This window comes from Pseudochaenichthys georgianus, chromosome 6 (assembly GCF_902827115.2).
Source record: "Pseudochaenichthys georgianus chromosome 6, fPseGeo1.2, whole genome shotgun sequence".
Taxonomy (NCBI): Eukaryota; Metazoa; Chordata; class Actinopteri; order Perciformes; family Channichthyidae; genus Pseudochaenichthys; species Pseudochaenichthys georgianus.
This window is the reverse complement of record NC_047508.1, coordinates 39,147,534-39,291,712: the sequence shown is the minus strand read 5'-3', so window position 1 is coordinate 39,291,712 and position 144,179 is coordinate 39,147,534. Positions and strand designations below refer to the sequence as shown.

General features: G+C 41.6%; 5 protein-coding genes across 21 annotated transcripts in view; 3 read left to right on the top strand and 2 right to left on the bottom strand.

Moving 5' to 3' along the window:
- The window catches only part of mfge8b (milk fat globule EGF and factor V/VIII domain containing b), a 29,944-nt gene extending 25,365 nt beyond the window's left edge, over positions 1-4,579 (top strand). For 2 of the 4 annotated variants that reach the window (XM_034085693.2, XM_034085691.2), the window contains 3 exons: positions 143-327; positions 420-575; positions 4,410-4,579. In XM_034085693.2, coding sequence (XP_033941584.1) covers positions 143-327; positions 420-575; positions 4,410-4,553 — 485 coding nt within the window. In that variant the 3' untranslated portion in view covers positions 4,554-4,579. Of the gene's footprint in view, positions 1-124; positions 328-419; positions 576-4,409 lie in introns of all 4 variants that reach the window. The other 2 variants (XM_034085692.2, XM_034085690.2) reach the window with 1 other exon arrangement.
- Positions 4,580-14,425: 9,846 nt separating this feature from the next.
- On the top strand, positions 14,426-21,021 carry hapln3 (hyaluronan and proteoglycan link protein 3). Its single transcript, XM_034085322.1, has 5 exons — positions 14,426-14,541; positions 15,320-15,455; positions 18,141-18,539; positions 18,866-19,168; positions 19,915-21,021. The coding sequence occupies exons 2-5, from the start codon at positions 15,326-15,328 to the stop codon at positions 20,190-20,192; spliced, it is 1,110 nt and encodes a 369-aa protein (XP_033941213.1). The 5' UTR covers positions 14,426-14,541; positions 15,320-15,325; the 3' UTR covers positions 20,193-21,021.
- A 3,558-nt stretch (positions 21,022-24,579) lies between these two features.
- Positions 24,580-47,365, bottom strand: acanb (aggrecan b). The gene is made up of 19 exons (XM_034085828.2): positions 47,332-47,365; positions 40,210-40,294; positions 38,887-39,270; positions 37,675-37,849; positions 36,707-36,834; positions 35,669-35,962; positions 34,155-34,355; positions 33,464-33,638; positions 31,917-32,044; positions 31,330-31,623; positions 30,877-30,993; positions 30,610-30,717; positions 29,406-30,515; positions 28,938-29,042; positions 27,983-28,141; positions 27,358-27,440; positions 27,134-27,278; positions 24,958-25,140; positions 24,580-24,720 (listed from the first exon to the last, which is right to left on the bottom strand). The coding sequence occupies exons 2-19, from the start codon at positions 40,286-40,288 to the stop codon at positions 24,650-24,652; spliced, it is 3,939 nt and encodes a 1,312-aa protein (XP_033941719.1). The 5' UTR covers positions 40,289-40,294; positions 47,332-47,365; the 3' UTR covers positions 24,580-24,649.
- Positions 47,366-69,250: 21,885 nt separating this feature from the next.
- On the top strand, positions 69,251-137,384 carry ppip5k1b (diphosphoinositol pentakisphosphate kinase 1b). 14 transcript variants are annotated; one of them, XM_034084444.2, is made up of 32 exons: positions 69,251-69,430; positions 80,037-80,522; positions 83,528-83,723; positions 84,946-85,036; positions 85,462-85,547; positions 87,451-87,605; positions 89,174-89,275; positions 90,297-90,458; positions 93,679-93,800; positions 94,271-94,372; positions 94,546-94,632; positions 95,715-95,790; positions 96,124-96,233; positions 96,516-96,539; positions 98,558-98,643; positions 99,531-99,656; positions 102,180-102,221; positions 103,056-103,177; positions 103,921-104,103; positions 105,303-105,444; positions 106,150-106,373; positions 110,282-110,409; positions 110,561-110,675; positions 115,065-115,172; positions 115,263-115,379; positions 116,108-116,248; positions 117,409-117,520; positions 121,338-121,481; positions 123,776-123,838; positions 132,096-132,233; positions 133,743-133,856; positions 135,554-137,384. In XM_034084444.2, exons 2-32 carry the CDS (start codon positions 80,292-80,294, stop codon positions 135,643-135,645), a joined length of 3,741 nt encoding a protein of 1,246 aa, XP_033940335.1. In that variant the 5' UTR covers positions 69,251-69,430; positions 80,037-80,291; the 3' UTR covers positions 135,646-137,384. The 14 variants fall into 14 exon arrangements, with proteins under 14 accessions (XP_033940335.1, XP_033940334.1, XP_033940337.1 ...); XM_034084443.2 differs by having other exon boundaries at positions 115,059-115,172; XM_071203576.1 differs by lacking the exon at positions 69,251-69,430 and adding an exon at positions 69,471-69,528 and having other exon boundaries at positions 115,059-115,172.
- A 6,480-nt stretch (positions 137,385-143,864) lies between these two features.
- map1ab (microtubule-associated protein 1Ab) overlaps positions 143,865-144,179 on the bottom strand; it is a 91,498-nt gene continuing 91,183 nt past the window's right edge. The window contains 1 exon segment of the mRNA XM_034084699.1: positions 143,865-144,179. This exon segment is cut by the window's right edge and continues 3,286 nt beyond it. The gene's annotated coding sequence lies outside the window, so the exon portion shown is untranslated.

The following is a 144,179-nucleotide window of genomic DNA, read 5'->3' as shown; positions in this document are numbered from 1 at the left end:
TCTGCTTCACATCACTGGCTGGCCTGGGCTGCTTCCTGTCCGTCCCTTGTCTATCATACTCTCTTTTCTCTTTCCATTCCTCCCTTTGTCTCTGTCTCCTCTCTGCCTGGTCTCACCTCCACAGTCTATTCAAACTCTTTAGGTTGCTCAGAGCCCATGGGCATGAAGTCCCGGCTGGTGACCAACCGCCAGATCACGTCGTCCAGCACCTTCCGCACCTGGGGCATGGAGGCGTTCACCTGGCACCCCCACTACGCCCGTCTGGACAAACAGGGCAAGACTAACGCCTGGACCGCCGCCACCAACAACCAATCAGAGTGGCTCCAGGTAAGAGACAAGGACACAGCCAGCTACACATTGTTTTTGTTTATTTGCCCCATGGCTGTGTTTGTAAGGACAAGCTGTGTCTGTGTCCTCAGGTTGATCTCGGGTCTACCAAGAAGGTCGCAGGGGTCATCACTCAGGGGGCCAAAGACTTCGGCTCCATCCAGTTTGTCACAGCCTTCAAAGTGGCTTACAGTAATAACGGGCGGTCCTGGACCATTGTGAAGGACGAGACTACAAAGACAGACAGGGTGAGTCCAGCTGTTCTCAGAAAACATTCTAATACATGGCTAAATTGATCACTATGGGAAAAACATAAGAGTTTGATTAAGTCTGTCAATTTTTAAGTCTGTCAATTTCAAAAAAGAGAGAATGGCACCTGAAAAACCCATTGACTTACAAACATAGAGGAAATGCATGTTTGCCGTGCGTACAAAATAAGCAAATAGCATTATTTAATGTAAGGGAAACTTCTGTGTAGCAATGCAGTGGGAGTCACCGACTCAGGAAGGAGACACGGTAGAGCAGGAGCTTTGATGTCAAACGCTGGAGGTTTATTTGGAGTTACGGCCGGAGGATTCACATCACAAGTCACAGCGGTCACGGTCTGACTGCACGGGTGGTTGCCACGTCAATTACATTACATTGCATTTAGCTGACGCTTTTATCCAAAGCGACATACAATAAGTACATTCGACCAGGAAGACACAACCTTGAAGAAAACAGAATCATATAAGTACATCAGGTTTCATAGAGCCAAGTATTTCAAGTGCTACTCAACTGGCTGTAGATAAGCCAGTCCTTTATTAGTATATAAGTGCTCTGTTAGCAGTTCTTTGTTAGTAATTCTATCGCTCGAGGTGGAGTCGAAAGAGATGAGTTTTCAGTCTGCGCCGGAAGGTGTGTAAGCTCTCTGCCATCCTGATGTCAATGGGGAGCTCATTCCACCATTTTGGAGCCAGGATAGCAAACCCACGTGTTTTTGCTGATGGGAACTTGGGTCCCCCTCGCAGTGCGGGTGCAGCGAGTCGTTTGGCTGATGCGGAGCGGAGTGCACGTGCTGAGGTGTACAGTTTAACCATGTCCTGGATGTAGGAAGGGCCAGATCCATTCGCAGCATGGTACGCAAGTACCAGTGTCTTGAAGTGAATTCTAGCAGTTACCGGAAGCCAATGAAGGGAGCGGAGGAGCGGCGTGGTGTGGGAAAATTTAGGAAGGTTGAAGACCAGACGAGCCGCTGCATTCTGGATGAGCTGCAGAGGTCGGATGGCACATGCAGGTAGACCAGCCAGGAGGGAGTTGCAGTAGTCAAGGCGTGAGGTGACGAAAGCCTGGACCAGAAGCTGCGTCGCTTTCTGGGTCAGCTGGGGACGTATCTTCCTGATGTTGTAAAGCGTGTATCTGCAGCAGCGGGTTGTAGCAGCGATGTTTGCAGTGAAGGACAGGTTGTTATCTAGGATCACACCCAGATTCCTTGCAGTCTGGGTCGGGGAAACAACAGAGGTGCCGATGTTGATAGTCAGGTCAAGAGTGGGACAAGCTTTTCCCGGAAGGAAAAGCAGTTCAGTTTTGTCAAGGTTGAGCTTGAGGTGATGAGCGGACATCCACTGAGAGATGTCAGCTAGACAAGCAGAGATGCGTGCGACGACCTGGGTCTCTGAGCGGGGAAAGGACAGAATTAATTGGGTGTCGTCAGCGTAGCAGTGGTATGAAAAACCATGCGGGCTAATGACAGATCCGAGCGAGTTTGTGTACAGGGAGAAGAGGAGGGGACCAAGAACAGAGCCCTGAGGGACCCCTGTAGTTAATTGACAAGGGTCGGACTCAGACCCTCTCCAAGTTACCCTGTAGGTACGGTCTTTGAGGTATGAGGTGAGGAGGGAAAGTGCAGAGCCTGAAACTCCAGGTTCTTGGAGAGTGTGAAGGAGGATCTGATGGTTCACCGTGTCGAATGCAGCAGACAGGTCCAACAGGATGAGGACAGAGGAGAGGGAGGCTGCTTTGGCAGTGTGCAGTTCCTCAGTGACAGCAATGAGGGCAGTTTCTGTGGAGTGACCTGCCTTGAAACCAGACTGGTGCGGATCCAGAAGGTTGTTCTGATGGAGATAACAGGAGAGTTGTTTAAAGACAGCGCGTTCAAGTGTTTTAGACAGGAACGGGAGGAGAGAGACAGGCCTGTAGTTTATAACATCAGACGGGTTGAGAGTGGGTTTCTTTAGGAGAGGGTTTACTCTTGCCTCCTTGAGACTGTTTGGAAAGTGACCAGAAGTGTTGATGAAATGGGTGAGAAACGGTAGAATATCAGGAGCGATAGTCTGAAGGAGGTTTGAAGGGATAGGGTCCAGAGGACAGGTGTTAGGGCGGGCAGAGGTAATGAGGGTAAGAACCTCACTTGGCGAGAGAGGGGAAAAGGAGGTTAGTGTGAGTAAAGGTGAGTTAGAAAAAGAAGAGCGAATATCATCAACCTTTTTTTCAAAGTGGTTAACAAAGTCGCTTGACAGAAGTGAGGAGGGGGGAGGGGCTTTGGGAGGGTCCAAGAGGGTGGAGAAGAACTCTAAAGAACTCTATCCCAGACCCATGTATTCAACTAGTTCTAAGAGCATCATCAACATACTGCATAACAAGATAAAATCATAACACCTCTATCAGCTGACGCCAACAGGCAGGAACAGGGAGACAGAACACTGAGAGCACAGCAGCCAAGGTTACGAGGTGCGTGTGCTCAGTCAGGACAGTTTGAACTGATAAACTGGGTCAAAGTTATGGGCCTTGGAAAATATTTCCACAACATTTAATATATTAATATAAACCATAAAATATACAATAATAATCATTCATTTAGAACAAAAATCACTGATAATTCTTAGTAGAGTTTTAAAGGGCTTTGTAGTTGAGTTGAACTTGTTTTAGATGCTTTTTTTTACACACCTGGTACCAATTATTCCTGACTCTGTATGCAATCATTCATAATGCTATGAACCTGCCAAAGTACAGCAACAGGAAGTCCTTAAACTAAGGATCTGGAACATTGACAGGCTAGGACTTATCCAATGGAACATTTATAATTAAAGTTTATGATTTTAATCCATTTTTGTATTTGATAATGTTTGCCTTGTTTATGAGCCTGTGCTAACTCTAAGGCCTGCCCTTTATTCTTATTTCCTTGCGTGTTATCGAGAGGCGTCTTTCATGTATGTATATGTATGTATGTATGTATGTGTGTATATATACGTATGTGTATGTTATTTTCTATTTCTTATTGCCTTCGAAAAATATTTTCTGAAGATATATCGTTTTTTGTCATAAATATGAAAACAGTTTGTTTAAAGCTTTTATTTTTTAGTATCCTTTAATTAAAAAAACAAAACTGGTTTAAAATAGTCTGACCTACATTATGGGTTACAGAATATTGGGGAAACTAAACAACGGTCTCAGGGTGTCCGCGGGGTCTTAAAATAAATGAATTTAGCGAAAATTAATGCTATTAAAAAGTATTAAACAGCATTTTCCAAGGTATTACATTTTGTAGCTTGTTTTCAATAAGTATATAAATGGTCCAAAGAGGTTGTATTCTACAGTCTGCCTGAATGTAATCATGGCGTAGGTGTGTAGTGTGATTCTGTGGAGTTTATTGATGGCATCCCGTTGGGTTTGACGTCATCTGAACAGGACGTCGCACGCTCACTGCTTGATAGCGCGAAGGTCCGTTTACGCCGGTTGCTAAACAACATCGTTATGGGGAAATGCAAGTCTGCGTCCAAATGGTTGGAAGATAAGGAGGAAGGACAATCAATACTGTATATAGTCAATGTGAGGTAAAGTGTGTCGCCAAGGTAACCGGTTAAAACTCCAAGTGGCGATGAGGTCTTAAAATGTATGGGAAGGGTCTTAAAAAAGGTCTTAAAAGGTTTTACACCTGACTTCAGGATTCCTGCGTATACCCTGGGTCTCTAACTCCAGTTCTTTCTAGAACTTTTTAGTTGTAACAGAAACAAGCAGCAGCAAAACGTTTTGTTATCAGGTTAGTTAAGTCTACCAGCAGCTTTGATTTGTGTCATTTTCATTGGTTGCTTTCCTCTGTCCAGATCTTCCCAGGCAACAGCGACAACAACGTTCACAAAAAGAACATCTTCGAGCCCTCGTTCTACGCCCGATACGTCCGCATCCTGCCGTGGGACTGGCACGAGCGCATCACCCTGCGGATGGAGCTCCTGGGCTGTGAAGAGTAGCCCCGCACTGACCCCCCCCCCCCCCCTCTTCCTCTCTCTACCTCCTCCCCCCTTCCTCTCTCTACCTCCTCCCCCCTTCCTCTCTCTACCTCCTCCCCCCTTCCTCTCTCTACCTCCTCCCCCCTTCCTCTCTCTACCTCCTCCCCCCTTCCTCTCTCTACCTCCTCCCCCCTTCCTCTCTCTACCTCCTCCCCCCTTCCTCTCTCTACCTCCCCCCCCCTTCCTCTCTCTACCTCCTCCCCCTTCCTCTCTCTACCTCCTCCCCCCTTCCTCTCTCTACCTCTTCTTCCTCCTCCTCCTCCCCCCCTTCCCTCTTCCTCCTCCCCCCTCCTCCTCCTCTCTCTACCTCCTCCCCCTCTTCCTCCTCCTCCCCCTTCCTTCTCCCTCCTGAGCCACACCTGCACTGCCTTGCTCTCAGCCCTAGGGGGCAGCAGACACCAGAGTATCACAGCATCACCTGACCCTGGCTGGGTGGGAGGTGTTACCCCTAACCACTGTTACCAGGGCGATGACAGTTTACAGCCTCCCCTCTTTGTTTCCTGAAGTGATCACTCTTCTTTCCACCCGAACCAAATCTGTGATCATTCCAAGAATCAAACATTTCTCTTGTTTGTCTCTGAGCAGAGCTGAGGTCAGATTAAACAAACATGGCCCCTCCCTCGTCCCTGGGTCAGAGGTCAGAGGTCAGAGGTCAGGGGTCAGGGGCAACGGGACTGATGCTGCTGTATCCGCTGGTGCTGCCTACACTCTGATCCTAGATCAGCTCTACCTGGAACATTAAAACCTCTGAGACCCACGGCTGGTGATGTACATACGCTCCACCTGACGGCTTTCTCCAGTCCTATAACCCAACCCTTCACACAATATCAATTATCTTCTTTGGAAACGCTTATGGCTAATCAAACAATATGATCATAGCTTCACAAGAAACCTTTAATATCTGGTAAGAATTGTGTTGCTTTCGGTTGGAAAGCAAATCTGAAAATGTTTACAAGTACATTTGCTTTATTTTTGGTACTGTTGAGCAATAATAAGTGAATCTCAACGCGTTTCACTATTTCTATTTCATTGCAGAAGTTTAGAAAGTGAAATCGAAACAAAAGATTTACTCTAAAGCCAACAACAGAAAGTCCCACTATTTACTCAAATCACGTGTCCATAAGCATATTGCAACCTGACGGCATCAGGGCGAAGTCATCCCTTTATCCTTTTGCCAACTGAACCTCAGATTGTTTTATTTGTGTAGAAAATAATAGTTTATGGTGAGCTGACGCAGACACATACAGAACAAAGGACTTGAACCATCAGTCAGTTAAACTGATTTCAAGCCAGAGGAGACGCCCTCTCTGACAGACAGGATGTTATAAACAAAACAGTTTGAGATCATCATTAAACTGAAACACTTTATTGCTCTTGAGGAATGAACAATAGCCGCTGAGGGACATTTAACACGTGCTGCTGTCGTCGACATCTTACAAAGGATCTTTAGAAGTCTTATTCATTCAGATAATTGTTTTTATTACACTGTCTCCATTTGTCATCGGCTGAGACGGCACATGTGTATCGGATTCCATGAGGTGGATAATATTTAAACAGACAAAAAAAGCCACGTTTCTGGTCAGGTTACGGTTAACACGGCTCCTCTCCAACAGGCTGTTGGGATTCTTTGGATCAGATCTGCACTTAAAGTATTACATCAAAAATAACTTCAGTGTCGTGTTTGTTACTAATTGGTTGGCATCAAACGGGAAGAGATTGATGCTAGCTGCAGATTTAAAAATAATGGTGGGTGTTATCGTCTCAGGTCAAAACAGATCTGCTCCTATTGTACAGTTAATGCTACTGAAACCTATCAATACACACGTGCACACACACTCACACTCACACACACACACACACACACACACACACACACACACACACACACACACACACACTGCTTTGCTTCTTGTTGTGTTCACCGGTTTTTTATGGCACTTTGATGTTTGTGTTTTGACATTTGTAATATCCAAAAAAAAAAGTTATTGTTGAAGAACAAGCGGTAAACATTAATTATTACAAACATAAGAAGAAAAGATATACTTGCAGTTCAGTTTTTGTTTTACATTAAATTGCGCTTTGGTTGTGTTTTGTAAATACGTGAGCTGCATTTAAACAGTTATTTTGTACTACAGTCTGTCCATGTTAGTAGATGTTATTGTTCGACGCAGACCAGTTCTCCAGGGGCCGACATTTAGCCTCCAGTAGAAAGCTGAGGCCCCGCTGATAAGACGAGAGGAACCAAATTAAAACTGATTTTGTACGGTTCCGTCGGACATGTGACACAAACCTTCATATCATCTGCTTCTGCCGCCACAGTATTCTAAACCCTTCCACCCCATGAATTATGAATAATGGGCTTGTGCAATATTATACTGTTAGTTTTGATAACAATGAATATTAATTCAAACCCCTTTAAAAAATGCATGAGGGGATAGCGGTGCCACTGAGAGGGCGAGGAAGGATGCTGGTGTCAAACACTGTTCAATATTTGTTATTGTTGCAGACGCTTCCAAGTTCCCCATGTCTGCATGCATTTTATTGACTAGTGTTACAACCGATTTCTGAATTTATTGGTGACATAGCTTCATTTTCTTTCCGGTGTTCATCAACATTCAAAATATTGTAGATATATTGTTTCCCAGGTGTTCAGGATTTCTATTTTTGATCAAAAAATATTCATGTTTTTATGGTATTATGAGTTCATTTCAAGATTCCTTTATGTTTGGCCTTTGTATGTTGAAATGAAGAATAAATAAAGAATTTAAAACATATACCCTGTCCTTCTGTGTGTTTTTACTGCATGGCATATATAGTGTCACTCACACTGCTGAATTAATTGGAGCCGTTTTCCATTTAAAAAGGTGGAAGATCAAAAGAGGGAAAGCACTGAGGGTCCTTTCCCCTGTTTAGCATTTAAACGCCCCGGGGGCCTAATCTCTCTTTGTACCAGGTATCTCCACGTCTCCTCCTCAGCCTCATTACAGTCTGAAGGTCACAGTAAAGTGGGGGAAATCCTCAGCAGGGGTTTCAATCATGAGAGAAAAGATTCCTGCTGTGAAGGTTAAACGATGTTGGAGCCTCACTGGATCGATGTTGTGCTGCAGCGTTTCAGCACAGCATAAAATGTTGCCGTGCCACCAGATGTGTGACTTTTGGTTTCCCATTAGTAAACCCCAGACAACTGTTGTCTTACACGATGATCTCATCTCGAACCCCTCCCAAACACACCAGCTGTGTTCCCCTCGCAGTTGCTTGTGTTTAAAGTGTTGAGGACCTAATGACAGCTTTATATCCTCCGAGTCCCCTTTGTTATTTAATAAAACTCTCCCATTCCCCGTCCTTTCTTCCCTCCTTGTCCTTTTCTAGAAGTGCAGTTCTTACTAGTCCAGTATGTAAAGGACACATTGTTTTCTTTCTTTATACTGATGCGTTAACTGACTTGTTAATGGTGATTCACATTGTGTGGCTGTGCTTCACCAATAAGGAACTAATTGCCTTAAAAATGCATTTTGCTTCCTGTATGTAGTCACATTTTGTTCTATAGAATTTTGAAGCCACTCTTTTACAATAACTTGCAGGATTTTATTTTCATATCGTATATTGGGAATAGGCTTAATTATTTGAGCACATTTTGAAAAAAAAACATAAAACCAACAATACTAGGACTAACTTGCTTGTATGGAAGGGGATTAACGCCATATATGACTTTTATTTTGGTTTGACCAACGCTTTTTTGAGTCTATATATTCTCTGAATACTACGATTTTGTTGTTGTTTTGAGTTCATTCTCAGAATTCAGTTTTTCCCCCGCAGAATTCTGAGAATAAACATTTCAAGTTAATTTGTCATTTAAAAAATCCTTTTACCAAAAACATTCAGATGAAAGCAAGAGATTATGACCAACGTTCGTTAACCATCAGAATACCAAGGAAAGATTGAGTTTCGAGTTCATTCTGAGAAGAAAATATGTCGGATCAAATCATTATTTGTTTAAGTCAGTAAGTGTATTTTTCTACCGACAAAAGGTTGTGGATTATTCAACAAATACTGCCCTATACGTTCAATGTCACTCGGATATTATCTCGCAGAGTTGTGTTGGAAAATATGTGAAATTGAATCCGTCTCGCTGCACATCCATCAGCTCCGTGTCGGCCTCGGTTTGGTTTCCTGGCATGCCAGCTGGCCGGGGACGAGGCAGGAAACTGGAGGCGCCGCAGCAGCGGGCTCAAGCAGGAAGGATCCACTCCTGGAAAACAACTGGTATTTTAGATCCGGTATGCACCAAGTCAGACAAAACACCTCAAGGGACGTCACCTAAAAGAGGGGAAATCCTATGTTATTTCTGCTCAAATAAATGCTCTTAACTGTGGATCTGACAGGTGATGAGTGGCTTTTATCATAAATACACTTCTTAAATGGCATTTGGTTTGTTTAGTTGTTGCTAAACTTGCGTCAGAGAGTAACAACAAGATGGGGAATTGTAGTGTTTACTTGTTATTACAGCTCATTTTGCCCTCTATCTTTTAATCACGCTTGAAACCGTCACCCTGAGCCCTGCAGTTCACCCTCCTGTTGGTCTTTTATTGAAACCTTCCTCTCTAATCATTTCAGTCCCGCTGGAAACACACTCTTCCCCCCCCCCCCACACACACACACACCATGTATACATCACTTCAGGGGACATTACATTGACTTACATGCATTTCCTGGAGACTTATCCTAACCTTAACCATAACCAACACATGCCTAACCCTAACCCTTACCCTAACCAAGTCTTCACCCTAAAATTAATGATCCCCCTCATGGGGACCTCCAATTTGTCCCCATAAGGGAGGCGAGTCCCCACACGTGACTGTGTAAACAGATTTAGGTCCCCACAAGTATAGTAATGCTAGGACACACACACACACACACACACACACACACACACACACACACACACACACACACCCCTTCTTGGGGTCTGACCTCTGTATCACGAGTCTCTGCTAATGACAATGTGTGACTTCAGACACGATCACCTGCTCTGACACAAACACACAGTCATCTCTTCGGGCTTCTCTCGACCTGAATGTTGCTGTTCTTGCAGAAATTACACCCCCAGTTAGAGGGGCTGCTGGTATTTGGGGCCCCGGGCCAAAAGCTTTCATGTGGGGCTTTGGGAAGAGCAGCGGTCTGTCTCTTCAAACACACTGGGAGATAATGGCTTCGAGACACACAGGGAGGGTGGCTGAGAGCGGGGGGGCCGTCGTTAACAGACACTAAAGAGGGGGTTTAGTGGCTGTTAATGACTTATCTCTCTGCCTTTTACAATGTTATGATGTTCATTTTCTTTGGGGATGAAACTAATTTACTGCATCACTATCATCCATTAACAGGGCGACCCAGAAGTAGGCATTGCAACGGCTTCCTCGACAAAAGCAGTGTGATCTTTCCATTGGATTTCAGTATAGTGCAGAAAATAAGCTTTGGAGCAAACGGGTTTATGACTTATTTACTTTACACGTGTTAATCAGCAGAACCATCTCCATAAAGGTACAACCGTTTGTGATCTTTAAAGCATAAATGCAATTGGCAGAAGACAAAAGCCATCATGGTGTCATGACTGTGCATCACCAACACTCAGCTGAAGGTGGACTCGTGTCGGCGTGATGACGTTTACTATTTAGTAACTTGTTAGCAACCGCCATTTTTCTGACACATACTTATTGACTGACGTGTTTTTTGTCATGGAATAAAACGTGAACATCTCCTCCTCCTGTGTTAACCACAGACTTTATCTCAGGTGTCTAACTTCAGAGACTTTTGAAAACCATTGTCTTCAAGACGAGGGAACCAAAAGTGTTCAAATGCAAACTCACTTCCAGGTTTGAGGACTCATTCCTGCACCACTTTATACCTAGACTACATGCCACAGGAGCAATGGCCCAAGGTAGAGGATGGGGACCGTGCTATAAGTGCTTTTTTGGTTTGTAAAGATAGATACAGATACGAGACAACACATAAGGCTACCAACTGCAGTCTTTGTACATGATGCTCATTACAAAGTTAGCTATCGTGGCGTCCCCCATTTACCAAATGTCATTGCAATCCATTCATTAGATGTAGAGATATTTGACTCATAAAAACACATGCTTAAATAAAAGTCAGAGGATTGTGAGTCAGTAGCATTCATCCTCTTGGAACCGTGAATTTTCGCACTGTTTCGTGGTATCCATAGTAGTGGTGCACCACTCTTCCCTGGAGAGATGTGTTGTGGCTTAAAAGGAAATCCCAGGCAAGGAAGTGAGCCCTTCTGAACCCGGCGTAGATATTTTCTTTCAAAGCAAATATTTCAGATGGAAGTGGAGAGAAGAAGGACCGAGTGGTTTCAGTGCGTCAATGATGAGTGAAGATGCAAGCATTCAAAAAATGCACCGAAATCTTAACCATAGATTAATTAACTTATTTTAACCTTGTTTTAGTGACAAATGCGACAATAATGTCCTATTTGTATGACAGTTTCCACATGGTGTAAGTGTGTTGGGAAGAACATAATGAAATTGCTGTTTGTGGTAAGAGGAGGAGTGGCAGACTCACAGTTGTTGTGGGTTTGTGGACAGAAAAGAAAGTAAGAATGAAGGGAGGAAGAGAAGGAGAACAACATGAGGAGTTCAGTTTAGGGGAAACCACAACTGATGAGGTTTGTTGTGATCCAGATCTGGGATTGTCTGCTACAGATTTAATCCCTCACTTCAACATTAACGTAGATTGACTGTCTGCAAGGTCACATCAAGTCAAACTGAACGTCAAGGGCCCATAAGTGAAAATAAATATGCATAATATCAAATAATTGTCTACTTTTTGTTTAAAAGGGAGACATGTTGTTGTGGGGTCGTATGAGGTACTTCTCCAAAGTCAGTTTGCACTGCTAACACAGCTACATGTATTCTAAAGGAAAGGTCATGTGACTGCTTCCCCTCGCTGTGAGACTGCGATACGATCTATGTTTCCAGCAGGGAACTAAAGCTGTGATCTATTATCCCTTCAAAGTCACCAGACTCCATCGACGAAAACAGTCATTTTACCGCGGGCCGGCGATCACAGAAGATACTGCTGTCGCTATTGGTTGTCTTATTTTTTGTGTTCCTTTGAATTTTGTAAAGCAGAACTAAATACTGTTTAACTAAAGTCACACAAAAACACTAACAAACCATCTGATCAAGGCAGAATAAGTGCAGCATCTCCCAGGTGCTCCGGTATGAGGTAAAATTACTGTTTTTGTCAATGGAGTCTGGTGGCTTTGAAGAGACATTGAAAAGCTTCAGATCTCAGGAAAGTTCTGACAGTAAGGTAAAGCAGTGACATTATACCAAAACAAGGTACAGTTCAAACCATATGAACCTTTTTTAGTGGCTGAATTGCGTTGTGCTGCTAAAGAAGTTAACTGCTTTGCTCCTGTTTCAGTATTTCTGCTTTATTCTCCAAACTATGGTCAATATCATATACCAGCCAATGGTGGTAATACACTGACTATGGATAAGGACCTCATTCAACCCCATTTCAAAACATCTGAACTCTCCCTTTATTCTAATTTCATTTTAGAGGACGGAAGAGTATGATGGTAGGAATGTGGTAAATACACACATTGTAACCTTGATTAGTGACCACAAGTGATTTAAAGTGAAACCCTCAACATCCTCGTCGTCTTCCAGTGGCTCGAGATCTCTTGATCGTGGGTTTTTGTTATTCGGGCCGGGGTGTCAGTCAAGTCAGAAGAAAAACTGCAGTGGCTTCAGAGCGCTGACCGCAGAGGAAGGAGTTGCGTGCAGGACTTTCAGACTTTAAACATGGTGTAGTGTTGTGGCTCTTCTGGGGACAATAAATATCACGTTCAGGATTCACGCTGTGCTCGTGTCAGGAGGGCAGCTTCCATCTGCACCGTGAAAACCTGCCGTTACTCAGATATTCGGGCAGCAGCTCCTTCTCTCTCGGTCCCACTGGAGAACTGGAATTGCTCTTGTTTTCCAACACGGCTGCTATTATTTCCACCAACGATTGAAATATGTGGTCATGTGGCAATATCTGCTGTGTGACTTGAGGGCATGGCCGAACACGGGGCATTCAATAACAAGCTATATCAAGCCTATCAGGAAAGGAGAAGTTGGCAGCACGTCGATGCTGTTCAAAACAACTTTCACAATTGTTTCTCAAAAAACCTGCCATATATCTTGGTAATTTAAAAAACATGGACTTTGTTGTGGATCTTAACTCTTAGGACATTAGAATTTAACACAATACAAACACAGACAATGTTTATTACTGTAAAAGATGACACTCTTGTACACTTCAAGAGACAAAATACTTCCAACAAATCAGTCAGAAGATTATCTTAAATGTTAACTCTCTGTCACACAAAGTCACTCGCATGATAATGTGGAGCTGGATATTTGGACCATCAATGGTTTCCTGTCAATAGTCAACCTTTAAAGCAGGAAACACAGATAGTAGAATAGCCGTCATTAAAGGGTTCCCTATACGACAATGATTAAACCAACATGATAACAAAACAACAAGGCCTGCTTCGAGAAGTTTTTCTTGGTTTCTCCATCACCTGCCCAACATTTTTCATTTAAAGGATTAAGATAATGTTTCTATCAACAGCTCATGATGACACATTCAAGTGGAAAAACACTCATTTATATTTTAAAATCCAGGGTCAGTCTAGGTTGCGTCATTTTGAGAAAAGGCACACCTGCGTTGTTAAGTGTTAACGAGGACTTTCCTCTGCTGTTAAATGAACCTTAACCTGTCAAAATGACCAGGGTTTGCTTTCATGAAGCTACAACATGTTGAAGCCTTATATTCTTTATTTGGATAAACAAGATATTGCACATCCCAAATTGGTTGAAAAAGGTTGAGAAGGCGATCCTTTGAAGGGATGAGACGGAAATGGGTCAACTGTTTTGACCTGACCCCTGTTAATTTTTAAACAATGATGCTAACACAATTGAGGTGGCATCTAAGATGTGCTGACGTGGCGTATCTGTACGGGTATTTGTATTAGTTTCACAGTTTTCACAATAAGTCAATAAAGTATTACGAATATAACAATTACCCATGTGACTGATATTCTATTTAGTTAGTTATATCATAAGTGTTGCTTGATTTGTAGTAAGTTGAAGAGGAGCCTCACATTGTGTATTACACCATCTGTCTTAACTGTGGTATTTTTTATTACGTAAAGTACATGTTCCACTACTGATAACTGTTACAATGAAGTAAAACTATTAAAATAAGGGGAAAGCAGAATATTGTTGTATTTGTGAAGTTGGAAACATTAACAAATGCTTTTCTAAATCATTCATCCCTTCTGCACTCAAACTTTTAAATTCTTGAAAAGGCGTTTAACTTGATTATTTATTTATTATTGTGATGCTTTGAACTATTTATAGTGTAAATTGGAATTATCCACATCTGTGCTCCCGGGTGTATCTGTGTGTTTTCATATGTTCCTGCCTGTGTACATGACATAAGCTGCTGCTCATCATAACCAATTGCCCCTTGCGGGATTAATAAAGTTGTTGATTGATTGATGTGTGCATGTTAAATGACTCAAACAATGAAAAAAAGTTGTCAATTCATTATTTGTTTCCAGTAAAAGCATAACATGAAGAGAAAAGGCTTAAGAAAAGCACAAATACCTAATTACGAGTATAAGTACGCATTTTATTTATTTTTTGTTTTCTGGTCTCGTGCATGATGTGAGGTCACTGCTCACTTCAAAGGGGATGCCTCGTCGCGTGACGTAGCGCTCGTGCTGCTCTCAGTGTGTCTGCGCGAGGCAGAGGATGAGGAGGAGATGATCTGAAGACGCTGAGAGGACTGCTGCTTTCTGTGTGACTCACTTTACGACTTCTTGGTTCCCATAGACGGACGATAAAGCGGCGGAGGATTTAAACCGGAGGTACTTCACTGTTTGGCTTTTTCTTTAGTTTTTCATTCTTGATTTACGGGTGAATTTTCGAGAAATGGTAGCCTAATAATTCAGTTAGTCAACAGAGAGTAGTAACACTGTATAGGCTATACATTGTAAAGCAGAACGGAAGAAGTAATTAAAATGTAATGAATGTAGTGATTACATTAACATATCATTATTATAATCATAGCGTTATTGGTGATAGGGGGTTGCAATCTTTAAAGGCAGAGAAAGAGAATATGAAGGAGATAATTGAATATATTAAACGTATAATGACAGGGGTTTGAGAGAAGTTTATTTAGTTCCTAATAGATTGATAGTCTATAATGTCATAAAATAAAATGAGTGATACATGTTTTTTATATACTTTGACGTCATTTTTACAAATGTAGGATGAAAGTAGGCTGTGTTTAACAACCATTGTGAACACACCAAACATTCTTTCATCTAAAACGCTGAAGAAGCTCATGTTTTATTTATGTATTTATTTACATTTGTATTAATGTAATGCAATACTGATTCTGACATTGGATTATCAGCACTCCACCGTCTCCTTTGAGTCACATATTTTAGGGATTTTGAAAGAGAATTATGTATACCTCTTTAATACAGATATGCTTTAATACAATTGCGTGCATCGAATTAATTGCTTGCCAGTGTGTGATTCATCGGCGTCCTCCTCTTGGTATATATGTTGCTAATATTAGTAATTGACCGCAGAGCAGATAGGGGTTCACTCATGTTGTGACGGGTGCTCCCTCCGCAGATCACCATGCTGACCCCGCTGCGCCCCCTGCTGGCCGCCTGCCTGCTGCTGCTGCCCGGCTCTCAGGCCTGGAGCCCCCGCTACAACAACGGCTTTCACTACCAGGACATCAGCCATGGGAACGGAAACGGAGAGAGTAAGTGTGTGTGTGTGTGTGTGTGTGTGTGTGTGTGTGTGTGTGTGTGTGTGTGTGTGTGTGTGTGTGTGTGTGTGTGTGTGTGTGTGTGTGTGTGTGTGTGTGTGTGTGTGTGTGTGTGTGTGTGTGTGTGTGCGCGTGCGTGTGTGTGTGTGTGTGTGTGTGTGTGTGTGTGTGTGTGTGTGTGTGTGAGTGTGTGTGTGTCTAAAAGAGAGGGCTGTGCATGTCTATGTGTGTTTTAATGTGTGAGAATTGTTGTAGCACATTTGTTCCCTTGCACTATTTTATTTAATTTATTTGTTTTATGTCCAATATATATTCATGTTGCATTGTTGGAGGAGCATGTGACTTAAGTGTTTCATTGCCATATACTAACTATGGATATGGATATATTTCCATGTACTTCTACTCCACTACTAAAGGGAAATATTCTACCCTTTACACTACAGAATGTATTTTTAAGTTACTGGTTCATTTCCATATTCCGATTGATAATAGCGCTACAAAAATATTTAAACAAATGAATTATGATTTATTACATCATTCAGCTGCAGGCAAATAAAGTTGAAATGTGCTCCTTCACTCACTTAAACATTAGTTAGACTTGCGTATGAATGCAACACTGATTATAATCACGTGATGATTCTGAAATGGGGCTGCCTGCATGATCTTATTTTGATATGTGAAAGCTAATATGTTGGTATTTTTTAGTAAAACTTTAAATACTGTTGACTTGAAACAGAATATTTGACACAATCAGAGCAAGTCAGAACTTTGAATACTATTCCACCTCTGCTGTGTGTGAGAAGCAGATTCATATTTGTTTACATCACAGCAGCTGGATGTGCTGGGAGGAGCGGTTGAAATAACAAACTCTTATTGATGTTGTTTTTATAACTGTTGACCTGTGGGAGTGTGGTGAACATATCCGTTTGTGTTGCACTAAACAAAATATAGACCTATCCAAAGTAATTAGTAGCGTTTATTTGTCTCATATAAAGGAAATAATATAAGACATTTGGGACCACTGTTAACATGAAAATCATAGACTGTATACAAAGTTGGAAATGCAGACTCATTGACGTAAACAGTCCAGCAGGAGGCGCACATTCTGTGTTTGATGTCAGACCAGTGGAGGGTTAGAATATGACTGAACACTTCTTTCTCAGGGCAGTTTCTCTAAATGCATTTGTGTGAATAATAACATTTATGATTACGCTCTAATCCATGAAGTTTGGCCAGAGAGACTGTATTGATGTTTTTAGTAACACCTTAGTTTAACAGGTAAACATGTCCACTGTGAGGTCACAGCTGTGAAATGATGCTGATTCAAAACAGCTAAATTAATCTTATTGAAATATCAGTGCCCCAATTTAACTCCTGTAAAAAAGTGTCTTCCTATCTTTATGTGTTGCACCATAACATCAATGCAACTTCCTTAATATACTTATTAACCTGGCAATAAACTGGATTCTGATTCTGGTTACAAATCTGTGGGACCTTGGGATGGAGGATTTAAGACAAAGTGCTCCATTACATGACCAGCGAGGAGTAAAGGCACTTATCAGAAAGATTTAGCTTTAATAATCCTATAAATACATATTATTAAAGGTCTCCTATTATACACTGTTTTTCATCAATATGTTATAGGTCTCAGATACATGTCTCTGATTGGCTGAAACACCAAACAGATCATTGCAGCATTACCCATAATCCACTCTGTTTCAGCCCTGTTTCCAAAGTGCTGATTCTCTGTCTGTTACTGTAGATGAAAATAAGGAGCCCCTCCCCACGCCCCTCTGAGAGACATTTGGTTACAAAGAACACAATGGTGCTCTTGGAGGAGATTCAGGTGATAAGGGGGGGGGGGGGGTTACCTTGGTTGCTGATTGGCTAATGGTTACACAAGACAACACATCGTTATGACATCATAAAGTGGCCAAAATCTGATCAGCTCATTTTCAGACAGGTTTTTATAGAAATGGATCAAAAAGAGAAAGAAACTTTTTTCCTGAAACATTCAGAGTCTCTTTCCACAGAGGGGACACATGTTGATGTAGAAGAGACATGAAGAAGAGGGGACACATGTTGATGTAGAAGAGACATGAAGAAGAGGGGACACATGTTGATGTAGAAGAGACATGAAGAAGAGGGGACACATGTTGATGTAGAAGAGACATGAAGAAGAGGGGACACATGTTGATGTAGAAGAGACATGAAGAAGAGGGGACACATGTTGATGTAGAAGAGACATGAAAAAGAGGGGACACATGTTGATGTAGAAGAGACGTGAAGAAGAGGGGACACATGTTGATGTAGAATAGACATGAAGAAGAGGGGACACATGTTGATGTAGAGGAGACATGAAGAAGAGGGGACACATGTTGATGTAGAATAGACATGAAGAAGAGGGGACACATGTTGATGTAGAGGAGACATGAAGAAGAGGGGACACATGTTGATGTAGAAGAGACATGAAGAAGAGGGGACACATGTTGATGTAGAAGAGACATGGAGAAGAGGGGACACATGTTGATGTAGAAGAGACATGAAGAAGAGGGGACACATGTTGATGTAGAAGAGACATGAAGAAGAGGGGACACATGTTGATGTAGAAGAGACATGAACAAGTGGATTTTGCATAATAGGTGACCTTTAATGTTTCTGTTCTTGTGTCTTCTCTAGTCTACTTTAACGGGGTGCGCCTCCTGGTGGAGTCCCCGGAGATCTCGGTATCGGCCTCCAGGGGCAGCAGTGTCACGCTGCCCTGCCACTTCCACTACGAGCCCGAGCCCTCCGCGCCTCGCAGGACTCGGGTCAAATGGTCGTGGCTTCCCGCCAACACCGTCAGTGCACCCGTGTCCATGCAAGCCCTCGCCATGGAAACGGAGGTCATGGTGGCCATGGGCAACCGTCACCGCAGCTACGGCAGCTTTAAGGGAAGGGTCCGCCTGCGACGCTCGGCCCCGGGCGACATGTCGTTGGTGATCAACGAGCTGCAGCTCAACGACACGGGGAGATACCGCTGTGAGGTGATCGACGGCCTGGAGGACGAGAGTGTGACGGTGGACCTGGAGATGAGGGGTGAGGAGAGTGTGTGAGTGTGAACTGGAGATGAGGGGTGTGTGCATGTCATGTCCTCCAAAAAGCCAAATCTTAGTTTAGGGGAATATGTGGTTCTTCCATCAAAGTCCCCGCTGCAAGGACACTACTTCGCCAAGAGGAGAGGGGCTGGCCTTTTTGACAGAAGTGAAACAGAAAAAATTCAACTGGTGCACCTTTCCATCATACTTACCAAAATCCTTTTCATTCATAATCATTGCTCTTCCTTAATGGACAGCATCGTACCACCAGGTCTATGTCTATGTATCACCATAAAAGCTCATTTCTAACCTCTCCTCCCTCTGCAGGTGTGGTGTTCCCCTACTTCTCTCAGAAAGGACGCTACCTTTTTAACTTCTTTGAGGCCAAACAGGCGTGCCAGGACCAGGAGGCCACACTGGCTACATTTGAGCAGCTCTTCACGGCGTGGGATGAGGGGCTGGACTGGTGTAACGCCGGCTGGTTGGCTGACGGCACAGTGCAGTATCCAATCACAGCCCCTCGTGACGGATGCGGTGGAGATGACTTAGCTCCTGGTCTGCGCAACTATGGACAACGACATCGCCTCCTCCACCACTACGACGCCTTCTGCTTCTCCGCCTCTGTCAAGGGTCAGTATCTGATTGGGAACTTTTCAAAAGGTGCAAGATATGGCCATAGATATCTACTTATTCTGGGGCAACGATAATGAACTTAATGAACAGACTAGGCCCATTCTTTCTTGTAATACCACTTCCTCCTCGAGATGCAACAGTGAGTCACTCGTGTCCAGTTTCTACTTATTAAAGAATGAAACAACAATCAAAGAAAATATTCGAAAGACCAGAGAAGTAGAGCCGTCCGAGGCCATGTCGAATTTCACGTTGGAAGTACAGGGTCAGTTTATCGGTTTCAATCCAATGAGGCAGAAACAAAAACGACTCGTGTTTCACAACTCGTCCTCCTCGCCTTTGGCTGGTGGTTTTGGTTTTGCCTCGTATTCGGGTAACACAAAACCGGCGCTAGGGTTTGGCTGAGATTGAGCTTCTGTAGACGCTAACTGAAGTTCCATCTCCAATTCCCTTTGCGCCTTTTTCTTATGTCATGTGGTCTAATGGTGCAGACAGGATGAGGCGAAAGTATAGGTTGTTTTTCAGTTTCCGTAGAGTCAGATTTTGTTTGTTAAATACAGCTTACATGAACTGTTCAGCTCCCGGTTTCTGTCACAGTAAACACAAAGATGGCTAGCACGCGCTATTTTAACCTACTAGGCCTTTTTATATAACTGATGAATGTACATTTAGACTGTCTACTCCTCGTCTTCAAACCCAAATACACCAAGTTTAATCTCTTCACCTATGATTCTCTTCTGATTTAGGGACCGTGTACTTCCTAAAGCACCACACCAAGCTCAACTTCACAGAAGCGGTCCAGGCTTGTGCCAGTGATGGAGGTCAAATAGCCAAAGTGGGCCAGATGTACGCCGCCTGGAGGCTGATGGGGTTGGACCGCTGTGACGCCGGATGGTTGGCTGACGGGAGCGTCCGTTATCCCATCACAAAGGCCCGAGCTAACTGCGGCCCACCAAAACCAGGGGTGCGTAGTTTTGGGTTCCCCCCTCTGAGCCTGAAATTTGCCGTCTACTGTTATCGGTAGATGCTTCGGCTCAAAATAAGACAAATTGGTTCAAAACTGGGTTTGTGAGGTTAGCATTAGCTATAGCCTGGGAGCAAATGAGCTGTTTCTTCACTTCTGAGCTATTTCATTTGGTTTAGTCACACTCCACCTCCGTAAGACTATATTCGTATTGAACTTTACTTCCGACAACCTCTGTTTAAATGTACATGTATCTTGGGATGCCACTTGTACTTAATAAAATGTCTCTGTAGGCTATATGGCCAGAACAAGAACATTACACCCACGTCTCAATACAAAACCATGGACATTAGCATGCTGCGTATACAGCTACAATATTTTTAAACCCTATTTTTGAGGTTGATATTGGGCAATAAGGCTCACTGTCTGTGTTCCAGTTCACCTCAGAGGTGTCAGTGGGTTTCGGGCAACTTTTGGGTAAGTGCCGTGCTAAAAAGCACCTTGTTGGATGAGGTAGTGAAGAGTGTTTTCCTCTCAGATCTTTCCAGATGGTCCATGATTGTACTCTCATTTACTCTAGGTAACTCTTTTTGACTTTCTAACACTGTGAAATATACTAGAGTCTTTGTATGTCTTTGTATTCCATTAGAGAAGTGTAATGCATCTCTTTTTGCATTTTTCTGGGCGATTAAGATTAGTGCTCTGTGATGGAGAAACCAGAATTTAAGAGTAAGTATCTGTATTGTTGTTATGTTTAAACTACCTTACCTTGTTTACATCCTGTGTGGAAGAAGAAGCAGTGTTTCATCAAATACTTATGTATCTAATGGTTTTGTGTTTCATTGTATATGTATATGCATTTGTACTGTTTTCTACACATTAATAAAAAGACTACTGTAAAGATGTTTTCATACAAAGTGCATTGGTTATAATATTGGGTGATTTAGGAAAAATATAATTTATTTCATACATCAAAGTTATTGCAGACGGAACATGTGTAGTTTCGTGTCTCTTTGTGGTCCACCGTTTTTGTCTCATAATTGTTTTACGGCTTTTTGTAGTAATTATGCGTCCCAACACTTTGGTCCCTGGAGATGTGCCCTGTAGATATTTTAGTAATCCGTCCATGCAAGTACAACTATTATAAATCATAAGAAATAGTTTGGTAGATTAGCAGGAGTGTTGTTAGAGAATGGAGGACTGATTAGCCACTGATGCTAAACCCCTGGAGACACCATGATAACAGCTGAAGAGGATGGGTTTCACCATGAGCAGAGAATCTCTTTTCTTTTACTGCTGTTTTGGACCATGTGATGGTTTTGAAGGCTCGAAATCCACTTCAAAGCCTTGGTACGGTGCATGGGTGAAACAGAGTCCAGTCTGGCTGCTTTGGGTGAGTCAAACGTTTGTTAACTACAGTTATCAAGCTAAGTTTGAATGTATGCATGCTAAGGCTAGCAGGTTGGCATAACACCTTGTTAACATGCTAGCAGGCTTAGCCATTAGCTTATCAAAGTCACCAGCCAGGGCTAGCTAGCTTAGTAAGCAATGTCTATCCGTTAAGTTAAGCGTTTTTTTGGGGGGGGGGGAGGTTTGGATGGCAAGAAACACACTCAAAATTTAAATTAAGCTATTGAGAATAAAAGGAAGAGCCATGTATTTTATAACTAACAAATGCTGAACAACGCCACTTTTTTGTCTGTTTTCTTTTTAATGGGACCATCATTTACTGAATGAATATCAGGAGAACATTTTAAACTAGCAATTTAGACCATCAAGTCATTAGGAACATGTCTGAGAAAGTAAAGTGATAAATTCATTTCTCATAGACTTTTACAAGCTAACTTATCTTTCGCCCCCTGCTGGCCACTAATGATAATGCGTGTTTAAGACTTAATGACTTTACTTTATTAGAATTGAAAAGGTTGTCACTTGGTGGCTAAATACTGATTATCGGTTCTCAAATTTACAACATATTTAGATTTTTGTTATGCTTTGAATTTGCTGGATTTATGAAACACTGATGTTTTCAGTGATTTGTCTGAGCCACCCCTGGTTGGTGTGGCTCTCAAGGTGTGATACAGTTTCTCTCACAGTCCAAACAGGAATGCCAGGGTAGAGAGGTGAGATGGGTACCTGACTTGTACAAAACAGCCACTGTATGTAAACAGCGTCTCTCTGTCTGGGCGCGAAATGCACTTTTAGGTGAGTGGGGTCGAAGCGTCACTACGCCCTCCTGCATCCCGGTGTGAACAGTAGTCCCAGTGATTATATGGTCAGCTAGTTTTTCATCAACACGTCCTATTTACACCTGAACACACACACATAAACACACACAGGGATTACATGCCTACACGCACACATGAGATTAATGTACACACACACATATACAGTGTGACTGCAAACGTGCAACGTGCACAGAGAAGACCTGTTTGAGGCGACTGATGGGATGAAGGTAGGCGCTGTCGAAGAAGAAGGAGCTATTTACTGCGAGTGTTTCACGGTGGGGTTCCTCAGGAAGGTGGAAACTAACTAAATGCCAGGTTTGTTCCTTTGGCTCGGAGAGTCCACCTCAAATTCAAACAGCTCTGGGGAAAGATGGTGTTTCTACAAAATGACAGAAAACCTCTGTGTGATTTTCATGAATGAAATACAGTTCTTTAATATAAAGTGTCAATGACTCCTGGATAATAAGTGATGCTTTGCACACGAGGCCAATAACTTCACAGAGAGATGATTCCAAGTTTTATTTGGTACAGCACAGTTCAGTATGTTCACATCAGGAACACAACAGACGTGTCTGTGTGCCACGTTACACACATTTTGGTTTACTCGTCTAAAGATTTGATGAACAATCTAAAAACGGATAAAGACTCACTGATGTTATCCTCCATGAGCATACACTCTAATATCCAGATCGACTTTATTTACTTTGAGCCAGCTAGGTGTAACTTTGTGGCGTCGTCACGCAAAGTCCTCTACTGTCATATTTTGTAGTGTGTATACTCAATTGTGAGTGTGTGTGTGTGTGTGTGTGTGCGTCCATGTGTGTGTGGTTGCTGTTTAAGAGTTTGAATCCTGACCTTTTAAAGGTCATGGTCATCATTTTAAAACCTCCATCTCAACCTCTCTTTTTAATTTAATTTTTAATATAATTTCTACTGTTTTCACAGCTTATTTTCCCTACAAGGTGTAATTCCTCACGTTTTAAGAAATACATTTCTGCTGATAGATCTGCATGAAACACAGCAACTTCCACAAAGATGTCTTTATTAGAAAAATCATGTTGTGTCTTCAGACGCCGTTTGTCAAAATCAAAAGTCATTCCTGCTTGATAAATAACTCATAGCTGCAACTTAACAGCTGTTTAAACTAACAAAGCAACACACGGATTGATGATGAACTAAACAATTAAATTGTCAGCTCTGTGTGGGTTATTGACAGATCCTGCTGTTCAGAGTATTTACAGTGAGAAACTTCATTCAGCAAACACTGAGTCTCATAAAAGCATGATCTGACGGTGCTGACATCGAGCGCTCTGGAGAAATGGCAAATGTAAACCTGCACAATTGGGAGGAGATGCCAAAAGCAACCAATTCAGTGTCATACTGTAGCTCTCACTTTGATTCAGTTTCCTTGCCACGTGTCAGCTCCAGGTGAGGATATGTTTAAGGTGCACTGGATTCAAATGATTAGCACAGAAGGGACTGAAGACTCCTAAAAGTGCATGAGTGCTGATTATTTTAATCCAGGTTTGTTGCAGTGACTTTATTTACGTCTTGATTTCTATATTCATCATCAGTTGGAACAGCACAATCATGTCAGTATTGCTGATACTGCGGTTGTGTTGTTGCACAGGGGCATCATCTCTTGCCTATCTGGGATTTTATGCAATACTGTAAGCGTCAAGGCTCTGATAAATCAATTAAACGTTACCTTCACAGTTCTCTGTCGTTAACAAGAGCTTATGGCTGTATTTTAAGGGCTCACTGTATTCGCCTGTTATGTAAAAAAACAACATAAAACAGTATTCCACCAGTCTGAAGAACACGTAGTCCTTAAAGATCAAATAAAAGAAATAAAAATGACTACGAAACACAGATCTAGAAAAGTACCCTAAAAACATAGCAAAAGTCTATGTGTTTGACTTCAGAGAATCCAGCTGCAATCGAAAACACTTATTTTAATTGGTTGTTTTGGACTTTGCGTGTCACTCTAAAACCTCTCATGTCACTCTACCTTTGAGATAATGCTTCCAATTAAAATCAGACAGTATAAATACCTATAGAAACCGCCTTCAGAAGGTGCAGGGTGACACTCAAAGATCCAAAACAATTACTCTACCACTGTCAAAATGTGCTTTAGTGTGTGTCCGTACACGGTGGGGAATGTTATCTTTTTGGTCGGGCATTTGCATCGGTGTCCATGCTTCTTTACAAGAGGGGGGGGGGGGGGGTCCTTTGTGGCTCTCTGTTGTATGTCCTTTTTATTCCTGCTCAGAGCAGCTTCCTCTGTTCCTATTGGCTCCTGACGCCTTTACTTCTCCTCCTGAGGGATCTTTTGTGTAGCCGGTTGCTGTTGGCGCCGGCTGCGGGAGAAAAGGAAACATCAGGTAAACACGAGGGGCCAACAGATCTAATATATCAAATTCCAATCACTTATATATAGACTCTTATTGCACTATTTCACTTCTTTACTATTTTTGTTTGTATTTACGGTTTTATTGTGTTGCATTGTGGGAGGAGCCTGTGACCTAAGATTTTCATCGTCATAACTACACTGTAGCATGTTATTGTTTTGAGACACATATGACAGTATTTCTCACCTTCTGCACATTCCACTTGAGGCTGCTCCCACTGTCCGTCGGGCAGGCAGCGGATTACGGGCAGGTGGCGCTGTGTGTAGCCGGCGTCACACTGGTAGCGGACTATAGAGTCGACGGGGTATCGCTCTCTGCCGCTGCCCATCGGTCGGCCGTGCTCCACCTCAGGAGGGTATCCACACATGGCTGGACGACAAGACGGAGAAAATGTTATTAAAGGTCCCCTATTGTACTGTTCTTCATCAATATATGACATGTCTCTGAAGTGTTTGGCTCCAAACGCCAAACAGATCGTTGCAGCATTACCCATAATCCCCTCTGTTTCAGCCCTGTTTCCAAAGTGCTGATTCTCTGTCTGTTACTTTAGATGAAAATAAGGAGCCCCTCCCCACGCCCCTCAGAGAGACATTTGGTTACAAAGAAGTCAATGGTGCTCTAGGAGGAGATTCAGGTGATAAGGGGGGGGGGGGGGGGGTTACCTTGGTTGCTGATTGGCTAATGGTTACACAAGACAACACATCGTTATGACATCATAAAGTGGCCAAAATCTGATCAGCTCATTTTCAGACAGGTTTTTATAGAAATGGATCAAAAAGAGAGAGAATCTTTGTTCCTGAAACTTTCAGAGTCTCTTTCCACAGAGGGGACACATGTTGATGTAGAAGAGACATGAAGAAGAGGGGACACATGTTGATGTAGAAGAGACATGAAGAAGAGGGGACACATGTTGATGTAGAAGAGACATGAAGAAGAGGGGACACATGTTGATGTAGAAGAGACATGAAGAAGAGGGGACACATGTTGATGAAGAAGAGACACGAAGAAGAGGGGACACATGTTGATGTAGAAGAGACATGAAGAAGAGGGGACACATGTTGATGTAGAAGAGACATGAAGAAGAGGGGACACATGTTGATGTAGAAGAGACATGAAGAAGAGGGGACACATGTTGATGTAGAAGAGACATGGAGAAGAGGGGACACATGTTGATGTAGAAGAGACATGGAGAAGAGGGGACACATGGTGATGTAGAAGAGACACGAAGAAGAGGGGACACATGTTGATGTAGAAGAGACATGGAGAAGAGGGGACACATGTTGATGTAGAAGAGACATGAAGAAGAGGGGACACATGTTGATGTAGAAGAGACATGAAGAAGAGGGGACACATGTTGATGTAGAAGAGACATGGAGAAGAGGGGACACATGTTGATGTAGAAGAGACATGAAGAAGAGGGGACACATGTTGATGTAGAAGAGACGTGAAGAAGAGGGGACACATGTTGATGTAGAAGAGACATGAAGAAGAGGGGACACATGGTGATGTAGAAGAGACATGAAGAAGAGGGGACACATGTTGATGTAGAAGAGACATGAAGAAGAGGGGACACATGTTGACGTAGAAGAGACATGAAGAATGGGGACACATGTTGATGTAGAAGAGACATGAAGAAGAGGGGGCACATGTTGATGAAGAAGAGCCATGGAGAAGAGGGGACACATGTTGATGTGGAAGAGACATGAAGAAGAGGGGACACATGTTGATGTAGAAGAGACATGGAGAAGAGGGGACACATGTTGATGTAGAAGAGACATGAAGAAGAGGGGACACATGGTGATGTAGAAGAGACATGGAGAAGAGGGGACACATGTTGATGAAGAAGAGACATGAAGAAGAGGGGACACATGTTGATGTAGAAGAGACATGAAGAAGAGGGGACACATGTTGATGTAGAAGAGACATGAAGAAGAGGGGACACATGTTGATGTAGAAGAGACATGAAGAAGAGGGGACACATGTTGATGTAGAAGAGACATGGAGAAGAGGGGACACATGTTGATGTAGAAGAGACATGAAGAAGAGGGGACACATGTTGATGTAGAAGAGACATGAAGAAGAGGGGACACATGTTGATGTAGAAGAGACATGAAGAAGAGGGGACACATGTTGATGTAGAAGAGACATGAAGAAGAGGGGACACATGTTGATGTAGAAGAGACATGAAGAAGAGGATTTTGACAATAGGTGACCTTTAAGGCAACTAGTAGTAGTAGAAGCTTGTCTTGGTCCAGGCTGGTCGTTCATCATTTATCAATCAAACTGCTCCACATCCTGAACACATGTTCCTTCTAGAAAGTAACTTCCTGGCCTGATACATATTTAAACCCAGTCAGCCTACCAGGTCCAGTCTTGCAGGTGAAGGGGAGGTGGTAGTTGCACGGCACGTCGTTCCACTGTCCGCCCTCGTGCCAGATCATCACCACGCAGTCCTCCTCAGAGTTGAAGTAGTTATCTGGCTGGTTGGGCCTCCAGTTCTCAAACGACTATGAAAGGAACATAGACGATTAGTGGATACAGTAAACGAAGATGAATAACTTCTAGCTGTACAGAAACCAGACTCACCAGAGGACTGCCGTCTGTCCAGCGGAACTGATTCTGCACGTCTTTGTCGTTCAGTCCAATCCACTGGTAGTCCTGGCCATTGGCTGCATGGCAAAATAAAAAAACAGATTTAAGCTTTTCAAACCACTTTTACAATACCTGGGGTGTGGATTAGCATGTGTGGGAAAAGATGGATGCCTTGATGATTACATAGTTTCAAGTCCCTCTTAAAGCAGTGTGAAATATCACGAGCATCTCTCATCTTTTTTGCATCTTTTCTAACCCTTTAATCTCAGAAAGAATTATAATTTCTTTTTTTAGCGCTCATTCGCCAGTAAAGTAGTTCTTGTTACATTGAGTAAAAGAGGGACTTCCCACTTGTAAACCAACTTGTGTAGCATGTATAGCTTTCTTAATACAGCCAGCCTGTAACTAATCTATTGTATTCGATATTTAAGATATTTCCTTATTATATATATATTGTTTGCAGATCCAAAAAAAAACCAAACAGTTACAGTTAGTATGACTTGAGTTTGCACATGATCAAATGCCAAAGATTGCCCTGCAACCAGCTAGACACAGACACACACTCACAGATGCACGCACGCACAGAGACACACACAGACACACGCTCACAGATACTCACAGTTGACAAACTGCTGCTCGTCCTGGGAGCCGATGCTGACCAGGTGGGCGTTGACCTCCTGGCAGCGCTGCTCGGCCTCAGACCAGGTGTCTCTCTCAGCAAAGTGGAGGTAACAGCTGCCCTTGAACTCCAGCCAGCCCTCAGCACAGCCCTGCACAGCTACACACACACAACACACAACATATTTGGTCAGAAGCAGAAAATATGAAATGTCTTTATTGGTTTTCTTTTTAGCTAAATGGCATTTGAAACAATAGCTGCGTTCACACCAAGTACTTTGCCGTACTTAGTTCCCAGCACTTAGTTCCCAGCACTTAGTTTCCCCATGGAACCAAGAGCCGATCGCGTTCACACCGGAATAAGTTCCTGAGGGCAGATTACGCAAATGAGCCGCTGACGTCACTTCTTCTGCTTTGGGTTTACTGGCAGGCCGCAAACCACTTCACGGCGTATACTGCCGCCGGAAGTCCCCGCCGGAAGTCCCCGGAGTTGGGGACTGGCTTCAGTTGGGACTCCCAGCAGCTTCTACTAAAGCCTTCCGAGTAAATCGCCAGAACGCCGACACCTCCTCATCTCCACCGCTCCCATGTTTTCTTTTGTGTTGCCATAAGTTAGTCTCTCTGCGTTTGTGTGCTGGGCGAATGCTAATGCTAATGCTAATAATGCTAATGCGAGGATAATAAAATGGCGGCTCTACAAAACATTTCAGAGTTTTACGGGGGGTGGTTTGCAATCGCCCAGCCAATCAGAACTGTGGTACTTTTTTTCCCCAGGAAAGTACCTGCTCTCAGCAGGTGTTAAAAATGGGGTGAAAAGTTCCCGGCACTTAGTTATTTTTTTGGTGTGAACGCGACATCAGGGGTACTAACGGAACTAAACGCGAAAAGTACGGGTGAAAAGTACTCGGTGTGAACGCGGCTAATATGTTGTTTGTTATGGTAGTTTGGTGACTCACGTGTCGAGCAGTCTACCCCAGAGAAACCAGTCGGACACTGACACACAGCGAGCTCCTCCTGCACCGAGCAGGACCCTGAACCGCAGGGGTTTGGATCACAGGGGTCTGAGGAGGTTGAAAAAGTTCAAAGTTAAGTCATTTCGATTTTGTAGTTCTAACTCATCAGTGGTAAGAAAATATAGTCAGTTTATCAAAATGTCTTGCGATGTTGTGGGAGATGCAATGGGACGGCTGGCATTAGTGCCTGAAGCTGTGGCCTTATTTGCATATTTTAAATGGTAGATGCATTTGAGGCACAGACAAAAATGCTCAGAAGTAACCTTGTAGTTTCTTTCTAAAGTATTACCTGTTACGTTGAATGGAACACCTGGCTTTTGGGTGGACAAATATGTGTATTTCCCAAAATGTTGAACATGCATTTGGCAGATTTGTTGGCCTAGTAAAACAGTTTGATCTAAAGACACATACCTTCCACTACTTCAGGCTGCTCCATGACAGAAGGAGTTGCGTAGGACACTGACGGTGCTGTGGTAGGGCTGGTGTAGGCGGCGTCTGGAGTCACGGCATAAACTGTAGGTTCTGCATGTCTTTCCAGATCCTCTTCCTCGTGTCCTGATTGGTCGGTTCTGGTAGTTTCCTCATAAGTTGTAGTCTGAGAAGATAATTCATGAGGGACTCCACTTCCGGAGTGATGCATGTTAATGTCGAAGGTGCCACTGAACTCATGATGGCTCCCTGACCCACTGCCTTGCCCGCTGATCTCCACCACTCCTCGGCCATGCTCTGGGTGGCGTATCTGTGGCGCTTCGGTCACTTCCATCATGTTGTTGTCGTCCGTGAGGTAGATGACGTCCCCTCGATGCTGGATAGAGTCCTCGGAGCCGGAGCCACTGCTTGAGACACCGGATGGAAAGCCGCTGTGGAACCCGGATCCAGACGGACGATATCCAGACACCTCCTGCTCACCGGACGGCTGGACTGTCAGGTCGAAGCCACCCTGGTCGACGAATGAGATGCCAGAAATGCCACCGGAGCCTGACCCGGACATACTTCCAGATCCAGAGGCGCTCGACTCCAAGTTAACCCCACTGCTGTCAATGCCTCCCTGGCCCCACTCCTGCTCAGTGGGTCTTGGGGGAGTTGGCCACACCTCCTTCATAATTCCGTCCACCATGATGATCATCGAGTCTCCACTGCTACCACTAATGTCCCCACTTCCGCTGGTAAAACCTGATCCGGATGCTTTGAAGCCAGAGTGCTGTCCGTCAAACCCTTCCCCAGATCCAGATTGACTACCACCTTCTCCGGATGAGACCAAGACGGCGCTTCCTCCTTCTGCCTCCTGCGGCCCTCCAGAGGTGGACTCACCCCCGGAGAAGACGTCAGGGCGTCCGCTGAAGAGGACCTGTCCCGAACCGGAGGAATCACCACTGGACTCCGAGGTGCTGGACCCCGAGGTGCTGGACCCCGAAGTGCTGGACTCCTCTGGGATCTCCCCGCTGGATGAAGGTTCAGCTGATCCAGAGCCGGACACATCAACAGGTTTGGAGGTTGAGATTGGAGGTAAAATTGGACTCACTGGGGGAAACATGAAAACAAATCAAAAGGTCATTAGATACTACTAGTCAAATGCTGTGTTTTGCTTCATGGTAAAATGCACTTTTTGTCTTACCAGTGGGAGCAACATGTTGAGTTGTGACGGATGTCTTGTTGATAAACTCCTCTATTTCGGTAATGTTTACACTGGTTTCAGTTTCATTGTAGTGTACAGTGGTGTCAACTAAAATCCAACAAACAAGAGATTCAATTATTAACTACAGTATTACTAAACTTTGGAAAAATGTACTTTTGGACAATGTTTTAGAAATATTAAAACTTTACAACCAAGCCAAGGTAATTACAAGAACTTCATAGAAAGTATTTCAAGCATTTGTCTCACCTGCGGGAACCGAGTGATCAACCTTGACTATTGTCTTGTTTATCACATCCACCGTCATGAAATCAATCGTCAGATCAATACTGGTTTCATTGTCAACGTGATCAACTGGAATTTCAGCTGAAAAAGACAAAAGGAAAGAAGAAATGCTCAGTATGTGGGATATAGCATTCATATAGATAGATAGATAGATAGATAGATAGATAAGTACTTTATTGGTAACAATTTGGGAAATGTTTGCGTTGTACATAAGAGAAATTAAGACACTAGAAATAAACAGTCCAAATTGAAATAAAATAGCATTAAAAAGTAAAAATACATGTGGAAAATGTACATGTGGAAATAGAAATGTCCAGTAACAAATATAATGCAGGATATAATGTTGGTGATTTTGTCTGGAAGATGAAACGTAGTATTTCAGCTATTCTTTTCCTTCTAAAATCTACACGTTCCTACCTTTGAAACAAAAGGCGTCGTAGCGTGAGTGTTCATCGGGGAATCCTGTCTGGTTGGGGTAGGCGTAGATCATGTGGACGCCGACCTGCCCTCCTCCACAGTGGGACCTGGGGGTTGTGATGGGGAAGCGGACGCTGCGGTCCAACAACCAGCCCGGGCGGCACTTATCCAGCCCCTGGTTCCAGGCGGAAAACAGCTGTCCGGTGGTGGCCAGCGTCGTGTTGAGTTTCTGACAGTGCTGCACAGCCTCCTCGTACGAGAAGCTGTCGTAGTCGCTGGTGAAGAAGACCTCACCTGGAATAATAATAAAGCTTTATTTATATCGCACTTTTCATACAACACAATGCTTTACAAAATGACACATCACAAGTTAAAAACAAACAACAAGAAATTCCCCTCTGATTATTTGTTAAGAACTTTAAAAGGCACATGCAGCAAAATATAACATTTGATCAGGTTAACAGGTATGATAATACAAATCAAATAAATAATGGTTTCTCTCTGACAGATAAGACTCAAGACAACTGAGTCGATGCAACAATATAAAATATAAAAAACATATTAAAATATAATATAAAGCTCCTCACCTTTCAGACGTTCCATATAACAAAACACATCGAATTGTTCGCTTGCTGGTCTCAGGCCGTAGGATCGGACTCCGGGGATGTGAAGCAGATTACCAGCACAGTTATCTCTGGGCGACACGATGGGATACCTGAACAGGAAAGAGGATAGGGGGACACTTTAGTACGGCTTTTCGTTTCTGTAACATCCCTCGAGGAATCCGTGTTGTCAATCAGAATCAGAATACCTTTAATCGTCCATATACCATGTAAACCATATACAACCAGGGATTTTAAATCCTGGGGTTTTGATTGGTTTCAAATAGTTTATTAATAATAATAATAGATTACATTTGTATAGCGTCTTTCAAGGGACCCAAGGCCGCTTTACATGGTGAACAAACAAACAAAACAAAAGGGGCAAATAATAAAGTAACAAATTAGATAAATAGCAGTAGGAGTGGAAGCAGGGGGACTGTGATGGGTTAGGGGTCAAAGGCCATGGTGAACAGGTGAGTTTTTTTATTTATTGAGTCAGGCACAATGAGTTACATTTATACGGTCTATATTTTTCCCTTTTTTTTTGTAGGCGAGGACAAGACCAAAACATATGATTCATGTTTGCTGGTGACGTCCAGACATCATCATCTATTGCTTGGACTAGTTCAGTGCTTCTCAAAGTGTGGTCCGCGGACCACTGGTGGTCCGTTAGCGCCCCCTAGTGGTCCGTGAGTATATTGGTACAATTTCACATTTTAAATAAATTAATAAATTAAAGTTTTCCCCACTCTCGCGGGAATATATCCGCAATGGAGTGAGCTTAAGTTTCCCTTTCGATTGCGTGATATAGCCCAGCGCAACACCTTCATCACACATGTTGCCACTTGTTTGTACCATTTTCAGGCGATTTGTAATCTGTTCTAGAAAAACGATGTGATTTTGGATATTTGTGGAGTTAGGTGGTCCGCGAGTGTTTTTTTATTGGTTAAGTGGTCCTTGGTATGAAAAAGTTTGAGAAACACTGGACTAGTTCATCTTCCCAATCTTGTTTGATTTTACCAAGCGATGTTTCTGTGAGACGGGAGACGGAATTGTAAATTCTTTAAAGCAGACCTTTTTCGGTTGCTAGAGTGTCCAGAATTTAGTCAATTATTGAATCCGGAGGGATATTGGGGAAGGAAGGGTTGTTTAGTTTAACCCAGTTACGGACCTGGAAGTAGCGAAATAGATGAGACTCTGGGAGGCTACATGTGTCAGAGAGTTGGCTAAAGCTACCGAAAACATTGTTGATGTAAAGGTCCCTTACTCTGGTTAAACAGGTGAGTTTTTAATGATGACTTGAAGATGTCCAAACAAAACCCAATGTTGAAACAAGAGTAGTAATCTCATTGTCAGGTTTTAAATTGCAGTAAAAAGCCTCGTCCAGTAGCTATTATGTTGGGGGAACAGCAAGGATTTTGATGAACTATTCAACAAAACCTGTAATCATTAAATTCAATGAAAATCAGCCCACTATGGGAAACATGTTGTATATATTGGTTGCTCTCTGTTTTCCCTCGCCTCCTGCTCACCTGACAGTCTGGTCTCGCAGCCAGCCGGCGTCACATTGGTGAAGACCTTTCTCGAAGGCCGCCTGCAGCTGCTGGCCGCTGGCGATGACGGCGCCGACGCTCTGACACGCCTGCTGAGCCGCCGCGAAGCTCAGAGTGTACCGACCGGTGATGGGACGGTAGTGAAACACCACACCTGGAGGAGGAGGGGGAGGGAAGAAAGCCGTTGCAGACGTTGTTTTCTTTGAGAAAGAAACTAATTTAAAGATAAAAAAACATGAATAACAAAGGTACATGTATAAAAGTTACGGTGCAGTGTGAGATATGATAGGGTAACAAGCTTTTTGCTTCATCAGTACATCAAGTTCAACTTAGTGACACAGATTTGTTTCTTCACTTTATTACTCACCGTTTCCAAATTAGTGAATGGTTCATCACACATTCAAAAGGCCTTTTTGAGATACGTTCAAAATGTAAATCCAACTTCTTTCTTAACTTTCATTACTTAAAAGTAATTATAAAAAGGCAGGAACTTGCAAAGCCAATGCCAACGGAGACTATTCTCTTGTTTTGGGGAATAGGTGAAGGTGAACCCTCTCTAAAGGCTAACCCTTTGCAGAAATGTTCCCTAACAGTTTGAATAATTATTTCAAAGTGTTTTGTCAATCATCAAGGGTTAGGGTTCACATATCTAATCACAGAGCCATCTTACCTGTTGGAGCCATGGCCGTATCTACATCTGTCATACTCGGTGGGATGGGTAATCCGAACAAGGTGTCAACTCCTCCAGTCTTGCTCTCCTCTGTTCCCGGGGAGGGGATGAAGCCCGGGTGCGGCCCAGGGGGGGGTGTCATGCGGATAATGTCTGGGAAAGGGGTCGTTCTCACGGGAACAGCATTGGAGTCCTCTTCAGCTGAGAATACAAGATTGCATAATGGCTTGATGAAATGGAAAGTCAGAAACCCATCATAAAATAGCATTATCTTACAGGTCCCCTATTGTACTGTTTACATCAATACATTATAGCTCTCAGATAAATACAAACACGTCTCTTCTGAAGTGTTTGGCTCCAAACACCAAACAGATCATTGCAGCATTACCCATAATCCCCTCTGTTTCAGCCCTGTTTCCCAAGTGCTGATTCTCTGTCTGTTACTTTAGATGAAAATAAGGAGCCCCTCCCCACGCCCCTCTGAGAGACATTTGGTTAAGAAGAACTCAATGGTGCTCTAGAGGAGATTCAGGTGATAAGGGGGGGGGGGGGGGTTACCTTGGTTGCTGATTGGCTAATGGTTACACAAGACAACACATCGTTATGACATCATAAAGTGGCCAAAATCTGATCAGCTCATTTTCAGACAGGTTTTTATAGAAATGGATCAAAAAGAGAGGGAATCTTTGTTCCTGAAACTTTCAGAGTCTCTTTCCACAGAGGGGACACATGTTGATGTAGAAGAGACGTGAAGAAGAGGGGACACATGTTGATGTAGAAGAGACATGAAGAAGAGGGGACACATGTTGATGTGGAAGAGACATGAAGAAGAGGGGACACATGTTGATGTAGAAGAGACATGAAGAAGAGGGGACACATGTTGATGTAGAAGAGACATGAAGAAGAGGGGACACATGTTGATGTAGAAGAGACGTGAAGAAGAGGGGACACATGTTGATGTAGAAGAGACATGAAGAAGAGGGGACACATGTTGATGTAGAAGAGACGTGAAGAAGAGGGGACACATGTTGATGTAGAAGAGACATGAAGAAGAGGGGACACATGTTGATGTAGAAGAGACATGAAGAAGAGGGGACACATGTTGATGTAGAAGAGACATGGAGAAGAGGGGACACATGTTGATGTAGAAGAGACATGAAGAAGAGGGGACACATGTTGATGTAGAAGAGACATGGAGAAGAGGGGACACATGTTGATGTAGAAGAGACATGGAGAAGAGGGGACACATGTTGATGTAGAAGAGACATGGAGAAGAGGGGACACATGTTGATGTAGAAGAGACATGGAGAAGAGGGGACACATGTTGATGTAGAAGAGACATGGAGAAGAGGGGACACATGTTGATGTAGAAGAGACATGGAGAAGAGGGGACACATGTTGATGTAGAAGAGACATGAAGAAGTGGATTTTGCATAATAGGTGACCTTTAAAACAACCTCAAAAAAGAAGCTCCTAAACTGAACAGTAGATTTTCTTCTCAACGAAGGACTCACCTTGGAAGCAGACGGCATCGTAGCGAGAGTCTGGGTAGGGGTATCCTGTCTGGTTGGGGAACAGGTAGACGGTTCTCACTCCGATGAGCCCCCCTCCACACTGAGGCCTGGCGATGTTGATGGGGTAGCGAACGCTCCTGTCGCCCAGCCAGCCGGCGTTACACACGTCCATGCCGTCCTTCCAGGCCAGGTAGAGCTCTCCGGTGTTAGCGAGCCGAGCGCCCAGTTTGTTACACTGATCTCCTGCTTCGTAGAAACTGAACTTCTCCACAGACATGGAGTAGAAGACCCTGCCTGGAGGAGAAAGGCATTACAGACATTATTATATTTGTCCTGTTAGTCTGTACAACACTCTTACATGTTGGCTACATGGTATGTTTTGGTTATAATTGTGGTTTAAATATTGTACGCCTTCAATTGAAGATCAACTATGTTCAATTAATGTACACTAGTAGAGACTAAGCTGAACACTAAGCTTTGAACTGTTGAACATTTGTAACTGTGGTTCCTGTCAATGTACCAAATATATTTTCTGTGTCTTCAATAAAATATATTTTTAAAAACACTATAAGTTACAGAGCAGGAGTTCTAGCTCAAGAAACTTTTAAATACTAGAGCGCTTTTTGTTCCAGTGCGGCCGCCGCCTTCACTGTCTCACATTACTTTTCTTGATTGATTTAAACGTTTGGCTTGAACGTACAAATCATTAAAGAGGCTAGCAACAAACTTTCTCTCCAACATTTGACAACAATACGTCCCATTAGTAATGCCCGTTGCTACCTGTCGTCGCAGTATCAGGGCCTGAAGAGCAGCACATATTGCTACTCTGCAGTTGTTGCAGTTGCTACTTGTAGTTTGCAGTTTTAGGGGATTTGGTATTCGTTGGAAACGGGTGAAGAAGTGATTGGGAACGAGAGAGGCACGTGTTTTTCTCCCAGGGGAAAAAGGGGATGTAAAACCAATGTTTTTTTGTACGTTTAATTGTGGAAACCTGAGGAACATAAACTGGATAAACATCATTCGTGTTGATGACAGTACCTGAAAGCTTCTCAGCAAAACAGTACACGTCGTAGGTCTCGTTGACATCTCTCACGCCATAGGTTCTCACGCCTGGGAATTCCTCCTTGTCTCCAAAGCAATGCTCTCTGGGCTCACGGATCGGATACCTTCAGATGTAAAGAGAGATTTCAGTCAGCAGACAGACTTTGTTTTTAAGTTATTTGTTTTTATATTATCCTTGTTAGAGCTAGAAAAGACACTAAAGCCTGGAACATTGGGTTGATTGGACATAAAAAAAAATACATAAAAAAAAATATATTTATATAAATAAAATCGATTTTTAAAAATAATATTCGATTATGGAGACTGTAGCGAATATTCGAATAATCGAATAATCGCTGGCATCCCTAATACAAACTAAAGGGGTCAGCCAGTTGCATATGGAGTCGTTGTAAACCAGTTGTACATTCCCTAACTCTAACCCAATCAGTCAACCAGGCCCATGCAACTATTCACCACCGTCTAACTGGTTTGGTGAGTCAGTAACTTTAGATTTCCGGTAAGTATTTGTTTGAGGGTGAACTGATCCTTATAAGCGGTTTAGAATTGTGTTATGATATTAGGGTCATGCAGAGTCAGATCGCTATCCCTTTAAGAGAGAGAGAGAGAGAGAGAGGGGGGTGTAGCGTGTGCATGTGTGTGTGCATGGTAGAGCGAGCGAGAGGGAGCGAGCGGTGGTATGTGTTTTGAAGTGAACGAAACAGCATCAAAATAGGTCTATCAAGTGTCTTCAAAGTTAGATCTGTAACAAAGACCTCAATAAATGCAACGGCCTCCAAAGAAGAGCTCGCCCGTCTGCCTGATTGAAAAGTGGGTTATTGAATCCGAACTTTGTTGCTTCGGCCCTGGAAGACTGCAGAGAGTCATCCCCTGATTTCCTCGACTACGGTCTGGCAGCCGACGGGAACGTTGAACAATCTGATGTTGGATAGACGGATGGACAGTACCTGACAGTCTGGTCAGAGAGCCATCCAGCATCACACTGGTGGTATCCGTCGTCGTAGGCCGCCTGCAGCTGGGCGGGGGTGGCGATGGTGGCGCTGTTCTGGAGGCAGGCGGCCTTCGCCTTCTCGTATGTCAGGGTGTAGCGGGTGGTGATGGCACGGTAGTGGAACACGATACCTGTAGGACACGGAAAGTGAGGGAAGAGAGAACACTTTGAAGTAATTATTCCAAGTCGGTGGGCTTGTTAAGACCGTCATACAAATGGTTTGATTCTTTTGAAACTGGTGGCCAACCAAACCGAGGTTTCTCAAGAGGTGTAAGGCTGCATAATTTGATAAGGTCTTGATATTCTCGTCTTCTGACAGAGGTTTTTTTGTGTATTAAAATCATTGTTGTTGAGTAATGTATAATTTTATTTTAGCAATACTTGGGTTTTGCTGCAAAACAGGTTTTCTTATTAAAGGAATAGGAAGACAATCGTGTCACTTCAAAATATAAGAAACGTGACTTAACCTATCTTCCTAAAGGTACAAATCCATTTATGAGCTTCCCTATTATGTTTATTCAGAGAATTGTTTTCTGTTTTTCAATCATCATGTCAATATCCAGGTAATATTGTTCTTTGGGTTTTCTGTTGGTTTTGATAAAACAAATGTTGGCTTTTTAACGGTTTAGCCACGACAATAAGGGTTTCGTAATGGTTGCTTCCTTGTTGTAACATGTTCTAATATTGAGTGATTAGATGGCCTTCCTCCTGTCAGCCCGACACATTTGTGAACTACAGTTGAGTATACAATCCAACCAGTCTCCTCTATTTCAGTTTTTTACATAATATTTGAACTTTTTTTAGGTGTAAAATGACTTGTAGTTCGAAAATGACCTTTGAGAGAGGATTGAAGAAGAAGAAGATGAAGATTCAACTTATTATCATTACGTAGTACAGGTTCTATGTAACGAAACGGTTTCTCTGCATTTGACCCATCCTAGTGTGTGTGCTGCCATTATGTACGGCGCCCGGGGAGCAGGGTAGGGAACGGTGCCTTGCTCAGGGACACCTCGGTAGCACTTGGTCTTTCCAGGACTTGAACTGGTGACCTTCCAGTTGCCAAGCCAAGTCCCTATCGACTTCGCCACCACCGCCCCATTGGCTGGCGCTTAGTTGTTGTCTGTACTGTTAGCGGGTTGACTATATCGTAGTGAACAACAACACGTACCCTGAACCTGAATGTCCACAGAGTCGTAGTTGTCCTCGATGCCGTGCAGCACCTCGCAGCGGTACGTTCCCGAGTCTTTGGAGTGCAGCTCTGTGATCTCCATGGAGGCGTCGGTGGCCACCAGCGGGTAGTTGATCATCGTCACTCTGTCCAGATACTCCGTCTCCACCTGGACTTTCCCCTCAGACGCCACCAGGATCGTGGTGACCTTCTCCTTTGTGACATGGCTCCATTTGATGCGGTGTGAGAGCGGAGTGACGGTGGGGGCTCCGGGGTCATTCACTGTGTTGTCCTGGAAGTAACAGGGTACGACCACCTTGCTGCCCAGCAGAGGACGCAGAGGCATCTCCAAGGGGATGCTGACACGCATCGTGCCGTCCATGTCTACGGAGGAGATCATTTGTTGGTCTTTATTTAATTTAATTTTATACTCGTTTTATTGTCATTTTTGTAAACATTCACACATAACATACATACATGCATACAACATACAACAGACACCCACATACATACTCAAATGTGCGCAGAATAGTTGCTGCACATATGACCTACATCGCTCTCTGGGTGACAATAATCTCACCTTAATCATGCGGCAAGATATCTATGTATATATCGCTTATATACCAATTACTTAAATACAAGCACAGAGAGAAAATTAATAAGAATATACATTATAATCATAATGTCCTGAGGTGTGGCTTCATTACAATGAGAAGCATCAAATAGAAGGGAAATAAATCTAAATAAATATATAGTAATAATAATAATAGAGAAATGGGGGGGGGGGGATGCCATACATTGCCGTCTCTTTTTTGCATCTGTTAGTCTTTTAATTTGCTTATGAGGATACTAATATACGGTACAGAAAGTTGAGTTTTCCTCAAGAAAATGTGTTCAAGAAGGAGCTGGTTTATCGATGGTTTAACGTGATCTACCAAATAAGCAACTGCTGATCCATAACACATTTTAAAGCACTACTTATTACGACTTTGCTCTAACATTGCTCATGACTTTTGTTGGTATTGTCTCTGGTAAATTAGTGTGAAAATAACTTGGGGAAAAAAGGGGTTGAAATTAGGCAAACGCATTTTAAACTGTAGGTCGAACAGGAAATAAACAGATACAAAGTCTGACTTTCTGACATCAGCAGCATACTTAATCAAACGGTAGATTGCACAGATTTAAATAAATAACTGACATTTTATAATACAGTTTTATGTACATTTCTAATCTTCTTCAAATCAAGTTCCCAAAACTCTCGAGTTAGACGTTGATGATATAGATAAGGATAGTAATCTAGGGATCTAATAAAACATCACTTACCGTCATGGTTTTCGAGCTGTAATACTACAGTTGCCGAGATGAAGGGCAAGGACACACACAGCAGAAGAAGGGGGGTCATAGTTACCTGAAAAATACCAACATTTGACGACACATGAGTCACATTTGTACAGAGAACATAATTATTCAGACCTTCAGAGCTCAAATGTACTCAAGGCCAGTTTGTATGGTGACCTTTGACCTTTTTTGAGTGATTGGCTTGAGTTGCAGAAATGGAAGACTAAACAGAGTATATTAAGGGAATTAAAACTAATGCAACCTTTTCTAACTTCTCTTTACCAGAAAGGCTGCACTGAGTGAACAGTGAAGTTAGTGTTGTGTTGGGGTGGGTTCATCCTCATGTCCTCTGCCCCTGAATGCCACTGTGTGTTTTCCCCCTAACTCAGATTCCATTTTGTCTGACATACTCAATGCGTTTATTACGTCAGACCCATTGGCTAAAATGGAAAGCGGATGTCATGACTCTGTCGTATCGTTTGGAAATGCTATACATGCTCACTGAGGAATGAAAGCCCTTCTGTTACAGCCAGAGGAACTTCATTTAGTCATACAACTAAAAGCTGAGTCATTCATTTCAAATGCCTTTCCATTTGTTAAAAACCAATGAAGAAACACATTTTAAATCAGACTTCATTCTTTGTGTCTTTGTTTGTATGCCAGGGCAGGTTTGCCTTCGCTAACTGTACGGAGGCTCAGTCACTGGTACATTTTTAATACAAAGCCATGTTAGGGAAACTTCCATCCTACATCTGCTCCCTGGTCTCACGGCGAGTTGTAAGTGGCTGCTGCCTAGGGCTGCTCGATTATGGCAAAAATCATAATCTCGATTATTTGGATCAATAATTGTAATTGCGATTATTAAATGCGATTATTCATTGACTTTGAAAACATCCATTTATTGGAGAAAAAAAATGTGAACCGTATGTTTCCACCAGTTGATTACCCTGAACTTTAAGTATAATTCAACTGAAAACCCCAAAAAAAAAAAAGTAATAATAAAAAAATTATCGTTTTATTTCGATGACGTTGTTTTCGTAATCGTTGCAAACCATAAACGTAATCGCGATTAAAATAGGATTAATTGACCATGCCTGAGATCGCATGCTGTGGTTTTATTAAATGTGCCAACTGCTAGGACTGTCTTAGGGAAGACAGCTTTTAGATGCGCAGCTCCTCTGTCTTGGAATCGTCTGCAATTGAAATGGAAACTGAGCAATCTGGTGCCACTAAATGTTTTTAAAGCTCGGTTGGATGCTACTCAATCGGAAGCCGTTGATACCTGTTCATGTGGATAGTTATGTAAATTGTAACCCCTGTAATGATGCTGTATGATGTCCTTTTTGTTGTTCTGTTGTTTTATGTTTTTATGTTTCATGTGGAACCTACTTGAGCAGGTCTATCTTGAAAAAGAGATCAATGATATCAATGGATACACCTGGGTAAATAAAGGTTTGAAATGAAATGTGTCTGTTTGCATAAAGTGTCTTTTTGGTTGTAAACTAGAACAAGAATACATCGTCTTGCGAACATCAGTTTATCTTGCAATGCAATGAGCCACTTTCCCACAAGAAATCTAATATAAAGTCTAAATGTTTATGTCCTTTTATTCAATGTTTGTCAAGCTATGGGAGAAGCATGGTTGATGGACATGTGGGTTGGTCCACCACCGTACTGCAGACTCAAATCTTCTTAATTTGCCCTTTTTTGCTTTGTCTGTCTTTGTTGATCTTCTGAATGCTCCATCTAGCGCCAACAGGAAGTGGAAATATAGGATTTTTAGGGAAATGTCTCAACATATATTGATAGATTGACATGATAAGTTTGCACATTTATGTTCCAGTCAGGATGAAATCAAACAACTTGATGATCCTGTTTCATGACTAAATTCAAACTGACGACATCCCCACTTTATCCTTATGGTAATTATTGCAAGCGAAACTAAGATGCTGAACATCTTAAAGCATAACAGTTGCTAATCTTCAATTTGTTGGCATTGTCATTGCTGACATTAATATTTAGCTCCAAGCTCCACCGACTGCATAACATGTTTGTCTTGCTTCTTCGTTCGTTTAAAATTTGATCTATTTATACGGTCGCTAGGTCATGTTTGAGCATAAATATCATTCAATATCCTGAACTTCAGTCTAAAAACATGGCCTCCGCTATCACAAACCCTCATCTGTGAAACCCTGATTACCGCTTGCTTGTTTTGCCTCAGCTTTCTGCACGGTGCAGCGCAGTCCAACAGTACCAACCCGTTCAGAGTCCCAACTGAACCCTCATTGTGCTGCGTTCACGAGCCTCAAACTGCCACACAGAAACATTCACAACCAATAAAACCTGGAGCCAAGAATCACAAAGCGTTTGCAGTCGCTGACGGTTGAGATCATGGCAAAAGGCTATAAGAGAGATTCATTGACCTTTTGATTTCAATGACTCGGCATTAAAAACAAGATCTATGTATTCACTGTAACACATCTGCAGACATTACTGTATATGTGTGCATACTACAACCTGAAGAAGTGTGTGTGTGTGTGTGTGTGTGTGTGTGTGTGTGTGTGTGTGTGAGAAAGAGTGTGTGTGTGCTGCTAGCATTCTCAGAGTTCCACAGATCCCGTACAGTAAGACTAATATTTGCCCCGTTGTCTCAGATTGGTCTGAGAGTGAATGTTTGCTTAGCTTGAGAGGAAACATAAAATACCTCACAGCATACGTAGACATACAGACAAATCCACCCGGAAATAGTCACTCACTGTTATATATTTCATCATAGGATGTGCCGACCACCCCAGGAACATCTTTACAATGACTTAATATAACTGATGTTGTGTTGTTTTTGGGTATTACTATTTTACTTTTATAACTTATTTTGGTTTATTCCTTTGTATTGGACTATTCTATTTTTTCAACAGATCACTTTCCATCAAGAACCTCCCATGCAGTGAGGTAGAAGTGTACTTCAGGGTGTGTCAGTACAACATGGCGTCACTGGTGGGCGAGGTTCCAAATGTTCTGGCCACATCCAATCAAACCCGTCATGTTCGTAAAACCAACCGAACTCACTCCAGACTCAGTAAAGCTTTGTCAAACGCTACGACATTTTGGACGTACAGTTTCCCATAGTTACATGCGATGGGCTTCAGATTAAAACAAAACACAAAACTAGAGGTTTAACACATTTTTAAGTTTACTTACGCAACAAAACGACTTGGTAAAGCCTCGGAGAAGATTGTTGTTTCGGCTAAACAAAAATACTTGGTTCATAACTGCTGTTAGTTCATTGCAGAAGTCGCCTAACAAAAGCAAAGTATAATAAGACGCGACTTTTGGTGAATGTATATTTTCAGTTTGACCCATCCGTACTCTTCCTGCAAACCTGAGCGGATTCTCTTGCTGTGTATAAACGTCTATTCATCCAAAAAGGATGCGGATTGGACGACAGGACGACAGGCACTGATCAGGCGTCAGTATTGGAGTCAGAAGATAGACTTGGTTGGTTTTTAGTCGGGTATTACACTGCTAATTTGCTACTTGTTAAGAAAAGTATGCACCTAAAGTTCGTGATAATGAGTTTCAAGGACAGGTACATAATGAATCCTTTCTGTTCTGTATTCGTCACTCTGGTTGTCTGTAATTCTTACATGGAATTACACCGCCTTATATCAGAGTCAAGATGGGCCTCCGTTTAAAACAGGGGAGTTTATATAAAACAGTGAACGTCACTCTCACAATGTATATACAGAGAAACCCTCAGAGCGAGCGTACCACAATCCGATAATTGAGCAGACTCTTTAAATGCATCGTTTAAACTTTGGCCACTTATGTGCGCTAGCATCGTGAGCCAGCCACAGCAGGCCAGGCACACCTTAACTCAACTGAGGGGACGCGGTCAAACCAGTCTGGTGTTAAGTAAGACTTGCCAAAAGAAAGTCATGGTTGTCTATCGAATGCTTTCTGTTCTGTGTTAGTTCTTCTGGTTGTGTTTCCGCCTAAAAACGATGAGTCATATGTTCTTTTACATCCACTTATTATCTCTGGAATCGGCGGTAGTTTTGTTTTGGACGAGTCGTGCACAGCATGTCAATTCAGGCGTGTTGCGTTTATCTAGACTGTTCCTAGGTAACGTACAGTTTCCCCTACAGTTGTTTTAACTTGAAAGAAAACGTACGTAGGTTAACTTAGTGTTTAGTTTCACTTACAAACTGTCACTGCTTTCTGTTCTGTATTAGTCGGTGGTCGCCTAAAAATACTATGTTCTCTTACATGACATTGCAAAGCCTTATGTCAGAGTAAAGGAAACTGCACTCTCGTGATGTATTAACAAAGAGTACGCCAGGAAAACAACTCAAATACTTGGCAACAAATGTCTCCAAAAAGTTAAGAGTTTCATGTTTCTTTTTAGTTCAAGTGATAATGGTTATCCATTAGGATATCTAGTAGCACATTATTAATGCTTTCTGTCATCCTGGTTGTACTTCTGCCTAAAGACAACGAGTCATATGTTCTTTTACATAACATCATTATTTCTGCTAGGTACCGTTGGACGTGTCGTGCACTGGTTCTGGTTCTGAGTACTATGTTCTTTGAATTACAAAGCCTTATGTCAGAGTCGAGGAAACTGCACTCTCATGATGTATTAACACGAGAACGCCAGGAAACATCTCAGAGCGAGCCAACCAGAACCACGTCTCCTTGCTGTCACGATCCCATCACTGAGCACACACTCTTTGAATGCATCATTTAAACGAGGGGTGTCCAAACTGTGGCCCGCGGACCATTTTGAATCGGCCCTCAGCAAATAAAAAATATAAGTATAATATGGGCCACAAAGGAAACTTCTGCTTGTCTTATATTGTACTTCTTAAGACTATTCTTCAAATAAATTCAGTCAATTAAAGTTGGAAACATTTTCTAACATATCTTAGTTGATAAGAAAAAAGCCCAAGGACTTATTTACAAGATTGAAATACACCCTTCCTATTTCTCCTTATGATAATCAATGTGAGGCTTCTGTTTTAAGGATGAGCTGCCAACACTCACATACTTTACCTACATTTGATTGAGTTCGTTAACTTATAACTGAACTTATGAGGCGATATACCTCGAGTGAGCCCTTCGTACATTTCTCTGTATGTGGCCCTCGGTGAAAAAAGTTTGGACACCCCTGATTTAAACTGAGGCCACTTCATAACGAGGCATTCAGGAGCCAGGTACAGCCAAGCAGCCCTCTCACAGTGAGTCCATTCAGTCTGTGGGGTGGTTGCAAACTCCCCCGTTCGGCCGCTGTGGTATGTTCCGCTCCAGCTGAGGTGGGGGGTGGGGGGGGGCAATAAGGCCATGGTCTGTTCCTGCAGCGGACCGGGGGGGGGGGGGGGGGGGGTGCAGCCCTGCCAAGGTAAACACAAGGCGGGCATCCAGGGCAGCCTCGCCACCTCCTCCCCCCTCCCCCCAACCCTCCAGAGCCCCTCAGCAGGAGAACAGAGTTGACATTGATACACACACAGGAACACAGACCTACACTCATAGATTACCGTGGGGATGTGTGAGAGCGCACGTCCAAAGCCCCTGGTGGAGCAAACGCATCGGAGTGTGTGTACATATGTCGCTATTGACACATACTGTAAGGCCTGTGTTTAAGAACACACACCCACACACACTCTTGTACAGTTAGCTGGGGGAACATTTCATATTGGCAGGTGTTTATGAGTGCATTAATTCCTTACATTTATTATAGCGTTAGTACAAGACTGCAGACAAAGATGTGCTTCAGCAACATGTGCACATCAGACTAATGTGTCATATATGAGACGACACACGCTTCTATGACTGCATAACAGATACCTCTGCATGTAAAGTGTACAGATATTTGCTTTAACTCGGTGTTCGACAGTTCTCCGTTTCAACGTCTGAAAATTACTATTCTCCACATGCGCTCCAACAGCCCAATGTTACCATAGCAACAGTCACTCTTGACAGTAGTTTCCCATAATGCAAAAAGAAATCCCAACAATCAAACCCAGTGTTCTACCTGTCTCATGCTACATTTCATTTTGAAGAAACATTTCTTTTGCTTTCCCGTCTTTTCATTTCAAACTTCAAGTGTGCTTGTTTGAAACTAGTTGACATCACATTTCTATATTTTCCACAGTACCAAGCAGCAACACTGAGCCAGGCCGAAGTGTCTGGAATAACTAACGTTTTGTGTGGGCTTTTGCACATTTCAGTATTTCTTTCCACTAACTATTGTCAGTACCAATCACGGCTGATCCCACTAACGGTGGCGTTAGAAATATGAAATATGAATTTAAGACGAAGAAGTAGAAACATTTATCTCTGCTACACAACATAGTTTTCATTTCCTTTCCTCTAGTCTTTGCTGGTTTGGTTGTGAATTACTCGGCAATTTCATGTTTTCAACCCTCGATAAATAACTGAATGACTCTTTAAGTAAAGCTGTTAAAATTGTTATACACCACACAACCCAGACACTGAATGACTACTTCATGTGATTTCATACATGCCACTCTCATGGTCTCCCTAGTGCAAACTCACTAGCACATACGTCTAAATAATTCATCTCCTACATAGAATTATACGTATCATTATATATGTATGTGCAATAGGGAAAGTGCTGTACCTGTATGTTTCGTTGCCATGTGATCTCTGTTCTGTATCTATGACTGATTGACCTGAATGTTTTATGTGTATTATCTCGATGCCTAAGACACATTTCTCCTAAGGGAGACAATAAAGCTTTATCTTATCTTATACACATTTTCTGCCGTTAAGCTCTTATTTTTACCACAATACAAATAACCCATCAACAGTAACCCAGCAGCACCTCAAGTCAACTCGGCAAAACTCAGAAACCAAACCAAACCACAACAGCTGACTTTGCAATATCCATGCATCTTTATCGTTAACATCCCCGACTTCAGAACTGCTTAATATAAAATAAACGGACTTCAGCCAAAAGCATCTCTGCTCTGACACCGGAGTACGGCACCTCTAACAATACCTGTCCCCCAGTCAGAGGATGAAGAAGTGTCAAAACCTTCACAGTATTCCTTGTTAGGGACTCCGGAGGTGAGTTGGAAAACGTACCGTTGATGCTCCAAAGCTCCCAGCGACTCCAGGCCTCTTGCTCTTGCCTGAGTAAGAGAGCAGAAAGAAGCTTTATTCAAACGACCGCGCACATTTAGATGTTGGAAAGAGAGAGGGAGGGAGATAAAGAGAGAGAGGGAGAGAGAGAGAGAGAGAGAGACCCTGCCTGTTGGTGAGGTCACACACAGCCTTCACTATCAAACCTGAAGATACAACTTTGAAATAAAGGAAGGACTCTCGTTGCTCCTGGATAATGTCACATCATGTATCCTGTATTTATTTATGAAGCTATTTTACGTAATCTCCCCCTGTCTCTACGCCCTGCTTCCTTGGAGTATCGATATATACGCTTTATTAAGAAATGTTTTGTAATTCTTTTCCAACCGATTCTCTCCTACAACTTGATTGGATGACTGCAGTTAAGTGGATCTGGGGAAAGTGTTGACTCAATTAAGAGGGAATTAATATAGTTAAGGTGTTTGTGTAATTCAGGAAGTAACCTTAAAGTACAAAGGGAATTAATTGATTCATTGCCCACCTTGTTATATAGCATGCGTTGTGATTTTTAGGCGAGTGTTGAGGTTTTTCAAGACGAAAAAAATCTCAAGTCAAAGAGAGGTCGTGAGTCAAGTTTTACTTCATGTTTTCACATTGATTCTAACGCTTCAAATGTCTAACCCCACTAAGTGGAAGTCATGTGACTAAGTGGCACTAATTGCATCTGTGTGATGAAGAAGTTAAAATAGGGAAGTATACAGGTATATATCCTGATGTATGAGAGTTATATACAACACCTCATACACCATGTGCACCCACCCCATGGCTTCTTAATAAGGGCACTAAAAGCATCTTTCCGTTTCTTTTGTATAACGGTTCAAGCCAAAAAACTAAGTTTGTTAAAAATCATTTTCTCAAAAACAAAGTAAAGTAAAAAAATAACCTGCGTCAGTGTTAATGGCACTTAGCCTCTATAACAATGTCAGTTACAACCCCCCATAGACCCCTCAAGGAAAGGACAGGAACATGGCCTTCACTGCAAAGTATAGAGCATCCATCTTGTGTGTATTATTTAAGTTGAAATACTCAAGTATGTCACATTTGTACTTTTTTCTCAGAATTCTGACGTTAATCTTAGATCTCATGAGAAAAGTCACGTGTCCCTCTCCCTCTTCCGTATTAAAAACATACTGAGAGCTGTGTGCCATTTCTTAGTATTTTGTTGTTTGTTTAAAAGACAAAAAAAGCCCGTGTTTGCCTGCATGTGTGCGCTCACTCCGGTATGCGTACAGTATATACTGCCACATGTGTGTGCCGCTGGTGTCTGTGTGCTTTCGGCTGAAAGTTAAACATGTTGGCCTGAGGTTGAGGGAAGGCGTGTCTCCCCACCTTCTCCCACCAACTCTATTCAGAGGTGTAAATACTCGCTGTGTGCTCCTGCACTCGCTGACGCACACTTACCCTCCACATCCTCAAAGGGGAAAGTATTAGCAGCCGATTTGCTCTAATTTTGTGCTTATTTGCCGCCTTGCTGTTTGTTCAGCAGCTGCACACAGATGAAATAGAAACAGCAGGTTTACTCACCATCACTCATGTTAATCAGTTGTTGCTTGGTAACATATCTGAAAGAGCAGCACAGAAAGTCAGACATTCTTATACTGTACCACAGCGCGTCTAAACATATATTTTATTGCTTTATTTTTTACAGGGTAAGTTTGCTCGGTGACACATAGTCTTTTTTTGATCAACATTCAAGCACATTCACAGCTATATGGCCTCCTCAACCACAGGTTCTAATGTTGGCGGCAGAGACGTTTCACTGAAGAGATGCTGAGTGTTTCCCTCGGCCAGTCCAAACGGCGCTCTTAAAGTCACAATGATGCCGTTAATGCATCCTTGTTTCCCAATAAGTACATTCACACACAATGAAAATGCATTGTCATCGACGTTTTGAGGGAAACCTATTTTGTCTTGAGCAACAGATAAGCTTCTAATCCAAGTCCATGGCAGTTCACATATGGTCGATTCAAGAGGCAGAAAAACATGATTTTTAACCAGAAGACCAAAAGTGTGAAACCTGATCTTTCTAAAACTGTCTCCACGATCCCTTGGAAAGAAATGTCATAATTCAGTATGAGACAGGGTTGGTTGGTTGGTGCCATTAATCAGCATTTAGAAGGCCAACAAGCAAACTCCTTGGCGCTTTGTTATACGGAAAATCTGTCTAATAACCACAGAGTAACTGCTCACTTATTACAGTGATCTTTTGAGTGTTTTATTGTCTACGTGAAGAGAGCCAATGCTGCTGCTGAGTCACTGCCTACAGCTCTTCTGTTGCCCATGAGAAAAAACATTAAATATCAGACAAAGGAACTGTTTCTAGTCTACGAGACTATCGCCAGGTTTTCCACTGTACAGCCTACTATGAAACTAATTCTCCACAAATATGGAGGGTTATTCGTCCTCACACATAATGAGTCATGTGTTAAGGACACAGACGTTACATTATGACTTAAAATGTGACGGTTAAAACATTTTGTCATGGAAATGGCTTTAACTTTACTTTCCTTTTCCACTTAGATTAGTTCCTGCATGTAAACGGACTAGTGTTCGTTCACTGTTGGTTTAACTTGGGAACGCGTTAGCTTTTCCACAGATTAGAGCCTGACAGGCGCTGCGTCATGACATCACTATGGAAGGCCCTGCATTTCCCAGCAATGGTCGCGTGACTTTCCCCGTGCTCATGTTGCTCTTATTCTTAGGAGCGAGATTAGGAGCAAACACATCTTCCAACGACTTTATACTAGGGCTGCTCAATTAATCGTATTTTAATCGCGTTTACGATTATGGCTCGCAACGATTACGAAAACAACGTAATCGAAATAAAACGATTATTTTTTATTATTACTTTTTTTTTTTTTTTTTTTTTCAGTTGAATTATACTAACTGTTAAAAACATACCGTTCACATTTTCTTTCTCCAATAAATGGATGTTTTCAAAGTCAATTAATTAATAATAATCGCAATTACAATTATTGACCCGAATAATCGAGATTATGATTTCTGCCGTAATCGAGCAGCCCTACTTTATACTATACGATAAAACTTTAATGGTCAGATCAAGTCTGAAATTTGACAGCACACATTTGCAACATCGACATGGACAAATATCAAGACACAATACACGAAACACACATTTAACATAACATCACAATCACGGAGAGAAACTTGCTCAAAGAGCCTTTAGCGGGCTTTGGATCTGGGATTTAGCTCTGATCCTCTTCTCCAAACTCTGCACCAAGTCTTTTTGCTCTTGTAAAATCAAGCCTCAGCCTCCGTGGTTTAAGAACCGGGAGCTGGTGCCTCTGCTATCGAAGCATTACAAAACTGGTTTAAACTTGTCTCGATACCAGACCCTGACACGGCCTCAGTGGAAAAGCACTTATTGTCAAGAGATGTTCTAACATGTAAATGCTTGTTTTAGATGGATATCTTTCACCAGTTTCAGTTCATCAGGCGATTGAATGGCCACTTTATTTCACTACTACTCTAATGTTCCAGAAACTGTCAATCTTCAACCGCTAGTAGGCCAGAGGATGCACGTCCAACGTCATGAAGAGTCTTCATTTCAATCCGCACCCCAAGAAATTCCTTTTCAAGGATTTTAATGCTAATGTTTTGAGAACCAGGGATGCGTGTGGCGCAGTGGACTAGTGTGTCGGTGTTCGGATCAGGGGGTCACCGGTTCAAACCCCACTGCAGTCAGCATGTCGTTGTGTCCCTGAGACGCTTCACCCCAAATTGCTCCTGTGGGGATTGCCCACAGTATTGAGTATGTAAGTCGCTTTGGATAAAAGCGTCTAAACATGTGACATGTATGTAACCAGGCTCTTCCTGCTTCTTCTTGGTTTGGGTTTAACTAAACTCGCTCTGATTCTCTTAAAAATGACTACAGCCGGTAGAGGTCAAAGCCTTATTCTATTGGAAAGCCTCAATGTGAGGAAATGTTGTTGCATTCAATGTTTTTGCACATGTTACACGAGGAACCATGTTGTGAGTCAGGGAAAATGTGCAGCGAGGCGGTCAGTATTGAAAAAAGACCCGATACATACTAACAACTCGACTCGCAATATTAATTTAATTAATTAATTAAAAAACCTGTGTACCTCATTGAATTTTACCCAGATTATAGACAGTCCTACTCGCCCAAATATTAAGTCCCCAAATAAATCCTCCTTAATTGATCTAATTTTAACAAATGTTCCACATAAATACTCATCTGTGGGAGTATTTGCTAATGATGTGAGTGACCACTGTGTTGTAGCCACAATTAGGGACACTAAGGTCCAAAAGGTTAAACCACGTGTCTTGTGCATGATCTGTTTGATTTTGATTGGGGTAAAATCAATTTGTGTGCTGATGTAGAAACTGCATGGTCTTATTTTTATCTTGGTTTTATGAAAATTATAGATAGACATGCACCTCTGCGTAAATTTAGAGTGAAGGGACGAAACAATCCCTGGTTTTCTGCTGAGCTGTCCAGTCTCCTTCATGAGAGAAATAATGCTTGGGCTAAGGCTAGGAAATCAGGCTCAGAGGTAGAATGGCTACGTTTTAGGCAGCTAAGAAATAGCTTCACATCTCAAATAAAAAGTGCTAAATCAAAGTACTATTTGTCGGTTACCACAGAAAACCTGAATAATCCTAGGAAATTTTGGAAAGCCATAACATCGATTTCCACTGGTGATATCCCAAATGAGCTACCTCCGTGCCTTACCACAGCATCTGGCTCTATATCGGACAGGGCTACTATGCTAAATTGCTTTAATGAGCATTTTGTGTCTTGTGGCTCTCTGTTTGGCTGTGTGGCTCCTGTGAACGCTCCAATCCTTGACTCTGAACAACGTGGTCTGGAAAACCCTTTCAGTTTTACTCCTTTAACTATTGGTATTGTTCATGAAGCATTATCCAAGTTAGATCCTAGGAAACCGGCTGGCCCGGACAACGTAGAACCTTTCTTTTTAAAGATAGCTGCAGATTTTATTGCTCCACCTCTTACTTCTCTTTTTAACCTCTCCCTCAGCACGAACACAATTCCAAAAGTATGGAAGTCTGCTTATGTCTTGCCTTTACTGAAAGGAGGGGAGGAAACTATTTTAAATAACTATAGGCCAATCTCTAAATTGTCAGTTCTGGCTAAGGTTCTTGAACGCCTAGTGAGTGAACAAGTAAAGGAGTTTTTATGTACAAATGACATCCTGTCTAAACATCAGTCAGGCTTCAGAAAGCAACACAGCACCATCACTGCGACGATGAAAGTGGTAAATGACATTACTAGTATTTTAGATAATAAGCAGAGTTGTGCAGCTCTGTTTATTGACCTTTCCAAAGCGTTTGACACCGTCGATCATCACATTTTAAAGCAGAGGCTACTCAGTATTGGCATGTCCAGCTTTGCAGTGGGGTGGTTTGTGAACTACCTCTCTGAAAGGTCCCAATGTGTTCATTTTGATGGACTGTCTTCTGAATGGTTAAACATTTCTAATGGTGTACCACAAGGTTCTGTTTTAGGACCACTTTTATTCTCCATATATATTAACAGTTAGGTGATAATGTGGATGAAGCTACTTTACATTTTTATGCGGATGATACTGTGATGTACTGTGCAGGTCCCTCCATTAAAGAGGCTGTTGTTAAATTACAGGCTGTTTTTAACACTATTCAGACTCAGCTCTCTGAATTAAAGCTTCTTTTAAATGTGGATAAAACCAAGGTAATGCTCTTTTCAAAAGCTAAAAAGACACCAGAGCCTGTTTTAGATATTGTAACTACGCAAGGAACAAAACTTGAAGTTGTTGCCTGTTACAAATACCTTGGTATCTGGCTTGATGATTGTCTCTCTTTTAAACTTCATGTCAATAACCTGCTTAAAAAACTGAGGGTTAGGCTAGGTTTCTTTTTCAGAAACAAGTCCTGCTTCTCGCTTGAGGCCAGGAAAAGGCTAGTCACTGTGACCTTTGACCTGTGCTGGACTATGGTGATTTGTTGTATATGAATGCACCTGCCAATTACCTGAGCAAATTGGATGCTGCGTATCACAGTGCTCTGAGATTTGTCACAAATTGTAAAGCGCTTACACATCACTGTACACTGTATACCAAGGCAGGTTTACCATCACTCTCTGTACGGAGGCTCAGTCATTGGTACACGTTTATCTATAAAGCTTTGTTGGGTAAACTCCCGTATTATATCTGCTCTCTGATAACACAGAGAGTTGCAAGCAGCTATTGTCTGAGGTCACATGATGTGGTCTTGTTAGATGTGCCAAGAGCAAGGACTGTCTCAGGTAAGACAGCTTTTATGTGCGCAGCTCCACTTGCTTGGAACAATCTTCAGCAAGAATTGAAACTGAGCAATCTCATTCCTCTGCATGTTTTTAAAGCTAGGGTAAATGAAATGCTTGCTGATACAATGGGCACTTGTAAATGTCTATAACTATGTATCCTGTAAATATAATGTATGATGTCCTTTATTGTTTTATGTTTCATGTGGAACCTATATGCTGCAGGTCTCCCTTGAAAAAGAGATCTATGATCTCAATGGGACCAATCTGAATAAATAAAGGTTTGAAATGAAATTAAATGAAATTAAAAATATGTTATTGATTTAAAAATGATTGTGTTGCTTCTGCTTAGAAAAAAACCTTGGCGTATCATCGTCTGGAAATGCGACAACAACAACTTAACTTAAAGTGAACGGCAGCACTGATCGAGGTTTTCTGAAATTGTCCAAGTCTGTTTTCATTTTTTTAACAAGCCCCTAAACAAGGCCATGAGTCCATACCCTGTTCCTGTTGGTGCGAACTTCCTTTCTGTCCTCTTCTGTTCCTTTATCTGACGTCCAACGCTCAGTCTTTTAACCTTTCTATCTCTCCCTCGACCCTCCGCAGCAATTTAGCTTAGTGTGTTATCGAGTATTAATAACCTCGGAAATGTCCGAATTGACCAATCAGAATTGAGTATTCCACTAATCTGTGTAATAACTACTGATAGAGGTCATCTATCAGAGAGGGTGATAACTTAATTTAAACTATAGCTTTATTTAGGAACTCATCTTCAAGTGTAATCGGTTTCCCTCCAGTTTGACATTTAAAGGTCCCCTATTATACTGTTTTTCATCTATATATTATATTACATTACATTTAGCTGATGCTTTTATCCAAAGCGACTTACATTCGACCAGGAAGACACAACCTTGAAGAAAACAGAATCATATAAGTACATCAGGCTTCATAGAGCCAAGCATTTCAAGTGCTACTCAACTGGCTTTATAAGTGCTTTGTTAATAGTTATATCGCTCGAAGTGGAGTCGAAAGAGATGAGTTTTCAGTCTGCGCCGGAAGGTGTGTAAGCTTTCTGCTGTCCACCATTTTGGAGCCAGGATAGGGGCTGATTGGCTAATCGTTATGACATCATAAAGTGGCCAAAATTTGATCAGCTCATTTTCAGACAGGTTTTTATAGAAATGGATCAGGACAAAAAGAGAGAGAATCTTTTTTCCTGAAACTTGCAGAGTCTCTTTCCACAGAGGGGACACATGTTGATGTAGAAGAGACATGAAGAAGAGGGGACACATGTTGATGTAGAAGAGACATGAAGAAGAGGGGACACATGTTGATGTAGAAGAGACATGAAGAAGAGGGGGACACATGTTGATGTAGAAGAGACATGAAGAAGAGGGGACACATGTTGATGTAGAAGAGACATGAAGAAGAGGGGACACATGTTGATGTAGAAGAGACATGGAGAAGAGGGGACACATGTTGATGTAGAAGAGACATGGAGAAGAGGGGACACATGTTGATGTAGAAGAGACATGGAGAAGAGGGGACACATGTTGATGTAGAAGAGACATGAAGAAGAGGGGACACATGTAGATGTAGAAGAGACATTAAGAAGAGGGGACACATGTTGATGTAGAAGAGACATGAAGAAGAGGGGACACATGTTGATGTAGAAGAGACATGAAGAAGAGGGGACACATGTTGATGTAGAAGAGACATGAAGAAGAGGGGACACATGTTGATGTAGAAGAGACATGAAGAAGAGGGGACACATGTTGATGTAGAAGAGACATGAAGAAGAGGGGACACATGGTGATGTAGAAGAGACATGAAGAAGAGGGGACACATGTTGATGTAGAAGAGACATGGAGAAGAGAGGACACATGTTGATGTAGAAGAGACATGAAGAAGAGGGGACACATGTTGATGTAGAAGAGACATGAAGAAGAGGGGACACATGTTGATGTAGAAGAGACATGAAGAAGAGGGGACACATGGTGATGTAGAAGAGACATGAAGAAGAGGGGACACATGTTGATGTAGAAGAGACATGAAGAAGAGGGGACACATGTTGATGTAGAAGAGACATGGGAGAAGAGGGGACACATGTTGATGTAGAAGAGACATGAAGAAGAGGGGACACATGTTGATGTAGAAGAGACATGAAGAAGAGGGGACACATGTTGACGTAGAAGAGACAGGAAGAAGAGGGGACACATGTTGATGTAGAAGAGACATGAAGAAGAGGGGACACATGTTGATGTAGAAGAGACATGGAGAAGAGGGGACACATGTTGATGTAGAAGAGACATGAAGAAGAGGGGACACATGTTGATGTAGAAGAGACATGAAGAAGAGGGGACACATGTTGACGTAGAAGAGACAGGAAGAAGAGGGGACACATGTTGATGTAGAAGAGACATGAAGAAGAGGGGACACATGTTGATGTAGAAGAGACATGAAGAAGAGGGGACACATGTTGACGTAGAAGAGACATGAAGAAGAGGGGACACATGTTGATGTAGAAGAGACATGAAGAAGAGGGGACACATGTTGATGTAGAAGAGACATGAAGAAGAGGGGACACATGTTGATGTAGAAGAGACATGAAGAAGAGGGGACACATGTTGATGTAGAAGAGACATGAAGAAGAGGGGACACATGTTGATGTAGAAGAGACATGAAGAAGTGGGGACACATGTTGATGTAGAAGAGACATGAAGAAGAGGGGACACATGGTGACGTAGAAGAGACATGAAGAAGAGGGGACACATGTTGACGTAGAAGAGACATGAAGAAGAGGGGACACATGGTGACGTAGAAGAGACATGAAGAAGAGGGGACACATGTTGATGTAGAAGAGACATGAAGAAGAGGGGACACATGTTGATGTAGAAGATACATGGAGAAGAGGGGACACATGTTGACGTAGAAGAGACATGAAGAAGAGGGGACACATGGTGATGTAGAAGAGACATGAAGAAGAGGGGACACATGTTGATGTAGAAGAGACATGGAGAAGAGAGGACACATGTTGATGTAGAAGAGACATGAAGAAGAGGGGACACATGTTGATGTAGAAGAGACATGAAGAAGAGGGGACACATGTTGATGTAGAAGAGACATGAAGAAGAGGGGACACATGGTGATGTAGAAGAGACATGAAGAAGAGGGGACACATGTTGATGTAGAAGAGACATGAAGAAGAGGGGACACATGTTGATGTAGAAGAGACATGAAGAAGAGGGGACACATGTTGACGTAGAGGAGACATGAAGAAGAGGGGACACATGTTGATGTAGAAGAGACATGGAGAAGAGGGGACACATGGTGATGTGGAAGAGACATGAAGAAGAGGGGACACATGTTGATGTAGAAGAGACATGAAGAAGAGGGGACACATGAAGTAGAAGAGACATGAAGAAGAGGGGACACATGAAGTAGAAGAGACATGAAGAAGAGGGGACACATGTTGATGTAGAAGAGACATGAAGAAGAGGGGACACATGTTGATGTAGAAGAGACATGAAGAAGAGGGGACACATGCTGATGTAGAAGAGACATGAAGAAGAGGGACACATGTTGATGTAGAAGAGACATGAAGAAGAGGGGACACATGCTGATGTAGAAGAGACATGAAGAAGAGGGACACATGTTGATGTAGAAGAGACATGGAGAAGTGGTGCATAATAGGCGACCTTTAATACAGCTGTCACTCAAAGCTAAAAAGAGGAAAGCTGAATCACTTTGTCCGTTGCAGAGAAATCCCCTCCGGCTGGATTCGGTGTCATCGCCCTGAAATTGCTCTGAGGTTGTTAAAAGTGTGTGTGAGTGTTCGGCTTCTGTGTCGGGCTAAGACACACAGTCTCTAGAAACAGACATGTAATCTGTTTTCACAGTCTGGGTCGTAAAGAAATGTTGGTGCTGCGCTCACCCACAAAATCAATGGTATTTAATCGTAAATGTTATCCTGTTACTCTCAGCTATAGAGCATGGTAGTCGGACCATGAATGACCCTTTTGTTCGCAATGAAAATGAAGAATTTGGTTTATTTGTTTTATGACTTAACTGCAGTTGACTCAAAAGTCACGTTTGCACCAAATTGTCCTTTCTGTGTGTTACATCTGTGTATCTTTGTCTTCACACCTCAAACCGTTGCTTTTAGAGAATGATTTCATCTCATTTGCAGTCTGTGTGAGTCCAGGCTTCCCTTAGAGTCCACCTGAAAGACGTCTCAGAGTGGACGAAAGGGTCAACACAGAGACGCTTGTGTTTCCTCTCTTCCCCGCCTGTAATGATCCAAATATTGGCAGCCGCACGCTGGAACCAAGCCTGGATATTGCTGACACAGGTAGTCGGTTGGGAGAAACTGGAACAAGAGCTTCTTCTTCAGGGTGACACATTTCAAGCTCGGGAAAAAGTGCTGAGGCGTCTGTTTCGGTTGATGGGTTTTTGCACTTTCTGTTCACACAGGCAAACACACACACACACACACACACACACACACACACACACACACACACACACACACACACACACACACACACACACACACACACACACACACACAGTTTTCTGATGCTGATGTTTTAGTGAGTCCTCTTAACTGGTTCAACACACACACACACACACACACACACACACACACACACACACACACACACACACACACACACACACACACACACACACACACACACACACACACACACACACACACACACACACACACACACACACACACACACACACACACACACACACACACACACACACGTATACATCACTTCAGGGGACATTACATTGACTTACATGCATTTCCTGGAGACTTAACCTTACCCTAACCAAGTCTTCACCCTAAAATTAATGATCCCCCCATGGGGACCTCCAATTTGTCCCCATGAGGGAAGCCAGTCCCCACACGTGACTATGTAAACAGATTTAGGTCCCCACAAGTATAGTAATGCTAGACCACACACACACACACACACACACACACACACACACACACACACACACACACACACACACACACACACACACACACACACACACACACACACACACACACACACACACACACACACACACACACACACACACACACACACACACACACACACACATACACACACACGCACGCACGCACGCACACACACACACACACTTGCCTGGGCTGTATGCATGTGTGATGACAAAAATGATTTTGTAGCTTCTCTCTTACAGTAAAGTAGGTCACATTTTGTTACCACAGCAACACGATGAATGCATATTTGACAGGTTTAGCCATGTGCTCAGCTTGCTCAAAGGGATGGTTATTTCAGTCTGTCTGTCGTGTACCACTTTGGCTTACACTGAAATATATAGACAATATTTGGATGGGTTAAGATGGAAGTTTCTGAAGAAGTTCATGGTTCCTAGAGGATGAATCCTACATATCTTTGGTACCCATGTTCCCTCTAGCACCACCAGAAGTCTGTCAAATGTTGTGTTTTTTGTCTTGCCAGCTGTAACTGGAGGTGTATAGAGACGTCATTATACATCTGTTCAATCACCAGTATTATGTGTTTGGCCGTGGTTTACACAGAGCTGTTAAATCATGTAATTGTGTTTCCTAGCATTATATTTATTGTAGTTCTTGTACCTTCCAACTTATTTAATATTGGGATATAATTTATTATAAAATATTTGTACACAACTTCATACTGTTATTTGTTTGATCTCTCTCTCTTTTTCATGTATTTCAAACCTAAATTGAGTTTAATAAGCTCTCTGAATTACTGTAATAAACAATCAAAACAGAATTCTCCATAAAACCTTATGGCTGATACTGGGTTGGAGAAGTTAAACTGAGGAATATTGACTGAAATACAAAGTGTACAGGATATGGTTTTTAAAGACATGCTATTTGCACCCGGTGACTATTGTCAACAATGCTATTTGTAGTCAACAATGCTATTTAGTCAACAATGCTATTTGTAGTCAACAGTGCTATTTGTACCCGGTGACTATAGCCAACAATGCTATTTGTACCCGGTGACTATAGCCAACAATGCTATTTGTACCCGGTGACTATAGCCAACAATGCTATTTGTACCCGGTGACTATAGCCAACAATGCTATTTGTACCCGGTGACTATAGCCAACAATGCTATTTGTACCCGGTGACTACAGTATAGCCAACAATGCTATTTGTAGCCAACAATGCTATTTGCACCCGGTGACTACAGTATAGCCAACAATGCTATTTGTACCTGGTGACTACAGTATAGCCAACAATGCTATTTGTAGCCAACAATGCTATTTGCACCCGGTCACTACAGTATAGCCAACAATGCTATTTGTACCCGGTGACTATAGCCAACAATGCTATTTGCACCCGGTGACTACAGTATAGCCAAAAATGCTATTTGCATCTGGGTTGTACAGTATATAGCCACATTGGCTATTTATACCCTGGGTGTATAAAACATTAGAGACACATGCACCAGGTATCCCTAGTAGACAGTGCTATATAACCTAGGGCATACATCTATAAGTATTTTTAGAAATGACATTTGTCTTTGATAACTAATTGGAAATAGCCATCAGCTATACACACAACAATATACATTTACAGGTCTCTGAGAGACATGTCAATCATGTCGTTTTCCCCCTCCAGTATAATAATGTGCAACTTCCGGTAGAAAATATCTGTTTCCATTGCATGCATTGTGCTTTCTTTAAAAAACAGATTTGGTACTCTCATGACCGCAACAACTACAATAGCTGATTGGTCATGACATGTGTGCAGATGTTCACGGTCCCCAACAATGAATCCAAGAAGGTCTTCTGACATGAACAAGTTTCCATTTGTGACGTGCTAAATTAATATGTCAGCAATTAGCTTACAGCATCACGCATACATTCTTGAGTCAGGTCACAAAATGCATTCTTAAAGATACAGATATAGAAACTGTGGGTATGAATAAGGAACATTACTGTATATTACACAGCCATAAAGCATACATTCATACACACTCTGCTGTATTGTACGACCACTTCATTTGCAATTGCAATTTTTCCACATTAGATGTTATTACCATACTGTACCATCTGTAGAGTGTAAACCAGCACAGAGAGACGTGGAGAGGCCGTGAGAAAGACACATTTATAGATAACTGTGACTAAAATCAGAACCTGACAGAAACACACAGAGGAGGCTTTCTGTCTATTCAGTGTATAGGACGGTTTATATGTTTCTCACGTCCAGTTGGAGTAAAGTCAACATCCAGATCATTTATTTCTGCCTGAAATAGTCCGTTTAGCATCTTGTGGCTGCATGTTTTCAGTCATTGTGAGTTTTTGAAAGTTAAACGTACTGTTCTCACACTGCTTTAGACGAGAATAGATGACAGTGTGTATTTACCTACATAATACCTACAAAATACATTTCTGACCTGCTGCTAAATTATGAACCATCCAGATCTCTCAGGTCTTCAGGGACTGGTCAGCTTTCTGTCAGAACTAAACATGGAGAAGCAGCGTTCAGTTATTATGCTCCAAATATCTGGAACCAACTCCCAGAAACCTGCAGGTCCGCTGCAACTCTGACTACTTTTAAATCCAGACTGAAGACTTTTCTTTTTGTCGCTGCTTTTAATTGAACTATTCATATCTTAGACTGCACTGTAACTTTTATCCATGTATTTTTTCTTTTAATGTTTCTTTTATTAGCTTTTCTTTTTAATGACTGATTTTAAATGCCATGTTCTTAATGTCTTTCATTTTTTGTAAAGCACTTTGAATTGCCTTGTGTTGAAAAGTGCTATATAAATAAACTTGCCTTGCCTTGCCTTGCCTTGCCTTGCCTTGCCTTGCCTTGCCTTGCCTTGCCTTGCCTTGCCTTGCCTTGCCTTGCCTTGCCTTGCCTTGCCTTGCCTTGCCTTGCCTTGCCTTGCCTTGCCTTGCCTACCTGTAAAAATACACAGAGAATGAGGCTGCTCTTTCAGAACAGCAGGGTCAGTTTACCTCTGTTGCAAATATAAAAAAGGTGGAGCAAACCTATAGACACTGAACTAATCTCAAACTCATGTTACACTTCATTCTTTGTCAACTTTAGGTAGATTCTCTGGTGAAATGTGGTTCAAACCCTCAGAACCAAATAAGCGTCACATCCGATATTCTAAATCTGCTTAGAATATGGGTAATAAGTCAAACTAAAACCAACATAAAGTGTTTTCTTACACCATATGTTGTCCCCTTTACAGTAATGCTCCTTAAAGGGACATTTCATCACCAAATTGCAGAGGTGGAGGAAGTACTCAGAACCTTCGCTTTAGTAAAAGTAGAAATACGGTGGTCTTAAAATACTCCTTTACAAGTAATAGTCTTAAGGGCGAAACGTTACATCTCAGCCATTGAGATGTCTGTCTTTTCTCATTATAATGAATCTAGATGGTACAGTTTCATATACAAACTCATTTCTTTTTACTTTATCACCCCGGAGCATGAAGCGCTGTGCAAGAGGTTTGAGACAGATTATAGGAAAGAAAACGTCCAAACACACTTAGATAGGTGATAGAAATGTGGTCTATGAATTGTGCAAGAATTAAATATGTTATTTATTTTATTAATAGAGGGCCAAACTGTAAAAACTGTATTCTTTACAAGCATTAGTGTGGAATTAAAATGTGATTATTAGTTCCCTTATTACTACACAGTTTGGTTTTATAATATATTATATAATATATTATGAAGTGTGTGTGTGTGTGTGTGTGTGTGTGTGTGTGTGTGTGTGTGTGTGTGTGTGTGTGTGTGTGTGTGTGTGTGTGTGTGTGTGTGTGTGTGTGTGTGTTCATGTCATAAGGCCTTCTTTCAACCAGTCCTGGCTGGGCATCTCGTCCTGCTATCCATTAAGGAAAGGGGGCAGTTGTGTGTGTGTGTGTGTGTGTGTGTGTGTGTGTGTGTGTGCGTGTGTGTGTGTGTGTGTGTGTGTGTGTGTGTGTGTGTGTGTGTGTGTGTGTGTGTGTGTGTGTGCGTGTGTGTGTGTGTGTGTGTGTGTGTGTGTGTGTGTGTGTGTGTGTGTGTGTGTGTGTGTGTGCGTGTGTGTGTGTGTGTGTGTGTGTGTGTGTGTGTGTGTGTGTGTGTGTGTGTGTGTGTGTGTTGACACAGCCTCTGGCAGTCTATCAAGTTAGAGGGCTGCGTATTTCTCTTTACAGCGTCTCCATAGAGTGAATAGTGGCTTTATGGCAGTCAGGGCTCACTCACTATATATAAATGTGTATACGTGCAGATATACGTGCCACACGGAGAGCTCTGCTGAGCGTGTCATGGATAAGATTGATGAGCAGATGCACAGAGATCTTCCTCTCATCATTCTTGTCTTTAACAGACTCTTCATGATTTATGACTCAAGAGGCTTTTGTGAGTCATTAGGATGCTGTGAATACATACATCCGGATGACAGTAGCAGAGGAAATATAGTCAAGTTTGATACTTATTTTAACCAGTTACCACAAAAAGACGAACTACTTAGACTCCAGTAGTGCTGTAACTATTACCTTACAGCATCAGAGAAAAAGAAATTGATAAAGATGGGACAATATGGGATTTATAAGATATGATAAGGTAAGATACAGTAAGATAAGATAAGATAAGGTAAAATAAGACAAGATAAATCATTATTGACCCCCGTAGGGAATTTCAGATGCCTTAGCAACAACAGTAACTAGTATAGATGTACTGGTTATCTTCGTTGGCATCTATGTAGTGATCATTTGTTTGTCTGATTGCCGGAAAAACTAAAACTCTGGTGGATCAACATTTTTAATCCATTCATGTGCCTCAAATCCATTATATATTTGCTAACTATTTTGTTGATATTATAAAGTATTTATCTGAATCTCGTTTTAGGAAAAGGCCGTCGCCATTCTTCCTAAAAATGCTAAATCTCAATCATTAGAGGCTCATAATGTCACTAAATGTCAGGATGCGATATTCACTTTGAGCTCACCAATAACAGTCTGAAAATCAACCACATCTTGTCATAGGTTTTCTAAATTCTTATTATCTAATTTTATACTGGAAAGTGACCAGTAAAGGTAAGTTTCAATAACATGAACCGGATTGAAAATGTAATGTTCTGAGCTCTCAAAAAAGGTAGGTTAATGGACATAGCTACATCCCACTATTGATATTTATAGTTATATTATAGGCTACAAGCATGCTGTTTTTTGTGCATATTTGTATCAGTAAATGTCATTATTTTTAGCATCCTGGTCAATATGACATGTGGCAAGCAGGAAAAAACACAAGGTTCTGTTTTCTCCGTCATATATTCAGATATATTTTCAATAATGAAATGCAATCCACAGCCATCATGGCTCAATCTCAGTTTCAATACAAATGACGACAGCCTCTATACTCCTCTTTTTCAGGTAATCTATGGGAGAAAGTGAGGAAGAGAGGCGTCGGTATAACGAGAAAGAGACGTTTACTGAACCCATTCACCTCATAATTCATCATTGTGCACACTCACCATCCATGGAAACTACACGAAGGAAAGTTTCCTCTTTTAAAAAAAAAAAACGTTTTTCTGGGGCACGTTGCTAAATTTGTTCACAGGGCAGACATTTTAATGACTTCTCTCTGTAGGTGTCCTGCTAACAGCCACTGGTGGGAATTTAGTAGTACTTAACTTTGAGGTACTTGTACTTTAATTGAGTATTTTCATTTCATGCCACTATATACTTCAACTCTATACTTAACCCTTAACCATTTGTTTTCCAGGCGTAACTTGTTACCTTACAAATTAAGATTGTTTGATTAAAGAACACAAGTGTTTATAAAATGTGATGTTTTGTAAACAAGCCAATAGTTTATTCAAAAACAAACTTTAATCAACTTGCCAATTGAGAGAAAATTAAATGGCATCTATACATATTTAAGTTTTTAGAATGTTCCTGCATTGGGTACTTTTACATATAATACTTTAAGTTAATTTTGTTGATCTACTTACTTTATTCTACTTCAGTAAAATCATCAATGTAGGACTTTTACTTGTAATCGGGTACTTTTACAGTATGGTGGTACTATGACGCAACTTCTTGCAAGAAACAGCGTCTGAGGGCTTCTTAACATTTAATAAACTATGAATGTGTCATACCCACTTAACAGGAAGAAACTCAGCTATCAGACAATATTAACCATTTTTAGCAAAACGAAACATAAGGGTAATAGCAAAGGCTCTGAATTAGCCCTGAGCGAAAAAATGCTAACTCAGTTAGCACAGAACTCACGGTAAAATACCCGTATTACTTATCGGATCTGCACAAACAAGATATCGATTAGCAAGCGGAGATTCCACAGATTCCAGACATATAAGTATCATCACTGAGCGATCAGAACTCGTGACAGGGGAAGCGAAAACAGACATCACAACACGTAGCTTCACGGAGGAAACACGGAGATATTCTTACCTTAGCTGTTGTTCTGATCAAAAGTTGTGTGCAATGGCATCAAAACGATAAGAACGCTTTGAAATGATTACTGATAATCCATCTTCATATAGTTTGAGCCTAGGTGTCACAGAGGTGATCTCTGGGCCCATAGATCTCGGCCTCCGTTACGGGTTGTAAAGCTTCATTGTGGCTGATTGTGTTCACCTGGTGCCCTGTGTTGTCTCCTCCCCCCTCACCTGTGTCGTGTTGATTAGTGTGTGTATTTAGGCTCTGGGGTTTTTCTGTTTGGGAGAGGTGTGTGAGATCCTTGTGGCCGGTGACTGTGCTCACGGGAACAGCAAGATTGAGGCTGTGTCCTGTGCTCAAGTTTAATAAATGCCCACACCGGGTTATATTTTTGGACGTTCTGCCTCTGCCTTGGTCGGGCCGCTCAATTGTCAGCTTCACACTAGGTTTCAGTTTTCAGAGCGTAACATTTCGACTGCGTGCGCGTCACACTCACTCCCCAATGGTAACGTGTGTGTATGTGGAACTTCCCCTTCGATTCTATTGGCGCTAACAGTTCAAAAGAGATGTCAATCACCAAAACGGCAAATGCACCCAAATCCACCCAAATGACCCCAGAGGTGGGTTAGTTTTGCTAAACCTCTCTAAAAATGTCACTTGCTTTGCATCAATCTTGATACAGGGTACTTATTATATGTTATAGTTTGGATTCCTAAAGCTTTTAGTCTACTATCCCATCATCCAAGGGTGGTTTTCACTATAAGTAATGTTTTTTTTATTATGTTCAATCTGAATTTACTTTAAAATAAAAACATCTATATTGATTCTGACTTTTCTACATCCAACTCACAGGTTTATCATTGCTTCGAGAAAAAAGATTATTAATTTACCCCTTTTAGAAGTGAAGATTGTTGTTCTGGGAATGTCATTTCCGAGCCTGAGGCCTGAAAAACAGGCTCGGGCTTAACTGGTCAACTATAATGCAAAATCCACTTTTTCATGTCTTTTATACATAAACATTTGTCCCCTCCGTGTAAAGAGATTCTGAAAGTTCCAGGAAAAAAGATTTGCTCAGAGACATGTTTTGTCGTATAGACGTTTCGTCCACACGAGACCGAAACGGATCAGCGGATTCGGAGCCCGAAAACGATACACTTTGATAACGGCTCCCAAAGTGGGTAAGTCTGGAAGCGAAACGCTTGCGGCTCCGTGTGTACACCCTATACGATCATGTCCTGAATCGATGATGCCATAGCCCCGCCTCTCCTCACCTCTGCTGCTCACCCCCGCGTCATTGCTGATGCGTTTCACCAACAACAACCATGGCGGATCACAGGGTTGCGTTCGTGCTCCAGACGCTACTGACCATGATACAGATTTTAGTGCAAAATCTACAGCTCCTCTACGACAACCATCAGCAACAATAATAATGTAATATAATAATTGTAACAATAATAATCGTCATCGGTCTTATTCACTGCTTTTGGTGTATTTTGTGGCGGAAATACAGCGCCACTTACAGGCCCGGCATATGTACTACAGCGTCTCCAGCGGTTTCGAGCGGTCTCGTGCGGAAGTACAGCGCCACTTACAGGCCCGGCATATGTACTACAGCGTCTCCAGCGGTTTCGAGCGGTCTCGTGCGGAAGTACAGCGCCACTTACAGGCCCGGCATATGTACTACAGCGTCTCCAGCGGTTTCGAGCGGTCTCGTGCGGAAGTACAGCGCCACTTACAGGCCCGGCATATGTACTACAGCATCTCCAGCGCTTTCGAGCGGTCTCGTGCGGAAGTACAGCGCCACTTACAGGCCCGGCATATGTACTACAGCGTCTCCAGCGGTTTCGAGCGGTCTCGTGCGGAAGTACAGCGCCACTTACAGGCCCGGCATATGTACTACAGCATCTCCAGCGCTTTCGAGCGGTCTCGTGCGGAAGTACAGCGCCACTTACAGGCCCGGCATATGTACTACAGCGTCTCCATCGGTTTCGTGCGGTTTCGTGTGGACGGACACGTTTCTTGAGCCGACTTTTTTTAAATCGACTTTGGTTCGAAATCGGTTTCGTCTCCGTGTGGACAGGGCCTTAATGTCACCGCGCTGCACATTTACAACAAACCTTTTTAACTCTGTTTCTTCTTTCTTGTAAGCTAAATGTATCTTAAAGAGAACAATGTCTTGTTTGTTAAAATCCAAGATAGCCATCAATGATAGTGAGTCTTCTGAATAAATGAAGAAAGGGCGTTTCAGTGCGCACTTACATTTTTTTCAAATGGATTACATAATTTGGATGCAGGATAGGTGGAGAGAGGGGAGGTGGTTTGATGGGTTTTTAAACTGAACACTACTTCCTTATTCCTGCAGCACAGACTGACTCCTCATGTCCTGATGCATGATGGGATGGAGAGCCGCTCCACTTTTTGTTGACAGGCTGCCAGACTCCCATCAGCCTCTGCACGTCTTAATGTGAAGCCCAGGGAGCGGAGGGATTATGGAAAACTGTGTAAGGCTTGTTTCACAGGACTGTGTGTGGGTGGGATGAATAACTTGTGAAATAAAAAGATGTGTGTGTGTTTTATCCCTTGACATACAACACATAATGTTAGCCCTCTTGATAAACACTGACACATGTCTTGCATTAAAAGGATTGAAATCTGGTCAAAACTGGCTAGAATTAAGTGGAACACTAAACTACTAATACTAAATTAAAAACTCAAATAAAGATGCCTTTTTAAAAGAAGTGTTTACATGTGTACAGAGTGTGTTTTGTCCCTTAAACGACAATAAATCAGTTTCTCAAATGATGATATATGTACGTTTTGATGTTTCTTTATACCGGGTAATAACCAGATCATTTTATGTCACCACTGATTGGGCACTACGATTTTTTTGTATTTTAATTTTCTGCGATTTCGTCATTCTTCTTCACTACTTTTCGTTTATATAATATTCTCCTCCTCTACATTTATGGGATATCTGGGGTTATGTTTAAGATCAACAGTATACTCTAACTTGAAATAATTGAATAAGCTTAAACTCACAAACTAAATCCAACACATTGTTCAATTTTAAACATCTCCTGCACATTTCCATGCTGTAGGAAAAGGATGATCTTATCTTTCTGTATCTGCAGTTAGACAGTAAAACATTTTAACATAATAATATAGTATGATATAATAAAGTATTTCAGTAGTAGAAGAGTAGTAGAAGATATAAAGTATAGTTTGAGTTGACATGTAATAATAATATAATATAGTAACGTAGTATCATTTTATTATCATTTTTTTTTTTATTGTTGAGCAACATTGACATGCTTCTTTCATACACACGCAAACTTAATGTCAAAACTAATACATAATATACAATCATAACAATTACAATAAGATAGTTAATGCACCTTTATTATTCTGGAAGTGTAATCATTAATAAAAAAGGGGTAATATCAATATAATAATAATAAATACAACTCCACAAACCATAATGCAGCCTAACAATGTCTCTCATTATCTACATAATATAATATTGTATTCAATAAAAAAACATTAGTATTCAATTGTAGATTTTTATATTGGTACTTATAACAATACTTACTACCTTATACTAGGGCTGCTCAATTAATCATATTTTAATCGCGACGATTATGGCTTGCAACGATTACGAAAACAACGTAATCGAAATAAAACAATTATTTTTTTATTATTATTATTACTATTACTTTTTTTTTAATAATTTTGAATTTTTTGTATTATTTATTAAAAGAAATATATATATATTATTTTTTTCATTGGTTTACCAGTTGAATTATACTTAAAGTTCAGGGTAATCAACTGTTAAAAACATTCTGTTCACATTTTTTTTCTCCAATAAATGGATGTTTTCAAAGTCAATGAATAATCGCATTTAATAATCGCAATTACAATTATTGACCCAAATAATCGAGATTATGATTTTTGCCATAATTGAGCAGCCCTACCTTATAAACAGTTTTTTATCAGGCATAATTTTTTTCTATAGTAATCGACGAGTGCAGTTCACCACTTTGACCGCTAGATGGCAGTGATGGCGCGTCTGACAAAAAAATTAACTTGATGTAAAACAAAAAACAAAAAAAGTGAAGAAAAGAGAAAAGGGAAGGAAGCTAGCCGCAGCAGCTAAACACCAGACATGAGCGGACGTGAACTTTAGCATGCAGTTAGCTCACAACTTCACTGAGAGTTAAAACAAGAAAAGCCAAACTCAGGCGGCTGCAGCTTCCCTTCAGTCGGAGGAAATAAGGAAGTGAGCAGCTGACGGACCTCCAGTGGTTTTCCGCCGGTAAGTCCCGCTGTTGTTCCCACACTTTGTGCTCTATATTCGGCGTGGCTTCCCTGTGATGTCGCTGCTGCTGTGTCGCTGAAAGTGGACTGAATGAGGCAAGCTTTCAAGGATTTGTGCAACTCTATGTAACAGGAGTACTGTGTTGTGAACAGGCGATACTTGGATGTATTTATGTGTTTTTGAGGTTTATTTCTCCCACATAAGGCTTGTTTTACTACGAAAACACCCATCTGACTCATTCATTGTGTTTTATAGAGATTTGAGACGCATGTTGTGGCTTTTAACAGGCTGCTGGACACCTGCAATGCACTGATATAGTGTATTAACCACTTTATTAAACTATCAAAGCTTGATATGCAACTTTCTGGATGTCTATATAGGGAGTGTGACTGGGAGTGTTGACATATTGTGAGAAATAGTAACAAGTTACTACATTACTCCACTTTAAGTAAATTATTGAGGTACTTTATCTGATAATTAGCATGTTCTACTACCTATACGTTATATTTAATTACATTTTAGGGGCTTATATTAAAACTTTTACGCTATTATATTTCACAACATTATTTAAACTGCAGATTCAGTTTATTAAAACCAAGTCACCTAAGATATCATGATGTATTATCATAGGTTAAACTACCCAGCAGTATATAAGGTAAAGAAACTAGTCCTACATAAACTAGCTGCAACATTAAAAGGTACATCATTGTTATTGTTGGTGCTAATTAAAAAGAGCGCGGTGATGAATGTGACCATGTTTTTAGTGAATTAAACATCACCATTTGCACCTTTTTATGGACATACGCATCTTTACTTTAGGAGCAACAAGCATGCATGGATATTGAAATAAAAGGAGACATGTCTTTATTCATTCCCCGCCTCCAAATTCTTAAAAGTCAACTTTCAGAGCCCCGTGACCACAGGGAGTGCAGAAATGTTCCCTCACGAGGATGCTATATTAATATATCTGACTAACAGAAGCAGACATGTGAGAAACCAGACATGACTTTTTAAAAAACAACCTTTCAATAGATAAATAGTAAGCCTTTTGTTGATTATAGTGTACATTATTCTCTTTTAACCTGACCAGGAATGATAGGCATAGCTCCTACTAACTAGGTTTCCATAATATTACATTTGACATACTTTAAACATTGACACCGTGTGTTATGATGACCTAGCTCAAAAGGCCACAACAAAGAGGAGACGCACCATATCAAACAAAATATGTTTATTAAAGCAAGTGGTTCAAATTAATTAAGTGGAAAATAAGTAAAGCATGAGGTGTGGATGTCAGTGATATCAGTAGTGTAAATGCAGGGTGAGGATTGCATGGACATTACATTACATTTAGCTGACGCTTTTATCCAAAGCGACTTACAATAAGTGCGTTCGACCAACAAGACACAAACTTGAAGAAAACAGAATCATATAAGTACATCAGGTTTCATAGAGCAAAAATATTTCAAGTGCTACTCAACTGGCTGTAGATAAGCCAGTCCTTTGTTAGTATATAAGTGCTTTGATAATAGTTCTATCGCTCGAGGTGGAGTCGAAAGAGATGAGTTTTCAGTCTGCGCCGGAAGGTGTGTAAGCTTTCTGCTGTCCTGATGTCAATGGGGAGCTCATTCCACCATTTTGGAGCCAGGATAGCAAACCCACGTGTTTCTGCTGATGGGAACTTGGGTCCCCCTCGCAGCGAGGGTGCAGCGAGCCGTTTGGTTGATGCAGAGCGAAGTGCACGCGCTGGAGTGTACGGTTTAACCATGTCCTGGATGTAGGAAGGGCCAGATCCATTCGCGACATGTATGAGTGTGAGAGTGTTGAAGTGCACTAATGCCCCTTTCACACCAGCGCCTTTTCAGCTCCGGCTCGGAGCTAGAGCCTGAAAAGCGCCGGGTTTTCCTGTTCACACCGCAGCGGCGCCGGCTCTTAGCTCCGGAATCCGCTTCATTTCCAGCTCCAAAAAATGGTCGGTCCAGAGGCAAGAGCTTCGGAGCTAAGAGGCGACGTCGCTTACGTCTCTCTTACGTCGAGGCGTGCAGGAAACTAAACCCACCTCCCATGGGTCGACTGTTATGCCTGCCTACAAGCAGTAGTGCCTATAAGCACACTTTATAAAGTCAGGCAACACTAACCAGGCTTCGTGTGGTTCTGTTTATTTGTACCTTACTTTGACCATCCGTTCACTGTTATCGATCACTGTGGAGAGAGGCAGACGTGTTGTTTTGTATTATTGCAGCTATTGGATGCAAGTAGTCAGTTTAGCTTCGGTTGCTATGCCAACATCACCCGTTTTATACCAGAGAAACTTTCATAACAGCGTTGTGATACCAAACAGCGTCAATTCAGACTGACACACATTCACTTAGGCTAAGGGGAACTGGGGATATGCATCAGCTGCTTGTGTGAGTCGGACAGTGAATACTTTAGAGCGGCCGCTGCAGTGTGAGCTAACCGGGAGCTAACGGGAGAATAAACTCCTGTGGAAGAGCAGCACTGCAGCGGTCGGTAAATGCTGCAGAAACACATTAATAAACAATGAACCACGGCACTCTGGAGCAAAGCATAAGGTTGGAGAAGTCGTTATTCAATTTATTCTGGCTTCGTGTGATTAAAAGCAACACGATCATCGACCCGACGCAGTTGTTGTTGTTGTTGTGAGCGCCGTAATGGTTGCCGTTGGGGAGCAAATCAGCGATGTAAACGGTGACGTCATGACGTAGCAGGGGCAGCTCTGGGGCGCCAGTGGGCGGTGTGCACAGAGCGGGAGCTGAAAAGGGAAACCGGAGCTGAACCAGAAAAGCTCCCGCTCGGAGCTAGAAACTGAAAAGCGCTGGTGTGAAAGCCGCAAAAGTGAAGCAACTGAAGAAACTCATTGCATGCTCAACAGAAAACCAGGTGCCTGTAGGAGAAAGCAGAGAGGCAGACAGAGGCTTTAAATAGCTGCAGGCGCCAGACCCAGGTGCCCTGCGTTACTGCAATCAAGACAGCACAGCCACACCCTCTCTCGATGAACCCACAGGGGCATCACACCGTGTTAAAACGCTTACTTTTTTAATAGAAAAAAAACACATAATGCATGAACACTATTAAGCGTGCACTCTTGGACTAAAGGAGAAATACTGGACATTATACTCGTAGCATTTTCACTGTGTGAATTGGTTAAACGTCCAAATCAAGAAACAAGAACAACTTGGATAATGTATGTTCAGACTTCAGTCAGACATCACGTGCTGCAGATAACTTACCCATGTCTGATTCCCTAAATCAGCAAGCAAAGAAAGTCATAATGAGAATGTGTTTTGCTCATGTTGAAGCAAAGGCCCTCACTGTAAGTCACTGGTAAAATAGTATCTGCCACATGAATTGAATGCAATCGGATCAGTGAATACAAACTATGTCGGTCCTTCTGTTATGCCACAATCTCTACTGTTCTTCCGAACACACATGAAAACCTCAGCGGTATCTTTCTACAAGCTGCGTATAGTTTCATCTGCTGAATCAGCCAGTATTCTCCAAAGACCGTGTAATTGTATTATACATGTATGTATGGCTAAAGTAATTCATCAGTAGCTCAAAAGCAGGCGAATAAAGTCATATATTCCCCGATCCATAAATCATCTCGTTAACTCGACGCAGGTCTTATGCTTTAGGTAGACATGTTAGCATTCATGAGTTGGAATAATGATGGGTCTGTTCTGCACGGCCCGCGGTACGAGAGCTTGTTCTTCCTCTGTGTTCAGTAATAACTGCACTTTGTATTTGCAAACAAGCTAATTTCTCCAGTGCGCTGCATCATGAGTTTACAAGTTTCTGTAACTGCTGTTCCTCCGGTAATTGCATCCCGATAACCTCACGTTTCTGACTCCTGGAGCTGGAGGTTGGGCTGAACAACTTTTAAAGCGTTGTGCACTCAAGCAGCACGTTTATCACAAATAGTTATTAAGCTTTGTTAATGATTGAACTCTCGTCAGATAACTAATACTTGTTCTGCATTGTCCTGATACAAAAGCAGAGATACCGGGCTTGGCTAAATGCTTATTAACCTTTCACAAAAAAGGTCCCATTCACAAACAAGTCACATGTCATTATCTTTTCCGAGAAAGGGCCCACATTCATTCGATCAATCGGCAATATGCGAGTCCATAATTGACAGGCTAACAGTTTCCATTTCTTCCTGATGTTTCTCATGTGCGCTCCGATCAGAGGAATGAGAGTGAGTTGCAGCTCATGACCACGTCCTCCATCACCGGTCATAAACACGTCACTGCCTTCAGTCTCAAAGGTTACAAACATTTTATTGGAGCCGTGTTTTTTATTATCTCAGGGCCCGCAGTGATGACTCATAGACGAGGGCCTGCAGGCGACAGCTGGGGATGTTTTTAATCAGCCTCCTAATTTATTCTGCAGTGATGAAGAAGTGTGTTATTTGTTTCCGAGGGGAACAATTTAACTGGCAGAGAGGAGACAGCATTTCGTCTGGTTCCTCGGTCTGTCTCCTTTTTGCTTCTCTGTTTTTATCGCCAGTGAAAGGAACATTAGCTCATTTATGACTTGGGTTAAGCTCCGTTGACGTCCAAGACACTTTGACCGTTGACCTGTATTGACAAGAATGTGGTTTTGTTGTGTTTGTCAGAGTTTTAGTAACAAGCTGAGACTTGTGTACACTATGGATACCTCGAAGATGCAAATCAGGTGTTACAGGAATCTACTTTCTGTGGAAATGATGTGTCAGAGGACAGAGTACCTGGAGAAGAACATATAAAAGCACGTTGATTTGTGAATGAGGGGCCAATTCTGAAGCCAGCTAGCTCACTGCTGCAAGTTATCTGAACAAGTGAAGTCACTTGATCTGAACACATCTCATTTGTATCAGGGCTGCAGGATTTTGGAAAACATTTAGGTTATATTATTAACCGATATTGTAACTGCCCCGATTCACAATGTTAGAGGCAATATAACATTATATTATCATTGAAGCATATATCAAAATGTAGATTATCTTTAACGCTACAGACATTTTTATAAGTCTGAAGATGAAGAATATTGTTTATAGGTCGAGACTGCAGATCCCGGTATTTTATTTAGTTTACTTTTTATTTATTGACTTAGTTTTACCTTACAAATAATTTTTCATAATACAAACTCATGTTTTTATATACAGTATAAATACAAAAACCTAAAGAAACACGCCTATGCCTTGAACCCAAAAGCAGTTTTTTTATGCATAGAAAAAATAAATAAATATATATATTAATAATAAAAAACAAATGCATTTAAATTCATAAAAATAAATCATATTTTTTTTAAAAATATTTTTCCAAATATTGAGCTTGATTTGATCTGAATATTAACTTTTCCATATTGTGATTTTGATAACATTTCAATTAATTATGCAGCACTAATTTTTATGCTTTGACACCTATACAGTCTATGTTTGACACATTTAGTGATTGTCGTGCACTTGCTTGTGCTGCTAGTAGAGTAAAGGTCATGTCCTCTGGCAATGACTCAATCTCAGCGGTGCCTTCTTACAGCCGTTACACATCGTTGTTGCTGTATTGACACGGGGACGGCAAGAAGAGCTTCCACTCCGTTTAGTGCGGCTTGTCATTGCCTCACGTGTTAGCAATGCTGAGTTATGTTTGGGGGGCGTAGCGGGCCTTTGCTCCTTCAGATCCTGCAGGAGAGGACAGTTATTTCTGGGTACCAAGGTTAAGCTGTGTCACGAGTGAGAATCGTCACGGAGAGCAGGGCTTCTCTTTAGCCGCCAGAACAGCTTAATGGTCAAATAATGAAGTATTTGAATGAAGGTGACTTTAAATACCCTGAACAGAAATTATTTTCCATGAGTTGCCGTGGTAAACATCTAAGTCTTTATCTTTGCACTTGGGCTGCTCGATTAATCGTATTTTAATCGCAATTACGATTTTGGCTTGCAATGATTATGAAAACAACATAATCGAAACAAAACGATTATTTTTTGTATTATTTATTTAAAAATATATATTATTTTTTTCATTGGTTTTTCAATTGAATTATACTTAAAGTTCAGGGTAATCAACTGTTAAAAACATACTACACCTTTTTTTTTTTTTAATAAATTGATGTTTTCAAAGTAAATGGATAATCGTTTTTAATAATCGTGATATCAATTATTGACCCAAATAATCGAGATTATGATTTTTGCCATAATCGAGCAGAACTACTTTGCACACAAAAGGCTTATTTCTGTCAAATATTGTACACAAATGTGTTAAATTCTGTGTTTGTGAGCAAAGAGAATCTGTTTTACCTGACGGGTAACAGCATGGTTATTAGACAGTTTGTCCCTGGGCTGGTGGCCACTCTCAAATGCACAGATGTATCTTGAAAGAACACTTTATGAGGCGATCTGAATTTCAGATTTCACATAGCATGGGCTACGGACATGCATTTGTCTGTGGTCACACAGGATTGATCTGTGAAGAGAACAATTTGTTGTTTTACGACGCTCCGCTACAATCAGGTCATGACTCATGACCCTTGGATCATGCAGACGAGTTCCTTCACGTGTTTTCTGGCAGTTTGTGCAGAAATGCTTTGGTTGTGCAAGCCAGCTGTTGCATCAGGTGAAGAAGCTGGATGCGGAGGGACACTTGATCTAGCTTTGGAATGCCTGTTGAATGTACTTCTTCATTTCTTGGAAACGACATTGGAGACGGTGTTTGGACGTGATATTAACCTTCATTCATGGGCAACAGCTCTGGTGGGCATTCACAGGCCTGCAGGATGTCAAAGGCACGCTTCGTCAAAAATAAAACACTTTTCAGGGTTTTATTTTGACCGGCCTGAAGCACACCGTATGATGCTGTTCAATCAACATCTTGATATGCCATTCCTGTCAAAGGATGGATTACTTTGGATCACTTTTTAACAAATGTGTCAATCAATCAATCAAAGTTTATTTATAGAGCCCGATATCAGACATTTAAATGTTTCTATGGGGGCTTTACAGTTTGACAGAATATAATACGGTCGGCGTTTGATGGGAAACACAATCCTCCATCTGTTTCTGGAGGCTTTTCCCCTGGACTCAGCTGTTAGTCGTGGGGTCCGGTTGGTGCTGGTGGTGTTTGATGGGGGTGTGAGACTATTCTGACGAGTGACACATGAACCAGCTTTGGCTTCATCCACCGAGTGTGTGAACTTCCTGCAGCGGCAAGTTTCTTCCACTTCTTGGTTGTCTACACTTCACGCCTTGCTCTTGGGCTTTGGCTCAGTTGGAGAATGACGTCTTATGTAACGGCCTTCGTTCTTTTCTGCTATCGGATCAGATAACGGATAAGCACTGAGTGACCGCACACACACCCCTAATATTAAAGGACTTGTGTTGCAAGTGCTTTGGCAGCTGTTAACGGTTGGGTTTCTGGAACAAGATGATCAGAAATAGATCCATTGATTTAGTGTTTGTTATGATTTTGCCGATGAGTGTTCAGTCAGACTGAACCGTTTTTAATCAATTGAGCTTAAGTTCAAACCTCAAGTAGTTTATTTGTGTGTACAAGGACAGTCATACAACAATCCTGGAACAAAGACTACTTTCATGAAGGTTGTAATTGTTCAGTTTTAGAGTTGTTGATTTAACTGTGTGTTAACTCTACAGTTTGTGTTGCTGTTAGAAATACTCGTGCTGCAACAATAAGACGACTAATGGGTTTGAGGAATCAACAGAAAAATAAAATCCATTTACCAACTTTGAATACTCGATCATTGGTTTAAGTGCGTTTTTATGCAAAGATGGCAGAAGGTGCTGTCTCGCTTATTATGATAATAAGGTTTTCTTTGTTTTATAACGTATAATTCAACTGAACACGTGAGAAAACAATTGTTAGTTGCCGCCCTACATTATAGTGAGAAGTGTTTTATAATTGTTATCTACTCTACTTATACTAAGTGTTTCTGGAGCTTGAGTTTAATATGGGTAAAGTGCCTTATATTGTTTAATCTTATCCTGTAGTACGAGGAGTAATGTATCAGTGATGTATAACACACACCCTTAGCAACAACACATAATAATAAGAAGAATATGTTCACACAGTAAAACAGCAACAAAAACGTATGAAATTAAAACACATGTTTGTGGTGAAAAGAAGCCATTAAGCCACATTAAGAGGAAACTGTTGTTGTTTATCAGACTGTGATCACACAGTAAAGACAATAACAACAAACAGCAGCTGTCTTTGTTCCACTTCCCAGACATGTGGGAATTCAAGATTCAAGACATGTCGATATGCACAAATCTTATGATCTGAGCTCCTACATCCAACATATATATAATAAAATAACAATCAAAACCAATTCCTAGAAAAACTCAAGTGTTGTTTAAGTGTCAGAAATGTACCGTACTTTCCGGACTATAAAGCGCACCTGCATATAAGCCGCAGCAGCTAAATTGTCCGTCTGTCTTGCTCTCGTTCTGTCTCTCGGTTCCACTTTTACTTTGGCGCGCTCCCTGTCTCACTCTTTTCCGGCCTCCAGCTTTTCCTGCTGGAGCCCGCCGCTTAAAGGTGGCGGGTGTGGACCGGTCATAGAGCCCATAGCGTTAACTTAAAAGTGGTTAATTTTACCTGTAAAATCCATAGGTTTAGGAGGTTCCCTAGTGGCCGTTAGCTGTACAAAAAAAAGTCGCGGCTTATAGTCCAAAAAGTACGGTACTTATCATTTCATAATTACAAAACATATGGAGGATGTGGAAATGTCTGGAAAGTGAAATGTAAACCAGAGTAATGCGATCCGGCCGGGTATCATGTGTTTCATTAAACTGCTGAACATACAGGAAACAATAGAGAATCAATCAGGCTCCTCTTCATGACCTGTCGTCATGGCAACAGCGGCAACATTACATGGAGCAGACGATGATGTTGTTGTTGTTGCTGTGTATAGTGCTAGTGTGTTAGTGTCTTACCTAGAAGACCCGGGCCACAACATCTGAATAAAAGCTACGGCCTTAACGTAATACACCTGATGGAAAGGACATTTGGGAATGATGTCCACACTTTCATTTCTACTTGCAGACTTAAAAATACATTTATTTATCAAAACTTCAAAAGCTTAAAGGTCCCATATCATGGCCATTTCTACTGATCATAATTCCATTGTTGAGGTCTACTAGAATAGATTTATATTGTGCAATTTTCCAAACTCACATTGGTTTATCATACAGCATCTCTGTATAGTATGTGTATTCACTCTCTGTCCTAAACGGCTTGTTGGAGCTCCTGCACCCCCCCCTAAACGCTGTGAGAATGGGTCTGCGGTAGGGCTCTCCCGAATACCATTTTTCGGGCTCTGGATATTCGGTAGTAATCAGCAGCGAACGTCTTCGACACGTGTATTTCAGTTTATTCACTGCATTGTTTTTGTTATTCTACAGTATTGTTGTTTTATAGCTATTTGTTAATGTAAATAACCCAATTTGTGTTCTTTGAAATGGAAAAGGATATCGCATTGTGTTTGTTACTTTCGTTGCAGTTGTAGGCCTATATGTCTTAAGTGTAATTTGGCTTGGCTTTCTATTTTACTATCGACATCCTTTTATTTTGAAGGAGAGTTAGCGCAGTTGACAGGAAGTTGTTGTTGCTATGGAAACAACGTGACGGAGATTAATGGAGAAAAAGTCATATCTATTCTACATATAAAAGTACACGTACAATTCGGGACGCCTTCGGTACGCGTTCTTTGGTCTCAGGTTGGTGTGTAGCGGCCTTTGAGGGTTTTTGACTCTGCAGACCGTTTACATGCAGAAGAACCTTCATAACACACAAGGGGACGGGTGTAATAACCGGAAAAGCATGACATGGGACCTTTTGAAGTGACACCTCACCTCTACATCACGGCTCTTGCATTGGATTTGACTGTACATTGGGGTCAGTTGTATGAGGAATGTGTGTTGTTGCTCACTCTCAACAGATTCCTGAATTTAACATGATTTAAAAACAATTGGTTTGAACTTGAAGACGTTCCACCTTCTGGATCCTCTACTTACATTTTTGAAACTGACAGAGTGTAATAATCTGATCATATCTTTTGTAGTTTTCTACCAATGAGAGCACCTTGCATGCCTGTAAGCTTCTTTACTCTGGATTGATGCGTGTGAGAGCTGCCATCATCAATACATTTTCCACGTGTCAGCAAAATACCAGAGATTCTGTTGAGCCCAAACCCTGACTCATGTCTTAAGTAACATTTCTCTCAAGTGTTGCATACATGGGTTTCCTCAGAAATGTATATTCTTCTTCTTTTCTTTTGCCTGATCTTACAACCCTGACGTTTATTTCACAAATGTTGGATGTACAGTAGCAACACCACAGCGACCAGTGCTCTGGTTATTCAGTATACTTATTGACTTTAATTGAACTAGTGAGTGTCTCTACAACTGCATAAGTCTTGCTTAATTTGTCAAGTTTCGATCTTTTGTTTAAACGGTTGTTTTACTTGACTAACTCTCAATCTCTTGATTTGATTATGTTCTTATATCTCTTGTAAATATTTCTTTCAGCACAAAAATGGCAAAAAAACGACAGAATATTTGCTCAATTTCTTTGTTTCTTTTCCCTAGGGCAAGACAAATGGTGCCCAGATGTTGACTCGGAGCAGCAACCAGGATCTTGACTTCCTACGTCAGTACGCCTTCTCTCTTCTAACACAAACTGTAGCAGCACAGATGCCCGTTGCTGTTATCACAAACTCCAACAGACACTCCACTTTATCACCGGGCTCCCAGACGCCGGTCATACACTGATACCGGGCTACTTCCTGCTTTGCTATCTGGGGAGGAGCCACCTGAAGCAGCCATGTTTTATAGAGGCATGTGATGTCCAGGACCTCTGACGGAGCAGGTGTAGTGGCAGGAGCAGAAGCAGGAGAAGGAGAAGGAGCTGGAGAAGGAGAAAGAGAAGCATTAGAACGGGGGCGGAGCCACAGAGACGTTCCTCGGTTTGTGATTGGCTGTGGGGATGACGAGCAGGACATGGGTCAAATGGAGGCAGGCATGAAGAACGAGATGTTTCGAGAAGAGGATATGGAAGGCGATGACGACGAGTCGGTAGGTGTTAAAGAAATACTACACCTACAAAATGAGCATTTGTTTAAGAAGAATCACCCCGTGCTATCCGGAATCATCTTGAAAACAGAAATTAATATAAGATAAATGGAGCCCAAGTTTAACGACAGCGAAACGGTATTAAAACATCTGTTAATGAACTCAGACACAACTTGTGCTGTATGATACTCAGTCTTAGTTATACACACGTATGCTCACTACCTCACAAACATGTCTTTTCGCTAACTCACTATCTGCTTTTTCACAAACTGTCTCCCGATAGTCACACTGCTTATCTGTGTGAGTTCAAAGTAGAAAGACAGAGTGAGTTACTGATAGACTTTGCCCATGAGATACTCCCTTCACTCAAGCTTAAAGAAAGCTGGTGTAGAAGCCGTGTCTTTGCAAATAGACGAAGTGAAAATATCATGTTTTTTGTTCCTTTTTGAAACGTTTTGATTGTGAAATATCAAAATGTTATAGTACCTAAAATTAGAGACCATGTGTTGCATTAAAATGACCTAATGTAACTAAAGTGTTCATGTGAAAAAATATGATTTAATGTTGGGAGCAGGAAACCAACGACTAGGTCATTTCTGGGCAGGAGGACGTTACAAGCCTGGAAATTATAAAGAGGAATGTTTTTATTAGGAACGAGACAAAAATATGCAACGGCTGGCGTGAGAACAATGCAGAAGATAAACATCTGGTCTGTTGTGTAGTCCTTTAGCTATAAAAGGACATTATGGTAGTGCTGTGTTAGCGGCTCGCTTACTTGTTATGATTTCGATGTCTCGGTGAGTATTTGTTTCTGTTTCACGAGCTGATCGCCTTTTACAGGAAGCAGCTCAGTACGTCCATACTTTACACTACATTACTGTGGCACATCAACAAAAAGGCTCTTACTTACGTATTAATGTAGGAATCAATCTACACAAAGTCTTTTCTGAAGAATAAGATTCTGTATGCATGCAATAATGTTTGAGTTTAGATGATGTTTTCTTTATCAACCTGCTGAATGTTTTTCCATTCAACAGTGCAATACATTATTTGGCGTTAAGCCAACTGAGGTATTGATGAGGTCGACGACATTTGATCAATAAAGCCCAATAACACAAATCACAGTTTTTCCACATTGTCTTTGATCCCCAAATGTAAATGTAAAGCCCTTTGCACACCAACCCGATTTTGGCCGTCGATAGATGTCTTGCCGTCAATGAGCGTCCTGTCGCCCTACTCAGATTGGTGTGTCCCGCCCCGTCGTGTCTTTTCGGCCGTGCCGACACCTTCCGCCGGCTGTCGGCTAAGGCTGCTCGATTATGGCAAAAACCATTATCTCGATTATTTGGGTCAATAATTGATATCACGATTATTAAAAACGATTATCCATTTACTTTGAAAACATCCATTTATTGAATTTTTTTTTTTAACAGTATGTTTTTAACAGTTGAAACTGATGTTGAAACCAATAAAAAAAAAAAAAAAAAAAAAAAAAAAAACGTTTTATTTGGATTATGTGTTTTCATAATCGTAATTGCGGTTAAAATACGATGAATTGAGCAGCCCTACTGTCGGCTAAAGGCCGTCGGCCAAAGATATCACTCTGATTGGCTGTTCAGCTAGTGAATCAGTGCATGAGAAGAGAAACGGAAGTGAGGGACCCAAACAAACGATTAAGAAGGCAAATGTGAGATTTCATTGAACTCCAGCTCTCGACAGGTTCGGGAAAGCCCCGTGAGCGTCTCGCTGTAGAGTGAAAATGGAACGCACACGCTATTTGTTGTTTGTTTATATCACGCAGTCTGTTCTTCTTCTCTCGGTTATCACGCAGTCTGTCTTCCGGTTGTTGCCTCTTTTGAATGACGAATACACACTACCGCCGCCTGCTGGTAAGGAGAGTTATTGCCACTCACACATGCGCAGTTCGTACGTGCTACTTGGCCGTCGGCTGAAGTCTTTGCGGTGTGTGCCAGTGCGACACATGGCCAAGACGCAGAGACGAGAGGCGACGTAACAGTCGCGTTCCGTCGGGACGTGTTCTTTGGTGTCAGTTTGGTGTCAGTTTGGTGTCAGGGCCTGTACATGTTGAGGGTTTAGGTGCCAAATTTGTATCTGCAGGTCAAATGACACCCTACGATCTAAAAAGACGTTTAAATCCTTTATCATGAAAGGCTATACATCTTTAACGAGAATAAGCCTGTCAAGCGCACTAATCAAAAAACCGTCTTTGACATCTCACAATATAACCAGTAGGTCCAATACATTTTCAAAATCCACTGGGAGTCACATCCTGATGTTTAGTTTGGTTTATTTGTTTATAGTGTCGTGGACAGTCCCCATTCATCAACTGTCACACACAACAGTAAATGGGACCGCTTTAGCCAACATTGCTAATTTCCAGCTGTTGTCCCCGACCAGAGGATAATGGACACCCTTAAACTCACAATAATCCAATCCAATCCAACTTTATTTATATAGCACTTTAAAACCTTCAGACCAAAGTGCTGTCCAGAGAGATAAGCTCACACAACATAATATAAATACATTTAAAAATACAAGATACAAACACAAAACAAACCAGAATAAACGTAATAAATAAAAAATAAATAACAGCCATATAATAAAAACAAAGACCACTGAAAGCAAATAAAAGCAACACTCTACTTGTTTCTGAATGCTAAGGAGAAGAGGTGGGTTTTCAGACGGGATTTAAAAGCAGACCGTGTGGGAGCCTGTCTGATGAGCAAGGGCAGGTCGTTCCACAGTTTAGGGGCGGCAGCAGAGAAAGCACGGTCCCCTCTGCGCTTAGACTTTGTTTTTGGCACCCTGAGGAGCAACTGATCAGCTGACCTGAGAGTGCGAGTGGGCGTGTAGCTATACATCAATACATCAACAGTTATACAAAAAGGATGAAAGACAAGTATCTGTGCTCCTCCGCTGTTTTTACATGAAACTAAACTTGCCGTTGCATTGTCCCATTTCTCTGTCTTCCCCGTCCTCTGCTTCAGCCACCGGAGCGGCAGATCGTGGTCGGCATCTGTGCCATGGTGAAGAAATCCAAGTCAAAGCCCATGACTCAGATCCTGGAGCGGCTTTGTAAGTTTGACTACATCGACATGGTCATCTTTCCAGAGGAGGTGATCCTGGAGGAGCCGGTGGAGAACTGGCCGCTCTGCGACTGCCTCATCTCCTTCCACTCCAAAGGTAAACATCCACCAACTAATGTCAAATCATCCTGTTGCACGAGGGGGAACATTGAGGGAGGTGGAGGGGAAATGCTCAGGAGAGGTTTCGTAGCTTCAGGGCGGCCGGACGCTAACTCACAACAGATTGTCACTACAAGATTTAATCTGCCAAAATAACTCAATGCTGATGTTAGAAAATGTGCCTAAATAATCAACTTTATTTTAGTTTTAGTAGCTATTAGGTCAACAGAGAAGAAGAGAAGTAGTGGGGTTTTGTTTGATGAAGATTCAAGGCTTTTATTGTCATTCGTACATACTGTAGCTGCAGTGTAGATATGTCAATGGAAATATTAGGTCACAGGCTCCTCCAACGGTGCAACACAATAAAACACTTAAAATAGTGCAAGTAAAAAAAAAAACGTAGATACTACAGGGTGTCCGCGGGGTCTTAAAAAGTATTAAAAGTTGATCAATCAATTTAGCGAAAATGAAGGCTATTAAAAAATATTAAACAGAATTTTCCAAGGTATTACATTTTGTAGCTTGTTTCCAATAAGTATCTAAATGGTCCAAAGAGGTTGTGTTCTACAGTCTGTAGATGTCTGTAGTAGTCTGTAGATGTAGTCATGGCGTAGGTGTGTCGTGTGATTCTGTGTAGTTTATTTATGGCATCCCGTTGGATTGGACGTCATCTGAACAGGACATCGCGCGCTCACTGCTTGATAGCGCGCGGAGGTCCGTTTACCCCGGTTGCTAAGCAACATCGTTATGGGGAAATGCAAGTTTGCGTCCAAATGGTTGGAAGATCAGGAGGAAGGACAATCAATACTGTATATAGTCAATGTGAGGTAAAGTGTGTCGCCAAGGTAACCGGTTAGAAGTCCAAGTGGCGATGAGGTCTTACATTTGACTTCAGGATTCCTGCATGTACCCTGTACTAACAAAGAACTACTAACAAAGGACTTACATACTAACAAAGCACTTATATACTAACAAAGGACTGGCTTACCTAAAGCCAGTTGAGTAGCACTTGAAATGTTTTTGCTCTATGAAACCTGATGTACTTATATGATTCGGTTTTCTTCAAGTTTGTATCTTGTTGGTCGAATGCACTTATTGTAAGTCCCTTTGGATAAAAGCGTCAGCTAAATGTAATGTAATGTAAAAGTAAATACAAATAAAATAGAATGAGATGGTCTATTTGTTAATAACGTTTTTTTTGTTTGTGTGCCATTTCACAGGTTTCCCTCTGGACAAAGCTGTGGAGTACGCCAAGCTCAGGAATCCACTGCTCCTCAACGACCTCAACATGCAGTATTTCATCCAGGACAGGTAAAGCAGGACTGAAGGGTATCACAGAGAAGAAGCTTTACTGCTAGTTTCAACATAATGGTGCCTCACAACACAAACAACGAGTACAACGAGGGGTCATTAAGTAGCTAAAGTCATCGTTACGCTACTTGTTGAAGAAGATACTTAAAAATTGAAGGTATCTCTGTATAAAATAAACAATATACCTGCATCAAGATTATGTCACTTTCAAAATGCAGAAGCTGGACTCTTTTACACAACCATCTTGTTTGCACTTGCCGTTATTAATAGGAGAGAAAACATGATGTAATTGTCATCTTCACACTTTTTACACAACTCTTTGACTGCCAGCAAAACGTATACGTGCACATCAGAGCTGCATACATTGAAATACTTAGATTGTTCTGTTTTTGAGGTTATTGACATTTCATTGGATTTTCCATCAGGAGGGAAGTTTACAGGATACTAAAGGAAGAGGGCATCGACCTGCCTCGTTACGGCGTATTGAACAGAGACCCCGACAATCCTGAAGGTGAGAAAGTTAATATACTTTGTGTGAATACAGTGTGAGAAAAAGTTTTTAGAGAGTACTTGCCCATGGACAAGTGAGTTTGGCAATGTACTTGTCCGAATACATTCAACGCCAACGTAAGTGAGCGGTAACATTTTACTGCATCACAAAAAGGGTTGCGTATCGTTTGTATTTTAACGATTCTGGTTCTGCTTTTCGGTTCCGGTTCTTTGAGAGGGTCAAAAATAAGTCCCGTGACAAACTGGGAGAAAAATATATTTATGAAAACATTAAGTCAAATCTGTATTCCTATTTACAAATCACTTCATACTGTTGCATTTCTTACGGTTATTGAACACAATTATATAAAAATAATCTCTGCATTGTTTAGTTATAGTTCTAAGTGGTGCAGTTTGAGAATGTACGATTGACGGGCAGCGGATCTGCTGGAGAGAGAGAGAGAGAGAGAGAGAGAGAGAGAGAGAGAGAGAGAGAGAGAGAGAGAGAGAGAGAGAGAGAGAGAGAGAGAGAGAGAGAGAGAGAGAGAGAGAGAGAGAGAGAGAGAGAGAGAGAGAGAGAGAGAGAGAGAGAGAGAGAGAGAGAGAGAGAGAGAGAGAGGAGAGAGAGAGAGAGAGAGGAGAGAGAGAGAGACATATATATACACACATATATATATACACATACACACACATAGCGATCAGCTGATACGGAGCATAGAGAGAGCTGCGGGGCTCGGCCTCGCCTCCTGTCCTCACAATGCTTATTAATCCCGGTACCGGACAATTGTTATTTGTTCCTCCTCGGAACCGAGTTTTGCTTCCCAACCCGGCCACTGTGCTACACTTCCCGCCCGCTCCGCCCCCGTCTAACTGTACAGAAAGCGGCGAGATGCATTTCCTTAGGAATCGACAAGCAGAACCGAAACTAACATTTCTAAACGAACAATGGCGGACACGTACAATTTGCGAATGAGTTCTGCCTTTTGTAAACTGAATGTATCAATAATTTGTCAATAAATCAGGGCGAAAAACGCCACTTGTCCGCCGGACAAGTCAATTGAAAGATCTACTTGTCCGATATTGTAAATAACACGTCCCGGACGGTGGGACGTGTACTTTTTCGCACACTGGAATACGTTTGCATGATTTTGGATGGAAACTAAAACAAATCCCATCAATAAATATATATTAAAGGATCCACCTGTGACATACAGCAGCATACAGGACATCAGTTACTTTGCAATATACACATATTCTCAGTTTTTTAAAAACCAAAACAAGAAGTCGAGCTGTCAAAAAAACAATTCGATGTGTTTTTGCCTGTTTTATCCTCCTATAAATGTAAAATGCTGACAGTAAATATTTTAAAGAAGAGTGTTTGAATTTATATTTATGATGTTATCTCTAGTACCGTACTTTTCGGACTATAAAGCGCACCTGCATATAAGCCGCAGCAGCTAACTTGTCCGTCTGTCTTGCTCTCGTTCTGTCTCTCGGTTCCACTTTTACTTTGGCGCGCTACCTGTCTCACTCTTTTCCGGCATCCAGCTTTTCCTGCTGGAGCCCGCCGCTTAAAGGAGGCGGGTGCGGACCGGTCATAGAGCCCATAGAGTTAAAGGTGGTTAATTTGACCTGTAAAATCCATAGATTTAGGAGGTTCCCTAGTGGCCGTTAGCTGTACACAAAAAATGGGGGAAAAAGTCGCGGCTTATAGTCCGAAAAGTACGGTAGATTGTTAAATAAAATATAAATACAGTTTGTCAAAATGAAATGGATTTCTTTTATACATTTATGTGAAAGGCACCTCGGTAAGAATCTACAACCATCAAACTTATTTATGTATTTCCCTTCTTTGAAATATTCGAGGTACTTTTTGATTAAATGCTTTTACTATGTGTTTAAAACCGAAGTGTCCCCCTGTGCAGAGTGCAACCTGGTGGAAGGCGAGGACCATGTGGAGGTGAACGGGGAAGTGTTCCCTAAACCCTTCGTGGAGAAACCTGTGTGTGCCGAGGACCACAACGTGTACATCTACTACCCTTCGTCTGCTGGGGGGGGCAGCCAGAGGCTCTTCAGAAAGGTAAAGCTGGCAAAGACACAGGAGATATTTAGGTCGGCAAAAAGATGCTCTGATCTAGAAATACTGACAAGTTACCTTAACGTCACACTGCTTTTGAACTCTTATTGGCTTATTGTAGAGCTTTTGTAAAGAGTATCCACTGTCCCTACATGTCAATGAGTGTTATTTTAATATAACCCTAATCATGATGCTAATTTTCCTAATTGCCTAAGACATCATGTTTTCAGGGTTGTTCAGCATCCTTACTGTACATCAAAGTATTTCTCATGAACAAGATATCTCAGGTCCCTCAAAAATGTCCCTTTTGACTTAAGGGTAAACTTATTGGAATGTAATGCTCGGTGGTGAAGGTCTCTGGGACCTCACACAACTCTTTTTTTGGCCAAAAGCAAACAATAAATGCTTATAATGACTATTTCTTACACATGTCTTATGGGATTGAATGATTAAGTGAAGACATTTTGGGCAGATTTTGATGTAAATTGCAACTTGACTGGTTGGCTGAGGCAACTTGACGAGGCAGTTATTCTAGTTTGGGTTGTTTTATTGCATTATTCAATGAATTACACCAAGGAAACATGGCTGAATAGCTGCTGCAGGGTTAAACCTTCTAGATTTACAGTTAATAACACAGTGAAACCGAAGGAACATGAGAGACATACTACCATCGGGAGGTTGCAGAGGTGAACAAAAGTTTGGGTAATCTAGAATTTTTCACCTTAAGTGGTTTCTATATCCTGGGGGAAGCATTTATTTGACAGGCTTTGTCTCTGTGTAACATACGTGTGATATAAGTGTACTATGGGGTAATAGCAGTGTAATGTGGGTGTGTTATGGGTATAATATAGGCAAGGCAAGTTTATTTATAGAGCACCTTTCCGCACAGGGCAACCCAAAGTGCTTTACAAAATAAGACAAAAGACATTTAAGAACAATATACAGATGATGCACATTATAAAAAGGCATTTTAAAAACAAGCATTTAAAAAGCAAAGATAATAAAGTCAACACAACAGGTATAAAATACATGGATAAAAAGCCATATTGCAGTTAAAATGTAAACAACTCATGTATTCTTTGCTGCATCTCTGTCACTCATGCTTTTTACATACATTATTACATTTTACTATATTTTTTAAATTATATATTACATTATATATATGTTTTTTTATAATATATTTATATTTACACTTTTGTAAATTTACTTTACACTTTTTCCAAATGCAGCGTCAAAAAGAAACGTTTTTATATATTTTTTTATATAATATAGGTCTCATAATATAAGAAATGTTCAATGTATGTTAGTTGGAAAATAAAGGTCATGTTTTGAAAGAAGCCTATATATAAATACGTATCATAAAAAAAGAATCAATACATTTTCCCAAATATTTATACGTTTCAAACTCAAAGTCAACTTTATTGTCAATCTTTCCGTTTGTGTGTACAGACAGAGAGATCGAAATACCGTTTCCCACAATCCCAAAGTGTGTTCCCATTGAAGGGTTAAATCCAGCTTTGGTTTCCAACGCCCTTTGAATTGTTCTTCTTTGTCTCTGGCTCGCTCTGTAGATCGGGAGTCGCAGCAGTGTGTATTCTCCAGAAGCCAGCGTACGAAAGACTGGATCCTACATCTACGAGGAGTTCATGCCCACAGATGGAACTGACGTGAAGGTACTGTTCATAATAATAAAGCTTTATTTAAATGGCACTTTCCTTACAACACATGGAGCTCAAAGTGCTTCACAAAATGACACATCACAAGTTAAAAATACACAACAAGAAATTCCCCTCAGATTATTTGTTAAGAACTTTAAAGGTACATGCAGCAAAATATAACATTTGATCAGGTTAACAGACACAATAATACAAATAAAATACATAATGGTTTCTCTCCGACAGATAAGACACAAGACAACTGAGTCGATGCAACAATATCAAATATTAAACCCCATAACAACAGAAATGCAAATAAAAAGATAATAGTAAAAAGAATGCCATAATTCTAATAAAGGTTAAACGATTAAGAAATAAAAAAGACCAACGTAAAAATAAATATTGCTTTTGAAGCATGTTAGATTAATACAATAAGATAAAATCCTTTAAGACCTATAAAATAAATAAACCAATATAAAGGTAAGGCAAGTTTATTGATATAGCACCTTTCAACACAAGGCAATTCAAGGTGCTTTACAAAGACATTCAGGCAAAGGCATTTAAAAACAGTCATTAAAAAGAAAAGATAATAAAAGAAACATTAAAAGACTGTCAAAGTTTTCCCCAAAACTAAGAAAATACCCAGTCGTACCTAGTAACCCACGATAAAATAGTCGTACCTTGTATCCTACTATAAAGCTCACGATAGTTTTAGTAAAACTAAGAAAATGCACCCTTTAGTCCACCCTCGAACTATAAGATCCTTTAGTATTTTCCGAAACTAATACAACTGGCCTCTCGTTTGACCCACAAACCATTTAAAAGTACTTTAGCTAAGTGTACCTGTGTCTTTCTAAGGTAGGTAAATAATAAAGACTAAAAGAACATTTAAAGTGGGGGGGGGTTGCTAATCTAAAAACATGTGTCTTGAGCTGGTGTTTAAAATGGAGGGGTTACTTGTTTGAATTGATTCATGACCCTTCTGCTTCAACACCCCCTCTTTGTGCTTCCCTTCTTCCTGTGCGTTTGAGCGTCTCAGGTGTACACCGTGGGTCCAGACTACGCCCATGCGGAGGCCCGGAAGTCTCCTGCTCTGGACGGAAAGGTGGAGAGGGACAGCGAGGGCAAGGAGATCCGTTACCCCGTCATGCTGACCGCCATGGAGAAACTGGTGGCTCGCAAAGTCTGCCTGGCCTTCAAGGTAAACTTAAGTTATTTATCAAACTAAAAAACACTAAAACTACAACACCTGGTTGACTATGAAACTATCCAAATTATGTTCAAAGTTGCAAATCAACAATTACTTCATAATGTCCAGGGACTTTTCACACGGAGAGAAAACATACACGTTGAGAGGTAACTGCATTTTTTTTTTAAACCATCCATACGAACAAATCCAAAACTTCTTGCATCATAACAAAAGGTGTTGATTTGTGGAATAACTGTAATGATGAGCTGAAATATTGTTCAAGTTTATCCAAACTAAAACGATTATTTAGAAAAGTGTTTAAGCTTCTTCTTGCTCCTGTTGAACATGACGGAGACTATTTGAGAATGATTTTCTTTTAGTTTTTTTGTACCTTGAACGTTTTTTGTATTTTTTTTGTTTCTAAAATGTTCAATAAATAGACTAATATAAACGTATAATACAAGTCATGGAGAGCAGTGCTTCTCAAAGTGTGGTCCGCGGACCACTGGTGGTCCGTGAGCGCCCCATATTGGTCCGTGAGTATATTGGTAAAATTTCACATTTGAAATAAATAAATGTCAGTTGTCCGCACTCTCGCGGGAATATCTCCGCAATGAAGCGAGGTTAAGCTTCACTTTCATTTGCATGATATAGCCCAGAGCAACACCTTCATCACACATGTTGCCACTTGTTTGTAGCATTTTCAGGCGATTTATCCAATCTTTATTTCAGACTCAAGGTCCATATCACAAAAAGACAAAACACACATCAATAAATAAGATAAAAAGCTAAACACAAAACAGATAAAAACAAACAGATAAAAACATAAAATCAGTCCAATCACAGCGAGCAAACACATGCTCACCGTCTGTAGAGGTTGTTGCGCCAATGTCTCCAAATCATGGAAGAGAACCGGGTAGAACTCTTCAGAGGGTTAATTAAAATCGAGATAACATGATTGTCCGAGTCTTCCAGGCGACACATGAATCTGTACATTAACTTTCTTGAAAGGGCTTGACAAGTAGGTACCCCCAAGTTAACAAACAGCTGGCTGGCACTGTGCCATCTCGGTACCCTCAGCAGCAACCGTAAAGCATCGTATGCAACTTTTAGTTTGTGTATGCTTCTAGCCTTGTAGTTACTCCACAGGTGAGCCGTGTACAATTTGAGGTGAGCCGTGTACAATTTGTACGATTTGTAATCTGTTCTAGAAAAACGATGTGTTTTTTGATATTTGTTCAGTTAGGTGGTCCGCGAGTGTTTTTCTATTGGTTAAGTGGTCCTTGGTATGAAAGTTTGAGAAACACTGATGTAGAGCATGTATTGCAGAATAGTGTGCTGGGAAGCAAATAAAGCAGCTTTGAAATTGCCAGGAAACCTCCAATTATTCCTGAAAACTGCATTATGTATGCCCTTTGGTTGTTTACTTTTGTATTGCTTCACAAGCCATTGGTGTTCAGAAGCTCCTCTGGGTTTCTCTTTGTGTGCAGTTATCCACTTGAAGCTGACATACACATTGCATCACCTTGTGTTTAGCTGCATGAAACACTAAGAGCATGTGCTTTCAGTTTGTTGAATCCAATTTAAAGCAGGGAGAAAATATCTTCAAAACACGGACAGTTGCAGACCGATTGAACTGTTTTCCGTTGCTAACTAAATACTCAATTTCCTGGAACATGGGAGCTGCCAGAAGCATTTTTTTCTAAAAGCCTACTGCCATGATAATTATTGCTTTCAAATTGTTCTAACTAACTTTGTACAGTGCTTGAAGCAAGTATTAATCAAAAGGGAGGATTCCTAGTAGTGGCTCTATTACCGCCTACACTACAGCTCGTTACTGATGACTCAGGGTTTTCAGAAAACACACCGGACTCCCACAAACAAATAAAACAACAGCATGAGGCCCAGCAAATCAATAGTTCATAAGTCCTTTGTGTTGTAAGTACAGCTCTTAATATAACAACTTAAGAAATAATGAGCGCACATAGAAAATGTTTCTGTGAACAAAGAAAAGCTTCTAGTAGCATTTAAGAGCCTCATGGACACTAAACTGTTACTAAATAACACTTATACAGTTTCAGAAATAAGAGATATTTTATGTTGCAGCAGTTTAAACATGCTTAATACTTGCAGATATATAAGGTTACAAAACTGCACCCAAAGGGAAGGCCTAAATATAGATAATATGCCACAAATTAGGCGCCTTATACAAGTGTATTTTCAAGACAAACTAAGTCAGTGTGCGAGTGTGTGAACTTTGGGATGTTAGCCTTTGCAGACCATTTACATGCACACAAACCTATATAACACAGGAAAGGGAAACTCCAAAAGAACAGAATGAAGTTTTTACTTTTGCACATATTGTACTTTTAATCCATTTTTTGTGTGACTTTTGAAAAACCAAAAAAGCATAATAGGGCCTCTTTAGTCATGTTATCTCTTCAAACAGTCTACATTGTTTACCTGTGCACATATTGGCTAACTTTGCTATGCATTGTATCAATGTACTTTAAAGGTCACCTATCATGCTATTTTTAGGCAATAGCATAGGTCTCAGATATATACAAATATATAAAAAACGTGTCTATGAAGTGTTTTGCTCAAAACAGATCACCCATTCTAGCCATGCCTCATATCCCTCTATTTCACTTCCTGTTTCAAAAGTGCTGATTTGGGGTATAAAGCTTTAAAAAAAAAAAATTGATAAACAAAAGGAGGGGTCTGAGCTCATGCGGGACCCGGCAGCTACTGTCTAAACTAAATACTGCCGTGATGAAACGCCATATCATGGATGACCAAGGATTCTCTCTGAAACAGTCTGGAGCTCAAAGGCTTTCTCTCTTGCCGGTTATACCACAAGGTGAGTTCCTTTTTACTTCCTGCTTCTTCACACACATGCTCTCCAGTACAGGTTAGCTCTGAGTGTTAGCGATGCTAATGTGAACACCGACCATATTACGTCCAAAACAGCCGGGCATTGTTTCTGATAGCGTCGTTTCTGATAGTGCCGTGAGTCCGCCACCGATATTACGTCATATCGGACGCAAATCTGGATCAGCTCCGTTGTACCCCCGTTTTTAGAGATTTGTGTACGGAGGAAAAGAGAGAGGGTTTTATTTTCTGACGCTGTGTGAGTTCCCTGACACACCGGGGACACATTTATGTATAAAAGACAAAAAGTGAATTTTGCATGATAGGTCCCCTTTAAAACATTTTTTTGTGTGTTTTTTAGCAAACGGTGTGTGGGTTCGACCTGCTCAGAGCCAACGGACACTCGTACGTCTGTGACGTTAACGGCTTCAGCTTCGTCAAAAACTCCATGAAGTATTACGACGACTGTGCCAAAGTCCTGGGGTAGGTTTATAACATATATATTTTTAAATTGCATTCTTTACAAACCCATATTTATGTGTTTTTTTTATGTTGACCAGCACTTATAATCGCAGAAACTTCTTCATGGCATGAAATAGAAAATGTAAATATAATATAATCACTGACTTTCTTTATCTTTGTAAGCTCGTCGTTGGAAAAGGTATTTCTTTGATTGACTGAAGTTTGTATTATCTTTAGTGTCTTGATAGCATTTGAGCTTTTTTTGATTATTTTAATGCAATTGTTTGAATACACAATATCCTGTTTAAAAACTCAGAAGCAACTTTTAAGCAGAATATCTTTATAAAACTGATTCGCACACGAGGACGAGGAGCCTGCCGAATGAATGCCATGCTAACTTTTGTTTTATATTAATTCCTTTCCATTTAAAATATTTACTTAATGTTCTCCAATCTTAAATTCTTTACATCTGTTATTCCTTGCCTCACCAGGAACATGGTGATGAGGGAGTTGGCGCCTCAGTTCCACATCCCCTGGTCCATCCCCATGGAGGCTGAAGACATCCCCATCGTCCCCACAACCTCAGGGACCATGTACGTACCTAAGAACAAAGATGTCTGCAGCCTGGAAAAGTCCTGGGAAATATGTTGATATGGGAACTACTACACATTTAATACAACATGCGATTAATGCAACATTTATTTTACGTTGATTTAAAGTAGTATGATTATAGTGGACTTTTGTTGAATTGAGTTGCCTGTTTCAGGATGGAGCTGCGTTGTGTCATCGCCATCATCCGCCATGGAGATCGCACGCCAAAACAAAAGATGAAAATGGAGGTCAGGCATCCTCTGTAAGTCTCTTTTAAGTGTTGCTCCAGCATTCAGATCTTTCTGTCAGCATATATTTAAAGTATTGGGTCTATTGTGCGTGTAATTCTTTATTTTCAACATTAAATACGAATATTTTTACTTTAAAGGGGACCTATCATGCAAAATGCACTTTTTGATGTCTGTTATACATAAAGATATGTCCCCGGTGTGTCGGGGAACTCACGCAGCGTCAGAAAATAAAACCCTCTCTCTTTTCCTCCGTACCCAAATCTCTAAAAACGGGGCTACAACGGAGCTGATCAAGATTTGCGTCCGATATGACGTAATATCGGAAATGTAGGCTGGCTTTACATTACATTACATTTAGCTGACGCTTTTATCCAAAGCGACTTACAATAAGTCCATTCGACCAGGAAGACACAACCTTGAAGAAAACAGAATCATATCAGTACATCAGGTTTCATAGAGCCAAACATTTCAAGGGCTACTCAACTGGCTTTAGATAAGCCAGTCCTTTATTAGTATATAAGTGCTTTGTTAGCAGTTCTTTGTTAGTAATTCTATCCAGCCATGAGCTCAGACCCCTCTTTTTTTTATCAATTTTTTTTTTTAAAGCTTTATACCCCAAATCAGCACTTTTGAAACAGGAAGTGAAATAGAGGGATATGAGGCATGGCTAGAATGGGTGATCTCTTTTGAGCAAAACACTTCATAGACACGTTTTTTATATATATTATAAAATATATTTATATATCTGAGAGCTATGCTATTGCCTAAAAATAGCGTGATAGGTCCACTTTAAGATATTGCATTAGAAGATTAAAATGTAAGAGTCTCAATGGACTCAATATGCATACATACATACATAGTTAACTAAGTTATTTATTTTACAGAAGACGCAGGTGATAACAAACGTGGATTATATGTCAGCATTGAACTGCCTTCTCTCCCTGCTGCATGTACCCTAACCTGTCTCATATTACCCACTTAATTCTTAGAGATTAATCAAATTATCAAATATGTTTTCATTTTTAAGATATTGCCCTGATCTGATGTAACTGCACTTCTTATTCTGCTGTTTTATTCTGCTTGTCTTGCTCAGATTCTTTGATTTGTTTGAGAAGCACGGAGGCTACAAGTCAGGAAAGCTAAAACTGAAGAAACCAAAGCAGCTCCAAGTGAGTGAGATTGATTTTAATCCCTCAGCCTTTCTTTTTCCCACGCTCCCCCTCCTCTGCTGTTCTTCTGGCAGATTGTGACTGAATCCTAACGAGACTAATGAAGGGTTTCAGATGATATATATATATATAATTATTATTATGGAGCAGAAACCATTATAGTGTTGTCTAAATATTTATACCAAACCCTGCATTTATCCTGTCATCGTATACATGACAAGTCTTTCTCTGTGGCATTGTTTTCAGTCGGGGCGTGAGCAAAGGTTTCAGTGTGTGTTTTAGTCTGATAATAAAAAGATAAGAGCCAGATAAAAGAATAATGTGTGTTTCCAGGAAGTGCTGGATATCGCCCGCCTGCTGCTCGTTGAACTCGTCCAGCACAACGACTGTGAGATCGAGGAGAAGAAATCCAAACTGGAGCAACTCAAGACGGTCCTGGAGATGTGAGTGACGTCTCACACACACACACACACACACACACACACACACACACACACACACACACACACACACACACACACACACACACACACACACACACACACACACACACACACACACACACACACACACACACACACACACACACACACACACACACACACGTTAACCTTGATTCTATCTCCCCCTCTCTTGAGTCCCTAACTCTTTTCTTCCTTTTTCTGTCTCTCTTTTCTCCGGCCCACCCACCCATCCATCCCTCCCTTCTTCCTTCTCTTCAAAAGGAATTCCAGCTCGAATGACATTCAGTACGCACCCTCTCCCTCCTCACTTTAAAGGATGAGGTTTTACCACCCTCCTTTTAATGTAGTCTTCGACTGTGCGTACAAAATGTTATGAATACCTGTTGTTTAATACCCGTGAGAGTAGCCTGAAACGCCTCCATCGGACTCCATTGTTTACTTCCTTAACATAATTGCATCACTATGTAATACTCATGCCTCTATTAGCTGGTGCTTCAACACATTTAGGCTAAGGGGCGGGACATCTTTAAGCGGTTGACCAATCACAACAGAGCATTGTATGTGATAGGTTAAGGGGCGGGACTTCCGACCATTCACAACAGAGCTGGCCAGCTAACCAATCAGAGCAGACTGGGCTCTGGTTTCAAACAGAGGGTGAAAATAGGTGCTTACAGGCAGTACGAGAAAAATAAAAAGCTTTTTGAATATTAAAGCATGGAGACATGTCACAGAGAGGCACAACATACAATTATGAATAGCATTATCGGACCCTTTAAAATTGTATATGAGGCAGCTGGCAGCACATTTGTCTTTATTAGAACAAAAAAGCAATTAAAGCAAATATATCTATGACTATTTTGGAAAGTGATCCTGGGACATTTCAGGTCAAATTCAAATAACCTTAATGTCTGAAATAAAACATCGAGGTATTTGTTTTATTTGCTAAAACCTTCATAACTAAGCCGTACAAGAGACCAACAGTTTGCCTACCAGCCCCACGAGTGTACAAACAGGGTACCAGTTAGTTTTATACAAAGTTTGTGCACGATGAAAGATAGTACAACATATTTTGAAAGGTATTCCTAACGTTTTGTGCGTGTATCATTTTTATTAACACCCATTCCTTGTTAGCACAGTGAAATGTCCCTGATGACTTCGCTGTGTAATTCAGTGTGCTGTGAGACTTTGTGTGCATGCTGTTCTCACCACAGCGTTAACATTCAGACACACATGCAAACCAAACGGGAAATACAACCTCCTTAGCGACGGTAATAATATTATCATCCTTATACAAAAAAAACCCCGTAAAAATAAAAAGTGAAATCATCAAGAAATTCTGCATAATAAGAATTGTATTCATAATTTATTTTATTTTAATAGAACATTGGATTTAAAACAGTTAAAGTTATACAATATAATCTATTTATAAATATTTGCATTATAATGAAATAATACATTCATTTTTAATTAGTTAGAAACATTAGGGAAAACCATTTCAAATTTCATATTACTGTGATTTTCCAGCGGAGTGGCTGAAGTTAAAATCTAAAATGCTTCTCCGGCTAATTATATGTATGAATAGTAGTAATTGCGAGTCTGTGTTGTACAGCGATGCAGGAAGCGCCACAAAATGTATATTTAATTGATGCAAACAAACACCAAGCTGTACCTCACCACAGTGAGGGGGTGTGTGTGTGTGTGTGTGTGTGTGTGTGTGTGTGTGTGTGTGTGTGTGTGTGTGTGTGTGTGAGTCAGCTGTTCAGAGTTATTCATCCTGCTTCAGGGTCACGGCGACTCCTCTCAGAGAACACTGTGCGCTCGTTAGTCTGCAGGATGTGCCACACTCTCCCTAAAGTGTAGGGGCAACGCTCCTGTGTGCGACTTAATTCAGAATAACAGATTTGAAATTGGCTTTGATTTCCACCTTGCAGCATTTTTAAAACAGGTTCTCCGTCTCTTTTGTTCTTACACCCACACACTTGAAAAGATGCAATTACACACTTTAATCAAACTGAACATTTTCTAATACTGTTACTTGATTGTGTGATATTTTTGAAAAAGGTGTTTGCTCTTGAACTTTAAAAAAAAAAATGGAAGTCAGACTTTTGATTTTAGATATTAAACAAAGTTCCTTAAGCTGGGATAAATTCTTCCTGTGTTTTTGTGTGCACTCTTTGTCCGACTTATATGTGCGTATTACCATTTGTTGTGTTTGCTCGGTTTGTGTGTGTGTGTGTGTGTGTGTGTGTGTGTGTGTGTGTGTGTGTGTGTGTGTGTGTGTGTGTGTGTGTGTGTGTTGCTAGGTACGGTCATTTCTCAGGTATAAACAGGAAAGTCCAGCTGACCTACCTGCGTAACGGACAACCTAAAGCCTCCAGCGAAGAAGAAGGTACACACACACACACACACACACACACACACACACACACACACACACACACACACACACACACACACACACACACACACACACACACACACACACACACACACACACACACACACACACACACACACACACACACACACACACACACACACATTATGATGTTTATATGTTTGTACAAGGATATAGATTCCATGTGAAATGAAAACCTATGAACATAGATATTGAAATGTTATTTTGCTAATTAATGCTTGTCAAAGAAATAAATCATTCAATTTCTAACAAGTAGTTTTCAGATTGGTTAACGTGTCCTGTAACTGTGAAAAAATAAGGAAACAAGTCAAACTATTAAAGCATGGATAAAACAAAACTATTGAAAGGAAACTAAGCAGGAATCTTACGGCCCGTCCACACAGCGGCGTGCGTTGACGCTTGCCGGCGGGCGTGTCTGACACTCGACCAACAACCAATCACATGCATCTCCCGCCCCTGACACACAAGCAGCGGTTTGATTGGCTAGAGCTTGTACTGGCATATGATTCGATTGGCTGACGCTTCTGCCGAGGCGTCAAAAGTTGAACATTGCTCAACTTTTGCAGCGAGCCACGCAGGCAACGCTCCGCGTCGCTTCCCACAATGCAGTTCGGCTAAAAGTGACATCACCCCATTCAAAGTGAATGGGCAGAAGCGTTGGAAGCTTCAACGCACGCCGCTGTGTGGACGGGCCGTTAGACTAACACAAGATTCCTGCACACTTTGATGCTGGTTGATGGTAACCTGGATGTTTTGTGTTTGTCCTTTACAGCCGTCCAACAAATTCAAATATTTTGAAGTTGCTTAAAGTATATTTTTTATAGGGATATCAATAACGTTACTTTGTTGTGTTTCAGACTGTAAGAAGGACGGCCCCTCTCTGCTGCTGGTGCTGAAGTGGGGGGGCGAGCTGACGCCTGCAGGCCGGGTTCAGGCTGAGGAGTTGGGCAGAGCTTTCCGCTGCATGTACCCTGGAGGTCAAGGTACCCGCTGCACGCACACGACCTAAAATATGAACTTATAAATGCTTCTGCCGTTGCTGTAATTATTTCTTTCTTCCATAGTGTCAAATGCTTATCCTCGTTCAATTTGGCTGCTATGAAAAGAAACAGCCTCAAACTACAAATCAATACAACAACATGTTATAGAAAACACTCCAGTATTTGATTGTCATCTGAACTATTTAGGAACTTCCTACATACTTTCTAATTTTCTAAAATCGATTAAATTCCCTGACTTTCTATTGTGTGTAATCCACCTTTCAAACTTCCATGAGAGGGGAACACACACACACACACACACACACACACACACACACACACACACACACACACACACACACACACACACACACACACACACACACACACACACACACACACACACACACACACACACACACACACACACACACACACACACACACACACACACACACACACACACGGCAACAATTGACATTCAGAAATGCACATACCTCAGTTGAAATGATGATCATAAAGCACAGCCTGTCCTCCCATGTGTACCTTTGCTCGTAAAAGTTTAATTTTAGCCGTTCTTTTCAGTTGTGGAAAGCACCACCATGTTAACACTGCGTAGCTGACATACAGCCTATCAGAGAGGCTCCAGGTGGAGGTCATTTTGGAGTCAGCCGGACACATGTTCCCACTTAGTGCAGGGTCTTTATTTGGACTGTATTCGTTCAGTAATTGCAAAGATTTTTAGACATGTTGCAAAATTGTAATGCGTTTTTGACGAGGTTACGACCAACGATATGGGGCATTGAAGCCCGTCTTTTTTATTGATGCCAATAAGATCAAGCACACATAAATATCTGAGATGAAATAGAACTCAGTTGGCACAGATCTGATTCAATAGTCTTACAATAGAAATCTGATATGGAAAAAGAATCTTCAATGATGATGACAGCCTCTTTAATACTCTTTTCTTTAAGCCCTTTTCTTTGAGCCCTTTTCTCTAAGCCTATTGAACGTTGTGAAAAGCACCGCATTAGAATGAGTCAGCACTTTATTTGGACTGTACATGTGAAGCAATAAATAAGGGAATTTCCCGTCAGTCAGTGGTTTCTCTCTCTCTCTCTCTGTGTGTGTGTGTGTGTGTGTGTGTGTGTGTGTGTGTGTGTGTGTGTGTGTGTGTGTGTGTGTGTGTGTGTGTGTGTGTGTGTGTGTGTGTGTGTGTGTGTGTGTGTGTGTGTGTGTGTGTGTGTGTGTGTGTGTGTGTGTGTGTGTGTGTGTGTGTGTGTGTGTGTGTGTGTGTGTGTGTGTGTGTGTGTGTGTGTGTGTGTGTGTGTGTGTGTGTGTGTGTGTGTGTGTGTGTGTGTGTGTGTGTGTGTGTGTGTGTGTGTGTGTGTGTGTGTGTGTGTGTGTGTGTGTGTGTGTGTGTGTGTGTCCTAGCATTACTATACTTGTGGGGACCTACATATGTCTACACAGTCACGTGTGGGGACTCGCCTCCCTTATGGGGACAAAATGGAGGTCCCCATGAGGGAGATCATTGATTTTAGGGTGAAGACTTGGTTAGGGTTAGGCATGTGTTGGTTATGGTTAAGGTTGGGATAAGTCTCCAGGAAATGCATGCAAGTCAATGTAATGTCCCCTGAAGTGATGGGTGTGTGTGTGTGTGTGTGTGTGTGTGTGTGTGTGTTCAAATAGAAGACACAAACTAAAATCTAAGCAGTGATATCTTTAGAGTTAGATTAAGCTGATACCAAAGCAATAACTCATTCTAATGTCAATGCACTTCTACAAGGTCAACACATAGAGATAACTGTGTCTTTATATCAGGAACTGATAATACTGCCATCTGTATTTTATCTACAGTATTCAAATCACAGTGTCATTGAAGGATAATATATCAAAGATATAACGCTGAACAAAAGGACTCGAGCTGACGTGTGTGTGCAACATGCTGTCACACCCTGGTGATGTTGGGTCGCTGCTTTTCCTCACTGGAGAGATGAAGGGTTTCTCTTTCCTTCTGTGAGAGAGTCAACACACCTGTAACCCCGAGTGAAACACAAGGCGGACAAACCAGCTCCTTACATAAAGCTTTCCTACTCTCCATCACTTTAATAATTCCTTATATTTATTATAGCGCTTTTACAGAGCTCAAAGCGCTTTACAAATACACATTACACACATATCATACATGCAACAGTCATGTGCTGTGGACAATGAGCGGGTTTGGAGTTCCCCACCGCCCCCTTGATCTGATGACAACGCACACTGCGCCACTCCGCCGTCACTTTGCAACAGCTCTCTGTCCTTTAGATGTTGAACCTGCTTTCTCTTTGTTTTATTGTGCATGCAAACAACACCTAAACCGCACAGAAAAACAGGCTGAAGCACAATTGAAATGAGATGAAATGGTATGCAGCCTTTTCTCATCTCAGCCACTGTTTTCATACTTTCCTTTTCCACCACCAGTTGTGTCTCTTAACTCTGCTCTTCTCTTCTCATCTGTCGTTGCTCTGTGTAAACTACCAGCCGGTAACCGGTCCCTTGGCTGCGAGTCCCCTATTGAGTTTGGTAAGAGAGAGGTTTCCTGGACATCACCGCTGTTCCACGCCTTTCTCATCCTGACCGTTCGTCCCACTGATCTCGCCTTAATCTCATCATGATTTAGATTCATCTCACCCTGCGCCTTGTGCTGTCTGTCCTCCATTGAGCGTGCTGTGGGCTGTGTGTCGTGCGTGAGATGATCCTCTGCAGCAACACAGACACACACAGGCCCCAAAGTGACTGCTAACGCGGATCATCTCACACTAATCCGACTGAATTAGTCTTTTCACGAGTTCTTGGACATGTTGTTTTTTGCTTGATGAAAGCCAGCCCGACCTGGATTAGATACTAGAAAAGGCCCAAGTCCCCATCGGATACTTTAATGTGAAACAAGGCATGATAACCCAAGGAAGCTTTGGATATAACACCAGGTTGTTTGGCTGCACACTAAAGAAACATGCACGAAGCATCAGTGTGGTTTGACTTCCTTCAGGTACATTCATTCAAGTATATTTAACATGTCACAATACTTACTGTCCCTCTTCAAGTATCTCATCTTCATGGGAGCTGCCTTCAGTATTTTAGGGGGTTAACTCAACATCTGTTCACTTCACTTTCACTACAATTTATATTTAGCTTAATCAAACCATTTCTGTTCACATTAAAGTGAAGTGAGCCATGTCAAAAGCTTACAAAGCAATGCATTTGAACTGCACAGGTGCACTGTGTCCCTGTAAAATAAATACAATTGAAATCCTTAGTACTTTTGTGTTCAATCAACTCCTTCCCTGCCTCAGCTATCTCTTGATTGAGACGGTTATTAGCTCGTTATAAAGCTCCTCTCTGAACGTTATCTTCCAGGTGACTATGCGGGGTTCCCAGGCTGCGGCCTCCTGCGCCTGCACAGCACGTACCGCCACGACCTGAAGATCTACGCCTCAGACGAAGGCCGGGTGCAGATGACCGCGGCTGCTTTCGCAAAGGTAAAAAGACTTTATCCTGTGCATACCGTAATGATACACTCACTGGGGAAACTCTGAAGGGGACAGAGTATATCTTTGGATGCTTGTGATCCATTGTTTCTGCCTTATTACAGTGAAGACATCGTTGAAGGAAATGTTTAATGTGTAGTCTGGTGGACACAACGTCACAACGTCAGAGTTGGAATTATTATTTTTTAACTATTATATTATTTTCTGGATTGATTTTTCGTTTGGTTTATTTTGTCTATACAATGCCTGTACAGTTTGTTTGTGTTTTCAAAAGATATTGTGTTGATATAAGACAACAAAAATATAGAACATATTTTCATTGCAAATTAAAACAAGCACATTATTCCACTTTAGATTAACTTTAGTATATATCACTTATAATAATTCATTTTATGTTGATGAACTTGTATGTTAATGTCCCTCTCTAACCCTAACCCTAGAAAAGATAAATTGTTCCATAAGAAGCTGTGCAGAATGAAAAATAACTATATTGAAAATAAAATGTTGTTAAGCTTTAAAAAAAACTGTAAATTCACTAAATGAAAACAGGCTTTTGTCTGTAAATAAGACGTAACATTTTAGAAAGCTGCAGATATACGATAAGAAAGGTTTAAGGTGATCTTACGACCTCATTCTGCTGGACTGTAGCTTTAACATGTATCTAATTTTCTCAAAGGAAATGGATTAAATAGAAAGTCCACACATTACTCACCACTTCTCTGGTCTCCCTTCAGGGTCTGCTGGCTCTGGAAGGAGAGTTGACTCCCATCCTGGTCCAGATGGTGAAGAGCGCCAACATGAACGGTCTGCTGGACAGCGACAGCGACTCTCTGACGGACTGCCAACAGAAAGTGAAGGCCCGACTGCACGAGATCATGCAGAGGAGCCAGGAGTTCACAGAGGACGACTATCTGAAGGTTCGTGGCTGAGAGGGGGAAGAGAACATATAAAACATGTTTGATTTGATAAGGTAAACACTTCAATGTTCCCCAGGAAGCTCAGTTTAAACTTTGTGAAGTGGTAATTATTCCAAGAAATGTCAATCTCATTGTAATTTACTTCCGATATGATGTTGGGATGAGATTAAAGCCAGAGGAATGATAAATCCAGAAAGTGTCAAGGCAGTAAATGTTATCTGCCTTTGGTATACAGGGTTCCTCCGGTCATTACAAACCTGGAGAAGTCATGGAAATGTAACTAAAGTTGCATCAAATATAATTTATATTTTTATCTAATCGCCGACATAGTAATACTATAATGATAATACATACTGTATCGTATAGTAATGAAACGTAAGATGGCATTTAACTGTTGCATTTGTTTTAGAGGCACAACATGTTTCATATGCAGACCTTATTTTCCAGCTTACCATGTTAAAATAAAAATGTTTCAGTGGTACCGCTGAGAAAGAGTACGATACAATATACTTTATTGTCCCCGTAAGGACATTTGTTCTGGACTCCATCCTGCAGTTCAGCATACATGCATATACAATCATAGTGGACATTAAGAGACATACACATATCATACACCGTTTAACAAACACAATACACAGACGCACATACTGACAATGGCGACCTATTGCACTACCCTCATGGCCAACATTTAAAAAGTACATTTCATTACATGTGAATGTTCAGAAGCTTAATGGACAGAGGTAGGAATGAGTGCTCATAGCGGTTCAGCCTGCTCTTGGGAACCCTGCATCTTCTACCAGAAGGTAGGAGCTGGAGTTCTGGGTGGAGCATGTGGGTGGGATCAGACGTCTATGGATCGGACACCCTTTGTTTTGCCTGTCTGATAATGGACTGCTCGTATATGTAATATTTTTGGTCATGGAAAAGGAGGTAAAGGTCATGGAAAAGTGTATGAACCCTGGGTATAATAACGTCTTTCTACTTCTTATCTAGCTGCTATTGTTCTTCCTCTTTTACTACAGCAGGGTGGAAGTGACGTCTCTCAGACATAATACAGTCATATTATTTCTGATGGCAAACATTAATACAGAAGCTGACGTTTCAAACTACATGTGCTAAAGGTTTCAAAGTATGTGTGTCTGCCTGTATTCAACAGCATAATGTGATGTTAACATCTTGTCTGTTTCCCTGTGTACTAGTTGGCCCCGACGAGCAGCCCGTCGCTGGTGAACTCGATGAAGATCATAACGAATCCGGTCACAACCTGTGACAAAGTGTACGCCCTCATCCAGAGCCTCAACTCACAGATCCGCAAAAGACTGGAGGACCCCAAGTCTGCAGGTAGGGTGCACCTGCCGTACCTTCATACAGAAGAGAAGTATTCAGCTGCATTTAGAGAAACGATTATCAAAATGTTCTTTAAAGCCAACATCTGTGATTTAGTCGAGGAAGCGCACATCTATTTTTAAAGCACATATCCTAACCAAAAGGCTTTACATAACATTACATGATATTTCATTTAGCTGATGCTTTTATCCAAACAACTAGTACAATTATTATATTTTTATGCCACGGTTCAGTTGAAACCGGTTTTAAGTCTGCGATGGAAGATGTGTAGACTTTTAATTTGATATCAACCCAGAGCTTTTTCCACCATGTTGAACCCGTGATAGGCATATCACATATGAAGAAAATGAAACGTATGATGGAAACAAAGCAAACAAGCAAGCAAAAGAAATAAAAAACATTAAAGCAAACCAACAAATATAATTTAAAAGAAAATGAATTAACAGGTAGTTCTTTAGCCTGAAATTCAAAGTAGCCTCATCCAAAATCTTAGTTTGTTCCGCAGTTGAGCAGCGTATTAGCTCAAGGCAGCTGTACCAGTTTAGTGGATATGCTTTTCTCTGCATGAATCAGGCAGAAGCTGGAAACGTGTGCCGGCTGTGAATATCAAGGAAACATGGCCGACATGTACCTGTCCAACAGGGAACATGGCTCACGCCTGCTCACGCCTGCTCACGCCTGCTGCGCTTCTTGTCTCAGACCTGCAGCTGTACCACAGTGAGACGCTGGAGCTGATGCTGCAGCGCTGGTCCAAACTGGAGAGAGACTTCCGAATGAAGAACGGCCGCTACGACATCAGTAAGATCCCCGACATCTACGACTGCATCAAATACGACTCGCAGCACAACGCCTCGCTGGGACTGGAGGACACGCTGGAGCTGTTCAGGCTGTCCCGCGCCCTGGCAGACATCGTCATCCCGCAGGTTAATGAAGACCAAACTCAGCTCTGTAGCTCTCCTCAGTGTCTCATTACATCTAGCTGGTGCTTTTATCCTGAGCAATTTAGGATTAGGCAATCATCACTGAGGAAACAAACTCAAAAGCTTAATAAGCACCGTAACTTTCATGATATAATTTCTCGGTCATAATCGGTTGTTTCCGTGAACGGCCGACTGTTGAGTGACGGCAAATGCTGCGGCTGCAATGCATTGTGGGGCAGCATTTTCGCTTCTCCTGTCGGTTAGGGAGGTCCAGTGGTTCCTAAGCTAAAGGAGGTTATAAAGGAAGTTTGAAACCTCCTTTCCTTTCATCTAGAGAATTGGAACGGCACTTATCATGGCTGCCACTGAGGGACTTCCGGGTCATTTCACTTGGTTAGGAAGGTTGCTAAGCTAAATGGACTGTTGGAACGCAACCGGTGTCTTCCACTGTCTTCTCCTACAGTAGCTCATGAGGACCAAACTCTGTCCCAAAGCTCTCATGTTTTTTCATTACCTGGAGTGGAGTGCACCAGCTGGGCGTAAAAAAGTAGGGCTTAACTCTAACGTCGGGCTTATCTACGTCCGACGTAGTGATTCGAATTTACACCGAGTGCACCAAGCCTGACTAGTCTCGGGCGTAGCTGCGCCTGGTCTTAAGATGCGCGTCCACGTGAATACACGCGAAACAGTAATTGTTGCCAAGCAACGCCATTTTTCCATTTTACAGACTCAGAGGACCGCAGAGAAGAGGGAATTCCCACACCCACAGCGTCAGCGATGACTCAAGGGGAATCCCAAATGGCCACACCCCGAAAGAGAAAGAGGGATTTGTCAGAGCTACAGCGGAAACTGACGGAGAAAGAAATCGGTGCTGGAGGGCCAATGAAACGTGTCTTATCGCCCGACATGCAGTTGTGCGATGAACATTAATCATGTCTCCCACAGTATTTTTGAAAGGCCCCGTTCGCGTAGAATCTGAGCGCAATCAGCACCTGCAAGGTTGGGGAGAGCGCAGCGTTTCGGTCTGATCCGTGCTGGAGTTGAGGGGAGATCTCCTCGATTAAATCAAAAAGGGCTTGTCTGCCGAAACCTCTCTATCTGAATAGATGTCCAGTGGGTTTGTTCGATCACGGACAACTCTTTCTCTTCTTAATGCCCTTTCATTGTTAAACATGTAAACAAGACGCCCTGCCATCGTTAATATCCTTCTTGCCTGTTTTACGTTACTATGGATACTAGTCTGTCTTTCCGATTCACGCCAGCTTCATACTAGGCGTAAAAGTTACACCCGGGCGCAACGCATACAGGGCTTGAGTCTAAGTGGTGCACTAGTCATAACTTTAGTTTGGTCTTACCCTTCGGGTTCTACGTCGGACGTAGAGTTACGCCCAGCTGGTGCACTCCACTCCTGTAGACTAGGGCTGCACAATTTTGGGAAATAATCTTATTGCGATTTTTCTGACAGATATTGCGATTCAATTTGCGATATTTGTTTTTAAGCGACCCAACGGAAGTTTATTGTAAAATGCGGCCATATCTCCGGCTAGGAAGGTCGTATCAACGTGCTCCAGTCTCTCGCACCCCCGCAGCCCGAGCTACGAGTGAAAGAACTAAACTTACATGAAACTTCCGTTGGGTTGCTTTAAAGGTCCCATGTCGTGCTTTTCCGGTTATTACCGTCCCCTTGTGTGTTATGTAAGCTTGTTATGCATGTAAACGGTGTGCAGAGTCAAAACCCTCAAAGTACACCCTGTAGCGAGTAAAACTCTAACACAGAAAAGACCTCCCCAAAACGCCTCGTTGAAGATACGTCATTGTCCATGGTTTACTTCCTGGGTATTGTGACGTAGGAATGGCCAGTAGCCCAGAGCTATGACGGGATACGGTCATGCGTTACCCGGAACCAAATGGACCAATCCGTGGAGCCGCTATGTTACGTCCGCGTTACGTTAAGCCCCCGCTGATTGGTCCAAATTGACCAATCCATGGACTTCCTCACACGCACGGGCGCACGCGCACACACACACACACACACACACACACACACACACACACACACACACACACACACACACACACACACACACACACACACACACACACACACACACACACACACACACACACACACACACACTCAGCTCAGCTGATCTCTCCTCCCTGGCTGCAGGCTGATAACAGACCCATTCTCACAGCGTTCATCAACCTTTTTCTTACTCAATATCAAGCCACACTTATTGTGTTTACTTCGGCTGTGACTTTGTGTGTGCTCAGGGTGAGTTTGGCCTGTGTTTCGTTAAACAAGGAAACCACACCTCCACGGCAGGGAGGGTGGGGCTGGAGCTATTGGAAATTCAGTGAACACACGTAGTTTACAGAGATGCTGTTTGAGAAACCAATGTGAGTTTGGAAAATTGCACAATATAAATCTATTCTAGTCGACCTCAACGATGGAATTATGATCAGTGGGAATGGCCGTGACATGGGACCTTTAAAGTCAAGCTTCAGTTTAAGGTTCTCCCTGTAATAGAAACATCTAGGAGAGCTCCATTGGAAGCCATCTGGAAAGGGCCGGCACTTTCACAAATACTTGGCAGGTGATTGGATCAATCTGTCACCTTCTATCATGGGCCACTTCTGATTGGTTAACAATGACTGGTACATTTAAAATCGATTAATCGTTCAGCCCTACTGGAGACCACCATGGGTTTTTCTAAGCTCGAAGAGAGAGGGTATTCTGCTGTGCAATCTACCAGACAGAATGCTAAGCTGCTAATCTTTTGTTACGGTAGTTATGACTGAACAGATGCATACATGGAGAAATACGAGTCAGAGTTAAAGTATTAATTCAGTTGAAAATAAAAGTGCAAACCCTTTTGGTGTGCCATGCAGCCTCGTAGCTGAACAGAGCACACTATTCAAATGCAGTGGTGGTGTGTAACTAAGTGCATTTAATTAAGTACTGTAGTTGAGTACAAATTAGAGTGACTTGTGCTTCACTTGAGTATTTTCTTACAGCTACTTTTAGCTTTTATTCCACTAGGTTTTGTAAATGATCTTGTACATTTGGGAGCCAGGATAGCAAACTGTCATGTTGTAGTTGCCCTGCATAATATTGTCATGGCTCTCGTCTAGACTACTTCTTTACATGAGCACTTTGGTTCCCCTGCATCATGTTAAAACTCTGCTGGGTGACATGCCGTTTGATACTCATGGTACCTGTCGCTGTAAATAGAGTTTGTAAACTGTGCCCTGTACATTATGTTGTCATCCTTATTGTTGTTCTGTTGTTTTTATTTTACGTGTGTAACCAATGTCCTGACAAACAAACAAACACACATTACTACTGAATTATTCTGTTAACGTGATGTTGTGTAAGAGTTGCATTCCAGAGAGAAAAACTAAGAGGGTGGAATTATGTACTTTAATTATCCAAGGAGTCGGGGAATGTCAGGAATGTTAACAAATAGGTGACATTAGAGAATTGAACCAGACGGCATCATTTCAAGCTTTTATTGCCGTGGTGGTAATCCTGAACATAACATCTAGCCATATCGATCCCTGTGGAAAGAGTAACATATTGCACCAAAACAAGGGAGGGTGACTCAGCAGAGAAAATAAAAAGGTTCTATAAAGTATGTCCTTAAAAAGAGCTTTAATAGCGAAACACTCAATCGGTTGAATCGGCGAATGCAAGATCCAGTAGTGCTTCGGCATAACTTCACACAGTCACATTTAGGCTGTTATGCACACATTTGTTTTCTGCATAAATGTGTCGCTTCCTAGCCTTCTGCTGAGGGAAGACTCCTTCTCCTCATGATCATTCCTAGCCTTCTGCTGAGGGAAGACTCCTTCTCCTCATGATCACGACTAAGTAGGTGTTGAAATGCTTTTTTTCTTTTTCATATCAGGAGTACGGCATCAGCAAAGCGGAGAAACTGGACATCGCTCAGGCCTACTGTGTTCCTCTGATGAAGAAGATCCAGCTGGACCTGCAGAGGACGCACGAGGACGAGGCCGTGAACAAGCTGCACCCTCTGTGAGACACACAGCACACACAAAGCACACACAAAGCACACACAAACATGTGTACATGTATATAGACTCAGCACGTATATATGCAGTGTGTGTTTGAGCTCTGTGGGGCCGTGTTGACTGACGAGTCTCATTTCTCTCCCGCTGCTCTTCAGGTATTCCCGTGGCGTGATGTCTCCGGGTCGTCACGTGCGCACACGCCTCTACTTCACCAGCGAGAGCCACGTGCACTCGCTGCTCAGCGTCTTCCGCTACGGAGGACTGCTGGATGTATGTCTGATGTCTCTGACTATTTAGTTTAAAGGTCCCCTATTATGCAAAATCTCTCTTCTACATCAACATGTGTCCCCTCTTCTCCATGTCTCTTCTACTTCAACATGTGTCCCCTCTTCTTCATGTCTCTTCTACATCAACATGTGTCCCCTCTTCTTCATGTCTCTTCTACATCAACATGTGTCCCCTCTTCTTCATGTCTCTTCTACATCAACATGTGTCCCCTCTTCTTCATGTCTCTTCTACATCAGCATGTGTCCCCTCTTCTTCACGTCTCTTCTACATCAACATGTGTCCCCTCTTCTTCATGTCTCTTCTCCATCAACATGTGTCCCCTCTTCTTCATGTCTCCTCTACATCAACATGTGTCCCCTCTTCTTCATGTCTCTTCTACATCAACATGTGTCCCCTCTTCTTCATGTCTCTTCTACATCAACATGTGTCCCCTCTTCTTCATGTCTCTTCTACATCAACATGTGTCCCCTCTTCTTCATGTCTCTTCTACATCAACATGTGTCCCCTCTTCTTCATGTCTCTTCTACATCAACATGTGTCCCCTCTTCTTCATGTCTCTTCTACATCAACATGTGTCCCCTCTTCTTCACGTCTCTTCTACATCAACATGTGTCCCCTCTTCTTCATGTCTCTTCTACATCAACATGTGTCCCCTCTTCTCCATGTCTCTTCTACATCAACATGTGTCCCCTCTTCTTCATGTCTCTTCTACATCAACATGTGTCCCCTCTTCTTCATGTCTCTTCTACATCAACATGTGTCCCCTCTTCTTCATGTCTCTTCTACATCAACATGTGTCCCCTCTTCTTCATGTCTCTTCTACATCAACATGTGTCCCCTCTTCTTCACGTCTCTTCTACATCAACATGTGTCCCCTCTTCTTCACGTCTCTTCTACATCAACATGTGTCCCCTCTTCTTCACGTCTCTTCTACATCAACATGTGTCCCCTCTTCTCCATGTCTCTTCTACATCAACATGTGTCCCCTCTTCTTCATGTCTCTTCTACATCAACATGTGTCCCCTCTTCTTCATGTCTCTTCTACATCAACATGTGTCCCCTCTTCTTCATGTCTCTTCTACATCAACATGTGTCCCCTCTTCTTCATGTCTCTTCTACATCAACATGTGTCCCCTCTTCTTCATGTCTCTTCTACATCAACATGTGTCCCCTCTTCTTCACGTCTCTTCTACATCAACATGTGTCCCCTCTTCTTCATGTCTCTTCTACATCAACATGTGTCCCCTCTTCTCCATGTCTCTTCTACTTCAACATGTGTCCCCTCTTCTTCATGTCTCTTCTACATCAACATGTGTCCCCTCTTCTTCATGTCTCTTCTACATCAACATGTGTCCCCTCTTCTTCATGTCTCTTCTACATCAGCATGTGTCCCCTCTTCTTCACGTCTCTTCTACATCAACATGTGTCCCCTCTTCTTCATGTCTCTTCTACATCAACATGTGTCCCCTCTTCTTCATGTCTCTTCTACATCAACATGTGTCCCCTCTTCTTCACGTCTCTTCTACATCAACATGTGTCCCCTCTTCTTCACGTCTCTTCTACATCAACATGTGTCCCCTCTTCTCCATGTCTCTTCTACATCAACATGTGTCTCCTCTTCTTCATGTCTCTTCTACATCAACATGTGTCCCCTCTTCTTCATGTCTCTTCTACATCAACATGTGTCCCCTCTTCTTCATGTCTCTTCTACATCAACATGTGTCCCCTCTTCTTCATGTCTCTTCTACATCAACATGTGTCCCCTCTTCTTCATGTCTCTTCTACATCAACATGTGTCCCCTCTTCTTCATGTCTCCTCTACATCAACATGTGTCCCCTCTTCTTCATGTCTCCTCTACATCAACATGTGTCCCCTCTTCTTCACGTCTCTTCTACATCAACATGTGTCCCCTCTTCTTCATGTCTCTTCTACATCAACATGTGTCCCCTCTTCTTCACGTCTCTTCTACATCAACATGTGTCCCCTCTTCTCCATGTCTCTTCTACATCAACATGTGTCCCCTCTTCTTCCTGTCTCTTCTACATCAACATGTGTCTCCTCTTCTTCATGTCTCTTCAACATCAACATGTGTCCCCTCTTCTTCATGTCTCTTCTACATCAACATGTGTCCCCTTTTCTTCATGTCTCTTCTACATCACCATGTGTCCCCTCTTCTTCATGTCTCTTCTACATCATCATGTGTCCCCTCTTCTTCATGTCTCTTCTACATCAACATGTGTCCCCTCTTCTTCATGTCTCTTCTACATCACCATGTGTCCCCTCTTCTTCATGTCTCTTCGACATCAACATGTGTCCCCTCTTCTTCATGTCTCTTCTACATCAACATGTGTCCCCTCTTCTTCATGTCTCTTCTACATCAACATGTGTCCCCTCTTCTTCATGTCTCCTCTACATCAACATGTGTCCCCTCTTCTTCATGTCTCCTCTACATCAACATGTGTCCCCTCTTCTTCATGTCTCTTCTACATCAACATGTGTCCCCTCTTCTTCATGTCTCTTCTACATCAACATGTGTCCCCTCTTCTTCATGTCTCTTCTACATCAACATGTGTCCCCTCTTCTTCATGTCTCCTCTACATCAACATGTGTCCCCTCTTCTTCACGTCTCCTCTACATCAACATGTGTCCCCTCTTCTTCACGTCTCTTCTACATCAACATGTGTCCCCTCTTCTTCATGTCTCTTCTACATCAACATGTGTCCCCTCTTCTTCACGTCTCTTCTACATCAACATGTGTCCCCTCTTCTCCATGTCTCTTCTACATCAACATGTGTCCCCTCTTCTTCCTGTCTCTTCTACATCAACATGTGTCTCCTCTTCTTCATGTCTCTTCTACATCAACATGTGTCCCCTCTTCTTCATGTCTCTTCTACATCAACATGTGTCCCCTCTTCTTCATGTCTCTTCTACATCAACATGTGTCCCCTCTTCTTCATGTCTCTTCTACATCAACATGTGTCCCCTTTTCTTCATGTCTCTTCTACATCAACATGTGTCCCCTCTTCTTCATGTCTCTTCTACATCACCATGTGTCCCCTCTTCTTCATGTCTCTTCTACATCATCATGTGTCCCCTCTTCTTCATGTCTCTTCTACATCAACATGTGTCCCCTCTTCTTCATGTCTCTTCTACATCACCATGTGTCCCCTCTTCTTCATGTCTCTTCGACATCAACATGTGTCCCCTCTTCTTCATGTCTCCTCTACATCAATATGTGTCCCCTCTTCTTCATGTCTCTTCTACATCAACATGTGTCCCCTCTTCTCCATGTCTCCTCTACATCAACATGTGTCCCCTCTTCTTCATGTCTCTTCTACATCAACATGTGTCCCCTCTTCTTCATGTCTCTTCTACATCAACATGTGTCCCCTCTTCTTCACGTCTCTTCTACATCAACATGTGTCCCCTCTTCTTCATGTCTCTTCTACATCAACATGTGTCCCCTCTGTGGAAAGAGACTCTGAAAGTTTCAGGAACAAAGATTTTCTCTCTTTTTGATCCATTTCTATAAAAACTGAAAATGAGCTGATCAGATTTTGGCCACTTTATGATGTCATAACGATGTGTTGTCTTGTGTAACCATTAGCCAATCAGCAACCAAGGTAACCCCCCCCCCCCACCTTATCACCTGAATCTCCTCCTAGAGCACCATTCAGAGTACTTTTCCCAGTATAGTTCCGATATAGTTCCGAAAAAGTTGCGTTCACACCAAAAACATCCGGAACTAGAAATTAGTTAATGAGAACCTTTTCACCCCCTTTTCCGTCCCTGCTAGAGAGCAGGGACTTTCGTGGAAGAAAAAGGTTCCCATTTCTAATTGGCTGGGCGGATTGCAAACCACGCCCCGTAAAACTCCTCAAAACGTTTTGTGAAGCCGCCATTTTATTTTATTTATTTAACTAACCCTAACCCTAAGTACGGCAAAGTACTTGGTGTGAAAGCGCCTAATGTGTTCTTTGTAACCAAATGTCTCTCAGAGGGGCGTGGGGAGGGGCTCCTTATTTTCATCTAAAGTAACAGACAGAGAATCAGCACTTTGGAAACAGGGCTGAAACAGAGGGGATTATGGGTAATGCTGCAATGACCTGTTTGGTGTTTCAGCCAATCAGAGACAGGCTCTGTATATATCTGAGACCTGTAATATATTGATGAAAAACAGTACAATAGATAGAATACATGACCTAGCCTTAATGAATCCTAGATCTTTAATATCTTCTGTCAATCACAAATACAGATGTATGTTGTGTTTCGTGACTTTATTTGATATTGTCGACGGTCTTGTTTGTGCTGTATGTCTCTTGTGATGTCGTCATGTGTTTACTGTCTTTGTGTTTTTGTTTGAGTGCCAGGATGAGAAGGACCAGCAGTGGAAACAGGCCATGGACTACCTGAGTGCCGTGACTGAACTCAACTACATGACGCAGATCGTCATCATGCTGTATGAAGACAACAACAAGGTGCGGAGAGCTGCGGCAAAAAGTCCCTCAGCATTCACACGACACTTCTGCATCGATGTCATCAAGTCTTTATGTCTGTGTTGTGAGCAGGACCCTTCCTCCGAGGAGCGTTTCCACGTTGAGATTCACTTCAGTCCAGGGGTCAAAGGGTGTGAGGATGAGGAGAACGTTCCTCTTGGCTTCGGTTTCCGCCCAGCCTCCTCTGAGGTGTGTGTTTCTGTGTGTTTGTCTTCTTCAGGGTTACACATGTTCAGTGGCCCTTAATTAGCAATCTAAAGTAAATCATTAAATACGTCCTAAAAGAGAAAATCACATGTAGTGGAATATCAGGATCCTTTCTAGTGTTTGGACAAGTGCAGCATGTCTAACTTTTTCATATCGGCAGATGCAGAACACCTCATCTCTTAAGTTGGCCGCCTTTCCAGCACCGCACGACTTTTAAGTTGATGTATGTGTGGTCGTTTAAAATGTAAAGCTGGTTACGTGTACATTGCCACCAGTGGAGAGTTCCTTCTCGTTGCTTACAGGTGCACGAAATGTTGTGCCTCATTATTCCATTTATAGATTTGATGCCTTTTTAATGAAAAAGTTAGTTTTCAAAAGTGAGTTCTTTCCGGCACATTGATGACAAACCTTTATACAACTTATTTTTGGAAATACATCCACACATATAAAGACGTTGCACGCTAAAAACATCACATCTGTCTGCAGGGAAAGATTATATATCCTACTTGTGTTTGTCGAAACATGCATCCGTCATGCGCGATCACATCGTGTTCTGCCACGCTGGTATGCAGGACGGTACGCTGCGGTGACCTCTGTGTGAAGACACATTGTCATGTACTACAGCTCAAGTGCTATTTGCATGTGTTTTAATTGAATAGATAAGAACAGTGTTTAGACATCATGTCCTTCTCGTGTTCTTTGATCAATAGAACCAAGACAAGAAGCCCAATCAGGGCAGTCTGGAGGATCTGTCCCAGGATCAGCTGGACCAGGCCCTTCCTCTCTCTGATCCAATCAACATCCAGAGAAAGTCTCCTATGATCCGCAACCGCAAGACAGGCTCCATGGAGGTACCGGACCGCGAAGTGTTTCAGATGATGATGATGATGATGATGATGATGATGATGATGATGATGCAACCACACTGGGTGCTTCGTTTGCATTATCCCACTTAGTAGTTCTAGTTTGGGGTTAATTTAGCAGTTTGTTGCTCTTCGATGTGCTGAATCGTAATGCATTCAGTTAGGAAACAACATATTTGCACTCTCTTAACTCAGAATGAAGAGAAACATTAAGAGAAGCTTTTAAACACTTAAAAGGTAGGGTAGGTAAGAATGGAGAAACCAGCTCGAGTGCGCTAGCATTTGAAAGTACGCAGCCGAAAACAATCTGCTTCCTTCAGACTTCCTCACAGAGCCCCTCCTCCAACACACACGAACGCGCACATGACCAATGAGGGCACGAGGTAAGTTTGTGCCCAGATGGAAGGCTGACAGGCAGGTAGGCCATTCAGTTACTTTAGCCGGGCCGGCTCAGATGATTGGTCGTGCTTTTTACAGCGCTACGGCTTCCACAGATGACATGTTTGTATGTATTTATTGTCAAAGCATTTAATGTATTTATTGCTTTCGGGACGTTAAGAGCATTCCGTGGAATATAACAAGTGTTTCTGAAGTGAATGACCTACCCCACCTTTAAGAGCTTGATTATTTGGAAGGTTTAATCCAGCACTGATAAACCTATAGATTTTGTGAGTGCAACTGGACACAATGTCCTGATTTGATATCAGATCACCTTCTAAAATCAGGCAAGCCTGCTGTTTCTGTTTAATTAACCCTGCAGGAACACATAGCGCACAGCAGCTCAGGATGGGTCCTGAAATACCTGTATAAAATACCATCTGCTTTCACTCTAAAACAATATCTCCTCAGGTTTCAAAAATGTAACTTGCTTAACTGAACAGGTGGTGCGTTCCTACGTCCATGAAATCAAGCTCTAAAGAAAATCAGAGCTTCTGTTTGGATTTAAAAGTAAATATATTTTTCCATGACAACTTCCTAACATTTCTGTAATAACAATCTCTTACATTCAGAAAAATAGGTATTACATTTTATTTCTGAGCTGAATGCATTGCCCTTCAGAAGAAGTGTTACAGGTTTTAAAGTAAATAGCCTTGTGTCCCTGATTTACTGTATCTGCCCTCTCAGCTTTAACCCCTGCTCTCCCTCAGGTCCTCTCTGAAACGTCTCCCAGCCAATCCTCGAAAGGCAGCATGTCTCACCGACTCTTCCCTTCGTCCTGCTCGCGCCAGTCTCCTGAGATCAAACCAGCCAGTGGCTTAGGTGGGAAACTGTGTGTGTGTGTGTGTGTGTGTGTGTGTGTGTGTGTGTGTGTGTGTGTGTGTGTGTGTGTGTGTGTGTGTGTGTGTGTGTGTGTGTGTGTGTGTGTGGTGTGTGTGTGTGTGTGTGTGTGTGTGTGTGTGTGTGTGTGTGTGTGTGTGTGTGTGTGTGTGTGTGTGTGTGTGTGTGTGTGTGTGTGTGTGTGTGTGTGTGTGTGTGTGTGTGTGTGTGTGTGTGTGATGACACACTGACCTTACAGCACATTGTATCTCCAGCTGTCATCACTTCTCCCACCCAAGTCTTCTGTTTATCTTTCGGTCTGTTGTTCTTTCCCCTCCCTAACACCCCTCCCTGTCTCTGTCACTTCTTTTTGTTTCGTCGGTCACATAGCTTTCACCGCAGGCTTAGCATAGCTGCAGACACACAGGATCAGACTCCCAACTATGTGGGCGAGAGGTCAGCGGAGGGAGCTGCGTTCACAGCCAACCGCTGGCCTCTGCTGTCGCGTAGCGTTCAAAGACCGATATCAAGGCAGGACATTAAGTGACAACATAGGGAACATACTGAAGGTGTTTCTATCTCCTGTTCCTAAAGGTTCGTCAAGTAAATCGTAAAACTTCTTAGGAGCAAATCATAAGACTCTGTTCACGGATGTTTGCCATTGTTTATTATTAGAAATCACAATCCTTTATATAGGAAGTAACATATTAGAGAATTGGCCTGCAGTCTAAGTGGTTATTGCTATTTAAACCTTAAATAGAAAACATATTATCTTAAAACTATGCTCTATTTTGCACCAAATATGTTGTTTAGACTAATTCCTCAATACGCAATAAAGCCTTTAAATTCAGAAGTGTTTAAAAGGCGCTAAAATGCTTTCAAATGTTCCAAATCGGCTGCATCAGATGTCTTCTTAAACTCCTCTCTTGGTCCCTGAAACTGATTTAACTTCCTAACAAATGTAACCCCCGTTAAGAACTCTTGTTTTGCTGTGTGATCACTTTCCAAGAGCATGAAGCCTTCAACAGCCTGCCAACACGTAGGTGACTCTGACACAAGCATGAGAGCCCGTCATCTAAATCAAGACCTGTGGAGAAAAGTGTGAGAACAGGGAGTCACTTTGTGGAAGCGAAATCTGTGACGGGGAGAATTAAAGGTGGGGTAGGTACGTTTGAGAAACCGGCTCGAGATACACTTTTTGTTGTATTCCATGGAATGCTCTTAACATCCCGATAGCAATGAATATCTGAAGTGCTTTGACAACAAATCCATAAAACAATGTCATCAGTGGAAGCCGTGGCGCTGTAAAAAGCACGACCAATCATCTGAGCCGGCCCGGCTAAAGTAACTGGATGGCCTACCTGCCTGTCAGCCTTCCATCTGGGCACTAACTCATCTCGTGCCCTCATTGGTCATGTGTGCGTTTGTGTGTGTTGGAGGAGGGGCTCTGTGAGGAAGTGGCAGATTTTCTCCGGTCGTGTATTTTCGAATTCTAGCGTACTCAAGCTCGTTTCTCAAACTTACCGACCCCACCTTTAAAGCTGTGTTTCTCAATCAGCAAATAGCTTTTTGTTCCGAGTGCAGATTATCTCTTTTTATTTTTGCAATTAAAGGTGGGGTAGCTAAGTTTGAGAAACCGGCTCGAGATCGCTAGAATTTGAAAATACACAGCCGGAGAAAATCTGCCACTTCCTCACAGAGCCCCTCCTCCAACACACTTTTATTTTTTTAACCTTTATTTAACCAGATAAAAGCATTGAGATAGAATCTCATTTGCAATGCTGAGCTGGCCAAGAAGGCAGCAACGTTACACATAACACAAACATATAAAATACAGAGAACATAACTAAGAAAACAAAAGACAAAAAAGCAGTCACTACATTGTGCACATTAGGACAGTAAGTAAGGCACTACTTATTACTGCAAGAGCAGCTGGTGGTAAGGACTTCAGACAACTTCAATCTAAAACATACTATTGAGACAAGTGCCCTCAGTTTGAGGCGTGATTGAAGGTCATTCCAAGACCAAGGACCATCATAAAAAAGACTCCTTTTTCCAGTCCCAGTCCGCACGGCGTACCTGGAACTGAGGTTGTAAGAGACACAAACTGGAGCAAATCTGGCACATATGTACAGTGGGAGATTACCTAAAATGGCTTTATACATTAATAAAAACCAGTGCTGCATCCTACGCATACTAAGTACACACACGAACGCGCACATGACCAATGAGGGCACGAGATAAGTTTGTGCCCCGATGGAAGGCTGACAGGCAGGTAGGCCATCCGTTGTACTTTTTACAGTATTACGGCTTCTACAGATGAATTTTTTTTATGGATTTTTTGTCAAAGCACTTCAGATATTCATTGCTATCGGGATGTTAAGAGCATTCCATGGAATATAACAAAAAGTGTATCTCGAGCCGGTTTCTGAAACTTACCTACCCCACCTTTAAGACCTAAAACACTCAATTAAAAGTAATGGATATTTGGCAGAGGAAGCCCAGCTTTCCAATCTAAAGTAAATGCACTCTGATGCACTCACATTCAATCACAAACATCAAGCAGACACGTTGCTTATCCTGTCACTCAATTATCACACGTCTGAACGCAGCCGTCACATCAAAGGAGCTCCGACTGAAGCTTATCTTGAGAGGAGACTGTCAGTGTGCAATGTGTAGTGAGTGTGAGGCTGCTGAGTGATCACACACACACACACACACACACACACACACACACACACACACACACACACACACACACACACACACACACACACACACACAGGTCACTGACAGCAGCAGGTGTCAGAGACGACCTCTGTTAGCGAGCTGCGTTAAATACCTTCGTACTGTATATAGAACAACGGGACTCGAGTCTTTTTTCTGCAATTCCAAAGATGATATCTCCTCCACCGCTTGGTCTATTAGCTCGATATGAAATGTTAAATGATACGTTCATGAGGATTGGCGGTTTAGATTCAGAGGGTTTGAAACAATCCCATTTCCACTCTGCCTGTTCGTCACGCCGCGTTCTGCACACAAAACACACAGGCTCTGTTTTGACTTGTTCACTCTTGCCTTTATTTACACATATGCCCTCATCCATGACCATGAACACGCAGAGTCTGGTCTCTGTTGTGGAAACCTTGTCGTTTCCATGTCGTCATTTCCAGAAACAAACGGCAGCTTTTTGTTTCTGACTGTTCATGAATATTTTTAGTTGATCATAAACCTTTTCACGACACAACAATGTGAGTTAAAGTGGCAACTTCCTGCCCCCCGGAGTTTCCACTGTGTTGGTTTGTGCCGCTGTCAGAAACAATTATGAACGGCTGTCTGTGTTCCTTAGCGCTACCAACAACACGGGACTAGTCGTAGGAAAAGTACTCTGATTTGTTTACATATTTGAACGGAGTAGTTTAAAAGTTCTCCATTTCAAGTCAAAGTCCTGAGTTCAAAATGTTATTCAAGTAACTTTTTAAATAACATTTTAAAAAGTATAATCAACAAATATTGTATATTGTTTGTACTACTGAGATTAGTACGATTTATATTTCATATAATCATGTTATTCAAGTTACGAGTAACAAGTCATTCAACGTTTCACATACATGTAGTGCATTACTAAGTACAGTATCGCTCTCTCGTGCACTTCCTGTTTGAACTGTACACACTAAGTTTGTCTTTGTTAGCTCTGTGCAGCCCTGGGAGGCACTTGTTGTGATCTGGGGCTAGAATACATTTGGATTTGATTTGGATAATGGCATGGTGTGTGATGTAAACTAACCTGCACCCCCCCGGCTCCTCCTCCTCCTCACAGGCTCGCTCTGCTCCGGCCTCTTCAGCGCCTCGACCCTCGGGGTGTCCTGCAGCGCCCCCAACCTGCGGGACTACGTCCGCACGCACCACCTCCTCCACAGGAAGCCCCCCCTCTCCCCCGGCAGTCTGCCCATCGGCGTGTTCGGTATGTTCTCCCCTCCGTCCTCCTCCACCAGGCGGCTCTCTGTCCTTTTGAGAAGCTCTCCAAACTCTTTTTTTTACCTTTCACTCCTCACGATTTAAGAGTCCTTTTGAGAAATTCTTTGTTTTATTTTTGATTAAAGCTTCTTGCTCTCTTTTGCTCCCGACAATTTCAATCTGTTGCATCACATTTCTTGAGTGATTTGACTTCCCAGTGGCATGATGAGGGCACTGACTTGCCAGCAGAGTGATCGGCTGAGCATTGGACCCCCCCCCCCCCCGCCGTCCGCCGTCCACTTGGGTTTGATTGTGTGGAAATGTTCTTTCTCTCTGTGCATGTTGTTTTGCAGTGCGTACTACCACATTCCCTCCATGGTAATCCGATTTCATAATCCACCGTAAAGTCTATTTTGTGTCTGGAAGCCAGAAGTCTGGCATTAATTACAGTTTTAGGTAATCCTTACTTTAGGAAACTCAAACCGACCCAATAATCCACCTTTAAATAATCCCCAGTCGCATTCTCCCTCCCTCCCTTCTCCCTCAGTGTCATGTTGGTTATGGTGAGTGGAAGCAAGATGTTTTACAGCCACCAGGGGTCCTTATAGCAGCTGTAATTAGCCGAACACATGGACTGGATCTCTTTCTCATGGTCACAGCTGCTTTAGTTGTTGTAGTACTTTCACAAAATGAATGTAGCATCCTGAGGTTCAGTCAGCCGCAGATACATGTTTCTGATGCTGAAACAAGCAGTGTTTTCCCCCAGCTGTGGGTTTTAAACACATACATCTGTTTCTCCACCGGGTGTCACTCTAACTGCGAGGCTGCACACTGCCAGGAGCACAGAGGCAGGTGAGGGTTTAGACCGACGTCATCTCAGGGAAGCGAGAGCAGAACAACATTGTACTCGTTTTACGGGAAATGTGAAAGGAAGTGTTCTGGTTTGAACTCAGACCTTTAAACAGCCTGCATTGCTGCTGGAGAGTTCAAATGCCCCTTCATCAACTCCACTCATCATGTTTACAATGTCTCGTGGATTACAAACATTATAACGTCTATCAGCCATTGGTTTTACCATTTTAGTTTACTCTTACTTCTCTCAAAGCATCTTTTGTGGTCGTGACAAGCGGCCGTTTTCAGCAAAAGAAGCTAAAAACCTGCTCTGCACCAAAAGGTAGGCAGATAATCGCTGATGAAACATAACAACATATTTTTCTAGGTCGACCCGGAAGTTAGCAAGGCTCCTTTACTAAAAGCAATGGGAATTTTCCATTGGATTTTGAAGAAAAATCTTTGGCAAACAAACTTCAAATGTTTGGTTCAGCCACATAATCTCCATTAAAAAAAACTAACACCTCTTTTAAAAAATAGTTCAAACTGAAATAGAGACCAGTTGCCGTGTGTCACCCCCTCTGTTTCCCAGTTTAAATTATGTCTCTGCATTTAAGGAACTGGTTGCCTAAAAAATATTTTAAAAAGAATTGGAAATTAAATGCCAGAATGAAATAGCCAACGTGATAAACAACCTTCATGACGGTCGCATGAAGTCCGCACCGCTGTGCTTAAGACTTGTGATAACTTTCAGTAATCTCAATGAGCCCCTTGTAGGTTAAAAGCTTCGGACATGCTGACATATTTTATGTTGTATAACAAAATATGAGTAGGCTTGGATTAACCACAAGCCTTCCCGGGAATCTAATCAAAAACTAATTTAATAATGCTTACTAATTTCCGTTTGTTCTGCTCTTCATCGAGTGCTAAAAGAAGGGCAATCTTTGACTTGATTTGCCGAAACATCGACAGGTTTGGTGTAAATTAAACAACTGTGAGGGTGTTTGAACAAAGCCAACTGGCCTGTAGCTTCATCTTAACCATCCAGGCATAAGTCCTCGCGTCCAACTCTCGGCATGAAAGTTGTATTTCCCAAAATATGGCACTAGTCAGCAGCCTAGGACGGGAAGATAGGGAGGTTGTGTTTCACAGACGGTTTCCTGTCACAGGGGGACGCCCTTTAGATTAAAGTCCATCGTCACTCCTCCCGCATGTCTACTATCCAGACGAAACACCAGTCCTCCCCCCCCTCCACAGCCTCTCCTCCCCCTCTCTCTGGTGGCCTATCTGTTCTTTGTTCATTCAGAGACGACCCTCACTTTCCCGCATGTTGGTTGGCAGACTGATGGATCGACGGGCCAAATCTCTCATTCTGTTTCTCCTCTTTTTTCCTCCCATGTTAAAAACACTGGCACAACAGGCAGGTACCAGCAGTCCCAGTAACCCCAGTTACCTTTCTTATCTCCTCAGAGCTGTTCTCTATGCTGCCAGTAAAGAGATTTTCTGTGTCGTTTGCCAGGCATCCGACTAATGGTATGTCTGCTTTTTATTCAAGTTTTTTTTCGACACTCCTCCAGTTTTTCCTGTTATCTTGCATGACCCTTTTTTTTGTGGGAAAACATTGTCTGTGTTTTCTATTTTTTGGGGGTTAGACGTTTGGCTGCGTTAATTACATTAAACGTCTCAGAAATGAAATTTGGAAGAGTTTCTGTTTCACCACACGCCCTCGGTGTTTCTTGTACCTTGTGTTGTGTTTCGGCCCTCACCTCTAACACCACCTGCTCTGCCTGCTCTTGTTCAAATCGCCTCTGTGATCCTGCTGTTTCTCCACAGGGTGAATGTATCTCCTGCCTCTGATACGTTTCCACGTGCAGAGAATCTGTGCACGCATCTTAAATATATCCTCATCTCCAATTTGAAATCATTCATTCTTTTAATTTCTTAGTTTGGGCAATGAAAGATACAGATTTTTCTTTGACAGCATCACTGATTGATGTGGTCAAACAGACTCAGCAGTGAAGTCACGATGCACTGACGCACCCTGCAGCAAGGTCACTTTCCAACGGCATGAATGCGGAGATTCTCACAAAATCAGAAAGAAAAGCGTGTTTGATTTTGTTTCTTCATTCTTTTGTTGTAGTCTTTGTTTCCACACCCCACGAAAGGAGTCAATAAGAGATGAGGTGTTTTACTGCATTCAGTCGTCACTTTGTATCGGACACATTTTGTATGCTTTACACTTTTATCTATTGTATTCATTAGGTGCTACTTTACAAGCAACGATGAGACCTAAAGTCATCATCTTTGAAATGGGGTGTTTTCAGGTATGCCAGAGGTCCAGTGGCGTTTTTATATATATATATTTATATGTACAGAAGTGGTGGGGCACAAACAACTTAGATGTCTATATATAAGCTTCTGCCGTGACGTGCAGTGAGGTTCACGGCTGGCACTGACTCTTCTACAAATATTATATTTTCACCTAAATCAAAATATAATATTATTTTCAACAGCTTTTTTGTCTGATGCTTCGTTTAATTTTAAACAGACAGTTCAACAAAAGGATACCTACAAAATGTAATTTTATCATTTAAATATTGAATTGTTCTCTCTTAGTAAGATCCCATTTTGAGAAGGAGGGGCATGATCGGGTTTTGTCCCACATGGCTCTAAACAGCTCAATAGGCACACACTGTAGACACTAATTAGAAGAACACAGACTAAAACAGCAATGTACAGACGAATCAGATGATTAAACATAATCTTAAAATATATTTTATATTTATTTTTATTTATTTTTTTGTAATCATTATTTTTAATAGTTTCTGCTGACACTAGGTGGGGCTGTGCCTGCCCCCTAATGACCAGTCGCCACTGCATAGGTCATTAAAACAATTAACTTATATAAAATACTCATTAGCTGCAGCATTATAATATACAGAAAAGGATTGGGCCACATGTGATTTCTTCTTTTTTAATTTAGATCTGACCAGATCACATGGAGGACATTTTATATGGAGGACATTTCATGTCCCCCATATAAAAATCTAATAATCCATGCCCAAAATGCTAAAACATGCACTTGTTGTGTTAAACATACTTGTCTTGATACAAAATGTATATAAAGTTGTAGAAAAAGTGGTTTCAAAATATTATTTAAATGATCAAATAGCTCTCGAACATCCCCTAAAATGGCATTTTTCTCTAGTCCCCGCTCCTTGGTGACCAACTTGCATGTCAAATATAACATTTAAAATAGGGATTTTATTTACTTTTTTTGGTATTATTCTATTGATATATGTCTCTTGTAATGGTAAAATCTATTTGTTAACTCATAAACATATTTTAAATAACAGTAATCTTTTCAGTCTTAAAAGAGTGTGGCACTCTGACCCACTCAACCCTGTTACTGATATAATCAGAATAAAGCATATTAAATTCAAAATGATCTTTCTTGCATTAGATATGCAAGTTTGTCCTTGCCTTGAAAGTAGCATTCCATGCTACATCTAGCAATAATTCCTGAGGTTAAAGCTCAAATTAGCATTGATTTTCAACACTGTTACTTTCAACCCTGTTACTATAATTAGAGTAACAGGGGTAATTCTTCATTGGAAAATATACATTTGATGCCTAGCTGGGCAAATCACTTGTTTTGATGGTTTATTATCTGTTTTTTCTAAATACATAAAAAAAAATAAAAGGTTCATTTTTCATAAATGTTGGTGTCTAAATTGTCCTCCAATTCTGGAATGACCCAAAAGCTGATTTTCAGAAAAAGACAGAATTGGGTTTAATGTCAAAACTCAAATGAAAACCACTCTTGGTCAGATCCATCTTAATGTCATGTTTATTTCCCCCTGTTGTTTGATGTGATAGTTGATGTTGTGTAAGGTAGAAAGGGCCAGCATTATTGACAGCTTCATTTGAGGGCTCCACACTTAATCTCTAACGGCCCGTCCACACAGCGGCGTGCGTTGAAAGCTTCACCATTCACTTTGAATGGGGTGATGTCACTTTTTCGCCGAACTGCATTGTTGGAAGAGAAGCGGAGCTCGCCGCAAAAGTAGAGCAATGTTCAACTTTTGAAGCCTCGGCAGAAGCGTCAGCCAATCGAATCATATGCCAGTACAAGCTCTAGCCAATCAAACCGCTGCTTGTGTGTCAGGGGCGGGAGATTCATGTGATTGGTTGTTGGTCGAGTTTCAGGCACGCACGCCGCTGTGTGGACGGGCCGTTACACTGTCGAATTAGTAACAAGTTGTTCTGTCTTCAGTGTCTCTGATTAAGTTTCATGTTTCTGTCCCTGGAGAATAGCGACGTAGCTTGACCCAAAGTCTTCCTCTGGTAACAGCAGGTGTTGGGATTTAACGAGTTACTCCTTTGATTTGCCAAAAGCTGCAGCATGATGAAATTCTCTTATTACTTTTGTGAGATGAGTTCTGGGCCGTTTCGTGCCACCACTGAATCAGAAGCTCGTCCCGCCGTCTTTTATAGATCGAGAAGGGACAAAGAAGCTCGTCCCATTAGGATGTTTTCATACGACTGAATGCTATTAATGATTTAAGTCCCTGGCTCAGAGATATCCCAGCATGTGTGTGCAGCCTGATTGGTGCTGAAAGAAAGCACTCGGAGCATCGGGATCATGTCGAGCAGAGTTGCAGTGGTTCAGAAATCTGATATGATGTTGACGACATGAGAAACATCGAGCTTCCTGAGAGAGATCGGGTCTTCAGGGAAGTCGCCCAATTCTCACTGTCGTAGTCAAGCTTTGTCAAAAAGGCATGGTTTGATGCCATGGATCTTCAAGGTTCAAGGCTTGTATTAGTCATACGTACAGCGTAGTTATGACGATGAACATCTTAGGTCACAGGCTCCTCCAACAGGGCAACACAATAACACAGAAAAACAGCAAAAATAGTGCAAGTAAATACAAAAGAAGATCTTAATCTCAGATGCACATTTTTATTTAACAGAGCAGTCATCTGTTCAACTTTATACTCAGCCCTGCAAGGTCATAGTTTTTTCTATGCAATACTTGTTTTGAATTTTCTGTTTGAACTGTGTTATTGATGACTCGAGGACCCTCTGGTTCACATGTTTTCTGAAGTAGATCTGTGGCCTTTATGTCTTTGACTATTTTCTGAAACTAGGAGTGAGTGATCATGAATAGATTATTGACCTCTAAGTGCTGCTGTTTTTTATTGACCGCAGCGAGCTTTAGTTTGAACTACGTGTGTTTAGAAATATAAATTGTTGGATTCATGTCGGTAGCTTGTTTGTGGATGAGTCATCAGGGGGTCCGCGGGGTCTTAAAAAGTATTAAAAGTTGATACATTTAGCGAAAATTAATGCTATTAAAAAGTATCAAACGGCATTTTCCAAGGTATTACATTTTGTAGCTTGTTTCCAATAAGTATCTAAATGGTCCAAAGAGGTTGTGTTCTACAGTCTGCCTGAATGTAGTCATGGCGTAGGTGTGTCGTGTGATTCTGTGTAGTTTACTGATGGCATCCCGTTGGGTTTGACGTCATCTGAACAGGACATCGCACGCTCACTGCTTGATAGCGCGCGAAGGCCCGTTTACGCCGGTTGCTAAGCAACATCGTTATGGGGAAATGCAAGTCTGCGTCCAAATGGTTGGAAGATAAGGAGGAAGCACAATCAATACTGTGTATAGTCAATGTGAGGTAAAGTGTGTCGCCAAGGTAACCGGTTAAAACTCCAAGTGGAGATGAGGTCTTAAAATGTATGGGAAGGGTCTTAAAAAAGGTCTTAAAAGGTTTTAACTTTGACTTCAGGATTCCTGCACATACCCTGTCATACCATTGTGCTTAGTCACAGTTGGTCTACTTCATAATGTACAATGGCTTATTACAATTATTTAAAGTTGCTTTAGATGAAAGCATCAGCGAACTGAAATGAAAGGAAAGATCAATACCTCGATCGATCGAGCCACAGACTGAAAGTGAATGAACTTTCTATAATGAATTTCTTGTCCTGAAGCCACACTGCTCTTTTGGCTCCATCACTCGTCTTCATCTTATTGTGAAGTAAGTTTCACTACAAAGACAAATGATTGGTTTTGGCTAGACTAGTTTGACTGAAATGTTCAATATAATCGGATGACTAAAAAAGACTCAAAAGTTTTCGTTGACAAAAAGTAGACTAAAATAGTTAGTTTTCTTTGACTTTTAGTTGACTAAATAAAAACAGGATGAAGGTGACTAAATATGACTAAAAGTAACAAGGACATTTGACACAGGACTAAGGTTGCGTTCCAACAGTCCATTTAGCTTAGGAACCTTCCTGACGGAGTGAAATGACCCGGAAGCCCCTCAGTGGCAGCCATGATAAGTGCCGTTCCAATTCTCTAAATGAAAGGAAAGGAGGTTTCAAACTTCCTTTATAACCTCCTTTAGCTTAGGAACCACTGGACCTCCCTTTACGAAAGGAGAGGAGAAAATGCTGCCCCACAATGCATTGCAGCCGCAGCATTTGCAGTTCACGGAAACAACCGGGAAATGATATCATGAAAGTTACGGTGCTTATTAAGCATTTTAAAACGTATGTGGTAAGTTGCCAAAGTGCTTTGTTTTGAACGTTCATCAGTATTATAATCAAAAAGAGAATATGTGGGATATGTGGGGTGGGCTTTACCTTCTAGAAGGATTTTATTGGCTTATTGAAATTTGACTGTGACTTGTTTACTTCTGTGACATCACTATGTAACTCTCACGCTCCTATTGGCTAGCGCTCCAACACATGTCATAGGCTGAGAAGCTGGACATCTCCAAGTGGTTGACCAATCACAACAGAGCCGGCCAGCTAACCAATCAGAGCAGACTGCAGGCTCTGGTTTCAGACAGAGGGTGAAACTAAACATTAGCATCATAGGGCCCCTTTAATGATCTTATTCTATTGGCCAAGTGCAGTTTTACTAGTTTTATAAAATAATCCATCCCAAAATCACATGTGATTAGATACATCAATATAAAATGATAGTTATGGATGAGTCATCAAAAATATGACTCAGTTTTACTCCAAGATCAAATTAAGACTTTGATGAAATGTCCATTATGTGACATGTATTGTGTTTATTTCTGCAACTAGAAAAAGCTACAGTCTACTACAATAAATACTCCATAATTTCCTTTAACTTAATATTGAATGAATCTGCTCAAGAAGAACTGATTGCTCTGCATGCTGGGTGGAAGCTTGATTAGCTGTCGAAATGAGAAACAGATGTTCTGCTCATCTAACTGCATCGTGTGATCGCATCGGTTTCATAATGAGCTCTCTTGGTAGAGTCAGACGCTGGTGGCTTCAGTTTGGCCGTCTCGATGGGAGGTCACGACCCGAGCACGCCCAAATTAGGTTTCCCGGCCATGTGGCAGATATCTGAGCGTCTGTTGAAAGATTTGGGACTTGTCTAATTAAGTTGAAGCCTTTTCACAAACTGCTGATTCTGTCAAGTGTGTCTGGAGCACGTTGGTGTCTCTTTGATGGAGCTCCTGTATTATTCTCTTGCCGTAAGCAGAGAGGGCTTTCTGTAATGCGTATCAGATGTTTTTGTTTGCTGAATTGATATTTCTTTGTCTTTAAGATCCTCTTTCCTGTCTCTTTGTGTTCACCTGTGTTTAACAGTTGTCTATATGCTGCAGTGTTTCTCTCCCACTGCATCTGCCATGTGAGCTGAATCTGATATCCAGATTGAGAAGCTGCAGCAAAAAAAGGGAACAGGAAGAGACGGATAAATGCCATTTGTATGCAATCCACCAGCTGTGTTCGACAAAAGACAGAACAAGCAGTTGAAGGAAAGGATTAATGTCACGTATTGGACCTAAAGACCAAGATCTTACGTACACTAAACACATCTTGAGCCACTAAAGATGGATAGATGGAGAGATGGATGGATGGATGGAGAGATGGATAGATGGATGGATAGGTGGATAGATAGATGGATGGATGGAAGAATAGATGGATGGATAGATAGATGGATGGATGGATAGGTGGATGGATGGATGGATAGGTGGATAGATAGGTGGATAGATGGATGGATGGATGGAAGAATAGATGGATGGATAGATAGATGGATGGATGCATAGGTGGATGGATGGATGGATGGATAGGTGGATAGATAGATGGATGGATGGATGGAAGAATAGATGGATGGATGAATAGATGGATGGATAGGTGGATGGATGGATGGATAGGTGGATAGATGGATGGAGGAATAGATAGATGGATGAATGGATGGATGGATAGGTGGATGGATGGATAGATGGATGGATGGATAGGTGGATAGATAGATGGATGGAGGAATAGATAGATGGATGGATGGATGGATGGATGGATGGATAGATGGATTGGCCCAAGGGCTATGAAGAAATATCGTGTAGCGACCATGATAGGATTTTAATAACACTCAAAGGATTTAAAATGCCCCCGATGTCCATTTCTTGTCATGTAGTGTATTTAATTATTCCCATAAGAAACTTTAAGTAAATTGAGTGAAACTTTGATGTGAAAATGGCCGACATCTTCGCTCTTCAAGGCCCTGAATGGTTCCCGTCCGTTAAATGCCGACCGCAGTTTGTTCCGCTTGTGTCGTTTATATTAAGACAAGTGGTTTTTGGGGACTAGCTCTGGTAAAATGTGCATTCATATCACGTGAGTGGTGGAGAAATGCAAGGCCTCCCAGCATGCTCTCTGCTGATATGGATGCGCTGCTTCAACCTCCATCCATTCCTCTTTATTGTGTGTCGCTTCATCGTGGAGTGTTTTGTCGGGCTGCACTGAATGACTCCGGACTGTTTGCTGTAAAGGTGTGTTGTGTGTTGTGTGGCATCGTTGTGTTTGTGTTTTGAAAGTAGTGTTTTCTCAGCACACACACATTTCTGTTGTGATTTTATGAAGAGAAAATATTCAATCTTAATATACCCATACAGACTTCTTCCAGGCACCAAAGACATTTAGAACCAAAATAATTGACATAAAAGCTACAAAGGAGAATGAAAGATGGGAAGTATACAAATAAATGTGTAAACATGAATTGCAAACACACAAAATATGAACACCAAAATATGCACCAAAGGATTGTTTTAAATACATGTTAAGATTCAAGGGTTGTGATCAATTCACTTTTAAACTATTAATAAAGAAAAAAAATTAAATGAGGAAAAATATTTTTGATTAAATCTATCTACTAACATTAAAAGAATATATATTATTATACATACAGTAGCACTTTTTGAAAATAAAAGTTACAAAGTACAAAAAAATAACAACAATTAAACATAATAAAAAATAATCTAGTATAATCTATTTAACTCGTTCTTTCTGCGTTTTTTTTTTAGGTACATTTATATTATTTCGTGTGTATGACAGTGAATTTATCCACATCCTCTTATAAGTGGAATTTTCCCAAATTATCCTGCTTTTCTTAATTACATAAAACTAATCAATATAGGAAATAACTCCATGCATAGTGGATCCATGTTTCATTACATTAATCCTGGTTGTAATTTGAATGCATTGCAGCAGTCGGTAACTGTAGCAGTGCTCGTAGGATGCACTCATGTCAGATCTTACAGTAGCATTTTAAAAAGGTCTGTGTGGCTGGTTAACAATTCAAAATGGCTGCCTAATTGTGGGACCTGCTTGTCACTGTTTGGCATTGAGAGAATCAGCAGACAGCATGCACAGAGAGCTGTAGTGCCCCCCCCCCCCCCCCCCCCTCTGTGGTGGAGCCGTGTTTCCACCAGCTGTGTTTGTGTGTCTGCTGCAGGGTTTGAAGGCTGCTCCATGGTGCCCTCCATCTATCCTCTGGAGACGCTGCACAACTCGCTCTCTCTGAAGCAGGTCGACGAGTTCCTCAACACGGTGTGTGCGAGCAGCAGCGAGGCGCACGCCAAGACCATGAGAGGTAGGCCCGCACAATCACAATACTTAAAGAGACCCTATTGAGGGTGTTTTCCTGCAGAGTGTTCAATAGGTTTTAGTGCATGTAAATGGTCATCAAGCTATTTTCAAATCCAGAAAACTCCAAATGAATTATAGGTAAAGGTGTGTTTTAGATCTAGTTGCTTGTCAATGGGGTCGAATTCCCTTTGCACATGCTTCAGTGTTGTAGCTCTCATAGGTTCACCTTTTTATCCGGTTTGAAGTCACATTTTACCATACACTTAAAGGTGGGGTAGGTAAGTTTGAGAAACCGGCTCGAGATCGCTTGAATTTGAAAATACACAACCGGAGAAAATCTGCCACTTCCTCACAGAGCCCCTCCTCCAACACACGAACGCGCACATGACCAGTGAGGGCACGAGATAAGTGTGTGCCCCGATGGAAGGCTGACAGGCAGGTAGGCCGTCCAATTGGATTGGTTGTACTTTTTACAGTATTACGGCTTCTACAGATGACATTTTTTAATGGATTTTTTGTCAAAGCACTTCAGATATTCATTGCTATCGGGATGTTAAGAGCATTCCATGGAATATAACAAAAAGTGTATCTCGAGCCGGTTTCTGAAACTTACCTACCCCACCTTTAAGATAAGGTAAGGTAAGATAAGATAAGGTAAGATAAGATAAGATGGTGCTTTATTGATCCCAATTTGGGAAATTGTTTTTGTTGCAGCAGCATAAAAGACAAGGCATTTTACAATAAAACAAAACTAAAACTAAACTAAACTACAAATAAACAAGGAATAGAAATGAAATAAAATAGAAAATATACATGTAGATATTATATAATAGATATTGGTCATTGTTACCACAAACATTAACATACATAAATAAAGGATGTAAGGATCTTAACAAAGAAATAACCTGAGCAATAGTAGCGGTTAGCTCTCAGGCTCTTCTTGTATCCGCCAAACTGCTTCAAAGAAACACTGATGTCAAAGTCGACTTTATTGTCAATCTCAAAATATGTTTGTACACACAGAAAGATCGACATACTGTTTCCCACAGTCCCGAGGCATAAAAAAACACACATTAAAATGCAAGAACACTCAATAATTACAAAAAAACACAAAATAACCATTTACTTTATTTAGTTTAAAAACAAAAGGGTACATCTGTGAATAGTTCGGCACTCATAATACAAAATAAAGCCAGACCCAAGGTAAAATACCCAAAACACAGAACAGGTTGATAAACAGCATTATACGTTTCGTTGGCTCTTATGTTCGAGTCCGTGATTGGAAAGCATTGTTCACACATTATTAAATATAATGACTATTTGAGTTTAAATAACCCTCTGTAATTAATATCTGTCCACTAAACTCGGCTGTCTGTTTGCAAACCTTGTTTCTATCTGGAGTTCAGCCAATGTGCACAACTCAGAATACGTTATAACGCTGTGGTTCTGTTAAATAAAATGAATCTTCAGCAGACATTTCCAAACTGACCTTAATGTTTCCTTCTCGTCTCAGCGCTCTCCTGCCTGTTTGACTCTCAGAGCCAGACGTCTCTCTACAGCCCTCAGCCGGCGCTCTCCTCCTCCGGCTCGGAGACGTCTCTGCGCCCGCCGAGCCAGCCGCTGTGGCGTGAGTGCTTCATCTTTTAATGGCATTATGCAACACGTAGAGCCACCTTCATCTCCTCTGAGCGTTAGGAAACATACGAGCCACATCTCACTGTTGCTTCAATGAAAGTTAAATACTGTAGTGGCTGTTGGAAGTATTTGGATATATACTGTACACAGTGTTATGGGGTTTTGTCAATTGTATTTTAAATTCACTTTTTCAGTCCATACATACATTATGGAACAGAAAAACAGCTGCTACAGTGGATCAATTACAATAAGGAGAAAGAAAATAGGTCTTTAAATAGGCGAACAAATCAGAGAGAGGGATTTGTTGTAAAATACTACATGTTAACATTATTTGGAAGAACACTGGTTGTACTGGCTGGTAACATCCAAAGGTACCTTTTAATAAACACTTTGTATTGTAAAAAGTAAAGTTGTGTCCTTATTTATGAAACTCAAAAAGGACTGTCTGCATGAAGTTCTCCATGGCAACAAAGATGAAGCAGCGAAGGGGTGACGTTGGTGCTTTTCTGTTTTTGTTCTTAATCTCTCCTCCCGTCTTTGTTCACTTCCTGTCCGTCCACATGACGCACACTCGAGAAGAAACACACCCAGACCCTCTGAGTGGAGTGAGGACAAGAAGAGAGACAAATACCACCATCAGAGAAGCTAACTGATGCTAACTGATGCTCATTTTCAACAAGATAAATCGGAAAAACAATGATTTAGATATTGAATACAAAGTACGATTAGGCTTATCAGTGATTGCGCACTGTTATCGTTTCATTAGTATTACATTTTATTAGAATACATGTTACCAGATGTCTTCATCTAGCTTGTTTTGTCTGATCCAACAGCGCAAAAACAACCACGGTGTTTAAATGAATATTAAAGGTGGGGTAGGTCATTCACTTCAGAAACACTTTGTTATATTCCATGGAATGCTCTTAACATCCCGATAGCAATGAATACATTAAATGCTTTGACAATAAATACATAATAAAAAGTCATCCTTGGAAGCCGTGGCGCTGTAAAAAGCACGACCAATCATCTGAGCCGGCTAAAGTAACTGGATGGCCTACCTGCCTGTCAGCCTTCCATCTGTGCACTAACTTATCTCGTGCCCTCATTGGTCATGTGCGCGTTCGTGTGTGTTGGAGGAGGGGCTCTGTGAGGAAGTCTGAAGGAAGGGGCAGATTGTTTTCGGCTGCGTACTTTCAGATTCTAGCGCACTCGAGCTGGTTTCTCCATTCTTACCTACCCTACCTTTTAAGAGTTAAAAAAAAGTTTTGGTTTGAATCAAACAAATGGGAAATAACATTTCAATTATTGAGCTTTTAAGTTGTTTAGGGGTTATTTTCCCAAAATGGCAGCCTTATAATTGCCTGACATACAAAAAACATACATCTGACACGTTTATCATTTTGACGAGGCAGTGATCAAACACTGTTTTTGTTTTTTTTGTATTCATTTGTTTTTTGTAACATTTTCCAGGTGTCTTCATCTGTCCGATCGAGCGGCAAAAAACAAGCAAGATTTTGTAATTACTTTAAAATTGAACTTTTTACCTTTTTAATGGCCGATTCATTGGAAAATATGTTTCTGTTTTCAGGTCGGGACCAGAGCAGTTTGTGCGATCTGTACCTGCTTTACAGTCAGTGCTTTAGACGACAAAGATAAGTGACTGAATGATGTGCTTTCTGTGTTGTAAAGATGGCAGTATCCCCTCCAGTGCTGTTTCCAGCGCCGGCCCCTCCTCCCCGAACACAGAGAGCCCCGGCGCCAACTTCGGCTTCAGTGAGTGAACTCTTTAAAAGAAAAGCACAAGGACTTCTGGGAATTTAAGGACACAATCTGAGGACCTCGGTTTCTGCGTCACTGTGTGTTTTCATACGTCTTTTCCTCCGTCGTGCTGCTTTGAATTCACACCAAAACCCCACCGGGGGAGAATCTGAATAGTTTAAAAACACCCACACTGTGCACGGACTCTTCAGATGCACTCCGAGAAACTCTGGACTTTAAACTTGTAGTATTACCTCCATCCTCCTCCCTTTGTCGACACACACATGAAACCAGCTCCAGCAGAGCATCAAGCCAACTCTATGACAAGCCGTGCCTTCAGTGTTATTTGGATGCTGCTGTCGCTGAAACAACAACAACAACAAGAACACATCTTTTTGTTTTTAAGCCCAAATGCTGACGGTGTATTTTTCCAAATCTCTCTCACACACCAGCTGCCTCTCCTCTGACCTCAGACTACAGAAACGCATTTCAGATTCTGAGACAAAGTGTCAGCAATCACTCATTTGCATTTCATGTTGTGCTGCAGCCAATCACAGCCCACCCTGAAAAAAACAGCCTGTTTTTGAAATTCAAGTGACATTTTGTGTAATTTTACTTTTTAGCAGTTAGTTAAATCTTATAATGTTGGTTGTAAAATATAAATTACATTTATCAGTTTCATTTGGAGCCACAGCCCGTTAGCTTAGCACAAAGCTACTAAAACTACAACGCCTGTTAACACACTTTCATTTGTACGGTAAGCATAAAAACAACTATTTTAGGAGCCATACTATTTTGTGGCTGGGTGCACTATCGTTCAGGTTTAAGTGGAACACATAGGAAATCACTTTTTAATTATTGAGCTTTAAAGTTTTTTAAATCAGATTTTTCGATACCGAATTAATGAAATGGCCGCCTAAGAATGGCCTCCTTGAAAAACAAATCTGACACGTTAATCATTTCGGAGATGAACTCAAATTATAGTCAAGAATCTGGATTATATCTAAATGCTCTGCACCATCAAGTTACCTTCTGATTCTTTTAGTTAAATTCTTTCAGTGTTTGTATCGTGTAACTCGAGCCGCTGAATCAAACCGCTGTTAAATAGAAACACATTTCATCTGTAAATGTGCCTTTTAAATTAATGTTTTAAAGAGATTTCTTGTAGACATTGTTTATTTCCGGCTGTATTTTCTTATCTAAAAGGGACTTATAGGAAAATGGTGTAGCTTTATTTCAGATTTTAGGGAAAGAACCACTTCAATAGTATAAAAACTATTAGTTATTATCTGCTGTCACACCAAATGATATGTGTATTACTATTTGTTTAGGCTTTAATGAGTGATACTCAGGTAGAAATGTTAATCGGCTTTAAACTTACATTCAACTCAAATGTATTACTTTAAATAACCTTCATTAACGTAGTTCTCTATGTTCAAAGAGTGCAAACATGTATACAGAAATGTCTAAATATATGACTCCCAAGTCCTGGAAACCTCTGCTGTTGATTTTAGTTATAGATTTTATTAGGATGTTTTAATTCCAGATTGTTGCTGTACGTATTTTCCGTTGTGTACTTCTGTGATTATTTAAAGTGTTATTTAATGTCAGCCAAAGTGTATCTGTTTGGCTGCTGGACAACAAAGTGGACTTCATTCTTTGTAAACATGTTAAATAGTTCTGTTGACCTTTAGATGTTCAGGTCGGGTTGAATTGATGGAAAGAGGAAGAGGAGGATGTAATAAAAAAAAACATAATTAAACGGTGTCGTCTTTCTGTTGTATCTCCTGTCCAATCTGTTACTTTTCCTCTCTTCATTTCCTCTCTACTTTGTTTTCTCTACCTTCCTCATGACCTCTCCTTGTTTTTACACGCTCTGTCTCCTCTCCTTGTCTCCTCTTTTTATTTCCTTCCCTGAACTCTTGTCTGCTCTCCTTGCTTCCTCTCCTTGTCATTTCTTCTTGTTTTCTCCCCTCTCCTGTGTTTGGCTGCATCTCACTTCGGTTAAATGGATTCCTTGCGTCCCTCACTTGCGTCGTTTCTCTGCGACTAGTCCCTCCCTCCAGGGAAGCAAGGAGAGACGCAAGGAAACCACGAGAAGCAGGGAAATGAGTTTGAAGAGCAATGGGACGTCGTTTCCTCCGGAGCGTCACGTGAAGCGATGTCCGTTTGTGATGATGCCGCACAGCTGATCGTCTGACAGCAGCCAGATCAGTGCATGCGCTGCATCGTCCAATCAGTGAGCGGTACACACAAGGGGGCGGGGCGAGTGTCTGAAGATTTCACCGGAGGATGGTCTGGTAGTTCCTCGATTATCGCTCCTCCGATATCGCTCCTCGATCCTCCGGCACAAATGAGGCCACTGGGACGTTACTCAAGATGGCGCAGACAAATCAACTTCCGGTGATACCGAGCCCGAGGAGCGAGGAAATGAAAAATGTGAGACGAAGTGAGACGCAGCCATGGTGTCCTCCACTACCCTCTTCTATCCTTGCCCACCCTCCTTGTCCCTTCATTTGTTTCCTTGCCTCCTTGCTTCCCTGTACTTCACCTTTTCATCGCTTGATGTTTCCTCTCTTGTCCTTGCACCTTTCCTTGTTTTCTCCCCTCTCCTCCTTTCCTTGTCTGTTATTGTTTCTTCTCCTTGTCACTTCTTCGTCTTTCCTCTCCTTCCCTCTTTCTGTCCTTCCCTCAACTCTGCTCTTTGTGTCTTCTCTCCTTGTTTCCTCCCCTTCCTCACATTTTCTCTTCCCTCTATTAGCCTTGTCTTCTCTCCTTCTCTCCTCTTTTTGTGTCCTCTCCTCACCTTTACTCTTCTTGTCTGCTCTCCTTATTTCCTTTCCTTATCTCCTGCTATCTTACCCTTGTTTTCATTATTCTCTTCTCTTCTCCTCCTTAATCTTCACCCACTCTGTTTTTCTCCCTTGTTCACATTAGTTGCGTCTCTTCTCTCCCCTCCTGTCTTTCTTCCCTTCTTCTCTCGTCTTTGTACCTCATCCACTCATCGTCCCTTGTCCTCTCTCTCTCTCTCTCTCTCTCTCTCTCTCTGTCACCCTCCTCTCCAAACAGCTTTTAAGTGATGAGTCATGCATACTCCTGTTGCTTCTCATAAGTTGCCATGGTGACGCCCCCAGATGTAATTATGCCATTGACACCGCGTCCTCATGGGAGATAGACGAAGAGGGGAGAGACAGAGAGAGACCACCAACTCACAGGAAGCCAACAGCTGATGTAATTTACTCTGTCTGGATGTCCCTCTCTCAGGCTTTATTTCACACACACACACACACACACACACACACACACACACACACACACACACACACACACACACACACACACGTCTCTCTTGCTCTAACACACACTCCCCAGCAGCTACTTTCCTCCTCACATATTGAGCGCGGTTTGGCAGTCGGTTGTTTGGTGACCTTTCTCCGGTTGTACTCCAGAAAAAGCAATCATTAAAGCATTCGGCTGCAAAAGTGTTTATTTTATTTCAGTGAAACACGTCAGCAGAGGTCTCTCAGGTTGAAGACCCTCTGCATGGCCTTTTTCATGTGAATTGTATTTAAGAAATGACAACGGTCAAGATATTGTGCAGGGACAAATGAAAATGCCACCATTTAGTTTGGGTTCGGTGCACTTTAAAGTGTGATTCTGAAGTGTCTGCGTTTTAAAACCAAACTTCCAGAAGTCCAAAGGAAAGAAGACGGAGAGGATGGAGCGAAGCCTGTGAGCTAGTTCAGGCAGTCAACTCGAGCACTTATGCTGCATTCATACATAACGCCCCTTGCCACTCTGCAACCAACCAAACAGAGTCTCCTTAATAAGCCGCTCTATTTAACCTGCCAGATCTCTCTCCATGCATCGCTTGCTGCTGCTATTTCTGCAGCTACTCCACGTCGCTGCTGCTCGCTGCCCCACCACCACCCCAGCTTCCACCTGTAGGCTCGGGGGTTAGTTATTTGATCATCACTCATCGTGCTATGTATATCTATGGAGTGATGATGCCCGAGCCTAGACGCCAAACTCAACTATATGCTGCTTCTAATAAACATGTTAAAGTTAACACGTGAGTTGTCTGACTGAACTGACTTTCTTTCATTATATTTTTAACATACTTCATTTTTAATTTTTTCTGATGACGTCTTTTTTCAGCCTATTAGTTATTTTTTTCGAGATACTATAACTTTATTTCTCTTTTTTTTGGACATACTATAATATAACTTTTTTTCCATGATTTCTTTCGACATAATTTAGACTACAAACTTTCACTTACTGACTTTTTTCATTATACTTTTAACTTGCCTAATTTTTTCCTGATATTGTCGACATACATACTCTTACTTTCTCATATGGTGAAGTGAAAGCATCTCAAACAGAAAATGTTTGCCCACCTGCTCTTAAAAGAAACCCATCAGGTATTTGAATGTCTTTGTGACAGAATGCTGTATGAGGTCAGCGTGTCCCGGCTTCACTCCCACAGGTCAGTGACTCGGCTTTTACTCCCAGGCTAATTGCCACATAAAGAGAGGAGTGGGCGAACGACAGGAAGGAGACGGAGAATACACACACACACACACACACACACACACACACACACACACACACACACACACACACACACACACACACACACACACACACACACACAACCCTCCTGTGAAATCAAAATGCATTGTCATGGTTACCTGGAGGCCAGCAGTAATGTGTGTATGTTACAACCTGCAGATAACAGATTCATTTCAACAGGAGTGAAAACCAGGCCACAGTTCTTCCTCTGTTTCACTTCTCCTTTTTTATTCCCCTGTATTAGATCAACCATAATTAATTAAATGATTAGGATCAGGATACTTTTTTTTATCCCAGGGGAAATTAGGTTTTGTGACAGCGACACTATTTTAGAATGACATCAAATGAAATGTATGTAAACAAAATAGAATACAAATATGTATATACATGTACGATGTTGAATAAAAAATGACCAATAATGGAATAGAATACAAATATTTAATTTAATTAATTAGATATCTTTGTAAAATGTAATTTGATTCAAATAAATTAAATCTGATCAAATGTACTGTATTGATTGAGTGGCATTGCACATGAGTTGAACAAATAAATAGATAATACAATCGAGTACTCGTGGGGATAGATCATAGATGAAATGTGAGACGTGATAAATCAGTGGTTCCTCCTCGGTGTGTAACGGGTCGTCGAGGAGGAGGAGCTTCAGGTTTTGCAGAACACATCGATTCTCCATCCCGCTCCCTTTCATCTGGGAGAACATGTAGTTTTTTATTTACCTCGCTGCTCAGTCATCTGTCAACATCAACAAGAAAACTGCTAAGTTATTTTGACAAGTCGAGTGTGAGGAGTGAGCGGTGCTGCTGGAGGATTCCACGTGACAAATCAAATGATCCAGACCTGTGTCTCTCAAACTGAGGCCAAAAGCTCATTACTTCATACTTCATTTATAAATTACGAACAGAAACGAATTAAGGTGTATTTCTTAACTTATAGCAACTGCCATGTCATATTTTGTGACAGATCAGTCTAAAAATACATTACATTACATGTCACTTGTTAGACGCTTTTATCCAAAGCGACTTCAATACTGTGGATAATCGCCAGATTCGCCACAGGAGCCATTTGGGGTGAAGTGTCTCAGGGACGCAACGACATGCAGTGGGGTTTGAACCTGTGCTCCCCTGATCCAAACACCAACGCGCTAGTCCACTGCGCCACACGCCTCGCGAGGTACGTTTTTAAAATGTAGGCAAAAACTGCTTTACTACTTTATGTATCTACTTATTTGTTTTTTGTTTCAGGGTCAAACACAGCAACATAATATTAGGGAGACACTTTTATTTTTGTTGTTTTTGACAGTTCTTAATTTTTCCAGGACTCAAGTTAAAGTGAAGTTGGTGAAGCTCATTCCTCTGGAAAGAAAAATATTTGAAATACTAGATTAGAAATAAAAGAATGTTTTTTAAAAGGTTTACCACAAATCCAATTATTTTCCCTTTTATTCCTTAAGGCTGTTCATCCCCAGCACTTTGTTTGATTCAACATTATCTACAAGTGGCAGGACAGAAAGGTTTATAAATAATGTAATGTGATTGTATAAAGATACCACAAATCATTTAATTTGCATAGAAAACTAAATGATTTTCACACAAAAACAAATGAAAGAATGCAAAATGAGAAAGTTTAAATTGGTGTAAACTGCTAAATGACTTGAGTGCAAAAATGTAAGACATATTTGCCACTTGCATACAGTAACAAGACTTGTTTCCACATCTGTATGTCCAATGACCGTGTTAGCACGCAACATGTTAGCGCTTTAAAAGCACTGCCATGCCCAAATATAGTGCTAGCATGGACTTGTGGTCTTGTTTAGTCATTAATAGTAATTTGTTTTCTTTATTTTGAGTACCGTGATGTGTTTTAAAAATGCATTAAATGCATTTCCTTACTCCCTATCACTTTGAGATACAGTCTTGACATATAAAACGACCTGTAAATAATAAAAGGAGACATGAAATATCCTATTGCAAAGACTAGAGCACTTAGTTGGCATACAGGGAACTGCTTTAGGCTGGTTTAGGTCCTATCTATCTGAACGCTCTCAGTTTGTACGTGTTAACGATGAATCTTCCACGCAAACCAAAGTTAGCCATGGAGTGCCACAGGGCTCAGTGCTCGGACCTATTTTGTTCACATTATATATGCTTCCGTTAGGCAATATTATAAGGAATCATTCTGTAAACTTTCATTGTTATGCGGATGATACTCAACTATATTTATCAATCAAGCCTGATGAAATTAATCATCTAAATAAAATTCAAGACTGCCTTAAGGACTTAAAAACGTGGATGACCTTAAACTTTTTGATGTTAAACACGACCAAAACTGAAGTTATTGTACTTGGCCCGAAGAATCTACGAAACAAATTATCTAAAGATATACTAACTATGGATGGCATTAATTTGGCCTCCAGTGAGACTGTAAGGAATCTTGGTGTTATATTTGATCAGGATTTATCCTTTAACGCCCACATAAAATCAATTTCAAGGACCACCTACTTCCATCTACGTAACATTGCAAAAATCAGGCATATCTTGCCTCAAAACGATGCAGAGAAACTAGTCCATGCATTTGTTACTTCAAGGCTGGATTATTGTAACTCTTTATTATCAGGGAGTACCAAGAAGTCAGTCAAGTCGCTTCAGCTGATTCAAAATGCTGCGGCTCGTGTACTAACCAGAGTTAGGAAAAGGGACCACATTACTCCTGTTCTGGCTGCCTTACACTGGCTCCCTATAGAACACAGGATAGAATTTAAAATTCTTCTTCTCGCCTACAAAGCCCTTAATGGGCAGGCGCCATCTTACCTTAAAGAACTCATTATACCCTACTGTCCTACTAGGGCATTGCGTTCCAAGAATGCAGGGTTGTTGGTTGTTCCTAGAGTCTCTAAAAGTACAATGGGACCCAGAGTCTTTTCTTATCAAGCTCCACATTTGTGGAATCAGCTTCCAGTTTGTGTTCGGGCGGCAGACACCCTATCCGTTTTTAAGAGTGCGCTTAAGACCTTCCTTTTTGATAAAGCTTATAGTTAGGGCTGATTAGATTCAGCCCCTAGTTTTGCTGATATAGGCTTAGTTTGTCGGGGGACATCTTACTTCTTCCTTCTCTCTGTCTATACCTGTGTACTCTCATGTTTCGATTAACCCAGCTTCCCCACATTTCTTTCTTTTTGGTGTCTATATACGCTGGGATCCGGAGTCATGGATGATCCTGCGGTCCTGTGTCCTGGATCGCGAGCCCTGGATCGCGAGTCGTGGCTGTGGTCCTGGATCATAAGTCCTGGATGGATATCCTCGTGGATTCATCTTCCTATTATACACACATGCATTTCCAAACATCTGGACTACCTATGTTGCAAATGTATGATCTTTTCAATTTACACACGGCATCTATTGCATGTCTGTCCGTCCTGGGAGAGGGATCCCTCCTCTGTTGCTCTCCCTGAGGTTTCTCCCATTTTTCCCTTTAAACTGGGTTTTCTTCGGAAGTGTTTCCTTGTACGATGTGAGGGTCTAAGGACAGAGGGTGTCGTATTGTCATACTGATATTCTGTACACACTGTGAAGACCACTGAGACAAATATAACATTTGTGATATTGGGCTATATAAATAAACATTGATTGATTGATTGATGAAAACACACACAAAGTGAGATTTAAATGTACTTTAATAGATGATCACCAGGCTGTTTCCCTTTTACAATGAATCTGAAGTAGTTCTACTTTTACAAGTTAGATTTAAAGACAGAGAGATATTGAATATTGCGCTGAGGAAGAGAAACGTAACTAAGATTAATACAATGCAAAAAGAAAAGAGAGAATCAAACAGAACTACCAATACAGCGTTTCTTAACAACATGTTAACAGGGCAAACAATAAAAGCACAGCCCAGTATTATAATATTATATTACTGTATTTCAGGACCAGTTAAGACAATACGCTTTTTTTGTTCTTTTTTCAAATAT

Bases quoted from the DNA above. Each gene is read 5' to 3' on its own strand.
- hapln3 (XM_034085322.1), top strand. From the start codon at position 15,326: ATGCTGACCCCGCTGCGCCCCCTGCTGGCCGCCTGCCTGCTGCTGCTG. The intron at 15,456-18,140 runs GTAAGTGTGTGT...TGTCTTCTCTAG, and splicing joins TGGGAACGGAAACGGAGAGA to TCTACTTTAACGGGGTGCGC. The intron at 18,540-18,865 runs GTGAGGAGAGTG...CTCCCTCTGCAG, and splicing joins GGTGGACCTGGAGATGAGGG to GTGTGGTGTTCCCCTACTTC.
- acanb (XM_034085828.2), bottom strand. From the start codon at position 40,288: ATGACCCCCCTTCTTCTGCTGTGTGTGTCCTTGCCCTTCATCTCGGCA. The intron at 36,835-37,674 runs GTACTGTCCATC...TTACATCTGAAG, and splicing joins CTCTCTGACCAGACTGTCAG to GTATCCGATCCGTGAGCCCA. The intron at 25,141-27,133 runs GTAGGCTGACTG...CTTGTCGTCCAG, and splicing joins CACCTGCAAGACTGGACCTG to CCATGTGTGGATACCCTCCT.
- ppip5k1b (XM_034084443.2), top strand. From the start codon at position 80,292: ATGTCCAGGACCTCTGACGGAGCAGGTGTAGTGGCAGGAGCAGAAGCA. The intron at 83,724-84,945 runs GTAAACATCCAC...GCCATTTCACAG, and splicing joins CATCTCCTTCCACTCCAAAG to GTTTCCCTCTGGACAAAGCT. The intron at 133,857-135,553 runs GTGAGTGCTTCA...TGTGTTGTAAAG, and splicing joins GCCGAGCCAGCCGCTGTGGC to ATGGCAGTATCCCCTCCAGT.